The sequence below is a fragment of the Euprymna scolopes genome, chromosome 29, assembly GCF_053919585.1.
Source record: "Euprymna scolopes isolate OS-2025 chromosome 29, ASM5391958v1, whole genome shotgun sequence".
NCBI lineage: Eukaryota > Metazoa > Mollusca > Cephalopoda > Sepiida > Sepiolidae > Euprymna > Euprymna scolopes.
In genome coordinates, this window is record NC_136510.1 from 44,560,837 (window position 1) to 44,705,015 (window position 144,179).

Genomic DNA, 144,179 nt, shown 5'->3' on the forward strand with positions numbered 1-144,179 from the left:
TCTCAGGGGAATTACAGTGTGTACCCTTTTCACCTCACAAAGGTCGCACGTCAGCTCGACCCTTTCAACCCAGTCGACGATGGACGTGGACCCGTCAAACTCGGGTATGAGCTTTAAGTCAAATTTCGACTCGGTCATAGTCCTAGAGGCCAAATGGCCGAAATAGCTTGTAACGAAAAAGTGTAAAGAAAAATTCAAGATGGCGCCCGACTCTCTCTTTAACACGGTAAGATATCCTCAACACGGCACAAGAAGCAACAGCCACACGATTGCCCAGCCAACTCAATTGTCACTCCCCCACGTCTTTCCCCTCACCCGCTTTTATCGTTGTTCTAGGCCGGCTAAATTTGAAAATTCCAAGAATTCGTGTAACTTTGCGAGACATCATACTTTACAAAAGACGGCGGTCGCCATCTTGGTCTTTCTTTTCTATTTTTGGTCGGTAACGCTGAGCTGGTCTCGAGGTAAGTCTTTTTCCCCTCATCCGTCTCTCCCACGTACCCACACAACACGCAAACACGCGGGCGCTTATCTCCTGGATGCACGTTACAGAAAGAGTGCATGATTTTTTAAAAGCAGTAAGCCACGAAGAGAAATTAATAAAAATTGACGTTTCTGAAGTTATTGGTTATTCGTATTATTTGAGTTTATCAGAATACTGTTCTCAACGTTTCAGTTAATGTAACTACCGACCTTCTTCAGGTGTATCTTGTCGAACTTAGAAAATGTTTCTATGAACTCGGAAATTTGGACGTTTCTGTTTATGTAACCAAGTATTCTAACCACTGCACCACGGGTCGTTCTAGAAAATAAATTATAAAAGTGATATTCTCCTGAAGATTTACGTTTCAATCCTCAATGTGGGCGACTGAAAAATACAATTGTGAATTACTTAGGACCTCTATATAGTCACGGCTGACGGAACAGAACCTGCTTCCCTGATAAATAAAGTGTTTCATTTGAAATTCTGTCCAAATTCTTCAGTTCGACAAAGACATTCACAAGTTTGACAAGATACACCTGAAGAAGGTCGGAGATTACATTAACTGAAACGTTGTGAAAATCACACTCAAGATAAAACCAGTAGTCCAATGAATCGAAATAATATGATTAATAAAAATTGTTTGAACAGAGTTTGAATAAATAATTTAGAGTTTACCCTGAATGTAAAGCATGATAAATTTTATTCTATTAATATGTAACTAGCGGGACCTGTGGACATTCCACAGGGGCCTACTACATATGTAATATATCGATGTTGGCATTCTGTAGATGTTCGCCGTAAATGGAGACGCTCTGATATTATTGTAGATGTTTTGTTAAAACTGCAAAAATATTTATCTAAGTTAGCAGAGACGCCCGGCATAACTCAGTCGTAAAGTTCACTTAAATATGATATTTTAATTCTTGCAAATTTCGTATATATTATACAGTTACATTTTATTAATTTTTATTTATTATAAAGTTGCACTTTAAAAAATAAAAAATATATATCCATATAACTTGGGTGCATCAGCTTGAATCAAAACCGAAACCAAAACTGATGAAGAATTCTTGATAAAATTATTTATGACAACAATTCGAAGTATATAACAATTAAACGACCCGGATGTAAGCATGACACAAAAAATAACACATACGCTATCGTATTAATATATAGATTACTCCTTTATTCATTAAAAAAACAATCCACTATTTTATATAAACTTATAAAGGTTTCTTGATAAAATTTATTATAAAAAATAGATTACTGGAGTGCCATCAGCTATAAACAAACAAAAACCCACTCCATTATTCTATATATATTTGGGGGTAGATATCTCTGATAAAATATGTTATACAGCACAAATCATAGAAAATATAGTTAGACGGTGAATGATATTATGGGTGTGTTATGTCAGCCTTTTTTTTACATAGGCATCATCACTTACCAAGGCCAAGAGGCCACTCGAGGATAACAGTTAATGATTGTACAGTAGTCAATTGGACAATATAGTAATCGCTAGTAATGGAAATTTGGTACATTTGTAAACTTAAGTGGAATGGCTCATCAAGAACTTGTTTACATTGGACTTGAAGACAACCACATTGTAATCAGCTGAAAGCAGGCAAACAGAAGAGAGTTCCACAGGCGTGCAGTTCTAAGAAAAAGCTTTGTTCATGGAATCTACATTTAGGTTTAGGCACAGATACAAAGTGGAGGGAATTATTGATAGTGTTTTCAGCTAGACGAGTATTTGCTGTGAAAAATTGGCGATGGGGGACCATAAATTGCAGCTCAAATGAGCACTTGCCATGTAAATAATGATAAAGCAGAGAGAGACAACATCTCTTCTGTGAGAAAGAGCTTGCAGGGAAGAGAAAAGGGCATCGCCTACAAGGCTACAAAGTCTATTTTGAACCCTATCAAGGCAGGATAAGTCGTTTCTAGCAGCCCCTACCCAAATGTGACAACAGTATTCCATCCTTGGACGTACTTGACTTATATATAGAAGTAGAATTGCATCAGCAGTGAGATATCTATTGGATCGATAGAAGGATTCAACCATTTTTCTAGCAGCCTTGGCAAGGGATTTGATGTATGTGTTCCATTTCTAATCAGGAATAAAGGTCAAGCCCAAAAGCTTGTCAAAACATAAAGCCTCCCCAAGACGAGAGCCATTCATTTCAATTGATGCTGAATGGGGATTAGAGCGTTGATGATGTAAAGATAAAGCTTGGTTTTAGATGCATTAAAAGTAACCAGCCACCTCTATTCCCATTGTGCCACATGCTCAAGATCAAAGAAGAGAGAATCAGTAAGAACTTGGTCATTTATGGTCTTTGATGTGCTACCGTAGATGGTAGTGTCATTAGCATAAATGTCTATGAATGATGTAAGGATATGATTTGGAAGATCATTAATGTAAATCAGGAAGAGAGTGTGGCCCAGGATTGACCCCTGAGGGACTCCAGCATTAATACTGTGAGCTTCTGCTTTTTGCCCATCAACCACTACTCTTATGAGCCTATCAGAAAGAAATGATTTAATAATTGAGAAGACATTTCGAGCTAGAGATCTTGAGAAGTAAACCTTTATGCCATACCCTATCAAAGGCCTCTGATATGCCAAGAGCAATTGCCCTAGAAAGGTAGCCTCCATTGAGAGATTCGCTAATCCTATGAGATATAACTGTAATGCACATATGCTGTAGATCTAGCAGAACGGAAACTATATTGTGTGTTACTAAGAAGGTTATTTTTGCTGAGGTGGTTGACCACTTTTCTATTTAACACAGATTCCAGCAAATTACTCATGACGCACAGAAGACTTAGGCGCAGAGCCTGTTCTTGGTCTTCGGGCTAGGTGCGGAAAAGGAAGTAATCAGTTCTGGTCAATGTGGGGGGAAACCCTTCATATCAGACAATTGCTAATTTTCGACTCTGCCAGAGTACTCCCTTGGGGGAGCTGATTTTTCCTCCCCACATTAAAAAACGGCCTTGTGCCTAATTTGCTCAGTGGGGAAGCAAATAAATAAACAGAAGACTTATTGACCTGTACTGAGAGGGAGATGACCGATCACCTGAATTCTGAAATACAGGGCATACTGATGAGATTTTCCAGGGTGATGGGTAGCAATTCTCCTTAAGACAACGCTTAAACAGTTTTGTAAGCATGGGCACTAGTTCTGGTCGAAGCTTTTTGAGCACTATAATTGGAATCTCGTCAAGGCCAGTTACTTTACTGGAATTAAGATTTTTGATTAGCTTGGCAACATCATGCACAGATATTTGTATGTCACATAGCGTGTTTTCTGATGCAGAAGGAAATATTGGGGGGTTGGTGACCTTGGTCGCAAAGGGTAGAATTAGTGCACAGTTCTTAGCAAAGAGTTTGGCTTTGTCTGATGCTGACAAGATTACCTCAGGTCCATTGATGACAGTTGAGATAGAGTACACGCTTCTATTCAGGATTCTGCTATTTGCGAAAGCTGGTGGGAGCCAAGCCACTGTTCAGCTACTTTGGACTTGACAGTCTGAGCATACAAGTTTCTCACGTTCTTTATAACTTTTTCAGTGGTTACTGGCAGTCACGAAAGCGATTTTAATCTGAATACATCTATTACGTTGGAATCAATGGAAAAAGTGATTAATGTATATGTTATGTTATCGTTTTTTAGAGGGTACGTATTATTTACGTGACGGTCTGTACATATATTATTAAATGTTCCTTGTAGTTGAAGACATTTATACGGAGAGAGTTGATATTCACAAGACATATACTTTGAGGAGAGGATGAAGTGGTACACATTGATACATACTGGAATGATTAAACACATTACCTTTTTTTGTTGGAATGATGAACACAGAAATACAGCATTTATAAAAAAACTAATGATAGTTTATTCTTCGACCAGTCGGAAATGATTCTGTACTTCAGGGATTCAAAGTTGTTACATGGTTCCTTCTAAGCCTCCCGCTTCCAAGAGGATGCCCTGACTCTAACTGAGAATCAGTCTGATCCTCTCTGCTTCTCTGAGTCTCTGATCTCAATCTGATTCTCTTCTCCTCTAACTAATTTCGAACCCTTTCCTATATTGAGAAATCATTTCTGCCATGACGTCACAGTTATGTCTGGCAACGTGACCACAACTCACGTGTTTCAAACATGCGTGATTTGCATGTTTTGAAACCATTTCTGACGACCAGGAAATTTCCCATTCTCTTTGTTGTTTTACAAAGGAATTTAACCTACTTGTTAATTCTCTAACTGATATTTTTATTATGCATTTTTTCTAAGAATGTGAATAGATTTTCCAGACAAATTTTATTCATAAAATATTTTAAAAGAATTAACAATTTTACTGGACATTCCATTTAAAACCTATTGTTCTTTAAAACTTATCTACAGGGTTCGATTCTCGTTTTATCTGGTATCATTTTCATTATATTTTCAAGTGTATGAAACGGTCTATGCCTACAATTAACCATTCCGTCAGGTGTGATACTATAGAGGACACAGCCTTTTTCAACATAGGATTAGTTCTGATGACCTCAGAGAAAGATTAAATAGGGAGATGTGTGCAGAAGAGTAGATTTTGGTTGTATGGCCATGTTGAAAAAAAAAGATGAGGATGATTAAGTGAATAGATGTATAACAGTTGAGGCAAGTGATTCAGCTTAAAAGGGAAAGCCAAGGAAGAATTAGGAGAAAGTGATAAAAAAGAACCTGAGGGAAGGAGGGATGATAAAGACTTGACCAGATATAGGTTACTTGGAAAGTTAATCTTAAAGCAATGCAATACATGTCACCATGTTAAAAGGACAATAAACTGACGACGATGATGATGATGATGATGATGATGATGATGATGATGATGATGATTATGATTGCATTTCCTTGTTTAACTTGAAACTTTTATTAAAACCATAAATGCATTTCCATAAATGCCGTGTTCTAAAGCAACTCTATAATACGCCTGGATATCTTCGGCACTGATAGACCAAGGAAGACGACCTGTGTGTGTAAAAAGTCATATAACTGCATGCAACCTGATTGATGTCAACCATTTGGATCAGATGACACAAGGAACAAGTGTGAAGCATTGCCTGACGTTGCTCACACTGAAATCTGGGACACATATTGGTTCCATTGTTTGTTGAATCAAATCCAAAGTTCATTATCCAAAGTTGCCATCTATTTCAAAAAGTTTACTTATTCAATGAATCTGACCTGGATATCTTGAGCACTAAAGCACTTGCAGCATCCTAAATGGACAAACCTGATGATTATAGTGATGATGTAGAAGCAGTAACAACGAGTTGCTCAAGTATATCAAGGCTGTGATCAGCATAATCAGTATTAGAGCCTTACAGAGATTTTATTTATTCAATAAATTTGACCGTTCTGCAAGTTATAGTGATTAGTGCTTAAAGAAAGTATGTTTGTAGGAGGAGTAACCCAGACTTACCGGAAAGTGGGACAACATTTGTCATTACATCAGGCAGAATAAATCATTCAAAAGAATAAACAAATAAAACAGCAGGGAAATCAGTTTTCAATGGGAATAAATTAAGGAGAAAAATATCCGAGTTTCAAAAGTAATTTGTAAATTTTTTTGTTTTCATTTTTTTTTCTTTTCCAGTCGATCTTTTAAACATTTGAACAAAAAAATAGAAAAAGACATACAAAACGTATATTTTAAATATGAAATCTAAATTTCATAAAAGACTAAAAAGAAAAACAACAACTCTTTATTAAAAGTAGAACAGTTTATTTGAACATTTATGAACAAATACATAAAGATGAAACATATTTACATTTCAGAATTTATAAAATAACAAGAAAGTATTTACAAATTGATCAGTGGATGCAAAACATTTTTTTTCTGTAGATTCAACAAGATTTAAACAGAAAATAAACGAATTGGAATCTACAGAGAATAAATCATTTTACCAATAAAAAATATTTACAATCTACCCGTAATTGGGTACAAAAATGTTTGATAGGAAAATAAACATGAAATAAAATATTTAATATTGTTTAGCCAAATGAATGGGAAAAGCAGGATTGAATATTATACAAAAATGAAATATTTCAATCCATTCTTTCCTAAGACATGGGCAGAACAAATTTACATTAAAGTCAGTTTACAGACACAGAAATGAAGAATTTAAACTTAAAATAAACACTACCCCTAACTCACCCAATAATAAAATAAAATAAAATGAAAGGTATAAAATTAATCAAATAATCTGTTTAGAAAAAAAAAGCTACAGACGTACAAAAATCATTGTAGATTTTTAAGGAGTGTAAAGAACTCCATGTACACGGAAACGATAAAGACAAGTATATTCTAAACTGCCGTGGTTGCTGGAAATCCGAAGTTCCACATATTGTGTTGGGTTTGCATTATTCACCTGAAATTAAATAATGAAAACTAATTTAGCATTTCACATGAGAACAATATTGAAATAAAAAGAAACTCTTTAGTGAAAATTGGTTAAAAACAAAGAAAAAAACACAGAAACATTACCTGTGTTATAAACTGCTGAATAGGTCTCCCATCATCTTTGTATGTATAGCTGCCTAAATAGACACCTTCATGATCATCTGGATCGGATAAGCTCTATAAGGAGAGGTGAAAAAAGATGGACCCAGTTTGAAAATCAAAAGATATTCAGTTAATACTTGCTTGTAAGAAACTTATTCATACATTTTTATTTTTGTGTAAATATTGTAATATTTTTTCTAAAGATTAAGGATGTAATATTTTTTTTTTATTTTAATGACAAAATAATGTTATAAAGTAACTTTCATTTTATTTTTAAGCACTTAACATAAATTAGTTACAAAATGAATATTTAATAATTTATAAAATATTCATTTTGGTGTGAAATTTTACAATTAAGAATAGGAATTAGTTTCAGTCAATTTTAAATCCTAATAAAATAACTTAACGGTTACATTTTAGTTTATTTCAAATGTAAGTTTATCGCTTTTATAGACATTTTTAAAAAATCATGAAAATCGAAGCATCTGTTGAACAGACTTTAAAAACATCCTATAGGATTTTAATTTAAAACTGTATTTTCTTATATTGCCACATCTCTTTATGTATTAGTTTATTCAATTATTAATTTACTTGTCCGGCGTCCCGTGTCACACAAAAGATGATAATCGCCAAAATTAATTAAAGAGAAACAAATTACCTCCCTTTAAAGCCGCTTTTTATCAGTTAAAAATCATTAAAACAAATTCCTCTCCAAAAATTTTTAAACAACAAAAAAATGGAACTCGTTTTCCGGTTTTAAATTGATTATTTTATTTTAAAATTAAAAAAAAAAAAAAAAAAAAAAAATCATGTTGGAAGGAGAATGTAATTTTTTTATCATCGATTTTTTTAAAAATTTAGATTCTAAATTATTAAAAACTTAAAAACAATTAACTACAATATGTTTTAAATTCGTCCTATGTGTTATATTTTAGTTTTTTAATTTAATTTTGTTTGTGATGTGTTTTTAAAATTCTTAAGTTTTATTTATTTGGTTTAAGCATCATAATCAGTTATTTAAAAACAAATTCACACATTTCTAAGTTAAACATGAAGTAGAGAAGCGCATAACATTTTCATATTTTATTTTTTTGTCTGTGAGTAGAAAAGCAGATAATTTTAAGCAAACCAAGATATGTATTATTGATTCTCAAAATATTACATTTTTACCTATGTCGATAAATAAAAAATGAAACTCCATGTACATATACGGATATATTAAATATTAGAAAAACAATAAAACAGATGCACTTACATATACTGAGAAATCTTTTGGTGCACTCTTAATATGTCCAAAGGGAGATATGGATTTAGGAATATGTTCCATGCTGAAGGCAGTGATTTTAATTTCATGTGATAAGCGAATCATCAACGTTCCAGTACTGCCTTCGAAGGGCCAACATTCACCGACATGGACATCAGGCTAAATCAAGAAATAAAGAAAACATAAAATAAACACACATTTTTTTTTTTTTTTTTTTTACAAAGGCATCACCACATTATCAAGGCCCAGAGGCCACTCAAGGATAAGGGTTAAAGAGTGTACAAGCTATTTTTCTTCTTTTTTTTTTACATAGGCATAACCACTTATCAAGGCCCAGAGACCACTCGAGGATAAGGGTTAAGAGTGTACAGTGATTAATTGGACGATTATTGTGAATATTTTGATCAATGTAAACTCTAAACTTTGGGTGAATTTTTTCAAACAGGGAAATCTTTGTTCCCAATTTTCTAAAGATGTACTTAAAGGGTATTACATCTTTATAAAATACAATAAAGAAAAATTAAGTTTTCATAAAAATAGTTTTTTTACCTGAATTAAAGTCTTGAGGTCTAACATCGATAATTTGACGTCATAAATAAAATTTGATTAACAGCAAATCTATCCATAAGATCTGATTTCTGGGAAATCTGATTAAATAGACAACTACTTCGATTTTTAATGCGTTAAAGAAAAATTAAGTTTTCATAAAAGAAAGTTATTTTACCTGAATTACAGTTATGGGTGAATTGGTTTTATAATAGAGAGGAAGACCAAAGATACTGATGAGGGTAGGATACTTTGTGAAAGTCTCCGAACAACGATTAGTGATCACACTGCCACCTGAAATAATAAAGAAAAGGATTTTTTCCAAAAATACATTTAAAAAGCTTCTTTAAATATATGCAACCCATAATAAAATGTCAGCTTAAAGTGGATTATTATTTTAAATAAAAATTAACACTTGGAAAGATAAATTTGTGAGCATTGAAGAATGACAATGCTTTGATTTTAAATTTGTTTGTCAATAATTAGTTTACTAACTATAATTACTGTATTTATGGTATTTTCTTTAGCTATAGTCGAATTATTTTATCACCCAACTTAATGACCGGTTCATAATTATCTATGGAGATAGGAAGATGGAAAACAAAAACGCACCTCCAGATTCCAAAGCAAAATCTGCCATTCCAGTTTTATCAGCATTGAACTTCATCAGAGCTTCGTCTAGCAAAGATCGTAGAAACTGGAAAATTAAAAATGAACATTGTGGAAGTTGTACGCATAATGAAGTTACATGTTTTACCGAATCGAGAGGGAGGGGTTAGTATAGTGTATGTTCATTTGTTATATATACTAGTCTAGCAAAACTGTGACAAAAAGGAAGAAATGAAGAAATACAATATTTCTTTAAGAATATGGATCAATATTTATAATTGACTTTCCAAACTAAAAATTCATTTGTTTTGTAAAAGATTAATTTTATTTTATAATTGATGATTTTTATCAATTGAATGTAAATGGGATGAAATTTGTCCATTTTTATTTCTGTATTAATGGAAGAAAGAATTGGGATTTGTTTTACGACACATCAACTCTTTTAGGGTAATTTTGTGTGGCACAATGTATTTATAATCATTTGATAAATTCTAAAAAGTTATTTAATTGAATCTTTGGTTTTACATATAATTGCTGGGAATTATTTGTTCTTGTTCAGGTCATTTAGTATTTGTAAAATATTATTGTATAATAAAAATATATAAATGAAAGAGCATAAACATATGTACTAATTGTCCCTAGCCGGAGTTGCCTGGGAGTCATATTACTTACGTCTTTGGTTTCCTTTTCCTTTAACAACAGAGCTTCCTTTATCAAGGATCGTACAAACTGGAAAATAAAAATTTACCATTACAATATCAATCACACTTGGTATCTTTAATCCTGTAGGTTGAGTTTCCAGTGTTTTAGTGAAAACAAAACAAGATTAAACTAATGAATACTGTCCATTGAATATAAATATATGTACTCTTGTATAAATAAATGAGCACGCTCGTTATTTCTTCTACTACATAAAATTACATGCACACATATGTTATGCTGCCTTTATATTTTTGTAGATTCTAATATTTGTGTGGTTAATATCATTAATCAAATGGTTTACTAAGTCTATGGGGCTGTGAATAAATAAAGAATACAACAAAGTGAAAACTGACACTCTTACAATATTTGAACTTGTGGCTCACCTGTACAAATGCACAAGAACAATTTTCAGTAAGTTTTTCATACACATAAAAATAATTCTAGAAGCATATGTAGATAACAAAGAAGTTATATATATATATATATATATATATACATATAAATATATATGTAAGTGTGTGTGTGTGTGTGTGTGTTTTATCTTGCCGTTGACGTCATGCGTCGCACAAAGCCGAGCAAATGCTGAGTTATGTCTGGTTCATTAAATGCACAAGTACCAAGAAGTTATATATATATATATATATATATATATATATATATATATATATATATATATATATATATATATATATAAATATGTGTGTGTGTGTGTGTGTGTGTGTGTGCGTGTGGATAAATTATATGTATTAAAATTTATTAAATCCTTAAATCCTAAATTATCTTAGTAAGAATTTAAATTAAATAATTGGTTGCAAATCCAATTTTACAAGTTTCAAATTCACATGAATTGACATAAAAAAATGTCACACAAACACAGTATCTGCCCTATATTGCCCCCCCCACATCAGTCCCGATATACAACATTTTAAATCAATTCATAGCAACTGTTTTTTTGCATTCTTACCATTCTTACCTTTTCAACATAAAAATGAGAGAAAATTAAACTAAATCGAATACTGATGAAAGTTTACCTTTGCCAGATTAGCAGAAATTTCTATTTTGACATCAGAACGAATGTGAGTGAATCCAGCAAGAGAATCAGAATGAAGAGAATTTTGAAGAGATTTTTTGATTGTCATTTCATATTTGTTCTCACAACTTATTGAACTTTGGCTGCAAAAGAAAAATTATTAAAGTTGAACTTAATCGTTGTAAAAAAAAAGTGGAATTTTTATTCTTGGAAAATGATACAAATGATAACATAGTTTATTTTAAAGGAAATATAGTTGGGAAATCAAGAAACAATTTATTTTGGTTCATCAACTCATTTGTGATGTACTTGCATTAAAAAATTTAGTATTTATGTTAGAAGCTTTTCAGTTAAAAAAATGAAAGATGCTTTTCCAGAATCGCCATCATATGAAAATAAAACAAAAATAAATCTGTATGAATGTACCCGAGATAGAAAGGAAATATTGTTCACAAAAAAAATCATGTAAATTGATCACAAAGTTTTATTTTTCATTAAAAAAATTAAATTCAGTGGCTAAACTACGAGCATCAATCCGAGTTTGAAGGAATAAAGGAGAAAAGTCTAAATAATTCAAACTATTCTGGGAAGTAAATTTCAATTTATTTATGCACCAGTAAAATAAACACATCAGTATTAAACATACTTTATATGCAGAGAGAATGTAGAATGTACATCAGAAAATTCTTGAAAAAAAATGTGAAAAATCAAACTTACCTGTTTAATGATTTTCCTAAATTTGTATTCAAAGACTGAAAAAAAATTAAAATTATAAATCGGTGAATTTGAGTGTTTACTAAGATAATAGAAAAAATTTTTAAAAAAAAATGGAAAAAAAGGGGAAGAGCAAATCCAATGTCGAGGGTAGGGGTGCGAATAGAAACAGAATTGGATGTTCTTACCTCAGATTTTCCTGGGTATTGCGACATATTTGATAGGCCAGCTGCAAAAGAGAGAAACAAAAATAACAAGATGGATAAAAACATATACTTAATCCTCTTCTTCATAAAAATGAAATTATAGCAAAGGTAGCAGTTCACCCAAAACTGGAGGTAATTCACCAATAACTGGAGCTGATTCACCCATAACCAGAGTTAGATAACCTATAACTTGAGGTAATTAACCTATAACTGGAGGTAGTTCACATATAACCTCCTGTGCAACATTTTCATTTGCTACTAAGATCTAAAAGTGCATCTCACAATTGTATATAATGCCAAAAGTTAAAGGGTTTTATGATGAAAAATTCCTGCAACAAATGAAAAAGTACAAAGCTAAAAATATGCTAATCATCCAAATAGATAAATATTTCAACAGATTTGCTAAATTTTGATTCTTGTTTTTTAATTTACAATTACGTTATTCCGATTATTCTCACTATGTTCATCTTTGCTCCAAGCATAATTTTTATAATAACTCAATAGATGTCAAAACGTGTCATAAGAAAAAAAAAAGCAATACTTACAAATGATCCACAATCCACTGAGAAGCAGCAAAATAAAAATGGGTAGACGACGGGTAAGTCGACCAGAAGTAACACTGCCAACAAGATGAGAGACATGATTAGAAGTGAAAAGCAGACGTTTATATTATTTAACATTGATTTATATATACAGAGTGACTCCCAAAAAAACAAAAACTAAATGGAAGCCATCTAGAACATATGTTGTAGAACGGAGAAAAAAAAGCCAAAGACCCTAGTGTTTTGATGTGATGTTTTGAATATAATACACTAGTTATGACCAAAGTTTCATTTCATTCGGACAAAAGAGTAAGAAACGAGGCCTTATTAGAGTTGGGGTCCGTTTTTGGGGTGAGGACACCCTATATATATATATATATATATATATATATATATATATATATATATATATATATATATATACTATCTAGCATTACACCTAGCATTGCCCGGTTATAAAATATATTTTAATAAAATGATAGTTTTTAGACGCAAAATTGACAGAGTAGTTTGTTACAGATCATTCGACAGACAGACAAAATCACATTTATAATAAGTAGCAGGACCTGTGGAAATTCCACAGCAGACTTTTTCATATATAATATATTGATGTTGGCATTTTGTGGATGTTCAGCATAAATGAAGCCGCCCTGGTATTATTGTAGCTTTTGTGTTAAAACTGCAAAAGTATTTATCTAAGCTAGCAGTGTGTGTGTGTGTGTGTGTGTGTGTGTGTGTGTGTGTGTGTGTGTGTGTGTGTGTGTGTGTGTGAGACTAACTTGTGTTCTCTCAGCTATAATCGAAACTAAAACCAAAACTTACTAAGAATTCTTCATAAAATTATTTATTACAAGTGATGGAAAGTTATAACATTTAAACACTAATTATTCCGAAGAAAAAAGTTGTAAGCGTGACAAAGGAAATAACACACACGCAATCATATTAATATATAGATGAATCTTAACCAAAAGCCGCGAACGTTTTCGTTTTAACACACTGTACACTTGTTTTTAGCACACAAATACGATAATTTATCATGAAAATGGTAAAATTCAAACTGTGTATTACTTGTTTCGAACGAAAGAAAGTATTTATCCTTAGAGTTTAAAAAGGAAATAAAGAAACGGAAAAATGTTATGTCGATTTTTAAACATTTAATAAAACAAAACCTGTTTAGTGTTTATACTTACATTAAAGTTATGTTTGTGCAGAAACGTTTTGCACCTGCCATAAAGCCTTCTTTGGATATGGGGGTTGTCCTCACATTTCTGCAAGGTCTGTTTTCTGAAGTTGCAAATTTGTAGAAAAACAATTTTGTATGTTGTTTTAATAAGTCAAATTAGATATTAAATGATTTTTTGTGATTTTATAAAACAGTATTTTGTAAAATAACTGCATAAGAAAGAAAGATTAAATGTTGTTTAAAGATTTTTTGATACATCTAAGAATATTTCGTATTTTTAATTGCCAATATTTTTCATTCTATGACCCTAAAGTATTTTGTTAGTGTCTAAATAGAAATACAATATAAATTGCTGACTTTTTCAAACACTTACCAATTATGTTAAATCTATCTGCATTGTCCATGAGATAATCACCAATTAATTCCAAGTTAGCTGCAGCATACGCCATCCTCTGAGCCATAAAGCTTTCTTTGGAGCAGGGGATGCTCCTTACATTTCTAAAAGTTCTGTTTTCTGAAGAGATTCAAAAATATAAACATTTCAGTTCAAAATAAATTTATTCTTTGTTTATAGAGTCTGAAATCTACAGGACTGGAAGAAATGTCAATCTAATACAATCTAATATCGCTTTTGTTAGAAATAAATTTTTGAATAATGCTGTGTAATACTGCCAAAACATAGAAAACAAGCTGATTTTTTTTAGAAATTATTAATCTTATAATCAAATTAATTAAAGAATTAAAGTTTTCGAATGAGTAATATCACTTTTGGTTAAGCATTTAAAATTGTGTCCAGAGCAGAATGCGGGAAAAAAAATTGTATAGACATTAAAATTGTTTCATGTTGTTTTTATTAAATATTAATAAAAAGGAAATCATTTTGAGTTAAAATCTATTTAGCATTACGCATGTAACTTGAGAAAAACATGCTTGAAATGTGTCACCATTATGGCGAATCGAATTAAATTCACTAGCAATTTTGTTTTGATTTTGCTTTAACGCTTATCCTCTAATAAACTACCATTTTTTATGTTAAGTTTTATTTTTATTTAATCAACACAAATTACTGAAGATTTTTATTATTATTTCAATTATTATTATTATTATTATTATTATTATTAGTAGCAGTAGTAGTAGTAGTTATAGTAGTAATATTTGTAGTAGTGTTTATGTTTATTTAAGAAACACTTATTAAAAAAATCTATTGTTTTCATATAATGTTTTGTATTTGTTACTTGTTAACAGGAATCAACTCTTTGCAGCAAAGATTTACCTGAATAAACAATCCTTTGTCTTCGAGGTCTTAACCAATAGGAATGAGGCATTGTTTGGTCTTGATCCCTAAAAACTGAAAAATAAGGAGAAAGAAACTACATTATTAAAAGAAAAGCAAAATCTATATATATATATAAAGTTTATTTTTTTATCGATCTAACATTGATATTAAAAGCCTACTTTTTCTATTTAAAAAATTATTAAAACAAACTTCTTAATATACTCAGTCATCTATTTTTTAAGGTATGCAAACTTTATTTTCGACCTGAACACAAGAGAAACACATCAGCGTTTCTAGAAAAACAAGTAACAATCTTACAGTCAGACAACAGAAACCATTTCTTCAGAATGCTGTTATCATAGAATTCTGTTAAATAAAAAATAGGATCAAGGGCCACAAAAAATACAGTGTGCATCACTTAATGTTACTAAATGGTAGTGATGGGACATTCCAATATTTTTTTCTGATACCATCACCGATTCTGATACAATTACCGATTCCGATTCTGTATGAATCTCTAAATATTTAACTATAGAGTTGCTATTTATCCTGATTACCATAAAAACACATGTTAAATATGCAGATATCTTCTCGGACATAAAATTACACTTGTGGGAATGATCTATAAATTTTAGTTTAAACAAAATAAAAACAAAATTAAAAGAATCGTTTTTGGAGTTGGAAAATAGGTACAAAATGTTTCAAACGAGATATCAATTCCGATACCCCAAAAAGTTCCAATTTTCTGATTCCTGGTTTCGATTCATCGTTCCAACACTACTAAATGGTTATGTTGGGTTTTCCCTCTGCTAGCGTTTGTGCTAAATGCTATTGTGTAACTATTACTTATTATTGTAAATATGGATGCATCTCGTGAGTCAAAAATTTTTGGAAGAGGGGAGGGGAATATCTTTCTGACACATAATGAATAGGTTCATGGGCTACAAACTCCAAGAAAATTCAACTGGACAATTCTGCCTTTTTGGTGTCGGAGGTAAAAACATGCAATCATGCAGGTTAACAAATTGCTGCAATCAATGAGGCGGACTTCATGCATATAAGACAACTTTAGTGAGCTCTATGCACAAACAAACTATGTATAAAAATATCAACTCTCGATAGGATCTTGTGGTCAACATGTTTGTGTTTTTTTACTATTTTTTACTCTTTTTTACATTTTGGATTTTTATAATTTGAAAATATAAAATGTTTTTATTTTAATAAACAATCAATAGTAAAATCTAAAAATAAAAACAAATAATATCTGTAAGTTGCGTAAATACAAGAAATATGCATAAGAATTTTAGTGAATTATTTATTTCAATAAAGTTTTGAACTTTATTTTAATTCATTACATTTTTTATTATTAAATATTTAAAAGAAATTATTAAGCGATTTTTGTTACAAATTATGACTATTCATATTTACTATTTTATCAGATAATTGAATGCTTGTGCAAGATAATAAAATATGAAAATGCATTTTAAATAAAATCACTATTATGTAATTACGTGTCATGTTGAAATTAGAAAAAATTCACCTCCAAAAATGTTTGTTATTCCAGATCCACCATTTTCTAATTTGATCACTAACATATCTAAAAAAAAATCGTATCTCCAAATAATTATTCTCATTTGAATTAAAAGACACAGAGTTAATCCATTCAAAGGTCATAAGCTAAAATTATACTTAAATTACACTAAAAAATCACTAAACAAAGATAAATACAACACTAATGACACGGAAATTGATATATAATAATAAATATTAATAAAAACAATAACAAGATAGAGTAGTACTCACCACCTTGGTGAGTGCCAGTGTTAGAGATGTACGCAAGGAGATAGGGAGAAAAGCAAGGCTACCACGCACACACACACACACACACACACACACACACACACACACACACACACACACACACATACACACACACACAATATGGCAACTAAAAAGGGCCAAGATTATACACAAATAAAAACTAAGATAGATGCAATCCTCTACGCTAGGTATGCCCAAACATGGAGTACTGTTACTACATCTGGGCAGGAGCTTCTCAGCGTGCCCTATCCAGCCTGGAAGAGTTCAAAACTGTCTTTGATGCCATTATCTTTTCCTTGCAGCCTCTTTCACACAGAAGAGATGTTGCAAGCATGTCTCTGCCCTACTATTATTTTCATGCCAAGTGCTTGTCTGAACTTCAATCAATGGTCCCCTACAACCTTTATATACAATATCCCTAATATAGTGTTATAGCAGCAAAAACCCTCAAGAAGTATTTTCTTCTGCGAATTGATGCTAAGCGATTCAGCTACAACTGACCAATCTCTCTTCTTTCTGTCCCCTAGACGCAATAGCTTATCAATTCAAGAGGAAAAGTAGATAGAAATAGAGTGAGAGAGAAGTTCATAAGAACTCTCCCATTTTGTTTTTATGGCTGAGCAACGCCAGATAATAATGTTTGTGTCAAATAAATACACTTTAAATGCAGAAAAAAAATCCTCACCTGTAGATCCTTATTTATTGTCTCTGTATGATCACAGGATGTGACACAAGGTCGTCAAGAAGAAATTCAGCTTCAGGAAAAGGGTTACTTATCGATCTATATCTATCAATATGTCACTAAAACTTTGTTTGACGTTGCTGACTTGTTATCGTGCAAAATGAAGAATGAGTGGTAATTGTTAAAAGCTTTTCCTTTTTATAAAGAATGGTAGTTGCCAAAATTCTTTTATGACGTCACAGAAAGATACATTTTCTATTGAAATAGAGGGTAAGAAAAAATCTTTTATGACGTCACAAAAGGATAATGTTCTCCATTGAGATATGTCAAAAAATCTTTTATGACGTCACAAAACGATATTGTAATCTACTAAAACAGCTGATAGATACCCCATGACACAAAAGGTCAAAGGTCATTTGTTTGAATTATTATGTGTGTATAATAATGTCAGTCCCTTTAATAACTCGGTTCTTATTGTTGAGCACTCTAAAGTTGAAATGAAATTTGGTCACTTAAGCTCGCATGCACAGATGATGATGTTATAATCATTAGATCACTCTGAACGGTTATTACGACATTTAAAAATAAATGTTTTATTTCAATGATATTTCTTGCGGTTGAGGTTGGCTGTGGGGTTAGTTCCTTGCTAATAGAGTCAGACATGTCTTCGTGGCCGGGTTCCAATCTCCTGCCTAGCAGTATCTGTTCCACCCTGCACTGATGATTGCTAAAAGGAACACCCGTGGCTGTGGGTATTTTAAAATTATTGTATTAATTAAAATAAATAATAATAATATACTATAATGCTCCCTATCTTTGGTTGAGCATATTGGGAAGTGATATACAAATTAACATTAGCGTATGAAGCGATGCACTTTGTGTTCAGAAATTGAGCTTAGGTATTGGGACAATGTCAAAACATTTTTAATTAACTGCCCGCATAATAGCCACCGAATAGCGCAATTGTTAGAAGTTTCGACTATAATATGGGTGGTTGGGTTTCGAGTCTAGCTCGAGGTAGTTGCTTGTCTAGCTGCGAAACAGTGCTGTATGTGGATATATATATATATACATATACTCTCTCTCTCTCTCTCTAGTCTCTTTATTTGACATTATTGCTACATATTTTCCCCCACAAAAATCCGGACATCTCCCTCTCTCTCCCACTCTCTCTCACGCTCACTCTCTCTCTTTCTCTCTCTCTCTAATCTGTTTATTATACAAACATTATTGTTTACATATGTGCTACATATTTTTCTCCCAAAAAAACTTTTAAAATCAAGAAAAACAGTAATCGCATAAAAGTATAATCAAATTTCCTCCATAAAAATTTTGAAAACAAAAAAACAGTAAAAACATAAAAGTATAAAAAATTTCCTACACAAAAAAATAAAAATAAAAAAAACAGTAAAAACATAAAAGTATAATAAAATTCCCTCAACAAAAAAATGAATAACAACATAAGTAAACTAGAAAAAAATATTTTTCTTACAATTCACTTAAAGAAAAATGTTTGACAATTTTCTTGAAAAAAAAATAAAAAGTTATTATCGTAGGTTGTTTTCGTATTTTATCATATTTTATCACATTGCTTTTTATTTATTTCTCTAATAAATGTTGTTACGTTTCCTAGATTTTTTTTTAGATTTGAATGGCGGCGCTAGGAATATCTTTGGTAGCTCTTTTGGGTTATTTCCAGGTTTCTGTTGGCGGTTTTTCTTTTGGTTCTTGATTTTGTTATGTTGAATCCAAACTTTAGAGGTTTGGATTCTGGCAACTCATCAAATGTTGGTTGGTGCTCACAATAGTTGCTTGATGTTGTCTGGACAAATAAAACTACCGTGTTATATGCATTACTTGTTTTATTTTTTATTATTTTAATTCAATTAGGTTGAAGAGATGAAGTGGCCTACTCTTAGGGCTTGCACTTGATTTCCCTATGAATTAACTTTATATTTCAGAGCTCTTATTGTTTTACAATTTTTTATTATTTTGTTTTTACTGGAGGTGAGACATGCTACCGCATGCCAAGCATTTGCCTGCTATTTCAGACACTCTAACTGAGATATATTTTTAAGATTTCAACCATCCCTTTAAGTGCAATTGTTTCTATCTCTTTTGCACTTAGTTCACCGGGTATCTTCACAATATTTACACACTCCTTTATACTGCATTGTATAATAGCCATCTCTCCGCAGAATCTTATGAATACATTTGTGAATACTTGCCATGATATTGGTTGGCCGATTCTGTACATATTCTCAGCCAATTTTTTCTCTTATCTTAACATGTTCAATTGTTTTCCTCTATGTATGTATATATTTGTATTGTTCCTGCTCTTTTAGGTTTCTGATGTTAGTATCTTGATCAAGCTCTATGTTTTCTGTTTGGATCTGCTTCCCGGCCCTGAAGAAGCATTTGTCACATTTATTCAGGTCAAACATGTACGACCTGCAACGGTCCACTTAAGTCAGTATCTGAGCTGGCATACTGCTTGAGGTCATCTATAAAAAGCAAGTGATTGATTCTTTCGTTTGAGTCTTATTCGTGGACCTGGATCAAGTTGTAGTCACCCAATATTTTATTCAGTAGTTTACTTAGCGGATTTATCATCAGTGGAAGTCGTTTCACATTTCTAGCTGCCCTCCTAACCTAACGGATCTTTGGAGACCGAAACTTCTTTAAAATTTAAAAGTTTGTTGAGATTTACATTATGTATAAAATTCTTTGAGGAAAATAATGCAAATGGCTACCAATCTATGCTTTACTAAATATGTGCTGCCTACCTTTTAGTGATTCGTGAGAGGAAAAACCCCCTTAAAATTCAAAGACGTACATCCGATTTCAATGAAATTTAAACCATATATACAAGGGTCATTGTAAAAGTAAGGCCTCTTATGTTTTATCTTATAAATTAAAACGTTTGAAGAGCTATGAAAACCAGAATTGTACCATTAAAATGAGCTTTTTTTGTGCTTTTTTTCTACATTATCATCACCATTCCAATGCACTTTTGCTAGCCTTTTATAATGTCTTGATGGTAAAAGTTCCAAGCATGCTTTGTCACTAACATAACTGTCGCCACTCTGAAATCGACGAACCCATCTCCAACTGTTGACATCAACTGCATTGACTTCATAAAATTTCAACAGGCGCTGTTGAATGTTGATCAGTTCAATTTTTCTGCATGCATAAATTTAATGACACATCTTTGATTTTGACTCAGGTCTATGACAGGATTTTTTTTGCTTAGAGTCTCACATTATCAATATCTGCAACAGAGAGATGAAACTTTCAGGTCATGAATTGAAAAATAGGAGGAATTTTCTTTCTGCATATCACTCGTTTAAGATATTAAGTCAAAGAATTTTCCAACATTACATTTTTCCAACTATATTGAGAATCAAAATGGGAAGCAGTAAAACCAAAGGCAGTAAAATATTATGAAAATGGTGAAAAATGACATGGAAGTAATCCTCATTCAATCCCGAACAATGTCAGGTCCTCCGTCTAGTTAATTAAAAAATCGTGCTTCTTGATAAAGCAGTTTCGGAATTTTTAATGTTTGAAAAATAAAATCTTTAATTTAAAAAAAAAATATTTGTATTCTCTTTATTTCCTCAACCGTTACTTCATTTTACTTTTTTTTAAATTTTTATAAGGTCGGATTTTTTTAAAAGACAAGTATAATCACCCCAATATAACAAGAATTAGCAGTGAGTATAAGTAATCTATATATCTATGAAAGTGTAAATGTTTATTTGTCTGTCTGTCTGTTTGTCTGTCTGTCTGTGTACATTTCCCTACCAAATAACTGTCAATTTTCGGTCTACACACTCGAGATTTGACATAAGGGGTGTTGAGATTTAGGAAAATCTTTTTAATCAGTTTTCGGCCAGAAATTTGTCTATTAAAGGGTCAAAGTTGAACGATTTGACCTTTCAGAACTCTACCAAAATCCTCCGCCAATTTTGAGGCTTAGTACTTGAAATTTTAGATGTAGGTTACTTGGACTCTAACAAACACCTCCGCTAATTGTGGATCTAAACACTTGAAATTTTACATGTAGATTACTTGGATAAGTGTCAAACATTTTAATTGAATTTGAGCCCAAAACAATAAATGTGAAGGGGTCAAAATTGAGGTCAAATTTTAAAAAAAATTTGACGTCTGCGATCATTTTCTATATGGTAGTTAAGGAAGCCTATTATATAGAAAGGCATTACTGTACATATTCACAGTTTTTAATATATACATATGCACATAAAGTTATGAACAGTACATAGGGCCTGAGCAAAGCCGGGCAGAACTGCTAGTATATCTATAGAAGTGAAAATGTGTGTGTGTGTATGTGTGTCTGTCTATGTGTGTGTACATTTCCCTACCAAATGACACTGTCAATTTTCGGTCTAGAGACTCGAGATTTGACATATGGGGCATTGAGATTTGGGAAAATCTTCTTAATCTGTTTTCGGACACAAATTTGGCTGTCAAGAAGTCAAAGTTCAATGATTTGATCTTTGAAAACTCTAACAAACTCCTTCGTCAATTTTGGGTCTCACCACTTGAAATTTTAAATGTAGGTTACTTGGACATTTGCGGTCTATAGAAAAATATTCAGCAAATTTGGGGTCTAAACATTTGAAATTTTACAAAAGTGTATTCAGACCTGCGGCAAGCATTTTAATCAGTTCTTGGGCAAAAATTTGGCTGCCAAAAGATCAAAGTTAAAAAGTTGACCATAACAGACTCTACCAAACTCCTCGGTCAATTTTGGGTCTAAACATTTGAAATTTTACATGTAGGTAATGTATACCTATTAACCCTTATCCTCGAGAGGCCTCTGGGCTTTGATAAGTGGTGACACCCTTGTAAAAAAAAAAAAAAAAAAAAAGGTTACCTGGACACTTTTAATTACATTTAATCCCAAAACAATAAACGTTAAGGGGTCATAATTGGAGTCAAATTTATTTTAAAAAATTGACCTCTGCAGTCTACACCAAATTACTAAGCCAATTTTTAGTCTAAACATTTGAAATTTTGCATAAAGTGTATTCAGACATAGGGTAAGCTTTTTAATCGGTTATTGGCCGAAAATTTGGCTGCCAAAAGATCAAAGTTAAAAAGTTGACCATAACAGACTCTACCAAACTCCTCGGTCAATTTTGGGTCTAAACATTTGAAATTTTACATGTAGGTAATGTATACCTATTAACCCTTATCCTCGAGAGGCCTCTGGGCTTTGATAAGTGGTGACACCCTTGTAAAAAAAAAAAAAAAAAAAAAGGTTACCTGGACACTTTTAATTACATTTAATCCCAAAACAATAAACGTTAAGGGGTCATAATTGGAGTCAAATTTATTTTAAAAAATTGACCTCTGCAGTCTACACCAAATTACTAAGCCAATTTTTAGTCTAAACATTTGAAATTTTGCATAAAGTGTATTCAGACATAGGGTAAGCTTTTTAATCGGTTATTGGCCGAAAATTTGGCTGACGAGAGGTCAAAAGTCCAAAGATTTTATCTTTGCAGTCTCTAGCAAACTATTCAGGCAATTTTGTATCTAAACATTAAAAAATTTACATAAATGTTATTCAAACACACAGCAAGCTTTTTAATCAGTTTTTGGGCGAAAATTTGGCTGCCAAGAGGTCAAAGCTGACTCTTCCAAACTCCTCCCCCAATTCTGGGTCTAAACACTTAAGCTAAACTGCTTATGTTAGAATAAAAGTATCCAAACTAACATGAGAAAAAATTATGAGAATTAATAAAGAAGACAAAAATTTTATAATTAAAAAAGTAAATGTTCAAATTTCAATAAAAATGATTCTCTGAGAAGCAATACATGAAAAATGTTTTTTTTTTTTTTTAAATGCTTAACAAGATCAGATTAAAACTTAAACCCTTTATTTGCATGTGGAAAATGGAAAGAGTGCATGATTTTTTAAAAGCAGTAAGCCACGAAGAGAAATTAATAAAAATTGACGTTTCTGAAGTTATTGGTTATTCGTATTATTTGAATTTATCAGAATACTGTTCTCAACGTTTCAGTTAATGTAACTACCGACTCCTTCAGGTGTATCTTGTCGAACTTAGAAAATGTTTCTATGAACTCGGAAATTTGGACGTTTCTGTTGATGTAACCAAGTATTCTAACCACTGCACCACGGGTCGTTCTAGAAAATCAATTATAAAAGTGATATTCTCCTGAAGGTTTACGTTTCAATCCTCAAAGTGGGCGACTGAAAAATACAATTGTGAATTACTTAGGACCTCTATATAGTCACGGCTGACGGAACAAAACCTGCTTCCCTGATAAATAAAGTGTTTCATTTGAAATTCTGTCTAAATTCTTCAGTTCGACAAAGACATTCACAAGTTTGACAAGATACACCTGAAGAAGGTTGGAGGTTACATTAACTGAAACGTTGTGAAAATCACACTCAAGATAAAACCAGTAGTCCAATGAATCGAAATAATATGATTAATAAAAATTATTTGAACAGAGTTTGAATAAATAATTTAGAGTTTACCCTGAATGTAAAGCATGATACATTTTATTTTATTAATATGTAACTAGCGGGATCTGTGGACATTCCACAGGGGCCTACTACATATGTAATATATCGATGTTGGCATTCTATACATGTCCGCCGTAAATGGAGACGCTCTGATATTATTGTAGATGTTTTGTTAAAACTGCAAAAATATTTATCTAAGTTAGCAGAGACGCCCGGCATAACTTAGTCGTAAAGTTCACTTAAATATGATATTTTAATTCTTGCAAATTTCGTATATATTATAGAGTTACATTTTATTAATTTTTATTTATTATAAAGTTGCACTTTAAAAAATAAAAAATATATATCCATATAACTTGGGTGCATCAGCTTGAATCAAAACCGAAACCAAAACTGATGAAGAATTCTTGATAAAATTATTTATGACAACAATTCGAAGTATATAACAATTAAACGACCCGGATGTAAGCATGACACAGAAAATAACACATACGCTATCGTATTAAGATATAGATTACTCCTTTATTCATTAAAAAAACAATCCACTATTTTATATAAACTTATAAAGGTTTCTTGATAAAATTTATTATAAAAAATAGATTACTGGAGTGCCATCAGCTATAAACAAACAAAAACCCACTCCATTATTCTATATATATTTGGGGTAGATATCTCTGATAAAATATGTTATACAGCACAAATCATAGAAAATATAGTTAGACGGTGAATGATATTATGGGTGTGTTATGTCAGCCTTTTTTTTACATAGGCATCATCACTTACCAAGGCCAAGAGGCCACTCGAGGATAACAGTTAATGATTGTACAGTAGTCAATTGGACAATATAGTAATCGCTAGTAATGGAAATTCGGTACATTTGTAAACTTAAGTGGAATGGCTCATCAAGAACTTGTTTACATTGGACTTGAAGACAACCACATTGTAATCAGCTGAAAGCAGGCAAACAGAAGAGAGTTCCACAGGCGTGCAGTTCTAAGAAAAAGCTTTGTTCATGGAATCTACATTTAGGTTTAGGCACAGATACAAAGTGGAGGGAATTATTGATAGTGTTTTCAGCTAGACGAGTATTTGCTGTGAAAAATTGGCGATGGGGGACCATAAATTGCAGCTCAAATGAGCACTTGCCATGTAAATAATGATAAAGCAGAGAGAGACAACATCTCTTCTGTGAGAAAGAGCTTGCAGGGAAGAGAAAAGGGGATCGCCTACAAGGCTACAAAGTCAATTTTGAACCCTATCAAGGCAGGATAAGTCGTTTCTAGCAGCCCCTACCCAGATGTGACAACAATATTCCATTCTTGGACGTACTTGACTTATATATAGAAGTAGAATTGCATCAGCAGTGAGATATCTATTGAATCGATAGAAGGATTCAACCATTTTTCTAGCAGCCTTGGCAAGGGATTTGATGTATGTGTTCCATTTCTAATCAGGAATAAAGGTCAAGCCCAAAAGCTTGTCAAAACATGAAGCCTCCCCAAGACGAGAGCCATTCATTTCAATTGATGCTGAATGGGGATTAGAGCGTTGATGATGTAAAGATAAAGCTTGGTTTTAGATGCATTAAAAGTAACCAGCCACCTCTATTCCCATTGTGTCACATGCTCAAGATCAAAGAAGAGAGAATCAGTAAGAACTTGGTCATTTATGGTCTTTGATGTGCTACCATAGATGGTAGTGTCATCAGCATAAATGTCTATGAATGATGTAAGGATATGATTTGGAAGATCATTAATGTAAATCAGGAAGAGAGTGTGGCCCAGGATTGACCCCTGAGGGACTCCAGCATTAATACTGTGAGCTTCTGCTTTTTGCCCATCAACCACTACTCTTATGAGCCTATCAGAAAGAAATGATTTAATAATTGAGAAGACATTTCGAGCTAGAGATCTTGAGAAGTAAATCTTTATGCCATACCCTATAAAAGGCCTCTGATATGCCAAGAGCAATTGCCCTAGAAAGGTAGCCTCCATTGAGAGATTCGCTAATCCTATGAGATATAACTGTAATGCACATATGCTGTAGATCTAGCAGAACGGAAACTATATTGTGTGTTACTAAGAAGGTTATTTTTGCTGAGGTGGTTGACCACTTTTCTATTTAACACAGATTCCAGCAAATTACTCATGACGCACAGAAGACTTAGGCGCAGAGCCTGTTCTTGGTCTTCGGGCTAGGTGCGGAAAAGGAAGTAATCAGTTCTGGTCAATGTGGGGGGAAACCCTTCATATCAGACAATTGCTAATTTTCGACTCTGCCAGAGTACTCCCTTGGGGGAGCTGATATTTCCTCCCCACATTAAAAAACGGCCTTGTGCCTAATTTGCTCAGTGGGGAAGCAAATAAATAAACAGAAGACTTATTGACCTGTACTGAGAGGGAGATGACCGATCACCTGAATTCTGAAATACAGGGCATACTGATGAGATTTTCCAGGCTGATGGGTAGCAATTCTCCTTAAGACAACGCTTAAACAGTTTTGTAAGCATGGGCACTAGTTCTGGTCGAAGCTTTTTGAGCACTGTAATTGGAATCTCGTCAAGGCCAGTTACTTTACTGGAATCAAGATTTTTGATTAGCTTGGCAACATCATGCACAGATATTTGTCTGTCACATAGCATGTTTTCTGATGCAGAAGGAAATATTGGGGGTTGGTGACCTTGGTCGCAAAGGGTAGAATTAGTGCACAGTTCTTAGCAAAGAGTTTGGCTTTGTCTGATGCTGACGAGATTACCTCAGGTCCATTGATGACAGTTGAGATAGAGTACACGCTTCTATTCAGGATTCTGCTATTTGCGAAAGCTGGTAGGAGCCAAGCCACTGTTCAGCTACTTTGGATTTGACAGTCTGAGCATACAAGTTTCTCACGTTCTTTATAACTTTTTCAGTGGTTACTGGCAGTCACGAAAGCGATTTTAATCTGAGTACATCTATTACGTTGGAATCAATGGAAAAAGTGATTAATGTATATGTTATGTTATCGTCTTTTAGAGGGAACGTATTATTTACATGACGGCCTGTACATATATTATTAAATGTTCCTTGTAGTTGAAGACATTTATACGGAGAGAGTTGATATTCACAAGACATATACTTTGAGGAGAGGATGAAGTGGTATACATTGATACATACTGGAATGATTAAACACATTACCTTTTTTTGTTGGAATGATGAACACAGAAATACAGCATTTATAAAAAACATAATGATAGTTTATTCTTCGACCAGTCGGAAATGATTCTGTACTTCAGGGATTCAAAGTTCTTACATGGTTCCTTCTAAGCCTGATCCTCTGTGCTTCTCTGAGTCTCTGATCTCAATCTGATTCTCTTCTCCTCTAACTAATTTCGAACCCTTTCCTATATTGAGAAATCATTTCTGCCATGACGTCACAGTTATGTCTGGCAACGTGACCACAACTCACGTGTTTCAAACATGCGTGATTTGCATGTTTTGAAACCATTTCTGACGACCAGGAAATTTCCCATTCTCTTTGTTGTTTTACAAAGGAATTTAACCTACTTGTTAATTCTCTAACTGATATTTTTATTATGCATTTTTTCTAAGAATGTGAATAGATTTTCCAGACAAATTTTATTCATAAAATATTTTAAAAGAATTAACAATTTTACTGGACATTCCATTTAAAACCTATTGTTCTTTAAAACTTATCTACAGAGTTCGATTCTCGTTTTATCTGGTATCATTTTCATTATATTTTCAAGTGTATGAAACGGTCTATGCCTACAATTAGCCATTCCGTCAGGTGTGATACTATAGAGGACACAGCCTTTTTCAACATAGGATTAGTTCTGATGACCTCAGAGAAAGATTAAATAGGGAGATGTGTGCAGAAGAGTAGACTTTGGTTGTATGGCCATGTTGAAAAAAAAAGATGAGGATGATTAAGTGAATAGATGTATAACAGTTGAGGCAAGTGATTCAGCTTAAAAGGGAAAGCCAAGGAAGAATTAGGAGAAAGTGATAAAAAAGAACCTGAGGGAAGGAGGGATAATAAAGACTTGACCAGATATAGGTTACTTAAAAAGTTAATCTTAAAGCAATGCAATACATGTCACCATGTTAAAAGGACAATAAACTGATGATGATGATGATGATGATGATGATGATTGCATTTCCTTGTTTAACTTGAAACTTTTATTAAAACCATAAATGCATTTCCATAAATGCCGTGTTCTAAAGCAACTCTATAATACACCTGGATATCTTCGGCACTGGTAGACCAAGGAAGACGACCTGGCTTGTGTGTGTAAAAAGTCATATAACTGCATGCAACCTGATTGATGTCAACCATTTTGATCAGATGACACAAGGAACAAGTGTGAAGCATTGCCTGACGTTGCTCACACTGAAATCTGGGACACATATTGGTTCCATTGTTTGTTGAATCAAATCCAAAGTTCATTATCCAAAGTTGCCATCTATTTCAAAAAGTTTACTTATTCAATGAATCTGACCTGGATATCTTGAGCACTAAGGCACTTGCAGCATCCTAAATGGACAAACTTGATGATTATAGTAATGATGTAGAAGCAGTAACAACAAGTTGCTCAAGTATATCAAGGCTGTGATCAGCATAAACAGTATTAGAGCCTTACAGAGATTTTATTTATTCAATAAATTTGACCGTTCTGCAAGTTATAGTGATTAGTGCTTAAGGAAAGTATGTTTGTAGGAGGAGTAACCCAGACTTACCGGAAAGGGGGACAACATTTGCCATTACACCAGGCAGAATAAATCATTCAAAAGAATAAACAAATAAAACAGCAGGGAAATCAGCTTTCAATGGGAATAAATTAAGGAGAAAAATATCCGAGTTTCAAAAGTAATTTGTAAATTTTTTTGTTTTCATTTTTTTTCTTTTCCAGTCGATCTTTTAAACGTTTGAACAAAAAAATAGAAAAAGACATACAAAGCGTATATTTTAATATTTTAAATATGAAATCTAAATTTCATAAAAGACTAAAAAGAAAAACAACAACTTTTTATTAAAAGTAGAATAGTTTATTTGAACATTTATGAACAAATACATAAAGATGAAACATATTTACATTTCAGAATTCATAAAATAACAAGAAAGTATTTACAAATTGATCAGTGGATGCAAAACAGAAATATTTTTTTCTGTAGATTCAACAAAGTTGAAACAGAAAATAAACGAATTGGAATCTACAGAGAATAAACCATTTTACCAATAAAAAATATTTACAATCTACCCATAATTGGGTACAAAAATGTTATTTGACAGTAAAATAAACATGAAATAAAATATTTAATATTGTTTAGCCAAATGAATGGGAAAAGCAGAATTGAATATTATACAAAAATGAAATATTTCAATCCATTCTTTCCTAAGACATGGCCAGAACAAATTTACATTAAAGAAAGTTTACAGACACAGAAATGAAGAATTTAAACTTAAAATAAACACTACCCCTAATTCACCCAATAATAAAATAAAATAAAATGAAAGGTATAAAATTAATCAAATAATCTGTTTAGAAAAAAAACTAAAGACGTACAAAAATCATTGTAGATTTTTAAGGAGTGTAAAGAACTCCATGTACACGGAAACGATAAAGACAAGTATATTCTAAACTGCCGTGGTTGCTGGAAATCCGTACTTCCACATATTGTGTTGGGTTTGCATTATTCACCTGAAATTAAATAATGAAAACTAATTTAGCATTTCACATGGGAACAATATTGAAATAAAAAGAAACTCTTTAGTGAAAATTGGTTAAAAACAAAGAAAAAAACACAGAAACATTACCTGTGTTATAAACTGCTGAATAGGTCTCCCATCATCTTTGTAAGTATAGCTGCCTAAATAGACACCTTCACGATCATCTGGACCGGATAAGCTCTATAAGGAGAGGTGAAAAAAGATGGACCCAGTTTGAAAATCAAAAGATATTCAGTAAATACTTGCTTGTAAAAAACTTATTCATACATTTTTATTTTTGTGTAAATATTGTAATATTTTTTCTAAAGATTTAGGATGTAATATTTTTTTCTTATTTTAATGACAAAATAATGTTATAAAGTAACTTTCATTTTATTTTTAAGCACTTAACATAAATTAGTTACAAAATGAATATTTAATAATTTATAAAATATTCATTTTGGTGTGAAATTTTACAATTAAGAATAGGAATTAATTTCAGTCAACTTAAAATCCTAATAAAATAACTTAACGGTTACATTTTAGTTTATTTCAAATGTAAGTTTATCGCTTTTATAGACATTTTAAAAAAATCATGAAAATCGAAGCATCTGTTCAACAGACTTTAAAAACATTCTATAGGATTTTAATTTAAAACTGTATTTTCTTATATAGCCACATCTCTTTATGTATTAGTTTATTCAATTATTAATTTACTTGTCCGGCGTCCCGTGTCACACAAAAGATGATAATCGCCAAAATTAATTAAGGAGAAACAAATTACCTCCCTTTAAAGCCGCTTTTTATCAGTTAAAAATCATTAAAACAAATTCCTCTCCAAAAATTTTTAAACAACAAAAAAATGGAACTCGTTTTCCGGTTTTAAATTGATTATTTTATTTTAAAATTAAAAAAAAAAAAAAAAAATCATGTTGGAAGGAGAATGTAATTTTTTTTATCATCGATCTTTTTTTTAATTTAGATTCTAAATTATTAAAAACTTAAAAACAATTAACTACAATATGTTTTAAATTCGTCCTATGTGTTATATTTTAGTTTTTTAATTTAATTTTGTTTGTGATGTGTTTTTAAAATTCTTAAGTCTAAATTAAGAAATAAAGAAAACATAAAATAAACACACATACAAGCTATTTTTCTTCTTTTTTTTTTTACATAGGCATAACCACTTATCAAGGCCCAGAGACCACTCGAGGATAAGGGTTAAGAGTGTACAGTGATTAATTGGACGATTATTGTGAATATTTTGATCAATGTAAACTCTAAACTTTGGGTGAATTTTTTCAAACAGGGAAATCTTTGTTCCCAATTCTCTAAAGATGTACTTAAAGGTTATTACATGTTTATAAAATACAATAAAGAAAAATTAAGTTTTCATAAAAATAGTTTTTTTACCTGAATTACAGTCTTGAGGTCTAACATTGATAATTTGACGTCATAAATAAAATTTGATTAACAGCAAATCTATCCATAAGATCTGATTTCTGGGAAATCTGATTAAATAGACAACTACTTTGATTTTTAATGCGTTAAAGAAAAATTAAGTTTTCATAAAAGAAAGTTATTTTACCTGAATTACAGTTATGGGTGAATTGGTTTTATAATAGAGAGGAAGACCAAAGATACTGATGAGGGTAGGATACTTTGTGAAAGTCTCCGAACAACGATTAGTGATCACACTGCCACCTGAAATAATAAAGAAAAGGATTTTTTCCAAAAATACATTTAAAAAGCTTCTTTAAATATATGCAACCCATAATAAAATGTCAGCTTAAAGTGGATTATTATTTTAAATAAAAATTAACACTTGGAAAGATAAATTTGTGAGCATTGAAGAATGACAGTGCTTTGATTTTAAATTTGTTTGTCAATAATTAGTTTACTGACTATAATTACTGTATTTATGGTATTTTCTTTAGCTATAGTCGAATTATTTTATCACCCAACTTAATGACCGGTTCATAATTATCTATGGAGATAGGAAGATGGAAAACAAAAACGCACCTCCAGATTCCAAAGCAAAATCTGCCATTCCAGTTTTATCAGCATTGAACTTCATCAGAGCTTCGTCTAGCAAAGATCGTAGAAACTGGAAAATTAAAAATGAACATTGTGAAAGTTGTACGCATAATGAAGTTACATGTTTTACCGAATCGAGAGGGAGGGGTTAGTATAGTGTATGTTCATTTGTTATATATACTAGTCTAGCAAAACTGTGACAAAAAGGAAGAAATGAAGAAATACAATATTTCTTTAAGAATATGGATCAATATTTATAATTGACTTTCCAAACTAAAAATTAATTTGTTTTGTAAAAGATTAATTTTATTTTATAATTGATGATTTTTATCAATTGAATGTAAATGGGATGAAATTTGTCCATTTTTATTTCTGTATTAATGGAAGAAAGAATTGGGATTTGTTTTACGGCACATCAACTCTTTTAGGGTAATTTTGTGTGACACAATGTATTTATAATCATTTGATAAATTCTAAAAAGTTATTTAATTGAATCTTTGGTTTTAGATATAATTGCTGGGAATTATTTGTTCTTGTTCAGGTCATTTAGTATTTGTAAAATATTATTGTATAATAAAAATATATAAATGAAAGAGCATAAACATATGTACTAATTGTCCCTAGCCGGAGTTGCCTGGGAGTCATATTACTTACGTCTTTGGTTTCCTTTTCCTTTAACAACAGAGCTTCCTTTATCAAGGATCGTACAAACTGGAAAATAAAAATTTACCATTACAATATCAATCACATTTGGTATCTTTAATCCTGTAGGTTGAGTTTCCAGTGTTTTAGTGAAAACAAAACAAGATTAAACTAATGAATACTGTCCATTGAATATAAATATATGTGCTCTTGTATAAATAAATGAGCACTCTCGTTATTTCTTCTACTACATAAAATTACACGCACACATATGTTATGCTGCCTTTATATTTTTGTAGATTCTAATATTTGTGTGGTTAATATCATTAATCAAATGATTTACTAAGTCCATGGGGCTGTGAATAAATAAAGAATACAACAAAGTGAAAACTGACACTCTTACAATATTTGAACCTGTGGCTCACCTGTACAAATGCACAAGAACAATTTTCAGTAAGTTTTTCATACACATAAAAATAATTCTAGAAGCATATGTAGATAACAAAGAAGTTATATATATATAAATATATATGTAAGTGTGTGTGTGTGTGTGTGTGTGTGTGTGTGTTTGTGTTTTATCTTGCCGTTGACGTCATGCGTCGCACAAAGCCGAGCAAATGCTGAGTTATGTCTGGTTCATTAAATGCACAAGTACCAAGAAGTTATATATATATATATATATATATATATATATATATATATATATATATATAAATATGTGTGTGTGTGTGTGTGTGTGTGTGTGTGTGTGTGTGTGCGTGTGGATAAATTATATGTATTAATATTTATTAAATCCTTAAATCCTAAATTATCTTAGAAAGAATTTAAATGAAATAATTGGTTGCAAATCCAATTTTACAAGTTTCAAATTCACATGAATTGACATAAAAAAATGTCACACAAGCACAGTATCTGCCCTATATTGCCCCCCCCCACATCAATCCCGATATACAACATTTTAAATCAATTCATAGCAACTGTTTTTTTTTGCATTCGTACCATTCTTACCTTTTCAACATCAAAAATGAGAGAAAATTAAACTAAATCGAATACTGATGAAAGTTTACCTTTGCCAGATTAGCAGAAATTTCTATTTTGACATCAGAACGAATGTGAGTGAATCCAGCAAGAGAATCAGAATGAAGAGAATTTTGAAGAGATTTTTTGATTGTCATTTCATATTTGTTCTCACAACTTATTGAACTTTGGCTGCAAAAGAAAAATTATTAAAGTTGAACTTAATCGTTGTAAGAAAAAAGTGGAATTTTTATTCTTGGAAAATGATACAAATGATAACATAGTTTATTTTAAAGGAAATATAGTTGGGAAATCAAGAAACAATTTATTTTGATTCATCAACTCATTTGTGATGTACTTGCATTAAAAAATTTAGTATTTATGTTAGAAGCTTTTCAGTTAAAAAAAATGAAAGATGCTTTTCCAGAATCGCCATCATATGAAAATAAAACAAAAATAAATCTGTATGAATGTACCCGAGATAGAAAGGAAATATTGTTCACAAAAAAAATCATGTAAATTGATCACAAAGTTTTATTTTTCATTAAAAAAATTAAATTCAGTGGCTAAACTACGAGCATCGATCCGAGTTTGAAGGAATAAAGGAGATAAGTCTAAATAATTCAAACTATTCTGGGAAGTAAATTTCAATTCATTTATGCACCAGTAAAATAAACACATCAGTATTAAACATACTTTATATGCAGAGAGAATGTAGAAGGTACATCAGAAAATTCTTAAAAAAAAATGTGAAAAATCAAACTTACCTGTTTAATGATTTTCCTAAATTTGTATTCAAAGACTGAAAAAAAATTAAAATTATAAATCGGTGAATTTGTGTGTTTACTAAGAAAATATAAAGAAATAAAAACAAAATGGAGAAAAAGGGGAAGAGCAAATGCAGTGTCGGGGGTAGGGGGTGCGAATAGAAACAGAATTGGATGTTCTTACCTCAGATTTTCCTGGGTATTGCAACATATTTGATAGGCCAGCTGCAAAAGAGAGAAAAAAAAAATAACAAGATGGATAAAAACATATACTTAATCCTCTTCTTCATAAAAATGAAATTATAGCAAAGGTAGCAGTTCACCCAAAACTGGAGGTAATTCACCAATAACTGGAGGTAATTCACCCATAACCAGAGTTAGATAACCTATAACTTGAGGTAATTAACCTATAACTGGAGGTAGTTCACATATAACCTCCTGTGCAACATTTTCATTTGCTACTAAGATCTAAAAGTGCATCTCACAATTGTATATAATGCCAAAAATTAAAGGGTTTTATGATGAAAAATTCCTGCAACAAATGAAAAAGTACAAAGCTAAAAATATGCTAATCATCCAAATAGATAAATATTTCAACAGATTTGCTAAATTTTGATTCTTGTTTTTTAATTTACAATTACGTTATTCCGATTATTCTCACTATGTTCATCTTTGCTCCAAGCATAATTTTTATAATAACTCAATAGATGTCAAAACGTGTCATAAGAAAAACAAAGCAATACTTACAAATGATCCACAATCCAGTGAGCAGCAGCAAAATAAAAATGGGTAGACGACGGGTAAGTCGACCAGAAGTAACACTGTCAACAAGATGAGAGACATGATTAGAAGTGGAAAGCAGACGTTTATATTATTTAACATTGATTTATATATACAGAGTGACTCCCCAAAAAACAAAAACTAAATGGAAGCCATCTAGAACATATGTTGTAGAACGGAGAAAAAAAGGCCAAAGACCCTAGTGTTTTGATGTGATGTTTTGAATATAATACACTAGTTATGACCAAAGTTTCATTTCATTCGGACAAAAGAGTAAGAAACGAGGCCTTATTAGAGTTGGGGCCCGTTTTTGGGGTGAGGACACCCTGTATATATATATATATATATATATATATATATATATATATATATATATATATATATATACTATCTAGCATTACACCTAGCATTGCCCGGTTATAAAATATATTTTAATAAAATGATAGTTTTTAGACGCAAAATTGACAGAGTAGTTTGTTACAGATCATTCGACAGACAGACAAAATCACATTTATAATAAGTAGCAGGACCTGTGGAAATTCCACAGCAGACTTTTTCATATATAATATATTGATGTTGGCATTTTGTGGATGTTCAGCATAAATGAAGCCGCCCTGGTATTATTGTAGCTTTTGTGTTAAAACTGCAAAAGTATTTATCTAAGCTAGCAGTGTGTGTGTGTGTGTGTGTGTGTGTGTGTGTGTGTGTGTGTGTGTGTGTGTGTGTGAGACTAACTTGTGTTCTTTCAGCTATAATCGAAACTAAAACCAAAACTTACTAAGAATTCTTCATAAAATTATTTATTACAAGTGATGGAAAGTTATAACATTTAAACAACAATTATTCCGAAGAAAAAAGTTGTAAGCGTGACAAAGGAAATAACACACACGCAATCATATTAATATATAGATGAATCTTAACCAAAAGCCGCGAACGTTTTCGTTTTAACACACTGTACACTTGTTTTTAGCACACAAATACGATGATTTATCATGAAAATGGTAAAATTCAAACTGTGTATTACCTGTTTCGAACGAAAGAAAGTATTTATCCTTAGAGTTTAGAAAGGAAATAAAGAAACGGAAAAATGTTATGTCGATTTTTAAACATTTAATAAAACAAAACCTGTTTAGTGTTTATACTTACATTAAAGTTATGTTTGTGCAGAAACGTTTTGCACCTGCCATAAAGCCTTCTTTGGATATCGGGGTTGTCCTCACATTTCTGCAAGGTCTGTTTTCTGAAGTTGCAAATTTGTAGAAAAACAATTTTATATGTTGTTTTAATAAGTCAAATTAGATATTAAATGATTTTTTGTGATTTTATAAAACAGTATTTTGTAAAATAACTGCATAAGAAAGAAAAATTAAATGTTGTTTAAAGATTTTTTGATACATCTAAGAATATTTCGTATTTTTAATTGCCAATATTTTTCATTCTATGACCCTAAAGTATTTTGTTAGTGTCTAAATAGAAATACAATATAAATTGCTGACTTTTTCAAACACTTACCAATTATGTTAAATCTATCTGCATTGTCCATGAGATAATCACCAATTAATTCCAAGTTAGCTGCAGCATACGCCATCCTCTGAGCCATAAAGCTTTCTTTGGAGCAGGGGATGCTCCTTACATTTCTAAAAGTTCTGTTTTCTGAAGAGATTCAAAAATATAAACATTTCAGTTCAAAATAAATTTATTCTTTGTTTATAGAGTCTGAAATCTACAGGACTGGAAGAAATGTCAATCTAATACAATCTAATATCGCTTTTGTTAGAAATAAATTTTTGAATAATGCTGTGTAATACTGCCAAAACATAGAAAACAAGCTGATTTTTTTTTTAGAAATTATTAATCTTATAATCAAACTAATTAAAGAATTAAAGTTTTCGAATGAGTAATATCACTTTTGGTTAAGCATTTAAAATTGTGTCCAGAGCAGAATGCGGGAAAAAAAATTGTATAGACATTAAAATTGTTTCATGTTGTTTTTATTAAATATTAATAAAAAGGAAATCATTTTGAGTTAAAATCTATTTAGCATTACGCATGTAACTTGAGAAAAACATGCTTGAAATGTGTCACCATTATGGCGAATCGAATTAAATTCACTAGCAATTTTGTTTTGATTTTGCTTTAACGCTTATCCTCTAATAAACTACCATTTTTTATGTTAAGTTTTATTTTTATTTAATCAACACAAATTACTGAAGATTTTTATTATTATTTCAATTATCATTCCTAGTAGCAGTAGTAGTAGTAGTTATAGTAGTAATATTTGTAGTAGTGTTTATGTTTATTTAAGAAACACTTATTAAAAAAATCTATTGTTTTCATATAATGTTTTGTATTTGTTACTTGTTAACAGGAATCAACTCTTTGCAGCAAAGATTTACCTGAATAAACAATCCTTTGTCTTCGAGGTCTTAACCAATAGGAATGAGGCATTGTTTGGTCTTGATCCCTAAAAACTGAAAAATAAGGAGAAAGAAACTACATTATTAAAAGAAAAGCAAAATCTATATATATATATAAAGTTTATTTTTTTATCGATCTGACATTGATATTAAAAGCCTACTTTTTCTATTTAAAAAATTATTAAAACAAACTTCTTAATATACTCAGTCATCTATTTTTTAAGGTATGCAAACTTTATTTTCGACCTGAACACAAGAGAAACACATCAGCGTTTCTAGAAAAACAAGTAACAATCTTACAGTCAGACAACAGAAACCATTTCTTCAGAATGCTGTTATCATAGGATTCTGCTAAAGTGTCCTTCATATTTATTTTCATAAACAATCTTTAGAGCAGTGATTTTAATTGGAGGGGGGTAGTACAAGGCTTTTGGTTGTAGTGATGAGGGAAATTTACAAAAAAATAAAAAATAGGATCAAGGGCCACAAAAAATACAGTGTGCATCACTTAATGTTACTAAATGGTAGTGATGGGACATTCCAATATTTTTTTCTGATACCATCACCGATTCTGATACAATTACCGATTCCGATTCTGTATGAATCTCTAAATATTTAACTATAGAGTTGCTATTTATCCTGATTACCATAAAAACACATGTTAAATATGCAGATATCTTCTCGGACATAAAATTACACTTGTGGGAATGATCTATAAATTTTAGTTTAAACAAAATAAAAACAAAATTAAAAGAATCGTTTTTGGAGTTGGAAAATAGGTACAAAATGTTTCAAACGAGATATCAATTCCGATACCCCAAAAAGTTCCAATTTTCTGATTCCTGGTTTCGATTCATCGTTCCAACACTACTAAATGGTTATGTTGGATTTTCCCTCTGCTAGCGTTTGTGCTAAATGCTATTGTGTAACTATTACTTATTATTGTAAATATGGATGCATCTCGTGAGTCAAAAATTTTTGGAAGAGGGGAGGGGAATATCTTTCTGACACATAATGAATAGGTTCATGGGCTACAAACTCCAAGAAAATTCAACTGGACAATTCTGCCTTTTTGGTGTCGGAGGTAAAAACATGCAATCATGCAGGTTAACAAATTGCTGCAATCAATGAGGCGGACTTCATGCATATAAGACAACTTTAGTGAGCTCTATGCACAAACAAACTATGTATAAAAATATCAACTCTCGATAGGATCTTGTGGTCAACATGTTTGTGTTTTTTTACTATTTTTTACTCTTTTTTACATTTTGGATTTTTATAATTTGAAAATATAAAATGTTTTTATTTTAATAAACAATCAATAGTAAAATCTAAAAATAAAAACAAATAATATCTGTAAGTTGCGTAAATACAAGAAATATGCATAAGAATTTTAGTGAATTATTTATTTCAATAAAGTTTTGAACTTTATTTTAATTCATTACATTTTTTATTATTAAATATTTAAAAGAAATTATTAAGCGATTTTTGTTATAAATTATGATTATTCATATTTACTATTTTATCAGATAATTGAATGCTTGTGCAAGATAATAAAATATGAAAATGCATTTAAAATAAAATCACTATTATGTAATTACGTGTCATGTTGAAATTAGAAAAAATTCACCTCCAAAAATGTTTGTTATTCCAGATCCACCATTTTCTAATTTGATCACTAACATATCTAAAAAAAATCGTATCTCCAAATAATTATTCTCATTTGAATTAAAAGACACAGAGTTAATCCATTCAAAGGTCACAAGCTAAAATTATACTTAAATTACACTAAAAAATCACTAAACAAAGATAAATACAACACTAATGACACGGAAATTGATATATAATAATAAATATTAATAAAAACAATAACAAGATAGAATAGTACTCACCACCTTGGTGAGTGCCAGTGTTAGAGATGTACGCAAGGAGATAGGGAGAAAAGCAAGGCTACCACGCACAAACACACACACAGACACACACACAGACACACACACACACACACACACACACACACACACACACACAGACACACACACACACACACACACACACACAATATGGCAACTAAAAAGGGCCAAGATTATACACAAATAAAAACTAAGATAGATGCAATCCTCTACGCTAGGTATGCCCAAACATGGAGTACTGTTACTACATCATGGCAGGAGCTTCTCAGCATGCCCTATCCAGCCTGATAGAGTTCAAAACTGTCTTTGAAACCTAGTAGGTGATGCCATTTTCTTTTCCTTGCAGCCTCTTTCACACAGAAGAGATGTTGCAAGCATGTCTCTGCCCTACTATTATTTTCATGCCAAGTGCTCGTCTGAACTTCAATCAATGGTCCCCTACAACCTTTATATACAATATCCCTTATATAGTGTTATAGCAGCAAAAACCCTCAAGAAGTATTTTCTTCTGCGAATTGATGCTAAGCGATTCAGCTACAACTGATCAATCTCTCTTCTTTCTGTCCCCTAGACGCAATAGCTTATCAACTCAAGAGGAAAAGTAGATAGAAATAGAGTGAGAGAGAAGTTCATAAGAACTCTCCCATTTTGTTTTCATGGCTGGGCAGCGCCAGATAATTATTTTTGTGTCAAATAAAATACACTTTAAATGCAGAAAAAAAGATCCTTACCTGTAGATCCTTATTTACTGTCTCTGTATGATCACAGGATGTGACACAAGGTCGTCAAGAAGAAATTCAGCTTCAGGAAAAGGGTTACTTATCGATCTATATCTATCAATATGTCACTAAAACTTTGTTTGACGTTGCTGACTTGTTATCGTGCAAAATGAAGAATGAGTGGTAATTGTTAAAAGCTTTTCCTTTTTATAAAGAATGGTAGTTGCCCAAATTCTTTTATGACGTCACAGAAAGATACATTTTCTATTGAAATAGAGGGTAAGAAAAAATCTTTTATGACGTCACAAAAGGATAATGTTCTCCATTGAGATATGTCAAAAAATCTTTTATGACGTCACAAAACGATATTGTAATCTACTAAAACAGCTGATAGATACCCCATGACACAAAAGGTCAAAGGTCATTTGTTTGAATTATTATATATGTGTGTATAATAATGTCAGTCCCTTTAATAACTCGGTTCTTATTGTTGAGCACTCTAAAGTTGAAATAAAATTTGGTCACTTAAGCTTGCATGCACAGATCATGATGTTATAATCATTAGATCACTCTGAACGGTTATTACGACATTTAAAAATAAATGTTTTATTTCAATGATATTTCTTGCGGTTGAGGTTGGCTGTGGGGTTAGTTCCTTGCTAATAGAGTCAGACATGTATTGGGACAATGTCAAAACATTTTTAATTAACTGCCCGCATAGTAGCCACCGAATAGCGCAATTGTTAGAAGTTTCGACTGTCATATGGGCGGTTGGGTTTCAATTCTAGCTCGAGGTAGTTGCTTGTCTAGCTGCGAAACAGTGCTGTATGTGGATATATATATATATATATATATATATATATATATATATATATATAGTCTGTTTATTATACAAGCATTATTGCTACATATTTTCCCCCACAAAAATCCGGACATCTCCCTTTCTCTCTCACTCTCACTCTCTCTCTCTCTTTCTCTCTCTCTAGTCTGTTTATTATACAAACATTATTGTTTACATATGTGCTACATATTTTTCTCCCAAAACAACTTTTAAAATCAAGAAAAACAGTAATCGCATAAAAGTATAATCAAATTTCCTCCATAAAAATTTTGAAAACAAAAAAACAGTAAAAACATAAAAGTATAAAAAATTTCCTACACAAAAAAATAAAAATAAAAAAAACAGTAAAAACATAAAAGTATAATAAAATTCCCTCAACAAAAAAATGAATAACAACATAAGTAAACTAGAAAAAAATATTTTTCTTACAATTCACTTAAAGAAAAATGTTTGACAATTTTCTAGAAAAAAAAATAAAAAGTTATTATCGTAGGTTGTTTTCGTATTTTATCATATTTTATCACATTGCTTTTTATTTATTTCTCTAATAAATGTTGTTACGTTTCCTAGATTTTTTTTTAGATTTGAATGGCGGCGCTAGGAATATTTTTGGTAGCTCTTTTGGGTTATTTCCAGGTTTCTGTTGGCGGTTTTTCTTTTGGTTCTTGATTTTGTTATGTTGAATCCAAACTTTAGAGGTTTGGATTCTGGCAACTCATCAAATGTTGGTTGGTGCTCACAATAGTTGCTTGATGTTGTCTGGACAAATAAAACTACCGTGTTATATACATTACTTGTTTTATTTTTTATTATTTTAATTCAATTAGGTTGAAGAGATGAAGTGGCCTACCGCATGCCAAGCATTTGCCTGCTATTTCAGACACTCTAACTGAGATATATTTTTAAGATTTTAACCATCCCTTTAAGTGCAATTGTTTCTATCTCTTTTGCACTTAGTTCACCGGGTATCTTCACAATATTTACACACTCCTTTATACTGCATTGTATAATAGCCATCTCTCCGCAGAATCTTATGAATACATTTGTGAATACTTGCCATGATATTGGTTGGCCGATTCTGTACATATTCTCAGCCAATTTTTTCTCTTATCTTAACATGTTCAATTGTTTTCCTCTATGTATGTATATATTTGTATTGTTCCTGCTCTTTTTGGTTTCTGATGTTAGTATCTTGATCAAGCTCTATGTTTTCTGTTTGGATCTGCTTCGCGGCTCTGAAGAAGCATTTGTCACATTTATTCAGGTCAAACATGTACGACCTGCAACGGTCCACTTAAGTCAGTATCTGAGCTGGCATACTGCTTGAGGTCATCTATAAAAAGCAAGTGGTTGATTCTTTCGTTTGAGTCTTATTCGTGGAACTGACTCAAGTTGTAGTCACCCAATCTTTTATTCAGTAGTTTACTTAGCGGATTTATCATCAGTGGAAGTCGTTTCACATTTCTAGCTGCCCTCCTAACCTAACGGATCTTTGGAGACCGAAACTTCTTTAAAATTTAAAAGTTTGTTGAGATTTACATTATGTATAAAATTCTTTGGGGAAAATGATGCAAATGGCTACCAATCTATACTTTACTAAATATGTGCTGCCTACCTTTTAGTGATTCGTGAGAGGAAAAAACCCCTTAAAATTCAAAGACGTACATCCGATTTCAATGAAATTTAAACCATATATACAAGGGTCATTGTACAAGTAAGGCCTCTTATGTTTTATCTCATAAATTTAAACGTTTGAGGAGCTATGAAAACCAGAATTGTACCATTAAAATGAGCTTTTTTTGTGCTTTTTTTTCTACATTATCATCACCATTCCAATGCACTTTTGCTAGCCTTTTATAATGTCTCGATGGTAAAAGTTCCAAGCATGCTTTGTCACTAACATAACTGTCGCCACTCTGAAATCGACGAACCCATCTCCAACTGTTGACATCAACTGCATCGACTTCATAAAAGTTCAACAGGCGCTGTTGAATGTTGATCAGTTCAATTTTTCTACATGGATAAATTTAATGACACATCTTTGATTTTGACTCAGGTCTATGACAGGATTTTTTTTGCTTAGAGTCTCACATTATCAATATCTGCAACAGAGAGATGAAATTTTCAGGTCATGAATTGAAAAATAGGAGGAATTTTCTTTCTGCATATCACTCGTTTAAGATATTAATTCAAAGAATTTTCCAACATTACATTTTTCCAACTATATTGAGAATCAAAATGGGAAGCAGTAAAACCAAAGGCAGTAAAATATTATGAAAATGGTGAAAAATGACATGGAAGTAATCCTCATTCAATCCCGAACAATGTCAGTTAATTAAAAAATCGTGCTTCTTGATAAAGCAGTTTCGGAATTTTTAATGTTTGAAGAATAAAATCTTTAATTTAAAAAAAAATATTTTAATTCTCTTTATTTCCTCAACCGTTACTTCATTTTACTTTTTTTTTATTTTTATAAGGTCGGATTTTTTTTAAAGACAAGTATAATCACCCCAATATAACAAGAATTAGCAGTGAGTATAAGTAATCTATATATCTATGAAAGTGTAAATGTTTATTTGTCTGTCTGTCTGTCTGTCTGTCTGTCTGTTTGTCTGTCTGTCTGTGTACATTTCCCTACCAAATAACTCTCAATTTTCGGTCTACACACTCGAGATTTGACATAAGGGGTGTTGAGATTTAGGAAAATCTTTTTAATCAGTTTTCGGCCAGAAATTTGTCTATTAAAGGGTCAAAGTTGAACGATTTGACCTTTCAGAACTCTACCAAAATCCTCCGCCAATTTTGAGGCTTAGTACTTGAAATTTTAGATGTAGGTTACTTGGACTCTAACAAACACCTCCGCTAATTGTGGATCTAAACACTTGAAATTTTACATGTAGATTACTTGGATAAGTGTCAAACATTTTAATATAATTTGAGCCCAAAACAATAAATGTGAAGGGGTCAAAATTGAGGTCAAATTTAAAAAAGAATTTGACGTCTGCGATCATTTCTATATGGTAGTTAAGGAAGCATATTATATAGAAAGGCATTACTGTACATATTCACACTTTTTAATATATACATATGCACATAAAGTTATGAACAGTACGTAGGGCCTGAGCAAAGCCGGGCAGAACTGCTAGTATATCTATAGAAGTGAAAATGTGTGTGTGTGTCTGTCTATGTGTGTGTAAATTTCCCTACCAAATGACACTGTCAATTTTCGGTCTAGAGACTCGAGATTTGACATATGGGGCATTGAGATTTGGGAAAATACTCTTAATCAGTTTTCGGCCACAAATTTGGCTGTCAAGAAGTCAAAGTTCAATGATTTGATCTTTGGAAACTCTAACAAACACCTTCGTCAATTTTGGGTCTCACCACTTGAAATTTTAAATGTAGGTTACTTGGACATGGATCAAATTTTACAATTTGATTTGAGCCCAAAAAATAAAATTTTAAAGGTTACAAAATTTGGGTTAAAGTTTAAACAAATTTGACCTCTGCGGTCTCTACCAAATGACTCAGCCAATTTCTAGTCTAAACATTTGAAATTTTACACAGAGGGTATTTAGAGATAGAGCAAGATTTTAATCGGTTTGAGTCGAAAATTTGAGCTGACAAGGGGTCAAAGTTCAAAGGATTTGATCTTTGCAGTGTCTAGAAAACTATTCAGACAATTTTGAGTCTGAACATTTAAAATTTATACATAATGGGTATTCAGACCTGCGGCAAGTATTTTAATCTGTTTTGGGACGAAAATTTGGCTACCAAAAGGTCAAAGTTGAAAGAGTTGATCTTTGAAGATTCTACCAAATTTCTCTGCTAATTTTGAGTCTAAAGACATAAAATTTTAGATGTAAGTAACTTGTACATGGGTAAAACTTTGTATTTCGATTTGAGACCAACATAATTAATCTTAAGGAGTCAAAATTGGGATCACAATTAAAAAAAATTCACCTCTGCAGTCTCTACAAAATTACTAAGACAAAGTTTGGTCTAAACATTTGAAACCTACATAAAGTGTATTCACATGTAGGGCAAATTATGAACAGTACATAAGGCCTGAGCAAGATTTGACATAAGGAGTAGTGAGATTTGGGAAAATCTTCGTAATCGGTTTTTGGCCACAAATTTGGCTGTCAAGGATCACAGTTCAACGATTAGACCTTTGAAAACTCTACCAAACTCCTCCACTAATTTTGGGTCTTGGACATGGATCACACTTCTTTATTTGATTTGAGCCCAAGAAATAATTGTTAAAGAGTGAGAATTGGGGTCAAATTTTAAACAAATGTGATCTCTGCGATCACTACCAAATTACTCAGCCAATTTCTGGTCGTTTGAAATTTCACATAAAGGGTATTCAGAGATAGGGAAAACTTTTTATTGGTGTGGGTCAAAAATTTGAGCTGCCAAAGGGTCAAACTTTAAAAGATGTGACATTTGCGGGGTCTAACAAACTATTCAGACAATTTTTGGTCTAAACATTTAAAATTTATACATAACTGGTATTCAGACATGCGGCAATTTTGAGTCTAAAGACATAAAATTTTAGATATAGGTAACTTGGACATGGGTAAAACTTTGTATTTCGATTTGAGGCCAAAATAATAAGTCTAAAGGGGTCAAAATTGGGGTGCAATTATAAAACAATTAACCTCTGCAGTCTCTACGAAATTACTGGAGCAATTTTTGGTCTCAATATTTGAAATCTTACATAAAGTGTATTCACATGTAGGGAAAGTTATGAACAGTACATAGGGCCCGAGCAAGGCTGGGCTGAACAGTTAGTATGTCTATAAAATTGAAAATGTCTGTGTGTGTGCGTGTGTACATTTCCCTACCAAACAACTCCGTCAATTTTCGGTTTACAGACTCGAGATTTGAAATATGAGGTATTGAGATTTAGGAACAATTGGGGTCAAAGTTAAAAAAAACTTACCTCTTACCCAATTTTGGGTTTAAACATGTAAAATTTTACATAAAGTTTATTTAACACACAGTGCAAGTTTTTTAATCAGTGTCTTGCCAGAAATTTGGGTACCAAGGCGTCAAAGTTAAAAAAGGTTTACCATTTGTGGTCTATAGCAAAATATTCATCAAATTTGGGGTCTAAACATTTGAAATTTTACAAAAGTGTATTCAGACCTGCGGCAAGCATTTTAATCAGTTCTTGGGCAAAAATTTGGCTGCCAAAAGATCAAAGTTAAAAAGTTGACCATAACAGACTCTACCAAACTCCTCGGTCAATTTTGGGTCTAAACATTTGAAATTTTACATGTAGGTTACCTGGACACTTTTAATTACATTTGATCCCAAAACAATAAACGTTAAGGGGTCATAATTGGAGTCAAATTTATTTTAAAAAATTGACCTCTGCAGTCTTCACCAAATTACTAAGCCAATTTTTAGTCTAAACATTTGAAATTTTACATAAAGTGTATTCAGACATAGGGTAAGCTTTTTAATCGGTTATTGGCCGAAAATTTGGCTGATAAGAGGTCAAAAGTCCAAAGATTTTATCTTTGCAGTCTCTAGCAAACTATTCAGGCAATTTTGTATCTAAACATTAAAAAATTTACATAAATGTTATTCAAACACACAGCAAGCTTTTTAATCAGTTTTTGGGCGAAAATTTAGCTGCCAAGAGGTCAAAGCTGACTCTTCCAAACTCCTCCCTCAATTCTGGGTCTAAACACTTAAGCTAAACTGCTTATGTTAGAATAAAAGTATCCAAACTAACATGAGAAAAAATTATGAGAATTAATAAAGAAGACAAAAATTTTATAATTAAAAAAGTAAATGTTCAAATTTCAATAAAAATGATTCTCTGAGAAGCAATACATGAAAAATGTTTTTTTTTTTTAAAAATGCTTAACAAGATAAGATTAAAACTTAAACCCTTTATTTGCATGTGGAAAATGGAAAGAGTGCATGATTTTTTAAAAGCAGTAAGCCACGAAGAGAAATTAATAAAAATTGACGTTTCTGAAGTTATTGGTTATTCGTATTATTTGAATTTATCAGAATACTGTTCTCAACGTTTCAGTAAATGTAACTACCGACTTCTTCAGGTGTATCTTGTCGAACTTAGAAAATGTTTCTATGAACTCGGAAATTTGGACGTTTCTGTTTATGTAACCAAGTATTCTAACCACTGCACCACGGGTCGTTCTAGAAAATAAATTATAAAAGTGATATTCTCCTGAAGATTTACGTTTCAATCCTCAATGTGGGCGACTGAAAAATACAATTGTGAATTACTTAGGACCTCTATATAGTCACGGCTGACGGAACAAAACCTGCTTCCCTGATAAATAAAGTGTTTCATTTGAAATTCTGTCTAAATTCTTCAGTTCGACAAAGACATTCACAAGTTTGACAAGATACACCTGAAGAAGGTTGGAGGTTACATTAACTGAAACGTTGTGAAAATCACACTCAAGATAAAATCAGTAGTCCAATGAATCAAAATAATATGATTAATAAAAATTATTTGAACAGAGTTTGAATAAATAATTTAGAGTTTACCCTGAATGTAAAGCATGATACATTTTATTTTATTAATATGTAACTAGCGGGATCTGTGGACATTCCACAGGGGCCTACTACATATGTAATATATCGATGTTGGCATTCTATACATGTCCGCCGTAAATGGAGACTCTCTGATATTATTGTAGATGTTTTAAAACTGCAAAAATATTTATCTAAGTTAGCAGAGACGCCCGGCATAACTTAGTTGTAAAGTTCACTTAAATATGATATTTTAATTCTTGCAAATTTCGTATATATTATACAGTTACATTTTATTAATTTTTATTTATCATAAAGTTGCACTTTCAAAAATAAAAAATATATATCCATATAACTTGGGTGCATCAGCTTGAATCAAAACCGAAACCAAAACTTATGAAGAATTCTTGATAAAATTATTTATGACAACAATTCGAAGTATATAACAATTAAACGACCCGGATGTAAGCATGACACAGAAAATAACACATACGCTATCGTATTAATATATAGATTACTCCTTTATTCCTTTAAAAAACAATCCACTATTTTATATAAACTTATAAAGGTTTCTGGATAAAATTTATTATAAAAAATAGATTACTGGAGTGCCATCAGCTATAAACAAACAAAAACCCACTCCATTATTCTATATATATTTGGGGGTAGATATCTCTGATAAAATATGTTATACAGCACAAATCATAGAAAATATAGTTAGACGGTGAATGATATGATGGGTGTGTTATGTCAGCCTTTTTTTTACATAGGCATCATCACTTACCAAGGCCCAGAGGCCACTCGAGGATAACAGTTAATGATTGTACAGTAGTCAATTGGACAATATAGTAATCGCTAGTAATGGAAATTCGGTACATTTGTAAACTTAAGTGGAATGGCTCATCAAGAACTTGTTTACATTGGACTTGAAGACAACCACATTGTAATCAGCTGAAGGCAGGCAAACAGAAGAGAGTTCCACAGGCGTGCAGTTCTAAGAAAAAGCTTTGTTCATGGAATCTACATTTAGGTTTAGGCACAGATACAAAGTGGAGGGAATTATTGATAGTGTTTTCAGCTAGACGAGTGTTTCTTGTGAAAGTTTGGCGAGGGGGGACCATAGATTGAAGCTCAGTCGAACACTTTCCATGAAAATAATGATAAAGCAGAGAGAGACAACATCTCTTCTGTGAGAAAGAGCTTGCAGGGAAGAGAAAAGGGGATCGCCTACAAGGCTACAAAGTCAATTTTGAACCCTATCAAGGCAGGATAAGTCGTTTCTAACAACCCCTACCCAAATGCGACAACAGTATTCCATCCTTGGACGTACTTGACTTATATATAGAAGTAGAATTGCATCAGCAGTGAGATATCTATTGGATCGATAGAAGGATTCGACCATTTTTCTAGCAGCCTTGGCAAGGGATTTGATGTATGTGTTCCATTTCAGATCAGGAATAAAGGTCAAGCCCAAAAGCTTGTCAAAACATGAAGCCTTCCCAAGACGAGAGCCATTCATTTCAATTGATGCTGAATGCGTTGATGATGTAAAGATAAAGCTTGGTTGTAGATGCATTAAAAGTAACCAGCCACCTCTATTCCCATTGTTCCACATGCTCAAGATCAAAGAAGAGAGAATCAGTAAAAACTTGGTCATTTATGGTCTTTGATGTGCTAGTGTCATCAGCATAAATGTCTATGAATGATGTAAGGATATGATTTGAAAGATCATTAATGTAAATCAGGAAGAGAGTGTGGCCTAGGATGGACCCCTGACGGACTCCAGCATTAATACTGTGAGCTTCTGCTTTCTGTCCATCAACCACTACTCTTATGAACCTATCAAAAAGAAATGATTTAATAATTGAGAAGACATTTCGAGCTAGAGATCTTGAGAAGTAAATCTTTATGCCATACCCTATCAAAGGCCTCTGATATGCCAAGAGCAATTGCCCTAGAAAGGTAGCCTCCGTCGAAAGATTAGCTAATCCTCAGATATAACTGTAATGCACATATGTTGTAGATCTAGCAGAACGGAAACTATATTGTGTGTCACTAAGAAGGTTATTTTGCTGATGTGGTTGACCACTTTTCTATTTAACACAGATTCCAGTAAATTACTCATGACGCACAGAAGACTTAGGCGCAGAGCCTGTTCTTGGTCATCAGGCTAGGCGCGGAAAAGGAAGTAATCAGTTCTGGTCAATGTGGGGGGAAACCCTTCATATCAGACAATTGCTAATTTTCGACTCTGCCAGAGTACCCCCTTGGGGGAGCTGATATTTCCTCCCCACATTAAAAAACGGCCTTGTGCCTAATTTGCTCAGTGGGGAAGCAAATAAATAAACAGATAAACAGAAGACTTATTGACCTGTACTGAGAGGGACATGACCGATCACCTGAATTCTGAAATACAGGGCATACTGATGAGATTTTCCAGGCTGATGGGTAGCAATTCTCCTTAAGACAACGCTTAAACAGTTTTGTAAGCATGGGCACTAGTTCTGGTCGAAGCTTTTTGAGCACTATAATTGGAATCTCGTCAAGGCCAGTTACTTTACTGGAATCAAGGTTTTTGATTAGCTTGGCAACATCATGCACAGATATTTGTATGTCACATAGCGTGTTTTCTGATGCAGAAGGAAATATTGGGGGTTGGTGACCTTGGTCGCAAAGGGTAGAATTAGTGCACAGTTCTTAGCAAAGAGTTTGGCTTTGTCTGATGCTGACGAGATTACCTCAGGTCCATTGATGACAGTTGAGATAGAGTACACGCTTCTATTCAGGATTCTGCTATTTGCAAAAGCTGGTGGGAGCCAAGCCACTGTTCAGCTACTTTGGACTTGACAGTCTGAGCATACAAGTTTCTCACGTTCTCTATAACTTTTTCAGTGGTTACTGGCAGTCACGAAAGCGATTTTAATCTGAGTACATCTATTACGTTGGAAGCAATGGAAAAAGTGATTAATGTATATGTTATGTTATCGTCTTTTAGAGGGTACGTATTATTTACATGACGGCCTGTACATATATTATTAAATGTTCCTTGTAGTTGAAGACATTTATATGGAGAGAGTTGATACTCACAAGACATATACTTTGAGGAGAGGATGAAGTGGTATACATTGATACATACTGGAATGATTAAACACATTACCTTTTTTTGTTGGAATGATGAACACAGAAATACAGCATTTATAAAAAACATAATGATAGTTTATTCTTCGACCAGTCGGAAATGATTCTGTACTTCAGGGATTCAAAGTTGTTACATGGTTCCTTCTAAGCCTCCCGCTTCCAAGAGGATGCCCTGACTCTAACTGAGAATCAGTCTGATCCTCTCTGCTTCTCTGAGTCTCTGATCTCAATCTGATTCTCTTCTCCTCTAACTAACTTCGAACCCTTTCCTATATTGAGAAATCATTTCTGCCATGACGTCACAGTTATGTCTGGCAACGTCACCACAACTAACGTGTTTCAAACATGCGTGATTTGCATGTTTTGAAACCATTTCTGACGACCAGGAAATTTCCCATTCTCTTTGTTGTTTTACAAAGGAATTTAACCTACTTGTTAATTCTCTAACTGATATTTTTATTATGCATTTTTTCTAAGAATGTGAATAGATTTTCCAGACAAATTTTATTCATAAAATATTTTAAAAGAATTAACAATTTTACTGGACATTCCATTTAAAACCTATTGTTCTTTAAAACTTATCTACAGGGTTCGATTCTCGTTTTATCTGGTATCATTTTCATTATATTTTCAAGTGTATGAAACGGTCTATGCCTACAATTAGCCATTCCGTCAGGTGTGATACTATAGAGGACACAGCCTTTTTCAACATAGGATTAGTTCTGATGACCTCAGAGAAAGATTAAATAGGGAGATGTGTGCAGAAGAGTAGACTTTGGTTGTATGGCCATGTTGAAAAAAAAGATGAGGATGATTAAGGGAATAGATGTATAACAGTTGAGGCAAGTGATTCAGCTTAAAAGGGAAAGCCAAGGAAGAATTAGGAGAAAGTGATAAAAAAGAACCTGAGGGAAGGAGGGATAATAAAAACTTGACCAGATGTAGGTTACTTAAAAAGTTAATCTTAAAGCAATGCAATACATGTCACCATGTTAAAAGGACAATAAACTGATGATGATGATGATGATGATGATGATGATGATGATGATTGCATTTCCTTGTTTAACTTGAAACTTTTATTAAAACCATAAATGCATTTCCATAAATGCCGTGTTCTAAAGCAACTCTATAATACACCTGGATATCTTCGGCACTGATAGACCAAGGAAGACGACCTGTGTGTGTAAAAAGTCATATAACTGCATGCAACCTGATTGATGTCAACTATTTGGATCAGATGACACAAGGAACAAGTGTGAAACATTGCCTGACGTTGCTCACACTGAAATCTGGGACACATATTGGTTCTATTGTTTGTTGAATCCAATCCAAAGTTCATTATCCAAAGTTGCCATCTATTTCAAAAGTTTACTTATTCAATGAATCTGACCTGGATATCTTGAGCACTAAAGCACTTGCAGCATCCTAAATGGACAAACCTGATGATTATAGTGATGATGTAGAAGCAGTAACAACAAGTTGCTCAAGTATATCAAGGCTGTGATCAGCATAATCAGTATTAGAGCCTTACAGAGATTTTATTTATTCAATAAATTTGACCGTTCTGCAAGTTATAGTGATTAGTGCTTAAAGAAAGTATGTTTGTAGGAGGAGTAACCCAGACTTACCGGAAAGTGGGACAACATTTGCCATTACATCAGGCAGAATAAATCATTCAAAAGAATAAACAAATAAAACAGCAGGGAAATCAGTTTTCAATGGGAATAAATTAAGGAGAAAAATATCCGAGTTTCAAAAGTAATTTGTAAATTTTTTTGTTTTCATTTTTTTTTCTTTTCCAGTCGATGAACAAAAAAATAGAAAAAGACATACAAAACGTATATTTTAAATATGAAATCTAAATTTCATAAAAGACTAAAAAGAAAAACAACAACTCTTTATTAAAAGTAGAACAGTTTATTTGAACATTTATGAACAAATACATAAAGATGAAACATATTTACATTTCAGAATTTATAAAATAACAAGAAAGTATTTACAAATTGATCAGTGGATGCAAAACATTTTTTTTCTGTAGATTCAACAAGATTTAAACAGAAAATAAACGAATTGGAATCTACAGAGAATAAATCATTTTACCAATAAAAAATATTTACAATCTACCCGTAATTGGGTACAAAAATGTTTGATAGGAAAATAAACATGAAATAAAATATTTAATATTGTTTAGCCAAATGAATGGGAAAAGCAGGATTGAATATTATACAAAAATGAAATATTTCAATCCATTCTTTCCTAAGACATGGGCAGAACAAATTTACATTAAAGTCAGTTTACAGACACAGAAATGAAGAATTTAAACTTAAAATAAACATTACCCCTAACTCACCCAACAATAAAATAAAATAAAATGAAAGGTATAAAATTAATCAAATGATCTGTTTAGAAAAAAAAAAAAAAGCTACAGACGTACAAAAATCATTCTAGATTTTTAAGGAGTGTAAAGAACTCCATGTACACGGAAACGATAAAGACAAGTATATTCTAAACTGCCGTGGTTGCTGGAAATCCGAACTTCCACATATTGTGTTGGGTTTGCATTATTCACCTGAAATTAAATAATGAAAACTAATTTAGCATTTCACATGAGAACAATATTGAAATAAAAAGAAACTCTTTAGTGAAAATTGGTTAAAAACAAAGAAAACACAGAAACATTACCTGTGTTATAAACTGCTGAATAGGTCTCCCATCATCTTTGTATGTATAGCTGCCTAAATAGACACCTTCATGATCATCTGGATCGGATAAGCTCTATAAGGAGAGGTGAAAAAAGATGGACCCAGTTTGAAAATCAAAAGATATTCAGTTAATACTTGCTTGTAAGAAACTTATTCATACATTTTTATTTTTGTGTAAATATTGTAATATTTTTTCTAAAGATTTAGGATGTAATATTTTTTTCTTATTTTAATGACAAAATAATGTTATAAAGTAACTTTCATTTTATTTTTAAGCACTTAACATAAATTAGTTACAAAATGAATATTTAATAATTTATAAAATATTCATTTTGGTGTGAAATTTTACAATTAAGAATAGGAATTAGTTTCAGTCAATTTTAAATCCTAATAAAATAACTTAACGGTTACATTTTAGTTTATTTCAAATGTAAGTTTATCGCTTTTATAGACATTTTTAAAAAATCATGAAAATCGAAGCATCTGTTGAACAGACTTTAAAAACATACTATAGGATTTTAATTTAAAACTGTATTTTCTTATATAGCCACATCTCTTTATGTATTAGTTTATTCAATTATTAATTTACTTGTCCGGCGTCCCGTGTCACACAAAAGATGATAATCGCCAAAATTAATTAACGAGAAACAAATTACCTCCCTTTAAAGCCGCTTTTTATCAGTTAAAAATCATTAAAACAAATTCCTCTCCAAAAATTTTTAAACAACAAAAAAATGGAACTCGTTTTCCGGTTTTAAATTGATTATTTTATTTTAAAATTAAAAAAAAAAAAAAAAAATCATGTTGGAAGGAGAATGTAATTTTTTTATCATCGATTTTTTTTTTAAATTTAGATTCTAAATTATTAAAAACTTAAAAACAATTAACTACAATATGTTTTGAATTCGTCCTATGTGTTATATTTTAGTTTTTTAATTTAATTTTGTTTGTGATGTGTTTTTAAAATTTTAAAGTTTTATTTATTTGGTTTAAGCATCATAATCAGTTCTTTAAAAACAAATTCACACATTTCTAAGTTAAACATGAAGTAGAGAAGCGCATAATATTTTCATATTTTATTTTCTTGTCTGTGAGTAGAAAAGCAGATAATTTTAAGCAAACCAAGATATGTATTATTGATTCTCAAAATATTACATTTTTACCTATGTCGATAAATAAAAAATGAAACTCCATGTACATATACGGATATATTAAATATTAGAAAAACAATAAAACAGATGCACTTACATATACTGAGAAATCTTTTGGTGCACTCTTAATATGTCCAAAGGGAGATATGGATTTAGGAATATGTTCCATGCTGAAGGCAGTGATTTTAATTTCATGTGATAAGCGAATCACCAACGTTCCAGTACTGCCTTCGAAGGGCCAACATTCACCGACATGGACATCAGGCTAAATCAAGAAATAAAGAAAACATAAAATAAACACACATACAAGCTATTTTTCTTCTTTTTTTTTACATAGGCATAACCACTTATCAAGGCCCAGAGACCACTCGAGGATAAGGGGTAAGAGTGTACAGTGATTAATTGGACGATTATTGTGAATATTTTGATCAATGTAAACTCTAAACTTTGGGTGAATTTTTTCAAACAGGGAAATCTTTGTTCCCAATTTTCTAAAGATGTACTTAAAGGTTATTACATGTTTATAAAATACAATGAAGAAAAATTAAGTTTTCATAAAAATAGTTTTTTTACCTGAATTACAGTCTTGAGGTCTAACATTGATAATTTGACGTCATAAATAAAATTTGATTAACAGCAAATCTATCCATAAGATCTGATTTCTGGGAAATCTGATTAAATAGACAACTACTTTGATTTTTAATGCGTTAAAGAAAAATTAAGTTTTCATAAAAGAAAGTTATTTTACCTGAATTACAGTTATGGGTGAATTGGTTTTATAATAGAGAGGAAGACCAAAGATACTGATGAGGGTAGGATACTTTGTGAAAGTCTCCGAACAACGATTAGTGATCACACTGCCACCTGAAATAATAAAGAAAAGAATTTTTTCCAAAAATACATTTAAAAAGCTTCTTTAAATATATGCAACCCATAATAAAATGTCAGCTTAAAGTGGATTATTATTTTAAATAAAAATTAACACTTGGAAAGATAAATTTGTGAGCATTGAAGAATGACAGTGCTTAAATTTGTTTGTCAATAATTAGTTTACTGACTATAATTACTGTATTTATGGTATTTTCTTTAGCTATAATCGAATTATTTTATCACCCAACTTCATGACCGGTTCATAATTATCTATGGAGATAGGAAGATGGAAAACAAAAACGCACCTCCAGATTCCAAAGCAAAATCTGCCATTCCAGTTTTATCAGCATTGAACTTCATCAGAGCTTCGTCTAGCAAAGATCGTAGAAACTGGAAAATTAAAAATGAACATTGTGAAAGTTGTACGCATAATGAAGTTACATGTTTTACCGAATCGAGAGGGAGGGGTTAGTATAGTGTATGTTCATTTGTTATATATACTAGTCTAGCAAAACTGTGACAAAAAGGAAGAAATGAAGAAATACAATATTTCTTTAAGAATATGGATCAATATTTATAATTGACTTTCCAAACTAAAAATTCATTTGTTTTGTAAAGGATTAATTTTATTTTATAATTGATGATTTTTATCAATTGAATGTAAATGGGATGAAATTTGTCCATTTTTATTTCTGTATTAATGGAAGAAAGAATTGGGATTTGTTTTACGGCACATCAACTCTTTTAGGGTAATTTTGTGTGGCACAATGTATTTATAATCATTTGATAAATTCTAAAAAGTTATTTAATTGAATGTTTGGTTTTACATATAATTGCTGGGAATTATTTGTTCTTGTTCAGGTCATTTAGTATTTGTAAAATATTATTGTATAATAAAAATATATAAATGAAAGAGCATAAACACATGTACTAATTGTCCCTAGCCGGAGTTGCCTGGGAGTCATATTACTTACGTCTTTGGTTTCCTTTTCCTTTACCAACAGAGCTTCCTTTATCAAGGATCGTACAAACTGGAAAATAAAAATTTACCATTACAATATCAATCAAACTTGGTATCTTTAATCCTGTAGGTTGAGTTTCCAGTGTTTTAGTGAAAACAAAACAAGATTAAACTAATGAATACTGTCCATTGAATATAAATATATGTGCTCTTGTATAAATAAATGAGCACTCTCGTTATTTCTTCTACTACATAAAATTACACGCACACATATGTTATGCTGCCTTTATATTTTTGTAGATTCTAATATTTGTGTGGTTAATATCATTAATCAAATGATTTACTAAGTCCATGGGGCTGTGAATAAATAAAGAATACAACAAAGTGAAAACTGACACTCTTACAATATTTGAACCTGTGGCTCACCTGTACAAATGCACAAGAACAATTTTCAGTAAGTTTTTCATACACATAAAAATAATTCTAGAAACATATGTAGATAACAAAGAAGTTATATACATATAAATATATATGTAAGTGTGTGTGTGTGTGTGTGTTTGTGTTTTATCTTGCCGTTGACGTCATGCGTCGCACAAAGCCGAGCAAATGCTGAGTTATGTCTGGTTCATAAAATGCACAAGTACCAAGAAGTTATATATATATATATATATATATATATATATATATATATATATATATATATATATATATATATATATATATATATAATATATATAAATATGTGTGTGTGTGTGTGCGTGTGGATAAATTATATGTATTAAAATTTATTAAATCCTTAAATCCTAAATTATCTTAGAAAGAATTTAAATGAAATAATTGGTTGCAAATCCAATTTTACAAGTTTCAAATTCACATGAATTGACATAAAAAAATGTCACACACCAGTCCCGATATACAACATTTTAAATCAATTCATAGCAACTGTTTTTTTGCATTCGTACCATTCTTACCTTTTCAACATCAAAAATGAGAGAAAATTAAACTAAATCGAATACTGATGAAAGTTTACCTTTGCCAGATTAGCAGAAATTTCTATTTTGACATCAGAACGAATGTGAGTGAATCCAGCAAGAAAATCAGAATGAAGAGAATTTTGAAGAGATTTTTTGATTGTCATTTCATATTTGTTCTCACAACTTATTGAACTTTGGCTGCAAAAGAAAAATTATTCAAGTTGAACTTAATCGTTGTAAAAAAAAGGGGAATTTTTATTCCTGGAAAATGATACAAATGATAACATAGTTTATTTTAAAGGAAATATAGTTGGGAAATCAAGAAACAATTTATTTTGGTTCATCAACTCATTTGTGATGTACTTGCATTAAAAAATTTAGTATTTATGTTAGAAGCTTTTCAGTTAAAAAAATGAAAGATGCTTTTCCAGAATCGCCATCATATGAAAATAAAACAAAAATAAATCTGTATGAATGTACCCGAGATAGAAAGGAAATATTGTTCACAAAAAAAAATCATGTAAATTGATCACAAAGTTTTATTTTTCATTAAAAAAATTAAATTCAGTGGCTAAACTACGAGCATCGATCCGAGTTTGAAGGAATAAAGGAGATAAGTCTAAATAATTCAAACTATTCTGGGAAGTAAATTTCAATTTATTTATGCACCAGTAAAATAAACACATCAGTATTAAACATACTTTATATGCAGAGAGAATGTAGAATGTACATCAGAAAAATCTTGAAAAAAATGTGAAAAATCAAACTTACCTGTTTAATGATTTTCCTAAATTTGTATTCAAAGACTGAAAAAAAATTAAAATTATAAATCGGTGAATTTGAGTGTTTACTAAGATAATAGAAAGAAATTAAAAAAAAAAAATGGAAAAAAAGGGGAAGAGCAAATCCAATGTCGAGGGTAGGGGGTGCGAATAGAAACAGAATTGAATGTTCTTACCTCAGATTTTCCTGGGTATTGCAACATATTTGATAGGCCAGCTGCAAAAGAGAGAAACAAAAATAACAAGATGGATAAAAACATATACATAATCCTCTTCTTCATGAAAATGAAATTATAGCAAAGGTAGCAGTTCACCCAAAACTGGAGGTAATTCACCAATAACTGGAGGTGATTCATCCATAACCAGAGTTAGTTAACATATAACTTGAGGTAATTAACCTATAACTGGAGGTAGTTCACCTATAACCTCCTGTGCAACATTTTCATTTGCTACTAAGATCTAAAAGTGCATCTCACAATTGTATATAATGTCAAAAATTAAAGGGTTTTATGATGAAAAATTCCTGCAGCAAATGAAAAAGTACAAAGCTAAAAATATGCTAATCATCCAAATAGATAAATATTTCAACAGATTTGCTAAATTTTGATTCTTGTTTTTTTAATTTACAATTACGTTATTCCGATTATTCTCACTATGTTCATCTTTGCTCCAAGCATAATTTTTATAATAACTCGATAGATGTCAAAACGTGTCATGAGAAAAACAAAAAGCAATACTTACAAATGATCCACAATCCAGTGAGCAGCAGCAAAATAAAAATGGGTAGACGACGGGTAAGTCGACCAGAAGTAACACTGTCAACAAGATGAGAGACATGATTAGAAGTGGAAAGCAGACGTTTATATTATTTAACATTGATTTATATATACAGAGTGACTCCCAAAAAAACAAAAGCTAAATGGAAGCCATCTAGAACATATGCTGTAGAACGGAGAAAAAACGGCCAAAGACCCTAGTGTTTTGATGTGATGTTTTGAATATAATAAACTGGTTATGACCAAAGTTTCATTTCATTCGGACAAAAGAGTAAGAAACGGGGCCTAATTAGAGGTGAGGCCCGGTTTTTTTCGGGTAACCCCCCCTCTCTCTCTCTCTCTCTCTCTCTCTCTCTCTCTCTCTCTCTCTATATATATATATATATATATATATATATATATATATATATATATATATATATATTTTAATACAATGATAGTTTCTAGACCCAAAATTGATAGAGAAGTTTGTTACAGATCATTCCACAGACAGACAAAGTCACATTTATAATAAGTAGCAGGACCTGTGGAAATTCCACGGCAGACTTTTTCATATGTAATATATTGATTTTAGTATTTTTTGGATGTTCAGCATAAATAAAGCCGCCCTGGTATTATTGTAGCTTTTGTGTTAAAACTGCAAAAGTATTTATCCTAGCTAGCAGTGTGTGTGTGTGTGTGTGAGAGAGAGAGAGAGAGAGAGAGAGAGAGAGAGAGAGAGAGACTGACTAACTTGTGTTCTTTCAGCTATAATCGAAACCAAAACCAAAACTTATGAAAAATTCTTCATAAAATTATTTATTACAAGTGATGGAAAGTTATAACATTTAAACGACAGTTATTCCGAAGAAAAAAGTTGTAAGTGTGACAAAGGAAATAACACACACGCAATCGTATTAATATATAGATGAATCTTAACCAAAAGCAGTGAACGTTTTAGTTTTAACACACTGTACACTTGTTTTTAGCACACAAACACGATAATTTATCATGAAAAGGGTAAAATTCAAACTGTGTATTATCTGTTTCGAACCAAAAAAGTATTTATCCTTAGAGTTTAGAAAGCAAATAAGAAACGGAAAAAATGTTATGTCGATTTTAAAAATCGACATAACATTTAATAAAACAAAATCTGTTTAGTGTTTATACTTACATTAAAGTTATGTTTGTGCAGAAACGTTTTGCACCTGCCATAAAGCCTTCTTTGGATATGGGGATTGTCCTCACATTTCTGTTTTCTGAAGAAATTTAAAAATATAAACATTTCAACTAATGAGTTATTAGCAGGACATTGAAACAAAAGTTGTAAATTTCTAGAAAAATAATTTTATATGTTGTTTTAATAGGTCAAATTAGATATTAAATTATTTTTTGTGATTTTATAAAACAGTATTTTGTAAAATAACTGCATAAGAAAGAAAGATTAAATGTTGTTTAAAGATTTTTTGATACATCTAAGGATATTTCGTATTTTTAATTGCCAATATTTTTCATTCTATGACCCTAAAGTATTTTGTTAGTGTCTAAATAGAAATACAATATAAATTGCTGACTTTTTCAAATACTTACCAATTATGTTAAATCTATCTGCATTGTCCATGAGATAATCACCAGTTAATTCCAATTTAGCTGCAGCATACGCCATCCTTTGAGCCATAAAGCTTTCTTTGGAGCAGGGGATGCTCCTTACATTTCTAAAAGTTCTGTTTTCTGAAGAGATTTAAAAATATAAACATTTCAGTTCAAAATTAATTTATTCTTTGTTTATAGAGTCTAATGTCGGAAGAATGGGGTTGGCATATGGATGTATTTGTAGACACCTTTCATGACCACAATTTTAGCAATTTTGATAATTTCTCACCTGGAGTCAATTTTTTGCACAAAAAATGTAACTGCTTTATTTTAAAATTTGCTTTTGTAGCATGGCTTTTGTGTTTTCACTCACACAATTAGTCAATAAATCCACAGGATTGGAAGAAATGTCAATCTAATACAATTTAATATCGCTTTTGTCAGAAATAAATTCTTGAATAATGCTGTGGAATACTGCCAAAACATAGAAAACAAGCTGATTATTTTAGAAGTCATAAATCTTATAATCAAAATAATTAAAGAATTCAAGTTTTCGAATGAGTAATATCACTTTTGGGTAAGCATTTAAAATTGTGTCCAGAGCAGAATGCGGAAAAAAAATTTGTATAGACATTAAAATTGTTTCATTTTATTTTTATTGAATATTAATAAAAAGGAAATCATTTTGAGTTAAAATCTATTTAGCATTACGCATGTAACTTGAGAAAAACATGCTTGAAATGTGTCACCATTATGGTGAATCGAATTAAATTCACTCGCCATTTTGTTTTGATTTCCTTTTAACACTTATCCTCTAAATAAACTACCATTTTTTTTATGTTAACTTTTATTTTTATTTAATCAACACAAATGACTGAAGATTTTTATTATTATTTCAATTATTATTATTATTATTATTATTATTAGTAGTAGTAGTAGTAGTAGTAGTAGTAGTAGTAGTTGTAGTAGTGTTCATGCCATTGTTTATATTTAAGAAACACTTATTAACAAAATCTATTGTTTTCATATAATGTTTTGTATTTGTTACTTGCAAACAGGAATCAACTCTTTGCAGCAAAGATTTACCTGAATAAACAATCCTTTGTCTTCGAGGTCTTAACCAATAGGAATGAGGCATTGTTTGGTCTTGATCCCTAAAAACTGAAAAATAAGGAGAAAGAAGCTACATTATTAAAAGGAAAGCAAAATCTATATATATAAAGTTGATTTTTTTATCGATCTAACATTGATATTAAAAGCCTACTTTTTTTATTTAAAAAATTATTAAAACAAACTTCTTAATATACTCAGTCATCTATTTTTTAAGGTATGCAAACTTTATTTTCGACCTGAACACAAGAGAAACACATCAGCATTTCCAGAAAAACACTAACAATCAGACAACAGAAACCATTTCTTCAGAATGCTGTTATCATAGAATTCTGCTAAAGTGTCCTTCATATTTATCTTCATCAACAATCTTTAGAGCAGTGTTTTTAATTGGAGGGGGGGGGGGTAGTACAAGGTTTTTGGTTGTAGTAATGAGGGAAATTTACAAAAAAATAAAAAAATAGGATCAAGGGCCACAAAAAATACAGTGTGCATCACTTAATGTTACTAAAATGTAGTGATGGGATATTCGAATATTTTTTCTGATACCATCACCGATTCTGATACAATTACCGATTCCGATTCTGTTTGAATCTCTAAATATTTAACTATAGAGTTGCTATTTATCCTGATTACCATAAAAACACATGTTAAATATGCAGATATTTTCTCAGACATAAAATTACACTTGTGGGAATGATCTATAAATTTTAGTTTAAACAAAATTAAAAAAATTAAAAGAATCGTTTTTGGAATCGGAAAATAGGTACAAAATGTTTCAAACGAGATATCAATTCCGATACCCCAAAAAGTCCCAATTTTCTGATTCCTGGTTTCAATAAATCGTCCCAACACTACTAAATGGTTATGTTGGATTTTCCCTCTGCTAGCGTTTGTGCTAAATGCTATTGTGTACCTATTAGTTATTATTGTAAATATGGATGCATCTCTTGAGTCAGAAAGCTTTAGAAGAGGGGAGGGGAATATCTTTCTGACACATGATGAATGGGTTCATGGGCTACAAACTCCAAGAAAATTCAACTGGACAATTCTGCCCTTTTGGTGTCGGAAGTAAAAATGTGTAATCGTGCAGGTTAACAAATTGCTCTCAATAGCATCTTGTGGTCAACATTTTTGTGTTTTTTTTTACTATTTTTTACTCTTTTTTACACTTTAGATTTTTATGATTTGAAAATATACAATGTTTTTATTTCAATAAACAATCAATAGTAAAATCTAAAAATAAAAACAATATCTGTAAGTCGCGTAAATACGAGAAATACGCATAAGAATTTTAGTGAATTATTTATTTCAATAAAGTTTTGAACTTTATTTTAATTCATTATATTTTTTATAATTAAATATTTAAAAGAAATTATTAAGTGATTTTTTGTTACAAATCATGATTATTCATATTTACACATACAATGTTTTATCTGATAATTGAATGCTTGTGCAAGATAATTAAATATAAAAATGCATTTTAAATAAATCACTATTATTTAATTACGTGTCACGTTGAAATTAGTAAAAATACCCCCCAAAAAACTTTATTATTCCAGATCCACCATTTTCTAATTTGAAATAGTGATAGTTAACTGAAAACAAGGGAGATAAGTCAGTTTACCATACAGCTTTGGTTACAATAGAAAAAACTGATAAAACTGCATTACAACAATACCTTGAGATACAAATTTAATTCATTCCATGATCACTAACATATCTAAAAAAAAAAAATCGTATCTCCAAATCATTATTCTCATATGAATTAAAAGACACAGAGTTAATCCATTCAAAGGTCACAAGCTACAATTTTGCTTGAATTACACTAAAAAATCACTAAACAAACATAAATGGAACAGTAATGACACGGAAATTGATATATAATAATAAATATTAATAAAAACAATTACAAAATAGAGTAGTACTCACCACCTTGGTGAGTGCCAATGTTAGAGATGTACGCAAGGAGATAGGGAGAGAAGCAAGGCTACCACACACAAACACACTCACAGGCAAACACACACAATATGGCAAATAAAAAGGCCAAGATTATACACAAATAAAAACTAAGATAGATGCAATCCTCTACGCCAGGTACGCCCAAAAATGGAGTACTGTTACTACATCTGGGCAGGAGCTTCTCAGCGTGCCCTATCCAGCCTTGATAGAGTTCAAAACTGTCTTTGCAGCCTCTTTCACACAAAAGAGATGTTGCAAGCATGTCTCTGCCGTTTCGGAATTTTTAATGTTTTTATTATTTTCATGGCAAGTGCTCGTCTGAACTCCAATCAATGGTTCCCTTTTGCGAAACTTTCACAAAAAACACACAACTAGCTACAACCTTTATATACAATATCCCTTATATTATGTTATAGCAGCAAAAACCCTCAAGAAGTATTTTCTTCTGCGAATTGATGCTAAGCGATTCAGCTACAACTGATCAATCTCTCTTCTTTCTGTCCCCTAGACACAATAACTTATCAACTCAAGAGGAAAAGTAGATAGAAATAGAGAGACTTCTCCCATTTTGTTTTTATGGCTGGGCAACGCCAGATAATCATGTTTGTGTCAAATAAAATACACTTTAAATGCAGAAAAAAAGATCCTTACCTGTAGATCCTTATTTACTGTCTCTGTATGATGACAGGATGTGACACAAGGTCGTCAAGAAGATATTCAGCTTCAGAAAAAGGGTTACTTATCGATCTATATCTATCAATATGTCACTAAAACTTTGTTTGACGTTGCTGACTTGTTATCGTGCAAAATGAAGAATGAGTGGTAATTGTTAAAAGCTTTTCCTTTTTATAAAGAATGGTAGTTGCCAAAATTCTTTTATGACGTCATAGAAAGATTTTAAGAGATTTTAATATAAAGATGATTTCTATTGAAATAAAGGGTAAGGAAAAATCCTTTATGACGTCACAAAAGGATAACGTTCTCCATTTAGATAGACATGTAAGAAAATCTTTTATGACGTCACAAAACGATATTGTAATCTACTAAAACAGCTGATAGATACCCCATGACACAAAAGGTCAAAGGTCGTTTGTTTGAATTATTATGTGTGTATAATAATGTCAGCTCCTTTAAGTACTCGGTTCTTATTGTTGAGCACTCTAAAGTTGAAATGAAATTTGGTCACTTAAGCTCGCATGCACAGATGATGATGTTATAATCATTAGATCACTCTGAACGGTTATTTCGACATTTAAAAATAAATGTTTAAATTTCAATGATATTTCTCGCGGTTGCAGTTGGGGTTAGTTCCTTGCTAATAGAGTCAGACATGTCTTCGTGGCTGGGTTCAAATCTCTTGCCTAGCAGTAACTATGTCACCCTGCACTAATGATTGCCAAAAGGTTGAAACACCCGTGTCTGTGGGTATTTTAAAATTATTGTAGTAATAATAATAATAATAATAATAATAATATATACTATAATTTTCTCTGGTTGAGCATATTGGGAGGTGATATACAAATTAACATTAGCGTATGAAGTGATGCTCTTTGTGTTTACAAATTGAGCTTAGGTATTTGGACAATGTCAAAACATTTTTAATTAACTGCCTGCATAGCAGCAGTCAAATAGTGCAATTGTTAGAAGTTTCGACTCTCATATGGGCGGTTGGGTTTCGATTCTAGCTCGAGGTAGTTGCTTGTCTAGCTGCGAAATAATGCTGTACGTGGATGACTATATATATATATATATATATATATATATATATATATAAGACAAATTAATTGCTAAAAACAATTTTATATTAGAGTTTTAGTAAGCAAATAAAATAAAAATATAGAATTGCTATAGAATTGTTAGTTAACATAAAAATCAAAACTTTTAAAATTACAATGTACGAAAAAGTGCAGTTTTCAAAGTTGAATTTTTATGCTATTTTTGCTAGTTATTTCCTCTGAATAAAAACATTTTTGAAAATCCATAGAATAAGAAAAATATTTCATAATGTTCTTGCTTTTCAAACTTTTAATAAATTAATAAAAAATGTATTTAAAAAATTTTTCATTTAATTATTCTTATATTAATGCTCTTATTGTTAATAGCGTTAAACAATAAATTTGTCACCCTAAAGAAAATAACAATACAGATTTATTTTACAACTTTTTATTGAAACTTGTGTGCTGGCACCGAGTCCTGTTGCCACACCCAGAGTCTGCCAGTACACTTTGGTGTTGACTTTCACACTGATTTCGAAGATGTGTCGTGACATGATGCGGCCCTCACTTGAAACCACACCAAAGAGCATAAGCATGGGCAAAAACTTTATTGAGCTCTGCCGGAAACTCCATTGAGCTTTGCCGGAAACTTTGTTGAGCTTTAAAATTGAACCCTGCGGATTTGAATTTTAAGGGTGCTGGCAATAAAACTTTGATCGTTTAAGAACATGAGTTGTAGAGCGGTGCATCTCCGATCTTTCTCGTTTAACATTGTGTCACTCTCATATATGATACAAGGCTCCAATCGCTCTATAATAATATCATTCGTATAAATTAATCATATATTTATATATATGTAAAAGTAAACAGTAATTATTCTTTATGCCCATATACACTAGTGTTTCATGATTATGCAATCATCAGTGTAGGAGGGGAACAATTCCTGACGGTCATGCACTTCGAAACCAACCGCAAAACCACCTGTTGATTAATTTGCTAAGCCTTTAACCAATCAATTGCAATGGTAACGATGAAAATTAAGAACTTTATATGCCAAATTCGTGTGAATACATTATACAATCTAGAGTGTTCAAACGATTAGAAGTCGTGAACATTGCTTAAACACTAGTTGATTGCTTTTTAGTTTTATAGTGCAGACAGTTCCCATTCTTCGGTTTTATTAAATGGGCTTGATAATTATAATTTAACAATTCTTATTCTTTATACCTACAGAAACTAATGTTCCATGCTTATGCAATTATCAGTGTAAAAGAAGACACTTCCTTCCAGTCATGAGATTCGGTCATCTCTCTCTTTAGTCTGTTTATTATACAAACATTATTGCTACATATTTTCCCTCACAAAAATCCGGACATCTCTCTCTCTCTCTCTCTCTCTCTCTCTCTCTCTCTCTCTCTCTATCTATCTATATATATATATATATATATATATATATATATATATATATATATATATATATATATATAGTCTGTTTATTATACAAACAGTATTGTTTACATATGTGCTACATATTTTCCTCCTCAAAAAAATCTTTAAAAACAAAAAAAACAGTAACCACATAGAAGTATGAAAAATTTCCTCTGCAAAAAAATTTTAAAGGCAAGAAAAACAGTAACCACATAAAAGTATAATAAAATTTCCTCCTCCAAAATAATTTTTAAAACAAAAAAAAACAGTAAAAACAAAAAAGTATAAAAAAATTTCCTCCACAAAAAAATTTTAAAAACAAAAAAAACAAACAGTAACCACATAAAAGTATAATAAAATTTCCTCAACAAAAAAATGAATAACAACATAAGTAAACTAGAAAAAAATATTTTTCTTACAATTCACTTAAAGAAAAATGTTTGACAATTTTCTTGAAAAAAAATAAAAAGTAATTATGGTAGGTTGTTATCGTATTTTATCATATTGCTTTTTGTTTATTTCTCTAATAAATGTTGTTACGTTTCCTAGATTTTTTTTTAGATTTGATTGGCGGCGCTAGGCATATTTTTGGTAGTTCTTTTGTATTATTTCCAGGTTTGTGATGGCGGTTTTTCTTTTGGTTCTTGATTTTTTTTTATGTTTATATGTTTGGATTCTGGCAACTCATCAGATGTTGATTGGTGCACACAATAGTTGCTTGATGTTGTCTGGACAGCTAAAACTACAGTTTTCTATACATTACTTGTTTTATTTTTTATTATTTTAATTCAATTAGGTCGAAGAGATTAAGTGGCCCACTCTTAGGGCTTGCACTTGATTTCCCTATGAGTTAACTTTATATTGAAGAGCTCTCATTGTTTTACAATTTTTTATTATTTTGTTTTTACTGGAGGTGAGACATGCTACCGCATGCCAAGCATTTGCCTGCTATTTCAGACACTCCAACTGAGATATATTTTTAAGATTTTAACCATCCCTTTAAGTGTAATTATTTCTATCTCTTTTGCACTTGGTTCACCGGGTATCTTTACAATATTTACACACTCCATTATATTGCATTGTATAATAGCCATCTCTCCACAGAATCTTATGAATACATTTGTGAATACTTGCCATGCTATTGGTTGGCTGATTCTGTACATATTCTCAGCCATTTTTTCTCTTATCTTAACATGTTCAATTGTTTTCCTCTATGTATGTATATATTTGTATTGTTCCTGCTCTTTCAGGATTTTGATGTTAGTATCTTGATCAAGCTCTATGTTTTCTGTTTGGATCTGCTTCCCGGCTCTGAAGAAGCATTTGTCACATTTATTCAGGTCAAACCTGTACGACCTGCAACGGTTCACTTAAGTCAGTATCTGAGCTGGCATACTGCTTGAGGTCATCTATAAAAAGCAAGTGGTTGATTCTTTTGTTTGAATCTTATTCGTGGACCTGGCTCAAGTTGTAGTCACCCAATCTTTTACTCAGTAGTTTACTTAGAGGATTTATCATCAGTGGAAGTCGTTTCAAATTTCTAGCTGCCCTCCTAACCTAAGGGATCTATGGAGACCGAAACTTCTTTAAAATTTAAAAGTTTGTTGAAATTTACATTATGTATAAAATTCTTTGGGGAAAATAATGCAAATGGCCAGGAATCTATACTTTACTAAATATGTGCTGCCTACCTTTTAGTGATTCGTGAGGGGGAAAATCCCTTAAAATTCAAAGACGTACATCCGATTTCAATGAAATTTAAACCATATATACAAGGGTCATTGTAAAAGTAGGGCCTCTTATGTTTTATCTCATAAATTTAAACGTTTGAGGAGCTATGAAAACCAGAATTGTACCATTAAAATGAGCTTTTTTTGTGCTTTTTTTTCTACATTATCATCACCATTCTCAATGCCCTTTTGCTAGCCTTTTATAATGTCTCGATGGTAAAAGTTCCGAACATGCTTGGTCACTTACATAACTGTCGCCACTCTTAAATCGACGAACCCATCTCCAACTGTTAACATCAACTGCATCGATTTCATAAAAGTTCAACAGGCGCTGTTGAATGTTGATCAGTTCAATTTTTTTGCATGGATAAATTTAATGATACATCATTGATTTTGACCCACGTTTATGACAGGGATTGTTTTGCTTAGAGTCTCACATTGTCAATATCTGCAACAGAGAGATGAAACTTTCAGGTCATGAATTGAAAAATAGGAGGAATTTTCTTTCTGCATATCCCTCGTTTAAGATATTAATTCAAAGAATTTTCCAACATTACATTTTTCCGACTATATTGAGAATCAAAATGGGAAGCAGTAAAACCAAAGGCAGTAAAATATTATGAAAATGGTGAAAATTGACATGGAATTCAATCCCAAACAATGTTAGGTCCTCCTGCTAGTTAATTAAAAAAATCGTGCTTCTTGAAAAAGCAGTTTCGGAATTTTTAATGTTTGAAAAATAAAATCTTCAATTTAAAAAATAGTATTTTAATTCTCTTGATTTCCTCAACCGTTACTTGATTTTACTTTTTTTCTTATTTTTATACGGTCGAATTTTTTAAAGACAAGTATAATCACCCCAAATATAACAAGAATTACTAGTGAGTATAAGTAATCTATATATCTATGAAAGTGTAAATGTTTATTTGTCTGTCTGTCTGTCTGTCTGTCTGTCTGTCCGTGTACATTTCCATATCAAATAACTTTGTCAATTTTCGGTCTACAGACTCGAGATTTGACATAAGGGGTATTGAGATTTAGGAAAATCTTTTTAATCAGTTTTCGGCCAGAAATTTGTCTGTTAAAGGGTCAAAGCTCAACGATTTGACCTTTGAGAACTTTACCAAACTCCTCCGCCAATTTTGAGGCTTAATACTTGAAATTTTAGATGTAGGTTACTTGGACTCTACCAAACACCTCCGCTAATTGTGGATCTAAACACTTGAAATTTTACATGTAGATTACATGGACATGCGTCAAGCATTTTAATATAATTTGAGCCCAAAACAATAAATGCGAAGGGGTAAAATTTGGGGTCAAATTTAAAAAAAAATTTGACATCTGCGGTAATTACCAACTTTTCTCTATGGTAGTTAAGGAAGCCTATTATATAGAAAGGCATTACTGTACATATTCACACTTTTTAATATATACATATGCACATAAAGTTATGAACAGTACATAGGGCCTGAGCAAAGCCGGGCAGAAGTGAAAATGTGTGTGTGTGTGTGTGTGTGTGTGTGTGTGTGTGTGTGTGTGTGTGTATGTACATTTCAACGATTAGACCTTTGAAAACTCTACCAAACTCCTCCACTAATTTTGGGTCTTGAACATGGATCACACTTCTTTATTTGATTTGAGCCCAAGAAATAATTGTTAAAGAATGAGAATTGGGGTCAAATTTTAAACAAATGTGATCTCTGCGATCACTACCAAATTACTTAGCCAATTTCTGGTCATTTGAAATTTCACATAAAGGGTATTCAGAGATAGGGAAAACTTTTTATTGGTGTGGGTTGAAAATTTGAGTTGCCAAAGGGTCAAACTTTAAAAGATGTGACATTTGCGGTGTCTAACAAACTATTCAGACAATTTTTGGTTTAAACATTTAAAATTTATGCATAACTGGTATTCAGACATGCGGCAATTTTGAGTCTACAGGCATAAAATTTTAAATGTAGGTAACTTGGACATTGGTAAAAATGGTCAAAATTGGTGTGCAATTATAAAACAATTGGCCCTTGCAGTCTCTACAAAATTACTCAGGCAATTTTTGGTCTCAATATTTGAAATCTTACATAAAGTGTATTCACATGTAGGGAAAGTTATGAACAGTGCATAGGGCCCGAGCAAGGCTGGGCTGAACAGTTAGTATGTCTATAAAATTGAAAATGTGTGTGTGTGTGTGTGTACATTTCCCTACCAAACAACTCTGTCAATTTTCGGTTTACAGTATCGACATTTGACATATGGTGTATTGAGATTTAGGAAAAATTGGGGTCAAAGTTAAAAAAAACTTACCTCTTACCCAATTTTGGGTTTAAACATTTAAAATTTTACATAAAGTTTATTCAAACACAGTGCAAGTTTTTTAATCAGTTTCTTGCCAGAAATTTGGGTACCAAGGCGTCAAAGTTAAAAAAGGTTTACCATTTGCGGTCTATAGCAAAATATTCATCAAATTTGGGGTCTAAACATTTGAAATTTGAAAAAAGTGTATTCAGACTTGTGGCAAGCATTTTAATCAGTTTTGGAGCAAAAATGTGGCTGCCAAGAGATCAAAGTTGAAAAAGTTGACCTTAGCAGACTCTACCAAACTCCTCGGACAATTTTGGGTCTAAACACTTGAAATTTTACATGTAGGTTACCTGGACACGTTTAATTACATTTGAGCCCAAAACAATAAATGTTAAGGGGTCATAATTGGGGTCAAATTTTTTTACAAAATTGACCTCTGCAGTGTTCACCAAATTACTAAGCCAATTTTTAGTCTAAACATTTGAAATTTTACATAAAGTGTATTCAGACATAGGGTAAGCTTTTTAATCGGTTATTGGCCGAAAATTTGGCTGCCCACAGGTCAAAGCTGACTCTTCCGCAATTCTGGGTCTAAACACTTAAGCTAAACTGCTTATGTTAGAATAAAAGTATCCAAACTAACATGAGAAAAAATTATGAGAATTAATAAAGAAGACAAAAATTTTATAATTAAAAAAGTAAATGTTCAAATTTCAATAAAAATGATTCTCTGAGAAGCAATACATGAAAAATGTTTTTTTTTTTTAAATGCTTAACAAGATCAGATTAAAACTTAAACCCTTTATTTGCATGTGGAAAATGGCAAGAGTACATGTTTTTTTTAAAACAGTAAGCCACGAAGAGAAATTAATAAAAATTGACGGGTCGTTCTAGAAAATCAATTATAAAAGTGATATTCTCCTAAAGGGTCATGGTTCAATCCTCAGTGTGGGCCACTGAAAAATACAATTGTGAATTACTTAAGACCTCTATATAGTCACGGCTGACGGAACAAAACCTGCTTCCCTGATAAATAAAGTGTTTCATTTGAAATTTTGTCCAAATTCTTCAGTTCGACAAAGACATTCACAAGTTTGACAAGATACACCTGAAGAAGGTCGGAGGTTACATTAACTGAAACGTTGTGAAAATCACACTCAAGATAAAACCAGTAGTCCAATGAATCGAAATAATATGATTAATAAAAATTATTTGAACAGAGTTTGAATAAATAATTTAGAGTTTACCCTGAATGTAAAGCATGATAAATTTTATTCTATTAATATGCAACTAGCAGGACCTGTGGACATTCCACAGGGGCCTACTACATATGTAATATATCGATGTTGGCATTCTGTACATGTCCGCCGTAAATGGAGACGCTCTGATATTATTGTAGATGTTTCGTTAAAACTGCAAAAATATTTATCTAAGCTAGCAGAGACACCCGGCGTAACCCAGTCGTAAAGTTTGTCTTACATATGATATTTTAATTCTTGCAAATTTTTTTATATATTATAGAGTTACATTTTATTGATTTTTATTTATTATAAAGTTGTGCTTTGAAAAATAAAAAATATATATCCATATAACTTGGGTGCATCAGCTTGAATGGAAACCAAAACTTATGAAGAATTCTTGATAAAATTATTTATGACAACAAATCAAAGTACATAACAATTAAACGACCCGGATGTAAACGTGACACAGAAAATGACACATACGCTATCGTATTAATATATAGATTACTTCTTTATTCCTTAAAAAAAACACTCCACTATTTTATATAAACTTATAAAGGTTTCTTGATAAAATTTATTATAAAAAATTGATTACTGGAGTGCCATCAGCTATAAACAAAAAAAACCCCACTCCATTATTCTATATATATTTGGGGGTAGATATCTCTGATAAAATGTTATACAGCACAAATCATACCAAAAAATATTTTAACTCACACTTCAATGATTCCAATCTATTTATGAAAGAGAGGTGTAATTTAATTTTTTGTTGTACCTGTAAGCATTGGTATCACAAGAAGTGCAATGGAATTATTGGTAGGTTGAGAGAGAAAAAACAATTTGCTTGCAAGAAGTATACAACCATGAAGACGGATGAGAAGTCAGATGTGGAGAAAATATATTTAGATGGTGAATGATATGATGGGAGTGTTATGTCAGCCTTTTTTTTACATAAGCATCACCACTTATCAAGGCCCAGAGGCCACTCGAGGATACCAGTTAACGATTGTACAATAGTCAATTGGACAATATAGTAATTGTTAGTAATGGAAATTCGGAACATTTGTAAACTTAAGTTGAACGGCTCATCAAGAACTTGTTTACATTGGACTTGCAGACAACCACATTGTAATCAGCTGAAAGCAGGCAAACAGAAGAGAGTTCCACAGGCGTGCAGGTCTAAGAAAAAGCTTTCTTTATGGAATCTACATTTAGGTTTAGGCACAGATACAAAGTGGAGGGAATTATTGATAGTGTTTCAGCTAGACGAGTGTTTGTTGTGAAAGTTTGGCGATGGGGGACTATAAATTACAGCTCAAACGAGCACTTGCCATGAAAATAATGATAAAGCAGAGACAGACTTGCAACATCTCTTTTCTGAGAAAAAGCTTGCAGGAAAGGGATGCGCGATTTGCATGTTTTGAAACCATTTCTGACGACCAGGAAATTTCCCATTCTCTTTGTTGTTTTACTAAGGAATTTAACTTACTTGTTAATTCTCTAACCGATATTTTTATTATGCATTTTTTCTAAGAATGTGAATAGATTTTCCAGCCAAATTTTATTTATAAAATATTTTAAAAGAATTAACAATTTAACTGGACATTCCATTTAAAACCTATTGTTCTTTAAAACTTATCTACAGGGTTCGATTCTCGTTTAATCTGATATCATTTTCATTAAACTAATTCTCTTTTCTTTTACTCACATGAAAAGGGGACAGCCGTTTTCATGTAACACAATGGCAGCATCAAATTCTGCAGAGAACTACGGCTGTCTATTAGGTTTTTGCTGGAATATTTTCGAGGGTATGAAATGGTCTATTCCATCAGGTGTGATACTATAGAGGACACAGCCTTTTTAAACATAGGATTAGTTCTTATGACCTCAGAGAAAGATTAAATAGGGAGATGTGTGCAGAAGAGTAGACTTTGGTTGTATGGCCACGTTGAAAAAAAGATGAGGATGATTAAGGGAATAGATGTACAACAGTTGAGGGAGCTTATTCAGCTTAAAAGGGAAAGCCAAGGAAGAATTAGGAGAAAGTGATAAAAAAGAACCTGAAGGAAGGAGGGATAATAAAGACTTGACCAGATATAGGTTACTTAGAAAGTTAATCTTAAAGCAATGCAATACATGTCACCATGTTAAAAGGACAATAAACTGATGATGATGATGATGATGATGATGATGATGATGATGATTGCATTTCCTTGTTTAACTTGAAACTTTTATTAAAACCATAAATGCATTTCCATAAATGCCGTGTTCTAAAGCAACTCTATAATACGCCTGGATATCTTGGGCACTGATAGACCAAGGAAGACGACCTGTGTGTGTAAAATGTCATATAACTGCATGCAACCTGATTGATGTCAACTTGCAGCATCCTAAATGGCATAACCTGATGATTATAGTGATGATGTAGAAGCAGTAGCAACAAGTTGCTCAAGTATATCAAGGCTGTGATCAGCATAAACAGTATTTGAGCCGTACAGAGATTTTATTTATTCAATAAATTTGACCGTTCTGCAAGTTATAGTGATTAGTGCTTAAAGTAAGTATGTTTGTAGGAGGAGTAACCCAGATTTAACGGAAAGTAGGACAACATTTGCCATTACATCAGGCAGAATAAATCATTCAAAAGAATAAACAAATAAAGCAGAAGAGAAATCAGTTTTCAATGAAAATAAATTAAGAAGAAAAATATCCGTGTTTCAAAAGTAATTTGTAATTTGTGGGACAACATTTTATGACCTTCACCTTCACCGAGGTGCACGACTTATATGACCTTCACCTTCACCGAGGTGCGCAACTTGACACAAAAAAAAAACAACTTCCTAATCAACTGCTAACGCACGCATCACTGTAACGTCCAATGACAACAACAACAACCTTCTCACTCGACCTGCCTTTTATACCACTCTCTTAATCCCTCCTCTTGCGCATGCGCCCGGAGATCTCTGACAACCTCGAGACTTCCGCTTATAAAAACCCAAGTTTTGTTGTCGCGCATGCCTACACAAGGCACAAACATGTGGGCGTTTGTTTTGTTGGTAAGTACTACACTCCCCCCTGATCTGATGATCACATAGTGCACTCCGGGGGTGGCCTCTTAGTTCGCTGGCTTCTGCGAAGGGTGGTATTTACAATCTTGGATTCAGGTTCTGGTTCTGGTTCTGGTTCTGATCCTGCCTGATCAGACGAACTACAACTACCACTCTCTTGCTTGGTGACCTCACTTATCAGCAGCTCATCATCTGATGATTCATCGCTCTCTGTAGTTGTGGGATGTACTTCACTAGCTGGGCGAAGATCGCGCACATGGCATGGGGTTCCATCAACAAGGACCGAGTGCTGGCTGACCACTCCAGATATTCGTCCTCGCTTGAACTTGGTGGTGCACCGGTTTCCAGGGGGTCTTACCCAAATTGGATCCCCTACCTTGTATTTGTCATGACTCTCCTCGTCGATTGGCTGGACAGTGTCAATGCTCTTTATCCTAACACGGTATGCGTGTATGGCATTTGCCGGTGCTGTTGTTAGTGTCTTCCCATCCTTTGGTGTGATGTTATACCAATATGTGGCCTCCGTAATGGTGCATTACTGTCTGGCAGCAATTCTCTTGATGCTGCGATGGCTCCTCTCAGCAATGCCATTACCTGATGGCACATGAGCACATCGCAGTCGGACACCCCACTCATTCAACAACTGCCGAACTTGGTGGCTACAAAAAGCAGCATCGTTGTCCGTCAATATCTCTTCCGGCACACCTCGCTCAGAAAAGATAGATGACAGTTGGCGGACAACATTCGCTGAGTCCTGCCTGGTCATTTGCCGCCACACCGCAAAACAAGTGGGTCCACAGTCAATAAGGGTTAGAAAGGGCTTACCACTGTAATGGGTAATATCCATCGCTACTCGTTGCCACACATGCTTAACCTCCAATCGCCCTTCTGCCATTGCTCAGGTGCAGGATCGATAGACTGGCATGCCTCACAGTGCTTGATGATCTGCCTAACATCTGCCGTTGTCACTGCCGGGTCCACACGCCTCGCAAAATACAGAGTTCTTTTGTATACCTGGATGTCCACTCTGCACATGAATTCTTTGTATTTGGCATGAGCTAATCGCGCCAACTGCGCAAGATCGAGCAGCGAACTCCACGCCTGTCTTCACAGCTTCATACCATTTGTGAGGCACACGGGTTAGTTGGTCTGCATGATTACAGTGTGATGCCACGAGCATTACACTCACCGACAGGTCATACTCTGATACCAGACTCTTCAGGGTGTTTAGCCTCTGCCGAATTAACATCTCACTGGCTGCCTTAGTGTGGACTCTCGTTCGTCCCAAAAGAGTGATGGACACCCAGTGGTAGACGCAGAGAGGATCTGTGTACAAGTGCAACTTCTTTTACTGCCATTGCAGTGCCAGATTTAAACCCTTCACAACAGCATCCAGTTCTGCCAGGTTGATGTGTTGAGAATCATTCACGGGTCGCAGCCAGCACGCGTCTTCAATTACGTTTCCACTTGCTCCAATAACACTCCCAATGCCAAAGAACTAGCGTCAACCCACACATTCACAGTGTCCCCATCGACACACCATTCTCCATGGGCAGGGTCCTCCTTGTCAACTCTCTCTAGGGTTTTCGTCGTCATCAGAGTTAGAAGAGCATCATCAGATACATCATCCCAACCTGTAGTTACTAAACTTGCCCTGCATTGGATGACGCCCACAGCTGCTCGGAGCCAGCCACACACTGGTAAGTGACCAATAAGTTTCCCACACAAGGAAAAAATAGTCCGCCGTTTAATAACATCAGGGATGTTTGGAATTTCACTGCCACGCCTCCATCGTAAGGTACCGTCTTTCCTGCAGACGTCCAGTCCTAATACCTGTGCTCCATCTCTCAGATGTTTGGGATCCTTGCACTCCAACCCGAATTGAGCTAACTTTTCTCTGACGTGCGACGCCGATTATATATCTTCATTGACGTACACATCGTCAATATAGGCCGATGTTGCGTCATCAGTTTCTTTTCCTGGGACAACACTGCATTTACAATGGTCTTTATGATTTGCAGTGCCACATTCAGCCCAAAACCAAGTCGAGTAAGGCAGTATCTCTGACCCCGGAACCACACTGTCTGGAACGGCCACAATGTCTTATCCACTCGCACCTGCAAATAAGCCTTCTGCAAGTCTACTATAGACACATTGAAGCCCTTCTGGCGCCATTCAGCTTGCTGGCGCACATGTCAGCATCGGCAGCGTACGTCTCAATGTATCTATTGAGTTCACGATAGTCCAGCACCGGATGAACTTTTGATTTGTTATGCTCGACTACCGCCATTAAGGGAATCAGACCCTTGGGTGGTCCCAGCTTGTTGGGGTAGGGGATCAGCCATCCATCCTGGATCCATGCCTCAAAAGCCCTTCTCATATTCATTACGGGCCTTGTCGGGTATCGAGTACTCTGCAATGCTATTCTTGAGTTCAGTTGGTGCCGTTCCTTCTGTCCACTTCCACAATGCAGTCCATGCTTTTGGTGATGGTCGTAGTCCACCTTAAAATCAGGCCGATCAATGTGAACTGCAGCACACACTGGGGTTTCCAAAAACCGCACAGTCCCATCTCTTCCGATAACAACTCCCCCCAGTGCCTTAATAGCATCATATCCCAACAGTACATCAAATCCCAGCAAATCCCCTCGCATCACCAGCACATTAATGTCTGCGGCCACACCAGAGTCTGTGTGGACTTTGGCAGTTCCGGCTCCACAGCTAGCTTGCATATTGCCACCTTTGTGGTTACTTTGATGTTCTGTTTTGTCCAGTTTCGACACAACTTGGCACTCATGATATTGTGTGAGCACCCGGAGTCGAGAAGAGCTGAACAAGACACTTGGTCCACATACACATTTATTGTCGGTTGCGCCTCAATTAACTCTTGTCCGGGGCACAGGGCGGCGCTGACGTCCTGCCCCCTGATGCATTTCCCGCACAATTTTGGGATAAATGTCTATAACTACCACATTGGAAACAGAGCGGGCGCCCCCGCCCCTTGTTAGTACAGCTTCTTGCAAAATGGCCTCGCTGGCCGCAGCAGAAACATTTCCCATTGGTTGTGGCTCTCAAACTGGGACTCTTTTAAGCATTAGTCTTGGCTGCCTGCACCATCATTACAACCGGTTCCTTCAGGTCCTCCTCATCTCTGATAATGGCTCGAGCACATTCCAACAAATGTTCCATGGGCGTTACAGATACGCTGGTGGAAGCCCTCAGCAGTTGCTTAACATGGGTGGGAAGGCCGGCCACAAACGCATACGCCAGTGTCTGCTCTGACACTCCATTGCCAAATAGAACTGCAAGTTTCTTCAGCTCCGCGAAGAAGACGTCCACAGTTTCTCCTGGCATGAGGTTCCTAGAGGCAAATGTTTCGTAGGCCATGCAGGGCTCCATGGTAAATGCCTTGTATAAAGCATCTTTTATAGAGGTAACATCAGCCTTCTCCACTGCACTGTTGCTGATATACACTCAGGGCGCCTCCAGCCAATCTCAGGGGAATCACGGTATGCACCCCCTTTACTTCACAGAGGTTGCAGGTCAGCTCAACCCTTTCGACCCAATCGGCAACAGAAGTAGATCTGTCGAATTCGGGATCAGTTTTAAATCAAATTTTGCCCCAGCCATAGTTGTTCAGAAAAAGAGACAAAACGAAATAGCCGAAATAGCTTATGACCTTCACCTTCACCGAGGTGCGCGACTTGACACAAAAAAAAAACAACTTCCTAATCAACTGCTAACGCACGCATCACTGTAACGTCCAATGACAACAACAACAACCTTCTCACTCAACCTGCCTTTTATACCACTCTCTTAATCCCTCCTCTTGCGCATGCGCTCGGAGATTCCTGACCACCTCGAGACTTCCGCTTATAAAAACCCAAGTTTTGTTGTCGCGCATGCCTACACAAGGCACAAACACATGGGCGTTTGTTTTGTTGGTAATTACTACACATTTGCCGTTACACCAGGCGGAATAAATCATTCAAAAGAATAATCAAATAAAGCAGCAGAGAAATCAGTTTTCAATGGGAATAAATTAAGGAGAAAAATATCCGAGTTTCAAAAGTAATTTGTAAATTTTTTTGTTTTCATTTTTTTCTTTTCCAGTCGATCTTTTAAACGTTTGAACAAAAAAATAGAAAAAGACATACAAAACGTATATTTTCATATTTTAAATATGAAATCTAAATTTCATAAAAGACTAAAAAGAAAAACAACAACTTTTTATTAAAAGTAGAACAGTTTATTTGAACATTTATGAACAAATACATAAAGATAGAACATATTTACATTTCAGAATTTATAAAATAACAAGAAAGTATTTACAAATTGATCAGTGGATGCAAAACATTTTTTTTCTGTAGATTCAACAAGATTTAAACAGAAAATAAACGAATTGGAATCTACAGAGAATAAATCATTTTACCAATAAAAAATATTTACAATCTACCCGTAATTGGGTACAAAAATGTTTGATAGGAAAATAAACATGAAATAAAATATTTAATATTGTTTAGCCAAATGAATGGGAAAAGCAGGATTGAATATTATACAAAAATGAAATATTTCAATCCATTCTTTCCTAAGACATGGGCAGAACAAATTTACATTAAAGTCAGTTTACAGACACAGAAATGAAGAATTTAAACTTAAAATAAACACTACCCCTAACTCACCCAACAATAAAATAAAATAAAATGAAAGGTATAAAATTAATCAAATGATCTGTTTAGAAAAAAAAAGCTACAGACGTACAAAAATCATTGTAGATTTTTAAGGAGTGTAAAGAACTCCATGTACACGGAAACGATAAAGACAAGTATATTCTAAACTGCCGTGGTTGCTGGAAATCCGAAGTTCCACATATTGTGTTGGGTTTGCATTATTCACCTGAAATTAAATAATGAAAACTAATTTAGCATTTCACATGAGAACAATATTGAAATAAAAAGAAACTCTTTAGTGAAAATTGGTTAAAAACAAAGAAAAAAACACAGAAACATTACCTGTGTTATAAACTGCTGAATAGGTCTCCCATCATCTTTGTATGTATAGCTGCCTAAATAGACACCTTCATGATCATCTGGATCGGATAAGCTCTATAAGGAGAGGTGAAAAAAGATGGACCCAGTTTGAAAATCAAAAGATATTCAGTAAATACTTGCTTGTAAGAAACTTATTCATACATTTTTATTTTTGTGTAAATATTGTAATATTTTTTCTAAAGATTAAGGATGTAATATTTTTTTCTTATTTTAATGACAAAATAATGTTATAAAGTAATTTTCATTTTATTTTTTAGCACTTAACATAAATTAGTTACAAAATGAATATTTAATAATTTATAAAATATTCATTTTGGTGTGAAATTTTACAATTAAGAATAGGAATTAGTTTCAGTCAACTTAAAACCCTAATAAAATAACTTAACGGTTACATTTTAGTTTATTTCAAATGTAAGTTTATCGCTTTTATAGACATTTTTAAAAAATCATGAAAATCGAAGCATCTGTTGAACAGACTTTAAAAACATCCTATAGGATTTTAATTTAAAACTGTATTTTCTTATATAGCCACATCTCTTTATGTATTAGTTTATTCAATTATTAATTTACTTGTCCGGCGTCCCGTGTCACACAAAAGATGATAATCGCCAAAATTAATTAAAGAGAAACAAATTACCTCCCTTTAAAGCCGCTTTTTATCAGTTAAAAATCATTAAAACAAATTCCTCTCCAAAAATTTTTAAACAACAAAAAAATGGAACTCGTTTTCCGGTTTTAAATTGATTATTTTATTTTAAAATTCAAAAAAAAAAAAAAAAAAATCATGTTGGAAGGAGAATGTAATTTTTTTAGCATCGATTTTTTTTTTTAATTTAGATTCTAAATTATTAAAAACGGTAAAACAATTAACTACAATATGTTTTGAATTCGTCCTATGTGTTATATTTTAGTTTTTTAATTTAATTTTGTTTGTGATGTGTTTTTAAAATTTTTAAGTTTTATTTATTTGGTTTAAGCATCATAATCAGTTTCTTAAAAACAAATTCACACATTTCTAAGTTAAACATGAAGTAGAGAAGCGCATAACATTTTCATATTTTATTTTCTTGTCTGTGAGTAGAAAAGCAGATAATTTTAAGCAAACCAAGATATGTATTATTGATTCTCAAAATATTACATTTTTACCTATGTCGATAAATAAAAAATGAAACTCCATGTACATATATGGATATATTAAATATTAGAAAAACAATAAAACAGATGCACTTACATATACTGAGAAATCTTTTGGTGCACTCTTAATATGTCCAAAGGGAGATATGGATTTAGGAATATGTTCCATGCTGAAGGCAGTGATTTTAATTTCATGTGATAAGCGAATCACCAACGTTCCAGTACTGCCTTCGAAGGGCCAACATTCACCGACATGGACATCAGGCTAAATTAAGAAATAAAGAAAACATAAAATAAACACACATACAAGCTATTTTTCTTCTTTTTTTTTTACATAGGCATAACCACTTATCAAGGCCCAGAGACCACTCGAGGATAAGGGTTAAGAGTGTACAGTGATTAATTGGACGATTATTGTGAATATTTTGATCAATGTAAACTCTAAACTTTGGGTGAATTTTTTCAAACAGGGAAATCTTAATGTATTTATAATCATTTGATAAATTCTAAAAAGTTATTTAATTGAATGTTTGGTTTTACATATAATTGCTGGGAATTATTTGTTCTTGTTCAGGTCATTTAGTATTTGTAAAATATTATTGTATAATAAAAATATATAAATGAAAGAGCATAAACATATGTACTAATTGTCCCTAGCCGGAGTTGCCTGGGAGTCATATTACTTACGTCTTTGGTTTCCTTTTCCTTTAACAACAGAGCTTCCTTTATCAAGGATCGTACAAACTGGAAAATAAAAATTTACCATTACAATATCAATCACACTTGGTATCTTTAATCCTGTAGGTTGAGTTTCCAGTGTTTTAGTGAAAACAAAACAAGATTAAACTAATGAATACTGTCCATTGAATATAAATATATGTGCTCTTGTATAAATAAATGAGCACTCTCGTTATTTCTTCTACTACATAAAATTACACGCACACATATGTTATGCTGCCTTTATATTTTTGTAGATTCTAATATTTGTGTGGTTAATATCATTAATCAAATGATTTACTAAGTCCATAGGGCTGTGAATAAATAAAGAATACAACAAAGTGAAAACTGACACTCTTACAATATTTGAACCTGTGGCTCACCTGTACAAATGCACAAGAACAATTTTCAGTAAGTTTTTCATACACATAAAAATAATTCTAGAAACATATGTAGATAACAAAGAAGTTATATACAAATAAATATAAATGCACAAGTACCAAGAAGTTATATATATATATGTGTGTGTGTGTGTCTGTGTGTGTGTGTGTGTGTGTGTGTGTGTGTGTGTGTGGATAAATTATATGTATTAAAATTTATTAAATCCTTAAATCCTAAATTATCTTAGAAAGAATTTAAATGAAATAATTGGTTGCAAATCCAATTTTACAAGTTTCAAATTCACATGAATTGACATAAAAAAATGTCACACAAGCACAGTATCTGCCCTATATTGCCCCCCCCCCACATCAATCCCGATATACAACATTTTAAATCAATTCATAGCAACTGTTTTTTTTTTGCATTCGTACCATTCTTACCTTTTCAACATCAAAAATGAGAGAAAATTAAACTAAATCGAATACTGATGAAAGTTTACCTTTGCCAGATTAGCAGAAATTTCTATTTTGACATCAGAACGAATGTGAGTGAATCCAGCAAGAGAATCAGAACGAAGAGAATTTTGAAGAGATTTTTTGATTGTCATTTCATATTTGTTCTCACAACTTATTGAACTTTGGCTGCAAAAGAAAAATTATTAAAGTTGAACTTAATCGTTGTAAAAAAAAAGTGGAATTTTTATTCTTGGAAAATGATACAAATGATAACATAGTTTATTTTAAAGGAAATATAGTTGGGAAATCAAGAAACAATTTATTTTGGTTCATCAACTCATTTGTGATGTACTTGCATTAAAAAATTTAGTATTTATGTTAGAAGCTTTTCAGTTAAAAAAAATGAAAGATGCTTTTCCAGAATCGCCGTCATATGAAAATAAAACAAAAATAAATCTGTATGAATGTACCCGAGATAGAAAGGAAATATTGTTCACAAAAAAATCATGTAAATTGATCACAAAGTTTTATTTTTCATTAAAAAAATTAAATTCAGTGGCTAAACTACGAGCATCGATCCGAGTTTGAAGGAATAAAGGAGATAAGTCTAAATAATTCAAACTATTCTGGGAAGTAAATTTCAATTCATTTATGCACCAGTAAAATAAACACATCAGTATTAAACATACTTTATATGCAGAGAGAATGTAAAATGTACATCAGAAAATTCTTTAAAAAAAATGTGAAAAATCAAACTTACCTGTTTAATGATTTTCCTAAATTTGTATTCAAAGACTGAAAAAAAATTAAAATTATAAATCGGTGAATTTGTGTGTTTACTAAGAAAATAGAAAGAAATAAAAACAAAATGGAGAAAAAGGGGAAGAGCAAATGCAGTGTCGGGGGTAGGGGGTGCGAATAGAAACAGAATTGGATGTTCTTACCTCAGATTTTCCTGGGTATTGCGACATATTTGATAGGCCAGCTGCAAAAGAGAGAAACAAAAATAACAAGATGGATAAAAACATATACTTAATCCTCTTCTTCATAAAAATGAAATTATAGCAAAGGTAGCAGTTCACCCAAAGCTGGAGGTAATTCACCAATAACTGGAGGTAATTCACCCATAACCAGAGTTAGATAACCTATAACTTGAGGTAATTAACCTATAACTGGAGGTAGTTCACATATAACCTCCTGTGCAACATTTTCATTTGCTACTAAGATCTAAAAGTGCATCTCACAATTGTATATAATGCCAAAAATTAAAGGGTTTTATGATGAAAAATTCCTGCAACAAATGAAAAAGTACAAAGCTAAAAATATGCTAATCATCCAAATAGATAAATATTTCAACAGATTTGCTAAATTTTGATTCTTGTTTTTTAATTTACAATTACGTTATTCCGATTATTCTCACTATGTTCATCTTTGCTCCAAGCATAATTTTTATAATAACTCAATAGATGTCAAAACGTGTCATAAGAAAAAAAAAAAGCAATACTTACAAATGATCCACAATCCAGTGAGCAGCAGCAAAATAAAAATGGGTAGACGACGGGTAAGTCGACCAGAAGTAACACTGTCAACAAGATGAGAGACATGATTAGAAGTGGAAAGCAGACGTTTATATTATTTAACATTGATTTATATATACAGAGTGACTCCCCAAAAAACAAAAACTAAATGGAAGCCATCTAGAACATATGTTGTAGAACGGAGAAAAAAAGGCCAAAGACCCTAGTGTTTTGATGTGATGTTTTGAATATAATACACTAGTTATGACCAAAGTTTCATTTCATTCGGACAAAACAGTAAGAAACGAGGCCTTATTAGAGTTGGGGCCCGTTTTTGGGGTGAGGACACCCTGTATATATATATATATATATATATATATATATATATATATATATATATATATATATATACTATCTAGCATTACACCTAGCATTGCCCGGTTATAAAATATATTTTAATAAAATGATAGTTTTTAGACGCAAAATTGACAGAGTAGTTTGTTACAGATCATTCGACAGACAGACAAAATCACATTTATAATAAGTAGCAGGACCTGTGGAAATTCCACAACAGACTTTTTCATATATAATATATTGATGTTGGCATTTTGTGGATGTTCAGCATAAATGAAGCCGCCCTGGTATTATTGTAGCTTTTGTGTTAAAACTGCAAAAGTATTTATCTAAGCTAGCAGTGTGTGTGTGTGTGTGTGTGTGTGTGTGTGAGACTAACTTGTGTTCTTTCAGCTATAATCGAAACTAAAACCAAAACTTACTAAGAATTCTTCATAAAATTATTTATTACAAGTGATGGAAAGTTATAACATTTAAACAACAATTATTCCGAAGAAAAAAGTTGTAAGCGTGACAAAGGAAATAACACACACGCAATCATATTAATATATAGATGAATCTTAACCAAAAGCCGCGAACGTTTTCGTTTTAACACACTGTACACTTGTTTTTAGCACACAAATACGATAATTTATCATGAAAATGGTAAAATTCAAACTGTGTATTACCTGTTTCGAACGAAAGAAAGTATTTATCCTTAGAGTTTAGAAAGGAAATAAAGAAACGGAAAAATATTATGTCGATTTTTAAACATTTAATAAAACAAAACCTGTTTAGTGTTTATACTTACATTAAAGTTATGTTTGTGCAGAAACGTTTTGCACCTGCCATAAAGCCTTCTTTGGATATCGGGGTTGTCCTCACATTTCTGCAAGGTCTGTTTTCTGAAGTTGCAAATTTGTAGAAAAACAATTTTATATGTTGTTTTAATAAGTCAAATTAGATATTAAATGATTTTTTGTGATTTTATAAAACAGTATTTTGTAAAATAACTGCATAAGAAAGAAAAATTAAATGTTGTTTAAAGATTTTTTGATACATCTAAGAATATTTCGTATTTTTAATTGCCAATATTTTTCATTCTATGACCCTAAAGTATTTTGTTAGTGTCTAAATAGAAATACAATATAAATTGCTGACTTTTTCAAACACTTACCAATTATGTTAAATCTATCTGCATTGTCCATGAGATAATCACCAATTAATTCCAAGTTAGCTGCAGCATACGCCATCCTCTGAGCCATAAAGCTTTCTTTGGAGCAGGGGATGCTCCTTACATTTCTAAAAGTTCTGTTTTCTGAAGAGATTCAAAAATATAAACATTTCAGTTCAAAATAAATTTATTCTTTGTTTATAGAGTCTGAAATCTACAGGACTGGAAGAAATGTCAATCTAATACAATCTAATATCGCTTTTGTTAGAAATAAATTTTTGAATAATGCTGTGTAATACTGCCAAAACATAGAAAACAAGCTAATTTTTTTTAGAAATTATTAATCTTATAATCAAACTAATTAAAGAATTAAAGTTTTCGAATGAGTAATATCACTTTTGGTTAAGCATTTAAAATTGTGTCCAGAGCAGAATGCGGGAAAAAAAATTGTATAGACATTAAAATTGTTTCATGTTGTTTTTATTAAATATTAATAAAAAGGAAATCATTTTGAGTTAAAATCTATTTAGCATTACGCATGTAACTTGAGAAAAACATGCTTGAAATGTGTCACCATTATGGCGAATCGAATTAAATTCACTAGCAATTTTGTTTTGATTTTGCTTTAACGCTTATCCTCTAATAAACTACCATTTTTTATGTTAAGTTTTATTTTTATTTAATCAACACAAATTACTGAAGATTTTTATTATTATTTCAATTATCATTCCTAGTAGCAGTAGTAGTAGTAGTTATAGTAGTAATATTTGTAGTAGTGTTTATGTTTATTTAAGAAACACTTATTAACAAAATCTATTGTTTTCATATAATGTTTTGTATTTGTTACTTGTTAACAGGAATCAACTCTTTGCAGCAAAGATTTACCTGAATAAACAATCCTTTGTCTTCGAGGTCTTAACCAATAGGAATGAGGCATTGTTTGGTCTTGATCCCTAAAAACTGAAAAATAAGGAGAAAGAAACTACATTATTAAAAGAAAAGCAAAATCTATATATATATATAAAGTTGATTTTTTTATCGATCTAACATTGATATTAAAAGCCTACTTTTTCTATTTAAAAAATTATTAAAACAAACTTCTTAATATACTCAGTCATCTATTTTTTAAGGTATGCAAACTTTATTTTCGACCTGAACACACGAGAAACACATCAGCGTTTCTAGAAAAACAAGTAACAATCTTACAGTCAGACAACAGAAACCATTTCTTCAGAATGCTGTTATCATAGGATTCTGCTAAAGTGTCCTTCATATTTATCTTCATCAACAATCTTTAGAGCAGTGATTTTAATTGGATGGGGGTAGTACAAGGCTTTTGGTTGTAGTGATGAGGGAAATTTACAAAAAAATAAAAAATAGGATCAAGGGCCACAAAAAATACAGTGTGCATCACTTAATGTTACTAAATGGTAGTGATGGGACATTCCAATATTTTTTTCTGATACCATCACCGATTCTGATACAATTACCGATTCCGATTCTGTATGAATCTCTAAATATTTAACTATAGAGTTTCTATTTATCCTGATTACCATAAAAACACATGTTAAATATGCAGATATCTTCTCGGACATAAAATTACACTTGTGGGAATGATCTATAAATTTTAGTTTAAACAAAATAAAAACAAAATTAAAAGAATCGTTTTTGGAGTTGGAAAATAGGTACAAAATGTTTCAAACGAGATATCAATTCCGATACCCCAAAAAGTTCCAATTTTCTGATTCCTGGTTTCGATTCATCGTTCCAACACTACTAAATGGTTATGTTGGGTTTTCCCTCTGCTAGCGTTTGTGCTAAATGCTATTGTGTAACTATTACTTATTATTGTAAATATGGATGCATCTCGTGAGTCAAAAATTTTTGGAAGAGGGGAGGGGAATATCTTTCTGACACATAATGAATAGGTTCATGGGCTACAAACTCCAAGAAAATTCAACTGGACAATTCTGCCTTTTTGGTGTCGGAGGTAAAAACATGCAATCATGCACGTTAACAAATTGCTGCAATCAATGAGGCGGACTTCATGCATATAAGACAACTTTAGTGAACTCTATGCACAAACAAACTATGTATAAAAATATCAACTCTCGATAGGATCTTGTGGTCAACATGTTTGTGTTTTTTTACTATTTTTTACTCTTTTTTACATTTTGGATTTTTATAATTTGAAAATATAAAATGTTTTTATTTTAATAAACAATCAATAGTAAAATCTAAAAATAAAAACAAATAATATCTGTAAGTTGCGTAAATACAAGAAATATGCATAAGAATTTTAGTGAATTATTTATTTCAATAAAGTTTTGAACTTTATTTTAATTCATTACATTTTTTATTATTAAATATTTAAAAGAAATTATTAAGCAATTTTTGTTACAAATTATGATTATTCATATTTACTATTTTATCAGATAATTGAATGCTTGTGCAAGATAATAAAATATGAAAATGTATTTTAAATAAAATCACTATTATGTAATTATGTGTCATGTTGAAATTAGAAAAAATTCACCTCCAAAAATGTTTGTTATTCCAGATCCACCATTTTCTAATTTGATCACTAACATATCTAAAAAAAATCGTATCTCCAAATAATTATTCTCATTTGAATTAAAAGACACAGAGTTAATCCATTCAAAGGTCACAAGCTAAAATTATACTTAAATTACACTAAAAAATCACTAAACAAAGATAAATACAACACTAATGACACGGAAATTGATATATTATAATAAATATTAATAAAAACAATAACAAGATAGAGTAGTACTCACCACCTTGGTGAGTGCCAGTGTTAGAGATGTACGCAAGGAGATAGGGAGAAAAGCAAGGCTACCACGCACAAACACACACACAGACACACACACACACACACACACACAATATGGCAACTAAAAAGGGCCAAGATTATACACAAATAAAAACTAAGATAGATGCAATCCTCTGCGCTAGGTATGCCCAAACATGGAGTACTGTTACTACATCTGGGCAGGAGCTTCTCAGCATGCCCTATCCAGCCTGATAGAGTTCAAAACTGTCTTTGAAACCTAGTAGGTGATGCCATTTTCTTTTCCTTGCAGCCTCTTTCACACAGAAGAGATGTTGCAAGCATGTCTCTGCCCTACTATTATTTTCATGCCAAGTGCTCGTCTGAACTTCAATCAATGGTCCCCTACAACCTTTATATACAATATTCCTTATATAGTGTTATAGCAGCAAAAACCCTCAAGAAGTATTTTCTTCTGCGAATTGATGCTAAGCGATTCAGCTACAACTGACCAATCTCTCTTCTTTCTGTCCCCTAGACGCAATAACTTATCAATTCAAGAGGAAAAGTAGATAGAAATAAAGTGAGAGAGAAGTTCATAAGAACTCTCCCATTTTGATTTTATGGCTGGGCAACGCCAGATAATCATGTTTGTGTCAAATAAATACACTTTAAATGCAGAAAAAAAATCCTCACCTGTAGATCCTTATTTATTGTCTCTGTATGATCACAGGATGTGACACAAGGTCGTCAAGAAGAAATTCAGCTTCAGGAAAAGGGTTACTTATCGATCTATATCTATCAATATGTCACTAAAACTTTGTTTGACGTTGCTGACTTGTTATCGTGCAAAATGAAGAATGAGTGGTAATTGTTAAAAGCTTTTCCTTTTTATAAAGAATGGTAGTTGCCAAAATTCTTTTATGACGTCACAGAAAGATACATTTTCTATTGAAATAGAGGGTAAGAAAAAATCTTTTATGACGTCACAAAAGGATAATGTTCTCCATTGAGATATGTCAAAAAATCTTTTATGACGTCACAAAACGATATTGTAATCTACTAAAACAGCTGATAGATACCCCATGACACAAAAGGTCAAAGGTCATTTGTTTGAATTATTATGTGTGTATAATAATGTCAGTCCCTTTAATAACTCGGTTCTTATTGTTGAGCACTCTAAAGTTGAAATGAAATTTGGTCACTTAAGCTTGCATGCACAGATCATGATGTTATAATCATTAGATCACTCTGAACGGTTATTACGACATTTAAAAATAAATGTTTTATTTCAATGATATTTCTTGCGGTTGAGGTTGGCTGTGGGGTTAGTTCCTTGCTAATAGAGTCAGACATGTATTGGGACAATGTCAAAACATTTTTAATTAACTGCCCGCATAGTAGTCACCGAATAGCGCAATTGTTAGAAGTTTCGACTGTCATATGGGCGGTTGGGTTTCAATTCTAGCTCGAGGTAGTTGCTTGTCTAGCTGCGAAACAGTGCTGTATGTGGATATATATATATATATATATATATATATATATATATATATATATATATATATATATATATATATAGTCTGTTTATTATACAAGCATTATTGCTACATATTTTCCCCCACAAAAATCCGGACATCTCCCTTTCTCACTCTCACTCTCACTCTCTCTCTCTCTCTTTCTCTCTTTCTAGTCTGTTTATTATACAAACATTATTGTTTACATATGTGCTACATATTTTTCTCCCAAAAAAACTTTTAAAATCAAGAAAAACAGTAATCGCATAAAAGTATAATCAAATTTCCTCCATAAAAATTTTGAAAACAAAAAAACAGTAAAAACATAAAAGTATAAAAAATTTCCTACACAAAAAAATAAAAATAAAAAAAACAGTAAAAACATAAAAGTATAATAAAATTCCCTCAACAAAAAAATGAATAACAACATAAGTAAACTAGAAAAAAATATTTTTCTTACAATTCACTTAAAGAAAAATGTTTGACAATTTTCTTGAAAAAAAAAATAAAAAGTTATTATCGTAGGTTGTTTTCGTATTTTATCATATTTTATCACATTGCTTTTTATTTATTTCTCTAATAAATGTTGTTACGTTTCCTAGATTTTTTTTTAGATTTGAATGGCGGCGCTAGGAATATTTTTGGTAGCTCTTTTGGGTTATTTCCAGGTTTCTGTTGGCGGTTTTTCTTTTGGTTCTTGATTTTGTTATGTTGAATCCAAACTTTAGAGGTTTGGATTCTGGCAACTCATCAAATGTTGGTTGGTGCTCACAATAGTTGCTTGATGTTGTCTGGACAGATAAAACTACCGTGTTCTATACATTACTTGTTTTATTTTTTATTATTTTAATTCAATTAGGTTGAAGAGATGAAGTGGCCTCCTCCTTAGGGATTGCACTTGATTTCCCTATGAGTTAACTTTATATTTAAGAGCTCTCATTGTTTTACAATTTTTTATTATTTTGTTTTTACTGGAGGTGAGACATGCTACCGCATGCCAAGCATTTGCCTGCTATTTCAGACACTCTAACTGAGATATATTTTTAAGATTTTAACCATCCCTTTAAGTGCAATTGTTTCTATCTCTTTTGCACTTAGTTAACCGGGTATCTTCACAATATTTACACACTCCTTTATACTGCATTGTATAATAGCCATCTCTCCGCAGAATCTTATGAATACATTTGTGAATACTTGCCATGATATTGGTTGGCCGATTCTGTACATATTCTCAGCCAATTTTTTCTCTTATCTTAACATGTTCAATTGTTTTCCTCTATGTATGTATATATTTGTATTGTTCCTGCTCTTTTAGGTTTCTGATGTTAGTATCTTGATCAAGCTCTATGTTTTCTGTTTGGATCTGCTTCCCGGCTCTGAAGAAGCATTTGTCACATTTATTCAGGTCAAACATGTACGACCTGCAACGGTCCACTTAAGTCAGTATCTGAGCTGGCATACTGCTTGAGGTCATCTATAAAAAGCAAGTGGTTGATTCTTTTGTTTGAGTCTTATTCGTGGACCTGGCTCAAGTTGTAGGCACCCAATATTTTATTCAGTAGTTTACTTAGCGGATTTATCATCAGTGGAAGTCGTTTCAAATTTCTAGCTGCCCTCCTAACCTAACGGATCTATGGAGACCGAAACTTCTTTAAAATTTAAAAGTTTGTTGAGATTTACATTATGTATAAAATTCTTTGGGGAAAATAATGCAAATGGCTACCAATCTATACTTTACTAAATATGTGCTGCCTACCTTTTAGTGATTCGTGAGGGGGAAAACCCCCTTAAAATTCAAAGACGTACATCCGATTTCAATGAAATTTAAACCATATATACAAGGGTCATTGTACAAGTAAGGCCTCTTATGTTTTATCTCATAAATTAAAACGTTTGAGGAGCTATGAAAACCAGAATTGTACCATTAAAATGAGCTTTTTTTGTGCTTTTTTTTTCTACATTATCATCACCATTCTCAATGCACTTTTGCTAGCCTTTTATAATGTCTTGATGGTAAAAGTTCCAAGCATGCTTTGTCACTAACATAACTGTCGCCACTCTGAAATCGACGAACCCATCTCCAACTGTTGACATCAACTGCATTGACTTCATAAAAGTTCAACAGGCGCTGTTGAATGTTGATCAGTTCAATTTTTCTGCATGCATAAATTTAATGACACATCTTTGATTTTGACTCAGGTCTATGACAGGATTTTTTTTGCTTAGAGTCTCACATTATCAATATCTGCAACAGAGAGATGAAACTTTCAGGTCATGAATTGAAAAATAGGAGGAATTTTCTTTCTGCATATCACTCGTTTAAGATATTAATTCAAAGAATTTTCCAACATTACATTTTTCTGACTATATTGAGAATCAAAATGGGAAGCAGTAAAACCAAAGGCAGTAAAATATTATGAAAATGGTGAAAAATGACATGGAAGTAATCCTCATTCAATCCCGAACAATGTCAGGTCCTCCGTCTAGTTAATTAAAAAATCGTGCTTCTTGATAAAGCAGTTTCGGAATTTTTAATGTTTGAAAAATAAAATCTTTAATTTAAAAAAAATATTTGTATTCTCTTTATTTCCTCAACCGTTACTTCATTTTACTTTTTTTTTTATTTTTATAAGGTCGGATTTTTTTTAAAGACAAGTATAATCACCCCAATATAACAAGAATTACCAGTGAGTATAAGTAATCTATATATCTATGAAAGTGTAAATGTTTATTTGTCTGTCTGTCTGTTTGTCTGTCTGTCTGTGTACATTTCCCTACCAAATAACTGTCAATTTTCGGTCTACACACTCGAGATTTGACATAAGGGGTGTTGAGATTTAGGAAAATCTTTTTAATCAGTTTTCGACCAGAAATTTGTCTATTAAAGGGTCAAAGTTGAACGATTTGACCTTTCAGAACTCTACCAAAATCCTCCGCCAATTTTGAGGCTTAGTACTTGAAATTTTAGATGTAGGTTACTTGGACTCTAACAAACACCTCCGCTAATTGTGGATCTAAACACTTGAAATTTTACATGTAGATTACTTGGACAAGTGTCAAACATTTTAATTGAATTTGAGCTCAAAACAATAAATGTGAAGGGGTCAAAATTGAGGTCAAATTTAAAAAAAAATTTGACGTCTGCGATCATTTTCTATATGGTAGTTAAGGAAGCCTATTATATAGAAAGGCATTACTGTACATATTCACACTTTTTAATATATACATATGCACATAAAGTTATGAACAGTACATAGGGCCTGAGCAAAGCCGGGCAGAACTGCTAGTATATCTATAGAAGTGAAAATGTGTGTGTGTGTATGTGTGTCTGTCTATGTGTGTGTACATTTCCCTACCAAATGACACTGTCAATTTTCGGTCTAGAGACTCGAGATTTGACATATGGGGCATTGAGATTTGGGAAAATCTTCTTAATCTGTTTTCGGCCACAAATTTGGCTGTCAAGAAGTCAAAGTTCAATGATTTGATCTTTGAAAACTCTAACAAACTCCTTCGTCAATTTTGGGTCTCACCACTTGAAATTTTAAATGTAGGTTACTTGGACATTTGCGGTCTATAGAAAAATATTCAGCAAATTTGGGGTCTAAACATTTGAAATTTTACAAAAGTGTATTCAGACCTGCGGCAAGCATTTTAATCAGTTCTTGGGCAAAAATTTGGCTGCCAAAAGATCAAAGTTAAAAAGTTGACCATAACAGACTCTACAAAACTCCTCGGTCAATTTTGGGTCTAAACATTTGAAATTTTACATGTAGGTAATGTATACCTATTAACCCTTATCCTCGAGTGGCCTCTGGGCTTTGATAAGTGGTGACACCCTTGTAAAAAAAAAAAAAAAAGGTTACCTGGACACTTTTAATTACATTTAATCCCAAAACAATAAACGTTAAGGGGTCATAATTGTAGTCAAATTTATTTAAAAAAATTGACCTCTGCAGTCTACACCAAATTACTAAGCCAATTTTTAGTCTAAACATTTGAAATTTTACATAAAGTGTATTCAGACATAGGGTAAGCTTTTTAATCGGTTATTGGCCGAAAATTTGGCTGATAAGAGGTCAAAAGTCCAAAGATTTTATCTTTGCAGTCTCTAGCAAACTATTCAGGCAATTTTGTATCTAAACATTAAAAAATTTACATAAATGTTATTCAAACACACAGCAAGCTTTTTAATCAGTTTTTGGGCGAAAATTTGGCTGTCAAGAGGTCAAAGCTGACTCTTCCAAACTCCTCCCCCAATTCTGGGTCTAAACACTTAAGCTAAACTGCTTATGTTAGAATAAAAGTATCCAAACTAACATGAGAAAAAATTATGAGAATTAATAAAGAAAACAAAAATTTTATAATTAAAAAAGTAAATGTTCAAATTTCAATAAAAATGATTCTCTGAGAAGCAATACATGAAAAATGTTTTTTTTTTTTTTTTTAAATGCTTAACAAGATCAGATTAAAACTTAAACCCTTTATTTGCATGTGGAAAATGGAAAGAGTGCATGATTTTTTAAAAGCAGTAAGCCACGAAGAGAAATTAATAAAAATTGACGTTTCTGAAGTTATTGGTTATTCGTATTATTTGAATTTATCAGAATACTGTTCTCAACGTTTCAGTTAATGTAACTACCGACTTCTTCAGGTGTATCTTGTCGAACTTAGAAAATGTTTCTATGAACTCGGAAATTTGGACATTTCTGTTGATGTAACCAAGTATTTTAACCACTGCACCACGGGTCGTTCTAGAAAATAAATTATAAAAGTGATATTCTCCTGAAGATTTACGTTTCAATCCTCAATGTGGGCGACTGAAAAATACAATTGTGAATTACTTAGGACCTCTATATAGTCACGGCTGACGGAACAAAACCTGCTTCCCTGATAAATAAAGTGTTCCATTTGAAATTCTGTCTAAATTCTTCAGTTCGACAAAGACATTCACAAGTTTGACAAGATACACCTGAAGAAGGTTGGAGGTTACATTAACTGAAACGTTGTGAAAATCACACTCAAGATAAAACCAGTAGTCCAATGAATCAAAATAATATGATTAATACAAATTATTTGAACAGAGTTTGAATAAATAATTTAGAGTTTACCCTGAATGTAAAGTATGATACATTTTATTCTATTAATATGCAACTAGCAGGACCAGTGGACATTCCACAGGGGCCTACTACATATGTAATATATCGATGTTGGCATTCTGTAGATGTTCGCCGTAAATGGAGACGCTCTGATATTATTGTAGATGTTTTGTTAAAACTGCAAAAATATTTATCTAAGTTAGCAGAGACGCCCGGCATAACTTAGTCGTAAAGTTCACTTAAATATGATATTTTAATTCTTGCAAATTTCGTATATATTATACAGTTACATTTTATTAATTTTTATTTATTATAAAGTTGCACTTTCAAAAATAAAAAATATATATCCATATAACTTGGGTGCATCAGCGTGAATCAAAACCGAAATTATTTATGACAACAATTCGAAGTATATAACAATTAAACGACCCGGATGTAAGCATGACACAGAAAATAACACATACGCTATCGTATTAATATATAGATTACCCCTTTATTCATTAAAAAAACAATCCACTATTTTATATAAACTTATAAAGGTTTCTTGATAAAATTTATTATAAAAAATAGATTACTGGAGTGCCATCAGCTATAAACAAACAAAAACCCACTCCATTATTCTATATATATTTGGGGGTAGATATCTCTGATAAAATATGTTATACAGCACAAATCATAGAAAATATAGTTAGACGGTGAATGATATTATGGGTGTGTTATGTCAGCCTTTTTTTTACATAGGCATCATCACTTACCAAGGCCCAGAGGCCACTCGAGGATAACAGTTAATGATTGTACAGTAGTCAATTGGACAATATAGTAATCGCTAGTAATGGAAATTTGGTACATTTGTAAACTTAAGTGGAATGGCTCATCAAGAACTTGTTTACATTGGACTTGAAGACAACCACATTGTAATCAGCTGAAAGCAGGCAAACAAGAGAGTTCCACAGGCGTGCAGTTCTAAGAAAAAGCTTTGTTCATGGAATCTACATTTAGGTTTAGGCACAGATACAAAGTGGAGGGAATTATTGATAGTGTTTTCAGCTAGACGAGTATTTGCTGTGAAAAATTGGCGATGGGGGACCATAAATTGCAGCTCAAATGAGCACTTGCCATGTAAATAATGATAAAGCAGAGAGAGACAACATCTCTTCTGTGAGAAAGAGCTTGCAGGGAAGAGAAAAGGGTATCGCCTACAAGGCTACAAAGTCTATTTTGAACCCTATCAAGGCAGGATAAGTCGTTTCTAGCAGCCCCTACCCAGATGTGACAACAGTATTCCATCCAGTAACCAGCCACCTCTATTCCCATTGTGTCACATGCTCAAGATCAAAGAAGAGAGAATCAGTAAGAACTTGGTCATTTATGGTCTTTGATGTGCTACCATAGATGGTAGTGTCATCAGCATAAATGTCTATGAATGATGTAAGGATATGATTTGGAAGATCATTAATGTAAATCAGGAAGAGAGTGTGGCCCAGGATTGACCCCTGAGGGACTCCAGCATTAATACTGTGAGCTTCTGCTTTTTGCCCATCAACCACTACTCTTATGAGCCTATCAGAAAGAAATGATTTAATAATTGAGAAGACATTTCGAGCTAGAGATCTTGAGAAGTAAATCTTTATGCCATACCCTATCAAAGGCCTCTGATATGCCAAGAGCAATTGCCCTAGAAAGGTAGCCTCCATTGAGAGATTCGCTAATCCTATGAGATATAACTGTAATGCACATATGCTGTAGATCTAGCAGAACGGAAACTATATTGTGTGTTACTAAGAAGGTTATTTTTGCTGAGGTGGTTGACCACTTTTCTATTTAACACAGATTCCAGCAAATTACTCATGACGCACAGAAGACTTAGGCGCAGAGCCTGTTCTTGGTCTTCGGGCTAGGTGCGGAAAAGGAAGTAATCAGTTCTGGTTAATGTGGGGGGAAACCCTTCATATCAAACAATTGCTAATTTTCGACTCTGCCAGAGTACTCCCTTGGGGGAGCTGATTTTTCCTCCCCACATTAAAAAACGGCCTTGTGCCTAATTTGCTCAGTGGGGAAGCAAATAAATAAACAGAAGACTTATTGACCTGTACTGAGAGGGAGATGACCGATCACCTGAATTCTGAAATACAGGGCATACTGATGAGATTTTCCAGGGTGATGGGTAGCAATTCTCCTTAAGACAACGCTTAAACAGTTTTGTAAGCATGGGCGCTAGTTCTGGTCGAAGCTTTTTGAGCACTATAATTGGAATCTCGTCAAGGCCAGTTACTTTACTGGAATCAAGATTTTTGATTAGCTTGGCAACATCATGCACAGATATTTGTCTGTCACATAGCATGTTTTCTGATGCAGAAGGAAATATTGGGGGTTGGTGACCTTGGTCGCAAAGGGTAGAATTAGTGCACAGTTCTTAGCAAAGAGTTTGGCTTTGTCTGATGCTGACAAGATTACCTCAGGTCCATTGATGACAGTTGAGATAGAGTACACGCTTCTATTCAGGATTCTACTATTTGCGAAAGCTGGTGGGAGCCAAGCCACTGTTCAGCTACTTTGGACTTGACAGTCTGAGCATACAAGTTTCTCACGTTCTTTATAACTTTTTCAGTGGTTACTGGCAGTCACGAAAGCGATTTTAATCTGAGTACATCTATTACGTTGGAATCAATGGGAAAAGTGATTAATGTATATGTTATGTTATCGTTTTTTAGAGGGTACGTATTATTTACGTGACGGCCTGTACATATATTATTAAATGTTCCTTGTAGTTGAAGACATTTATACGGAGAGAGTTGATATTCACAAGACATATACTTTGAGGAGAGGATGAAGTGGTATACATTGATACATACTGGAATGATTAAACACATTACCTTTTTTTGTTGGAATGATGAACACAGAAATACAGCATTTATAAAAAAACTAATGATAGTTTATTCTTCGACCAGTCGGAAATGATTCTGTACTTCAGGGATTCAAAGTTGTTACATGGTTCCTTCTAAGCCTCCCGCTTCCAAGAGGATGCCCTGACTCTAACTGAGAATCAGTCTGATCCTCTGTGCTTCTCTGAGTCTCTGATCTCAATCTGATTCTCTTCTCCTCTAACTAATTTCGAACCCTTTCCTATATTGAGAAATCATTTCTGCCATGACGTCACAGTTATGTCTGGCAACGTGACCACAACTCACGTGTTTCAAACATGCGTGATTTGCATGTTTTGAAACCATTTCTGACGACCAGGAAATTTCCCATTCTCTTTGTTGTTTTACAAAGGAATTTAACCTACTTGTTAATTCTCTAACTGATATTTTTATTATGCATTTTTTCTAAGAATGTGAATAGATTTTCCAGACAAATTTTATTCATAAAATATTTTAAAAGAATTAACAATTTTACTGGACATTCCATTTAAAACCTATTGTTCTTTAAAACTTATCTACAGGGTTCGATTCTCGTTTTATCTGGTATCATTTTCATTATATTTTCAAGTGTATGAAACGGTCTATGCCTACAATTAACCATTCCGTTAGGTGTGATACTATAGAGGACACAGCCTTTTTCAACATAGGATTAGTTCTGATGACCTCAGAGAAAGATTAAATAGGGAGATGTGTGCAGAAGAGTAGACTTTGGTTGTATGGCCATGTTGAAAAAAAAGATGAGGATGATTAAGTGAATAGATGTATAACAGTTGAGGCAAGTGATTCAGCTTAAAAGGGAAAGCCAAGGAAGAATTAGGAGAAAATGATAAAAAAGAACCTGAGGGAAGGAGGGATAATAAAGACTTGACCAGATATAGGTTACTTAAAAAGTTAATCTTAAAGCAATGCAATACATGTCACCATGTTAAAAGGACAATAAACTGATGATGATGATGATGATGATGATGATGATGATTGCATTTAACTTGAAACTTTTATTAAAGCCATATATGCATTTCCATAAATGCCGTGTTCTAAAGCAACTCTATAATACGCCTGGATATCTTGGGCACTGGTAGACCAAGGAAGACGACCTGTGTGTGTAAAATGTCACATAACTGCATGCAACCTGATTGATGTCAACCATTTGGATCGGATGACACAAGGAACAAGTGTGAAGCATTGCCTGACGTTGCTCACACTGAAATCTGGGACACATATTGGTTCCATTGTTTGTTGAATCAAATCCAAAGTTCATTATCTAAAGTTGCCATCTATTTCAAAAAGTTTACTTATTCAATGAATCTGACCTGGATATCTTGAGCACTAAGGCACTTGCAGCATCCTAAATGGACAAACCTGATCATTATAGTGATGATGTAGAAGCAGTAACAACAAGTTGCTCAAGTATATCAAGGCTGTGATCAGCATAAACAGTATTAGAGCCTTACAGAGATTTTATTTATTCAATAAATTTGACCGTTCTGCAAGTTATAGTGATTAGTGCTTAAGGAAAGTATGTTTGTAGGAGGAGTAACCCAGACTTACCGGAAAGTGGGACAACATTTGCCATTACACCAGGCAGAATAAATCATTCAAAAGAATAAACAAATAAAACAGCAGGGAAATCAGTTTTCAATGGGAATAAATTAAGGAGAAAAATATCCGAGTTTCAAAAGTAATTTGTAAATTTTTTTGTTTTCATTTTTTTCTTTTCCAGTCGATCTTTTAAACGTTGAACAAAAAAATAGAAAAAGACATACAAAACGTATATTTTCATATTTTAAATATGAAATCTAAATTTCATAAAAGACTAAAAAGAAAAACAACAACTTTTTATTAAAAGTAGAACAGTTTATTTGAACATTAATGAAAAAATACATAAAGATGAAAAATATTTACATTTCAGAATTTATAAAATAACAAGAATGTATTTACAAATTGATCAGTGGATGCAAAACAGAAATATTTTTTTCTGTAGATTCAACAAAGTTGAAACAGAAAATAAACGAATTGGAATCTACAGAGAATAAACCATTTTACCAATAAAAAATATTTACAATCTACACATAATTGGGTACAAAAATGTTATTTGACAGTAAAATAAACATGAAATAAAATATTTAATATTGTTTAGCCAAATGAATGGGAAAAGCAGAATTGAATATTATACAAAAATGAAATATTTCAATCCATTCTTTCCTAAGACATGACCAGAACAAATTTACATTAAAGAAAGTTTACAGACACAGAAAGGAAGAATTTAAACGTAAAATAAACACTACTCCTAATTCACCCAATAATAAAATAAAATAAAATGAAAGGTATAAAATTAATCAAATGATCTGTTTAGAAAAAAAACTAAAGACGTACAAAAATCATTGTAGATTTTTAAGGAGTGTAAAGAACTCCATGTACACGGAAACGATAAAGGCAAGTATATTCTAAACTGCCGTGGTTGCTGGAAATCCGAACTTCCACATATTGTGTTGGGTTTGCATTATTCACCTGAAATTAAATAATGAAAACTAATTTAGCATTTCACATGGGAACAATATTGAAATAAAAAGAAACTCTTTAGTGAAAATTGGTTAAAAACAAAGAAAAAAACACAGAAACATTACCTGTGTTATAAACTGCTGAATAGGTCTCCCATCATCTTTGTAAGTATAGCTGCCTAAATAGACACCTTCACGATCATCTGGACCGGATAAGCTCTTTAAGGAGAGGTGAAAAAAGATGGACCCAGTTTGAAAATCAAAAGATATTCAGTAAATATTTGCTTGTAAGAAACTTATTCATACATTTTTATTTTTGTATAAATATTGTAATATTTTTTCTAAAGATTTAGGATGTAATATTTTTTTCTTATTTTAATGACAAAATAATGTTATAAAATAACTTTCATTTTATTTTTAAGCACTTAACATAAATTAGTTACAAAATGAATATTTAATAATTTATAAAATATTCATTTTGGTGTGAAATTTTACAATTAAGAATAGGAATTAGTTTCAGTCAACTTAAAATCCTAATAAAATAACTTAACGGTTACATTTTAGTTTATTTCAAATGTAAGTTTATCGCTTTTATAGACATTTTTAAAAAATCATGAAAATCAAAGCATCTGTTGAACAGACTTTAAAAACATCCTATAGGATTTTAATTTAAAACTGTATTTTCTTATATAGCCACATCTCTTTATGTATTAGTTTATTCAATTATTAATTTACTTGTCCGGCGTCCCGTGTCACACAAAAGATGATAATCGCCAAAATTAATTAAAGAGAAACAAATTACCTCCCTTTAAAGCCGCTTTTTATCAGTTAAAAATCATTAAAACAAATTCCTCTCCAAAAATTTTTAAACAACAAAAAAATGGAACTCGTTTTCCGGTTTTAAATTGATTATTTTATTTTAAAATTAAAAAAAAAAAAAAAAAAAATCATGTTGGAAGGAGAATGTAATTTTTTTTATCATCGATCTTTTTTTTTAATTTAGATTCTAAATTATTAAAAACTTAAAAACAATTAACTACAATATGTTTTAAATTCGTCCTATGTGTTATATTTTAGTTTTTTAATTTAATTTTGTTTGTGATGTGTTTTAAAAATTTTAAAGTTTTATTTATTTGGTTTAAGCATCATAATCAGTTCTTTAAAAACAAATTCACACATTTCTAAGTTAAACATGAAGTAGAGAAGCGCATAACATTTTCATATTTTATTTTCTTGTCTGTGAGTAGAAAAGCAGATAATTTTAAGCAAACCAAGATATGTATTATTGATTCTCAAAATATTACATTTTTACCTATGTCGATAAATAAAAAATGAAACTCCATGTACATATACGGATATATTAAATATTAGAAAAACAATAAAACAGATGCACTTACATATACTGAGAAATCTTTTGGTGCACTCTTAATATGTCCAAAGGGAGATATGGATTTAGGAATATGTTCCATGCTGAAGGCAGTGATTTTAATTTCATGTGATAAGCGAATCACCAACGTTCCAGTACTGCCTTCGAAGGGCCAACATTCACCGACATGGACATCAGGCTAAATCAAGAAATAAAGAAAACATAAAATAAACACACATTTTTTTTTTTTTTTTTTTTTACAAAGGCATCACCACATTATCAAGGCCCAGAGGCCACTCAAGGATAAGGGTTAAAGAGTGTACAAGCTATTTTTCTTCTTTTTTTTTTACATAGGCATAACCACTTATCAAGGCCCAGAGACCACTCGAGGATAAGGGTTAAGAGTGTACAGTGATTAATTGGACGATTATTGTGAATATTTTGATCAATGTAAACTCTAAACTTTGGGTGAATTTTTTCAAACAGGGAAATCTTTGTTCCCAATTTTCTAAAGATGTACTTAAAGGTTATTACATCTTTATAAAATACAATAAAGAAAAATTAAGTTTTCATAAAAATAGTTTTTTTACCTGAATTACAGTCTTGAGGTCTAACATTGATAATTTGACGTCATAAATAAAATTTGATTAACAGCAAATCTATCCATAAGATCTGATTTCTGGGAAATCTGATTAAATAGACAACTACTTTGATTTTTAATGCGTTAAAGAAAAATTAAGTTTTCATAAAAGAAAGTTATTTTACCTGAATTACAGTTATGGGTGAATTGGTTTTATAATAGAGAGGAAGACCAAAGATACTGATGAGGGTAGGATACTTTGTGAAAGTCTCCGAACAACGATTAGTGATCACACTGCCACCTGAAATAATAAAGAAAAGGATTTTTTCCAAAAATACATTTAAAAAGCTTCTTTAAATATATGCAACCCATAATAAAATGTCAGCTTAAAGTGGATTATTATTTTAAATAAAAATTAACACTTGGAAAGATAAATTTGTGAGCATTGAAGAATGACAGTGCTTTGATTTTAAATTTGTTTGTCAATAATTAGTTTACTGACTATAATTACTGTATTTATGGTATTTTCTTTAGCTATAGTCGAATTATTTTATCACCCAACTTAATGACCGGTTCATAATTATCTATGGAGATAGGAAGATGGAAAACAAAAACGTACCTCCAGATTCCAAAGCAAAATCTGCCATTCCAGTTTTATCAGCATTGAACTTCATCAGAGCTTCGTCTAGCAAAGATCGTAGAAACTGGAAAATTAAAAATGAACATTGTGAAAGTTGTACGCATAATGAAGTTACATGTTTTACCGAATCGAGAGGGAGGGGTTAGTATAGTGTATGTTCATTTGTTATATATACTAGTCTAGCAAAACTGTGACAAAAAGGAAGAAATGAAGAAATACAATATTTCTTTAAGAATATGGATCAATATTTATAATTGACTTTCCAAACTAAAAATTAATTTGTTTTGTAAAAGATTAATTTTATTTTATAATTGATGATTTTTATCAATTGAATGTAAATGGGATGAAATTTGTCCATTTTTATTTCTGTATTAATGGAAGAAAAAATTGGGATTTGTTTTACGGCACATCAACTCTTTTAGAGTAATTTTGTGTGGCACAATGTATTTATAATCATTTGATAAATTCTAAAAAGTTATTTAATTGAATCTTTGGTTTTACATATAATTGCTGGGAATTATTTGTTCTTGTTCAGGTCATTTAGTATTTGTAAAATATTATTGTATAATAAAAATATATAAATGAAAGAGCATAAACATATGTACTAATTGTCCCTAGCCGGAGTTGCCTGTGAGTCATATTACTTACGTCTTTGGTTTCCTTTTCCTTTAACAACAGAGCTTCCTTTATCAAGGATCGTACAAACTGGAAAATAAGAATTTACCATTACAATATCAATCAAACTTGGTATCTTTAATCCTGTAGGTTGAGTTTCCAGTGTTTTAGTGAAAACAAAACAAGATTAAACTAATGAATACTGTCCATTGAATATAAATATATGTGCTCTTGTATAAATAAATGAGCACTCTCGTTATTTCTTCTACTACATAAAATTACACGCACACATATGTTATGCTGCCTTTATATTTTTGTAGATTCTAATATTTGTGCGGTTTATATCATTAATCAAATGATTTACTAAGTCTATGGGGCTGTGAATAAATAAAGAATACAACAAAGTGAAAACTGACACTCTTACAATATTTGAACTTGTGGCTCACCTGTACAAATGCACAAGAACAATTTTCAGTAAGTTTTTCATACACATAAAAATAATTCTAGAAGCATATGTAGATAACAAAGAAGTTATATATATATATATATATATATACATATAAATATATATGTAAGTGTGTGTGTGTGTGTGTGTGTGTGTGTTTTATCTTGCCGTTGACGTCATGCGTCGCACAAAGCCGAGCAAATGCTGAGTTATGTCTGGTTCATTAAATGCACAAGTACCAAGAAGTTATATATATATATATATACACACACACATATATATATATATATATATATATATATATGTGTGTGCGTGTGGATAAATTATATGTATTAAAATTTATTAAATCCTTAAATCCTAAATTATCTTAGAAAGAATTTAAATGAAATAATTGGTTGCAAATCCAATTTTACAAGTTTCAAATTCACATGAATTGACATAAAAAAATGTCACACAAACACAGTATCTGCCCTATATTGCCCCCCCCCACATCAGTCCCGATATACAACATTTTAAATCAATTCATAGCAACTGTTTTTTTGCATTCTTACCATTCTTACCTTTTCAACATAAAAATGAGAGAAAATTAAACTAAATCGAATACTGATGAAAGTTTACCTTTGCCAGATTAGCAGAAATTTCTATTTTGACATCAGAACGAATGTGAGTGAATCCAGCAAGAAAATCAGAATGAAGAGAATTTTGAAGAGATTTTTTGATTGTCATTTCATATTTGTTCTCACAACTTATTGAACTTTGGCTGCAAAAGAAAAATTATTAAAGTTGAACTTAATCGTTGTAAAAAAAAAAGTGGAATTTTTATTCTTGGAAAATGATACAAATGATAACATAGTTTATTTTAAAGGAAATATAGTTGGGAAATCAAGAAACAATTTATTTTGGTTCATCAACTCATTTGTGATGTACTTGCATTAAAAAATTTAGTATTTATGTTAGAAGCTTTTCAGTTAAAAAAATGAAAGATGCTTTTCCAGAATCGCCATCATATGAAAATAAAACAAAAATAAATCTGTATGAATGTACCCGAGATAGAAAGGAAATATTGTTCACAAAAAAAATCATGTAAATTGATCACAAAGTTTTATTTTTCATTAAAAAAAATAAATTCAGTGGCTAAACTACGAGCATCGATCCGAGTTTGAAGGAATAAAGGAGATAAGTCTAAATAATTCAAACTATTCTGGGAAGTAAATTTCAATTCATTTATGCACCAGTAAAATAAACACATCAGTATTAAACATACTTTATATGCAGAGAGAATGTAGAAGGTACATCAGAAAATTCTTGAAAAAAAATGTGAAAAATCAAACTTACCTGTTTAATGATTTTCCTAAATTTGTATTCAAAGACTGAAAAAAAATTAAAATTATAAATCGGTGAATTTGTGTGTTTACTAAGAAAATAGAAAGAAATAAAAACAAAATGGAGAAAAAGGGGAAGAGCAAATGCAGTGTCGGGGGTAGGGGGTGCGAATAGAAACAGAATTGGAAGTTCTTACCTCAGATTTTCCTGGGTATTGCGACATATTTGATAGGCCAGCTGCAAAAGAGAGAAACAAAAATAACAAGATGGATAAAAACATATACTTAATCCTCTTCTTCATAAAAATGAAATTATAGCAAAGGTAGCAGTTCACCCAAAACTGGAGGTAATTCACCCATAACCAGAGTTAGATAACCTATAACTTGAGGTAATTAACCTATAACTGGAGGTAGTTCACATATAACCTCCTGTGCAACATTTTCATTTGCTACTAAGATCTAAAAGTGCATCTCACAATTGTATATAATGCCAAAAATTAAAGGGTTTTATGATGAAAAATTCCTGCAGCAAATGAAAAAGTACAAAGCTAAAAATATGCTAATCATCCAAATAGATAAATATTTCAACAGATTTGCTAAATTTTGATTCTTGTTTTTTAATTTACAATTACGTTATTCCGATTATTCTCACTATGTTCATCTTTGCTCCAAGCATAATTTTTATAATAACTCAATAGATGTCAAAACGTGTCATAAGAAAAAAAAAAGCAATACTTACAAATGATCCACAATCCAGTGAGCAGCAGCAAAATAAAAATGGGTAGACGACGGGTAAGTCGACCAGAAGTAACACTGTCAACAAGATGAGAGACATGATTAAAAGTGGAAAGCAGACGTTTATATTATTTAACATTGATTTATATATACAGAGTGACTCCCAAAAAAACAAACGCTAAATGGAAGCCATCTAGAACATATGTTGTAGAACGGAGAAAAAAAGGCCAAAGACCCTAGTGTTTTGATGTGATGTTTTGAATATAATACACTAGTTATGACCAAAGTTTCATTTCATTCGGACAAAACAGTAAGAAACGAGGCCTTATTAGAGTTGGGGCCCGTTTTTGGGGTGAGGACACCCTATATATATATATATATATATATATATATATATATATATATATATATATATATATATATATATACTATCTAGCATTACACCTAGCATTGCCCGGTTATAAAATATATTTTAATAAAATGATATTCTTTAGACGCAAAATTGACAGAGTAGTTTGTTACAGATCATTCGACAGACAGACAAAATCACATTTATAATAAGTAGCAGGACCTCTGGAAATTCCACAGCAGACTTTTTCATATATAATATATTGATGTTGGCATTTTGTGGATGTTCAGCATAAATGAAGCCGCCCTGGTATTATTGTAGCTTTTGTGTTAAAACTGCAAAAGTATTTATCTAAGCTAGCAGTGTGTGTGTGTGTGTGTGTGTGTGTGTGTGTGAGACTAACTTGTGTTCTTTCAGCTATAATCGAAACTAAAACCAAAACTTACTAAGAATTCTTCATAAAATTATTTATTACAAGTGATGGAAAGTTATAACATTTAAACAACAATTATTCCGAAGAAAAAAGTTGTAAGCGTGACAAAGGAAATAACACACACGCAATCATATTAATATATAGATGAATCTTAACCAAAAGCCGCGAACGTTTTCGTTTTAACACACTGTACACTTGTTTTTAGCACACAAATACGATAATTTATCATGAAAATGGTAAAATTCAAACTGTGTATTACCTGTTTCGAACGAAAGAAAGTATTTATCCTTAGAGTTTAGAAAGGAAATAAAGAAACGGAAAAATGTTATGTCGATTTTTAAACATTTAATAAAACAAAACCTGTTTAGTGTTTATACTTACATTAAAGTTATGTTTGTGCAGAAACGTTTTGCACCTGCCATAAAGCCTTCTTTGGATATGGGGGTTGTCCTCACATTTCTGCAAGGTCTGTTTTCTGAAGTTGCAAATTTGTAGAAAAACAATTTTATATGTTGTTTTAATAAGTCAAATTAGATATTAAATTATTTTTTGTGATTTTATAAAACAGTATTTTGTAAAATAACTGCATAAGAAAGAAAGATTAAATGTTGTTTAAAGATTTTTTGATACATCTAAGAATATTTCGTATTTTTAATTGCCAATATTTTTCATTCTATGACCCTAAAGTATTTTGTTAGTGTCTAAATAGAAATACAATATAAATTGCTGACTTTTTCAAACACTTACCAATTATGTTAAATCTATCTGCATTGTCCATGAGATAATCACCAATTAATTCCAAGTTAGCTGCAGCATACGCCATCCTCTGAGCCATAAAGCTTTCTTTGGAGCAGGGGATGCTCCTTACATTTCTAAAAGTTCTGTTTTCTGAAGAGATTCAAAAATATAAACATTTCAGTTCAAAATAAATTTATTCTTTGTTTATAGAGTCTGAAATCTACAGGACTGGAAGAAATGTCAATCTAATACAATCTAATATCGCTTTTGTTAGAAATAAATTTTTGAATAATGCTGTGTAATACTGCCAAAACATAGAAAACAAGCTAATTTTTTTTAGAAATTATTAATCTTATAATCAAACTAATTAAAGAATTAAAGTTTTCGAATGAGTAATATCACTTTTGGTTAAGCATTTAAAATTGTGTCCAGAGCAGAATGCGGGAAAAAAAATTGTATAGACATTAAAATTGTTTCATGTTGTTTTTATTAAATATTAATAAAAAGGAAATCATTTTGAGTTAAAATCTATTTAGCATTACGCATGTAACTTGAGAAAAACATGCTTGAAATGTGTCACCATTATGGCGAATCGAATTAAATTCACTAGCAATTTTGTTTTGATTTTGCTTTAACGCTTATCCTCTAATAAACTACCATTTTTTATGTTAAGTTTTATTTTTATTTAATCAACACAAATTACTGAAGATTTTTATTATTATTTCAATTATCATTCCTAGTAGCAGTAGTAGTAGTAGTTATAGTAGTAATATTTGTAGTAGTGTTTATGTTTATTTAAGAAACACTTATTAAAAAAATCTATTGTTTTCATATAATGTTTTGTATTTGTTACTTGTTAACAGGAATCAACTCTTTGCAGCAAAGATTTACCTGAATAAACAATCCTTTGTCTTCGAGGTCTTAACCAATAGGAATGAGGCATTGTTTGGTCTTGATCCCTAAAAACTGAAAAATAAGGAGAAAGAAACTACATTATTAAAAGAAAAGCAAAATCTATATATATATATAAAGTTGATTTTTTTATCGATCTGACATTGATATTAAAAGCCTACTTTTTCTATTTAAAAAATTATTAAAACAAACTTCTTAATATACTCAGTCATCTATTTTTTAAGGTATGCAAACTTTATTTTCGACCTGAACACAAGAGAAACACATCAGCGTTTCTAGAAAAACAAGTAACAATCTTACAGTCAGACAACAGAAACCATTTCTTCAGAATGCTGTTATCATAGGATTCTGCTAAAGTGCCCTTCATATTTATTTTCATAAACAATCTTTAGAGCAGTGATTTTAATTGGAGGGGGGTAGTACAAGGCTTTTGGTTGTAGTGATGAGGGAAATTTACAAAAAAATAAAAAATAGGATCAAGGGCCACAAAAAATACAGTGTGCATCACTTAATGTTACTAAATGGTAGTGATGGGACATTCCAATATTTTTTTCTGATACCATCACCGATTCTGATACAATTACCGATTCCGATTCTGTATTAATCTCTAAATATTTAACTATAGAGTTGCTATTTATCCTGATTACCATAAAAACACATGTTAAATATGCAGATATCTTCTCGGACATAAAATTACACTTGTGGGAATGATCTATAAATTTTAGTTTAAACAAAATAAAAACAAAATTAAAAGAATCGTTTTTGGAGTTGGAAAATAGGTACAAAATGTTTCAAACGAGATATCAATTCCGATACCCCAAAAAGTTCCAATTTTCTGATTCCTGGTTTCGATTCATCGTTCCAACACTACTAAATGGTTATGTTGGGTTTTCCCTCTGCTAGCGTTTGTGCTAAATGCTATTGTGTAACTATTACTTATTATTGTAAATATGGATGCATCTCGTGAGTCAAAAATTTTTGGAAGAGGGGAGGGGAATATCTTTCTGACACATAATGAATAGGTTCATGGGCTACAAACTCCAAGAAAATTCAACTGGACAATTCTGCCTTTTTGGTGTCGGAGGTAAAAACATGCAATCATGCAGGTTAACAAATTGCTGCAATCAATGAGGCGGACTTCATGCATATAAGACAACTTTAGTGAGCTCTATGCACAAACAAACTATGTATAAAAATATCAACTCTCGATAGGATCTTGTGGTCAACATGTTTGTGTTTTTTTACTATTTTTTACTCTTTTTTACATTTTGAATTTTTATAATTTGAAAATATAAAATGTTTTTATTTTAATAAACAATCAATAGTAAAATCTAAAAATAAAAACAAATAATATCTGTAAGTTGCGTAAATACAAGAAATATGCATAAGAATTTTAGTGAATTATTTATTTCAATAAAGTTTTGAACTTTATTTTAATTCATTACATTTTTTATTATTAAATATTTAAAAGAAATTATTAAGCGATTTTTGTTATAAATTATGATTATTCATATTTACTATTTTATCAGATAATTGAATGCTTGTGCAAGATAATAAAATATGAAAATGCATTTTAAATAAAATCACTATTATGTAATTACGTGTCATGTTGAAATTAGAAAAAATTCACCTCCAAAAATGTTTGTTATTCCAGATCCACCATTTTCTAATTTGATCACTAACATATCTAAAAAAAAAAAATCGTATCTCCAAATCATTATTCTCATTTGAATTAAAAGACACAGAGTTAATCCATTCAAAGGTCACAAGCTAAAATTATACTTAAATTACACTAAAAAATCACTAAACAAAGATAAATACAACACTAATGACACGGAAATTGATATATTATAATAAATATTAATAAAAACAATAACAAGATAGAGTAGTACTCACCACCTTGGTGAGTGCCAGTGTTAGAGATGTACGCAAGGAGATAGGGAGAAAAGCAAGGCTACCACGCACAAACACACACACAGACACACACACACACACACACACACACACACACACACACAATATGGCAACTAAAAAGGGCCAAGATTATACACAAATAAAAACTAAGATAGATGCAATCCTCTACGCTAGGTATGCCCAAACATGGAGTACTGTTACTACATCATGGCAGGAGCTTCTCAGCATGCCCTATCCAGCCTGATAGAGTTCAAAACTGTCTTTGAAACCTAGTAGGTGATGCCATTTTCTTTTCCTTGCAGCCTCTTTCACACAGAAGAGATGTTGCAAGCATGTCTCTGCCCTACTATTATTTTCATGGCAAGTGCTCGTCAGAACTCCAATCAATGGTCCCCTACAACCTTTATATACAATATCCCTTATATAGTGTTATAGCAGCAAAAACCCTCAAGAAGTATTTTCTTCTGCGAATTGATGCTAAGCGATTCAGCTACAACTGATCAATCTCTCTTCTTTCTGTCCCCTAGACGCAATAGCTTATCAACTCAAGAGGAAAAGTAGATAGAAATAGAGTGAGAGAGAAGTTCATAAGAACTCTCCCATTTTGTTTTCATGGCTGGGCAGCGCCAGATAATTATTTTTGTGTCAAATAAAATACACTTTAAATGCAGAAAAAAAGATCCTTACCTGTAGATCCTTATTTACTGTCTCTGTATGATCACAGGATGTGACACAAGGTCGTCAAGAAGATATTCAGCTTCAGAAAAAGGGTTACTTATCGATCTATATCTATCAATATGTCACTAAAACTTTGTTTGACGTTGCTGACCTGTTATCGTGCAAAATGAAGAATGAGTGGTAATTGTTAAAAGCTTTTCCTTTTTATAAAGAATGGTAGTTGCCAAAATTCTTTTATGACGTCATAGAAAGATTTTAAGAGATTTTAATATAAAGATGATTTCTATTGAAATAAAGGGTAAGGAAAAATCCTTTATGACGTCACAAAAGGATAACGTTCTCCATTTAGATAGACATGTAAGAAAATCTTTTATGACGTCACAAAACGATATTGTAATCTACTAAAACAGCTGATAGATACCCCATGACACAAAAGGTCAAAGGTCGTTTGAATTATTATATATGTGTGTATAATAATGTCAGCTCCTTTAAGTACTCGGTTCTTATTGTTGAGCACTCTAAAGTTGAAATGAAATTTGGTCACTTAAGCTCGCATGCACAGATGATGATGTTATAACCATTAGATCACTCTGAACGGTTATTTCAACATTTAAAAATAAATGTTTTCATTTCAATGATATTTCTTATGGTTGCAGTTGGGGTTAGTTCCTTGCTAATAGAGTCAGACATGTCTTCGTGGCTGGGTTCAAATCTCTTGCCTAGCAGTAACTATGTCACCCTGCACTAATGATTGCCAAAAGGTTGAAACACCCGTGTCTGTGGGTATTTTAAAATTATTGTAGTAATAATAATAATAATAATAATAATAATATATACTATAATTTTCTCTGGTTGAGCATATTGGGAGGTGATATACAAATTAACATTAGCGTATGAAGTGATGCTCTTTGTGTTTACAAATTGAGCTTAGGTATTTGGACAATGTCAAAACATTTTTAATTAACTGCCTGCATAGCAGCAGTCAAATAGTGCAATTGTTAGAAGTTTCGACTCTCATATGGGCGGTTGGGTTTCGATTCTAGCTCGAGGTAGTTGCTTGTCTAGCTGCGAAATAATGCTGTACGTGGATGACTAATATATATATATATATATATATATATAAAGACAAATTAATTGCTAAAAACAATTTTATATTAGAGTTTTAGTAAGCAAATAAAATAAAAATATAGAATTGCTATAGAATTGTTAGTTAACATAAAAATCAAAACTTTTAAAATTACAATGTACGAAAAAGTGCAGTTTTCAAAGTTGAATTTTTATGCTATTTTTGCTAGTTATTTCCTCTGAATAAAAACATTTTTGAAAATCCATAGAATAAGAAAAATATTTCATAATGTTCTTGCTTTTCAAACTTTTAATAAATTAATAAAAAATGTATTTAAAAAATTTTTCATTTAATTATTCTTATATTAATGCTCTTATTGTTAATAGCGTTAAACAATAAATTTGTCGCCCTAAAGAAAATAACAATACAGATTTATTTTACAACTTTTTATTGAAACTTGTGTGCTGGCACCGAGTCCTGTTGCCACACCCAGAGTCTGCCAGTACACTTTGGTGTTGACTTTCACACCGATTTCGAATATGTGTCGTGACATGATGCGGCCCTCACTTGAAACCACACCAAAGAGCATAACCATGGGCAAAAACTTCATTGAGCTTTGCCGGAAACTTTGTTGAGCTTTAAAATTGAACCCTGCGGATTTGAATTTTAAGGGTGCTGGCAATAAAACTTTGATCGTTTAAGAACATGAGTTGTAGAGCGGTGCATCTCCGATCTTTCTCGTTTAACATTGTGTCACTCTCATATATGATACAAGGCTCCAATCGCTCTATAATAATATCATTCGTATAAATTAATCATATATTTATATATATGTAAAAGTAAACAGTAATTATTCTTTATGCCCATATACACTAGTGTTTCATGATTATGCAATCATCAGTGTAGGAGGGGAACAATTCCTGACGGTCATGCACTTCGAAACCAACCGCAAAACCACCTGTTGATTAATTTGCTAAGCCTTTAACCAATCAATTGCAATGGTAACGATGAAAATTAAGAACTTTATATGCCAAATTCGTGTGAATACATTATACAATCTAGAGTGTTCAAACGATTAGAAGTCGTGAACATTGCTTCAACACTAGTTGATTGCTTTTTAGTTTTATAGTGCAGACAGTTCCCATTCTTCGGTTTTATTAAATGGGCTTGATAATTATAATTTAACAATTCTTATTCTTTATACCTACAGAAACTAATGTTCCATGCTTATGCAATTATCAGTGTAAAAGAAGACACTTCCTTCCAGTCATGAGATTCGGTCATCTCTCTCTTTAGTCTGTTTATTATACAAACATTATTGCTACATATTTTCCCTCACAAAAATCCGGACATCTCTCTCTCTCTCTCTCTCTCTCTCTCTCTCTCTATCTATCTATCTATCTATATATATATATATATATATATATATATATATATATATATATATATATATATATATATATATAGTCTGTTTATTATACAAACAGTATTGTTTACATATGTGCTACATATTTTCCTCCTCAAAAAAATCTTTAAAAACAAAAAAAACAGTAACCACATAGAAGTATGAAAAATTTCCTCTGCAAAAAAATTTTAAAGGCAAGAAAAACAGTAACCACATAAAAGTATAATAAAATTTCCTCCTCCAAAATAATTTTTAAAACAAAAAAAACAGTAAAAACAAAAAAGTATAAAAAAATTTCCTCCACAAAAAAATGTTAAAAACAAAAAAAACAAACAGTAACCACATAAAAGTATAATAAAATTTCCTCAACAAAAAAATGAATAACAACATAAGTAAACTAGAAAAAAATATTTTTCTTACAATTCACTTAAAGAAAAATGTTTGACAATTTTCTTGAAAAAAAAATAAAAAGTAATTATGGTAGGTTGTTATCGTATTTTATTATATTGCTTTTTGTTTATTTCTCTAATAAATGTTGTTACGTTTCCTAGATTTTTTTTTAGATTTGATTGGCGGCGCTAGGCATATTTTTGGTAGCTCTTTTGTATTATTTCCAGGTTTGTGATGGCGGTTTTTCTTTTGGTTCTTGATTTTTTTTATGTTTATATGTTTGGATTCTGGCAACTCATCAGATGTTGATTGGTGCACACAATAGTTGATGTTGTCTGGACAGCTAAAACTACAGCTTTCTATACATTACTTGTTTTATTTTTTATTATTTTAATTCAATTAGGTCGAAGAGATTAAGTGGCCTACTCTTAGGGCTTGCACTTGATTTCCCTATGAGTTAACTTTATATTGAAGAGCTCTCATTGTTTTACAATTTTTTATTATTTTGTTTTTACTGGAGGTGAGACATGCTACCGCATGCCAAGCATTCGCCTGCTATTTCAGACACTCCAACTGAGATATATTTTAAAGATTTTAACCATCCCTTTAAGTGTAATTGTTTCTATCTCTTTTGCACTTGGTTCACCGGGTATCTTTACAATATTTACACACTCCATTATATTGCATTGTATAATAGCCATCTCTCCACAGAATCTTATGAATACATTTGTGAATACTTGCCATGCTATTGGTTGGCTGATTCTGTACATATTCTCAGCCATTTTTTCTCTTATCTTAACATGTTCAATTGTTTTCCTCTATGTATGTATATATTTGTATTGGTCCTGCTCTTTCAGGATTTTGATGTTAGTATCTTGATCAAGCTCTATGTTTTCTGTTTGGATCTGCTTCCCGGCTCTGAAGAAGCATTTGTCACATTTATTCAGGTCAAACCTGTACGACCTGCAACGGTTCACTTAAGTCAGTATCTGAGCTGGCATACTGCTTGAGGTCATCTATAAAAAGCAAGTGGTTGATTCTTTTGTTTGAATCTTATTCGTGGACCTGGCTCAAGTTGTAGTCACCCAATCTTTTACTCAGTAGTTTACTTAGAGGATTTATCATCAGTGGAAGTCGTTTCAAATTTCTAGCTGCCCTCCTAACCTAAGGGATCTATGGAGACCGAAACTTCTTTAAAATTTAAAAGTTTGTTGAAATTTACATTATGTATAAAATTCTTTGGGGAAAATAATGCAAATGGCCAGGAATCTATACTTTACTAAATATGTGCTGCCTACCTTTTAGTGATTCGTGAGGGGGAAAAACCCTTAAAATTCAAAGACGTACATCCGATTTCAATGAAATTTAAACCATATATACAAGGGTCATTGTAAAAGTAGGGCCTCTTATGTTTTATCTCATAAATTTAAACGTTTGAGGAGCTATGAAAACCAGAATTGTACCATTAAAATGAGCTTTTTTTGTGCTTTTTTTTCTACATTATCATCACCATTCTCAATGCCCTTTTGCTAGCCTTTTATAATGTCTCAATGGTAAAAGTTCCGAACATGCTTGGTCACTTACATAACTGTCGCCACTCTTAAATCGACGAACCCATCTCCAACTGTTAACATCAACTGCATCGATTTCATAAAAGTTCAACAGGCGCTGTTGAATGTTGATCAGTTCAATTTTTTTGCATGGATAAATTTAATGATACATCATTGATTTTGACCCACGTTTATGACAGGGATTGTTTTGCTTAGAGTCTCACATTGTCAATATCTGCAACAGAGAGATGAAACTTTCAGGTCATGAATTGAAAAATAGGAGGAATTTTCTTTCTGCATATCCCTCGTTTAAGATATTAATTCAAAGAATTTTCCAACATTACATTTTTCCGACTATATTGAGAATCAAAATGGGAAGCAGTAAAACCAAAGGCAGTAAAATATTATGAAAATGGTGAAAATTGACATGGAATTCAATCCCAAACAATGTTAGGTCCTCCTGCTAGTTAATTAAAAAAATCGTGCTGCTTGAAAAAGCAGTTTCGGAATTTTTAATGTTTGAAAAATAAAATCTTCAATTTAAAAAAAAGTATTTTAATTCTCTTGATTTCCTCAACCGTTACTTCATTTTACTTTTTTTCTTATTTTTATACGGTCGAATTTTTTAAAGACAAGTATAATCACCCCAAATATAACAAGAATTACTAGTGAGTATAAGTAATCTATATATCTATGAAAGTGTAAATGTTTATTTGTCTGTCTGTCTGTCTGTCTGTCTGTCCGTGTACATTTCCATATCAAATAACTTTGTCAATTTTCGGTCTACAGACTCGAGATTTGACATAAGGGGTATTGAGATTTAGGAAAATCTTTTTAATCAGTTTTCGGCCAGAAAGTTGTCTGTTAAAGGGTCAAAGCTCAACGATTTGACCTTTGAGAACTTTACCAAACTCCTCCGCCAATTTTGAGGCTTAATACTTGAAATTTTAGATGTAGGTTACTTGGACTCTACCAAACACCGCCGCTAATTTTGGATCTAAACACTTGAAATTTTACATGTAGATTACATGGACATGCGTCAAGCATTTTAATATAATTTGAGCCCAAAACAATAAATGCGAAGGGGTAAAATTTGGGGTCAAATTTAAAAAAAAATTTGACATCTGCGGTAATTACCAACTTTTCTCTATGGTAGTTAAGGAAGCCTATTATATAGAAAGGCATTACTGTACATATTCACACTTTTTAATATATACATATGCACATAAAGTTATGAACAGTACATAGGGCCTGAGCAAAGCCGGGCAGAAGTGAAAATGTGTGTGTGTGTGTGTGTGTGTGTGTATGTACATTTCAACGATTAGACCTTTGAAAACTCTACCAAACTCCTCCACTAATTTTGGGTCTTGAACATGGATCACACTTCTTTATTTGATTTGAGCCCAAGAAATAATTGTTAAAGAATGAGAATTGGGGTCAAATTTTAAACAAATGTGATCTCTGCGATCACTACCAAATTACTTAGCCAATTTCTGGTCATTTGAAATTTCACATAAAGGGTATTCAGAGATAGGGAAAACTTTTTATTGGTGTGGGTTGAAAATTTGAGTTGCCAAAGGGTCAAACTTTAAAAGATGTGACATTTGCGGTGTCTAACAAACTATTCAGACAATTTTTGGTTTAAACATTTAAAATTTATGCATAACTGGTATTCAGACATGCGGCAATTTTGAGTCTACAGGCATAAAATTTTAAATGTAGGTAACTTGGACATTGGTAAAAATGGTCAAAATTGGTGTGCAATTATAAAACAATTGGCCCTTGCAGTCTCTACAAAATTACTCAGGCAATTTTTGGTCTCAATATTTGAAATCTTACATAAAGTGTATTCACATGTAGGGAAAGTTATGAACAGTGCATAGGGCCCGAGCAAGGCTGGGCTGAACAGTTAGTATGTCTATAAAATTGAAAATGTGTGTGTGTGTGTGTGTACATTTCCCTACCAAACAACTCTGTCAATTTTCGGTTTACAGTATCGACATTTGACATATGGTGTATTGAGATTTAGGAAAAATTGGGTCAAAGTTAAAAAAAACTTACCTCTTACCCAATTTTGGGTTTAAACATTTAAAATTTTACATAAAGTTTATTCAAACACAGTGCAAGTTTTTTAATCAGTTTCTTGCCAGAAATTTGGGTACCAAGGCGTCAAAGTTAAAAAAGGTTTACCATTTGCGGTCTATAGCAAAATATTCATCAAATTTGGGGTCTAAACATTTGAAATTTGAAAAAAGTGTATTCAGACTTGTGGCAAGCATTTTAATCAGTTTTGGAGCAAAAATGTGGCTGCCAAGAGATCAAAGTTGAAAAAGTTGACCTTAGCAGACTCTACCAAACTCCTCGGACAATTTTGGGTCTAAACACTTGAAATTTTACATGTAGGTTACCTGGACACGTTTAATTACATTTGAGCCCAAAACAATAAATGTTAAGGGGTCATAATTGGAGTCAAATTTTTTTACAAAATTGACCTCTGCAGTGTTCACCAAATTACTAAGCCAATTTTTAGTCTAAAAATTTGAAATTTTACATAAAGTGTATTCAGACATAGGGTAAGCTTTTTAATCGGTTATTGGCCGAAAATTTGGCTGCCAACAGGTCAAAGCTGACTCTTCCGCAATTCTGGGTCTAAACACTTAAGCTAAACTGCTTATGTTAGAATAAAAGTATCCAAACTAACATGAGAAAAAATTATGAGAATTAATAAAGAAGACAAAAATTTTATAATTAAAAAAGTAAATGTTCAAATTTCAATAAAAATGATTCTCTGAGAAGCAATACATGAAAAATGTTTTTTTTTTTTTAAATGCTTAACAAGATCAGATTAAAACTTAATCCCTTTATTTGCATGTGGAAAATGGCAAGAGTACATGTTTTTTTTAAAACAGTAAGCCACGAAGAGAAATTAATAAAAATTGACGGGTCGTTCTAGAAAATCAATTATAAAAGTGATATTCTCCTAAAGGGTCATGGTTCAATCCTCAGTGTGGGCCACTGAAAAATACAATTGTGAATTACTTAAGACCTCTATATAGTCACGGCTGACGGAACAGAACCTGCTTCCCTGATAAATAAAGTGTTTCATTTGAAATTTTGTCCAAATTCTTCAGTTCGACAAAGACATTCACAAGTTTGACAAGATACACCTGAAGAAGGTCGGAGGTTACATTAACTGAAACGTTGTGAAAATCACACTCAAGATAAAACCAGTAGTCCAATGAATCGAAATAATATGATTAATAAAAATTGTTTGAACAGAGTTTGAATAAATAATTTAGAGTTTACCCTGAATGTAAAGCATGATAAATTTTATTCTATTAATATGCAACTAGCAGGACGAGTGGACATTCCACAGGGGCCTACTACATATGTAATATATCGATGTTGGCATTCTGTAGATGTTCGCCGTAAATGGAGACGCTCTGATATTATTGTAGATGTTTCGTTAAAACTGCAAAAATATTTATCTAAGCTAGCAGAGACGCCCGGCGTAACCCAGTCGTAAAGTTTGTCTTACATATGATATTTTAATTCTTGCAAATTTTTTTATATATTATAGAGTTACATTTTATTGATTTTTATTTATTATAAAGTTGTGCTTTGAAAAATAAAAAATATATATCCATATAACTTGGGTGCATCAGCTTGAATGGAAACCAAAACTTATGAAGAATTCTTGATAAAATTATTTATGACAACAAATCAAAGTACATAACAATTAAACGACCCGGATGTAAACGTGACACAGAAAATGACACATACGCTATCGTATTAATATATAGATTACTTCTTTATTCCTTAAAAAAAACACTCCACTATTTTATATAAACTTATAAAGGTTTCTTGATAAAATTTATTATAAAAAATTGATTACTGGAGTGCCATCAGCTATAAACAAAAAAAAACCCACTCCATTATTCTATATATATTTGGGGGTAGATATCTCTGATAAAATGTTATACAGCACAAATCATACCAAAAAATATTTTAACTCACACTTCAATGATTCCAATCTATTTATGAAAGAGAGGTGTAATTTAATTTTTTGTTGTACCTGTAAGCATTGGTATCACAAGAAGTGCAATGGAATTATTGGTAGGTTGAGAGAGAAAAAACAATTTGCTTGCAAGAAGTATACAACCATGAAGACGGATGAGAAGTCAGATGTGGAGAAAATATATTTAGATGGTGAATGATATGATGGGAGTGTTATGTCAGCCTTTTTTTTACATAAGCATCACCACTTATCAAGGCCCAGAGGCCACTCGAGGATACCAGTTAACGATTGTACAATAGTCAATTGGACAATATAGTAATTGTTAGTAATGGAAATTCGGAACATTTGTAAACTTAAGTTGAACGGCTCATCAAGAACTTGTTTACATTGGACTTGAAGACAACCACATTGTAATCAGCTGAAAGCAGGCAAACAGAAGACAGTTCCACAGGCGTGCAGGTCTAAGAAAAAGCTTTCTTTATGGAATCTACATTTAGGTTTAGGCACAGATACAAAGTGGAGGGAATTATTGATAGTGTTTCAGCTAGACGAGTGTTTGTTGTGAAAGTTTGGCGATGGGGGACTATAAATTACAGCTCAAACGAGCACTTGCCATGAAAATAATGATAAAGCAGAGACAGACTTGCAACATCTCTTTTCTGAGAAAAAGCTTGCAGGAAAGGGATGCGCGATTTGCATGTTTTGAAACCATTTCTGACGACCAGGAAATTTCCCATTCTCTTTGTTGTTTTACTAAGGAATTTAACTTACTTGTTAATTCTCTAACCGATATTTTTATTATGCATTTTTTCTAAGAATGTGCATAGATTTTCCAGCCAAATTTTATTTATAAAATATTTTAAAAGAATTAACAATTTAACTGGACATTCCATTTAAAACCTATTGTTCTTTAAAACTTATCTACAGGGTTCGATTCTCGTTTAATCTGATATCATTTTCATTAAACTAATTCTCTTTTCTTTTACTCACATGAAAAGGGGGCAGCCGTTTTCATGTAACACAATGGCAGCATCAAATTCTGCAGAGAACTACGGCTGTCTGTTAGGTTTTTGCTGGAATATTTTCGAGGGTATGAAATGGTCTATTCCATCAGGTGTGATACTATAGAGGACACAGCCTTTTTAAACATAGGATTAGTTCTTATGACCTCAGAGAAAGATTAAATAGGGAGACGTGTGCAGAAGAGTAGACTTTGGTTGTATGGCCACGTTGAAAAAAAGATGTGGATGATTAAGGGAATAGATGTACAACAGTTGAGGGAGCTGATTCAGCTTAAAAGGGAAAGCCAAGGAAGAATTAGGAGAAAGTGATAAAAAAGAACCTGAAGGAAGGAGGGATAATAAAGACTTGACCAGATATAGGTTACTTAGAAAGTTAATCTTAAAGCAATGCAATACATGTCACCATGTTAAAAGGACAATAAACTGATGATGATGATGATGATGATGATGATGATGATGATTGCATTTCCTTGTTTAACTTGAAACTTTTATTAAAACCATAAATGCATTTCCATAAATGCTGTGTTCTAAAGCAACTCTATAATACGCCTGGATATCTTGGGCACTGGTAGACCAAGGAAGACGACCTGTGTGTGTAAAATGTCACATAACTGCATGCAACCTGATTGATGTCAACTTGCAGCATCCTAAATGGCATAACCTGATGATTATAGTGATGATGTAGAAGCAGTAGCAACAAGTTGCTCAAGTATATCAAGGCTGTGATCAGCATAAACAGTATTTGAGCCGTACAGAGATTTTATTTATTCAATAAATTTGACCGTTCTGCAAGTTATAGTGATTAGTGCTTAAAGTAAGTATGTTTGTAGGAGGAGTAACCCAGATTTAACGGAAAGTAGGACAACATTTGCCATTACATCAGGCAGAATAAATCATTCAAAAGAATAAACAAATAAAGCAGAAGAGAAATCAGTTTTCAATGAAAATAAATTAAGAAGAAAAATATCCGTGTTTCAAAAGTAATTTGTAATTTGTGGGACAACATTTTATGACCTTCACCTTCACCGAGGTGCACGACTTATATGACCTTCACCTTCACCGAGGTGCGCAACTTGACACAAAAAAAAAACAACTTCCTAATCAACTGCTAACGCACGCATCACTGTAACGTCCAATGACAACAACAACAACCTTCTCACTCGACCTGCCTTTTATACCACTCTCTTAATCCCTCCTCTTGCGCATGCGCCCGGAGATCTCTGACAACCTCGAGACTTCCGCTTATAAAAACCCAAGTTTTGTTGTCGCGCATGCCTACACAAGGCACAAACATGTGGGCGTTTGTTTTGTTGGTAAGTACTACACTCCCCCCTGATCTGATGATCACATAGTGCACTCCGGGGGTGGCCTCTTAGTTCGCTGGCTTCTGCGAAGGGTGGTATTTACAATCTTGGATTCAGGTTCTGGTTCTGGTTCTGGTTCTGATCCTGCCTGATCAGACGAACTACAACTACCACTCTCTTGCTTGGTGACCTCACTTATCAGCAGCTCATCATCTGATGATTCATCGCTCTCTGTAGTTGTGGGATGTACTTCACTAGCTGGGCGAAGATCGCGCACATGGCATGGGGTTCCATCAACAAGGACCAAGTGCTGGCTGACCACTCCAGATATTCGTCCTCGCTTGAACTTGGTGGTGCACCGGTTTCCAGGGGGTCTTACCCAAATTAAATCCCCTACCTTGTATTTGTCATGACTCTCCTCGTCGATTGGCTGGACAGTGTCAATGCTCTTTATCCTAACACGGTATGCGTGTATGGCATTTGCCGGTGCTGTTGTTAGTGTCTTCCCATCCTTTGGTGTGATGTTATACCAATATGTGGCCTCCGTAATGGTGCATTACTGTCTGGCAGCAATTCTCTTGATGCTGCGATGGCTCCTCTCAGCAATGCCATTACCTGATGGCACATGAGCACATCGCAGTCGGACACCCCACTCATTCAACAACTGCCGAACTTGGTGGCTACAAAAAGCAGCATCGTTGTCCGTCAATATCTCTTCCGGCACACCTCGCTCAGAAAAGATAGATGACAGTTGGCGGACAACATTCGCTGAGTCCTGCCTGGTCATTTGCCGCCACACCGCAAAACAAGTGGGTCCACAGTCAATAAGGGTTAGAAAGGGCTTACCACTGTAATGGGTAATATCCATCGCTACTCGTTGCCACACATGCTTAACCTCCAATCGCCCTTCTGCCATTGCTCAGGTGCAGGATCGATAGACTGGCATGCCTCACAGTGCTTGATGATCTGCCTAACATCTGCCGTTGTCACTGCCGGGTCCACACGCCTCGCAAAATACAGAGTTCTTTTGTATACCTGGATGTCCACTCTGCACATGAATTCTTTGTATTTGGCATGAGCTAATCGCGCCAACTGCGCAAGATCGAGCAGCGAACTCCACGCCTGTCTTCACAGCTTCATACCATTTGTGAGGCACACGGGTTAGTTGGTCTGCATGATTACAGTGTGATGCCACGAGCATTACACTCACCGACAGGTCATACTCTGATACCAGACTCTTCAGGGTGTTTAGCCTCTGCCGAATTAACATCTCACTGGCTGCCTTAGTGTGGACTCTCGTTCGTCCCAAAAGAGTGATGGACACCCAGTGGTAGACGCAGAGAGGATCTGTGTACAAGTGCAACTTCTTTTACTGCCAGATTTAAACCCTTCACAACAGCATCCAGTTCTGCCAGGTTGATATGTTGAGAATCATTCACGGGTCGCAGCCAGCACGCGTCTTCAATTACGTTTCCACTTGCTCCAATAACACTCCCAATGCCAAAGAACTAGCGTCAACCCACACATTCACAGTGTCCCCATCGACACACCATTCTCCATGGGCAGGGTCCTCCTTGTCAACTCTCTCTAGGGTTTTCGTCGTCATCAGAGTTAGAAGAGCATCATCAGATACATCATCCCAACCTGTAGTTACTAAACTTGCCCTGCATTGGATGACGCCCACAGCTGCTCGGAGCCAGCCACACACTGGTAAGTGACCAATAAGTTTCCCACACAAGGAAAAAATAGTCCGCCGTGTAATAACATCAGGGATGTTTGGAATTTCACTGCCACGCCTCCATCGTAAGGTACCGTCTTTCCTGCAGACGTCCAGTCCTAATACCTGTGCTCCATCCCTCAGATGTTTGGGATCCTTGCACTCCAACCCGAATTGAGCTAACTTTTCTCTGACGTGCGACGCCGATTATATATCTTCATTGACGTACACATCGTCAATATAGGCCGATGTTGCGTCATCAGTTTCTTTTCCTGGGACAACACTGCATTTACAATGGTCTTTATGATTTGCAGTGCCACATTCAGCCCAAAACCAAGTCGAGTAAGGCAGTATCTCTGACCCCGGAACCACACTGTCTGGAACGGCCACAATGTCTTATCCACTCGCACCTGCAAATAAGCCTTCTGCAAGTCTACTATAGACACATTGAAGCCCTTCTGGCGCCATTCAGCTTGCTGGCGCACATGTCAGCATCGGCAGCGTACGTCTCAATGTATCTATTGAGTTCACGATAGTCCAGCACCGGATGAACTTTTGATTTGTTATGCTCGACTACCGCCATTAAGGGAATCAAACCCTTGGGTGGTCCCAGCTTGTTGGGGTAGGGGATCAGCCATCCATCCTGGATCCATGCCTCAAAAGCCCTTCTCATATTCATTACGGGCCTTGTCGGGTATCGAGTACTCTGCAATGCTATTCTTGAGTTCGGTTGGTGCCGTTCCTTCTGTCCACTTCCACAATGCAGTCCATGCTTTTGGTGATGGTCGTAGTCCACCTTAAAATCAGGCCGATCAATGTGAACTGCAGCACACACTGGGGTTTCCAAAAACCGCACAGTCCCATCTCTTCCGATAACAACTCCCCCCAGTGCCTTAATAGCATCATATCCCAACAGTACATCAAATCCCAGCAAATCCCCTCGCACCACCAGCACATTAATGTCTGCGGCCACACCAGAGTCTGTGTGGACTTTGGCAGTTCCGGCTCCACAGCTAGCTTGCATATTGCCACCTTTGTGGTTACTTTGATGTTCTGTTTTGTCCAGTTTCGACACAACTTGGCACTCATGATATTGTGTGAGCACCCGGAGTCGAGAAGAGCTGAACAAGACACTTGGTCCACATACACATTTATTGTCGGTTGCGCCTCAATTAACTCTTGTCCGGGGCACAGGGCGGCGCTGACGTCCTGCCCCCTGATGCATTTCCCGCACAATTTTGGGATAAATGTCTATAACTACCACATTGGAAACAGAGCGGGCGCCCCCGCCCCTTGTTAGTACAGCTTCTTGCAAAATGGCCTCGCTGGCCGCAGCAGAAACATTTCCCATTGGTTGTGGCTCTCAAACTGGGACTCTTTTCAGCATTAATCTTGGCTGCCTGCACCATCATTACAACCGGTTCCTTCAGGTCCTCCTCATCTCTGATAATGGCTCGAGCACATTCCAACAAATGTTCCATGGGTGTTACAGATACGCTGGTGGAAGCCCTCAACAGTTGCTTAACATGGGTGGGAAGGCCAGCCACAAACGCATACGCCAGTGTCTGCTCTGACACTCCATTGCCAAATAGAACTGCAAGTTTCTTCAGCTCCGCGAAGAAGACGTCCACAGTTTCTCCTGGCATGAGGTTCCTAGAGGCAAATGTTTCGTAGGCCATGCAGGGCTCCATGGTAAATGCCTTGTATAAAGCATCTTTTATAGAGGTAACATCAGCCTTCTCCATTGCACTAAGTTGCTGATACACACTCAGGGTGCCTCCAGCCAATCTCAGGGGAATCACGGTATGCACCCCCTTTACTTCACAGAGGTTGCAGGTCAGCTCAACCCTTTCGACCCAATCGACAACAGAAGTAGATCTGTCGAATTCGGGATCAGTTTTAAATCAAATTTTGCCCCAGCCATAGTAGTTCAGAAAAAGAGACAAAACGAAATAGCCGAAATAGCTTATGACCTTCACCTTCACCGAGGTGCATGACTTATATGACCTTCACCTTCACCAAGGTGCGCGACTTGACACAAAAAAAAACAACTTCCTAATCAACTGCTAACGCACGCATCACTGTAACGTCCAATGACAACAACAACAACAACCTTCTCACTCGACCTGCCTTTTATACCACTCTCTTAATCCCTCCTCTTGCGCATGCGCTCGGAGATTCCTGACCACCTCGAGATTTCCGCTTATAAAAACCCAAGTTTTGTTGTCGCGCATGCCTACACAAGGCACAAACACATGGGCGTTTGTTTTGTTGGTAAGTACTACACATTTGCCGTTACACCAGGCGGAATAAATCATTCAAAAGAATAATCAAATAAAGCAGCAGAGAAATCAGCTTTCAATGAGAATAAATTAAGGAGAAAAATATCCGAGTTTCAAAAGTAATTTGTAAATTTTTTTGTTTTCATTTTTTTTTCTTTTCCAGTCGATCTTTTAAACGTTTGAACAAAAAAATAGAAAAAGACATACAAAACGTATATTTTCATATTTTAAATATGAAATCTAAATTTCATAAAAGACTAAAAAGAAAAACAACAACTTTTTATTAAAAGTAGAACAGTTTATTTGAACATTTATGAACAAATACATACAGATGAAAAATATTTACATTTCAGAATTTATAAAATAACAAGAAAGTATTTACAAATTGATCAGTGGATGCAAAACATTTTTTTCTGTAGATTCAACAAGATTTAAACAGAAAATAAACGAATTGGAATCTACAGAGAATAAATCATTTTACCAATAAAAAATATTTACAATCTACCCGTAATTGGGTACAAAAATGTTTGATAGGAAAATAAACATGAAATAAAATATTTAATATTGTTTAGCCAAATGAATGGGAAAAGCAGGATTGAATATTATACAAAAATGAAATATTTCAATCCATTCTTTCCTAAGACATGGGCAGAACAAATTTACATTAAAGTCAGTTTATAGGCACAGAAATGAAGAATTTAAACTTAAAATAAACACTACCCCTAACTCACCCAACAATAAAATAAAATAAAATGAAAGGTATAAAATTAATCAAATGATCTGTTTAGAAAAAAAAAAAGCTACAGACGTACAAAAATCATTGTAGATTTTTAAGGAGTGTAAAGAACTCCATGTACACGGAAACGATAAAGACAAGTATATTCTAAACTGCCGTGGTTGCTGGAAATCCGAAGTTCCACATATTGTGTTGGGTTTGCATTATTCATCTGAAATTAAATAATGAAAACTAATTTAGCATTTCACATGAGAACAATATTGAAATAAAAAGAAACTCTTTAGTGAAAATTGGTTAAAAACAAAGAAAACACAGAAACATTACCTGTGTTATAAACTGCTGAATAGGTCTCCCATCATCTTTGTATGTATAGCTGCCTAAATAGACACCTTCATGATCATCTGGATCGGATAAGCTCTATAAGGAGAGGTGAAAAAAGATGGACCCAGTTTGAAAATCAAAAGATATTCAGTTAATACTTGCTTGTAAGAAACTTATTCATACATTTTTATTTTTGTGTAAATATTGTAATATTTTTTCTAAAGATTAAGGATGTAATATTTTTTTTTTTGTTTTAATGACAAAATAATGTTATAAAGTAACTTTCATTTTATTTTTAAGCACTTAACATAAATTAGTTACAAAATGAATATTTAATAATTTATAAAATATTCATTTTGGTGTGAAATTTTACAATTAAGAATAGGAATTAGTTTCAGTCAATTTTAAATCCTAATAAAATAACTTAACGGTTACATTTTAGTTTATTTCAAATGTAAGTTTATCGCTTTTATAGACATTTTTAAAAAATCATGAAAATCGAAGCATCTGTTGAACAGACTTTAAAAACATCCTATAGGATTTTAATTTAAAACTGTATTTTCTTATATAGCCACATCTCTTTATGTATTAGTTTATTCAATTATTAATTTCCTTGTCCGGCGTCCCGTGTCACACAAAAGATGATAATCGCCAAAATTAATTAAGGAGAAACAAATTACCTCCCTTTAAAGCCGCTTTTTATCAGTTAAAAATCATTAAAACAAATTCCTCTCCAAAAATTTTTAAACAACAAAAAAATGGAACTCGTTTTCCGGTTTTAAATTGATTATTTTATTTTAAAATTTAAAAAAAAAAAAAAAAAATCATGTTGGAAGGAGAATGTAATTTTTTTATCATCGATTTTTTTTAAAATTTAGATTCTAAATTATTAAAAACTTAAAAACAATTAACTACAATATGTTTTAAATTCGTCCTATGTGTTATATTTTAGTTTTTTAATTTAATTTTGTTTGTGATGTGTTTTTAAAATTCTTAAGTTTTATTTATTTGGTTTAAGCATCATAATCAGTTCTTTAAAAACAAATTCACACATTTCTAAGTTAAACATGAAGTAGAGAAGCGCATAACATTTTCATATTTTATTTTCTTGTCTGTGAGTAGAAAAGCAGATAATTTTAAGCAAACCAAGATATATATTATTGATTCTCAAAATATTACATTTTTACCTATGTCGATAAATAAAAAATGAAACTCCATGTACATATACGGATATATTAAATATTAGAAAAACAATAAAACAGATGCACTTACATATACTGAGAAATCTTTTGGTGCACTCTTAATATGTCCAAAGGGAGATATGGATTTAGGAATATGTTCCATGCTGAAGGCAGTGATTTTAATTTCATGTGATAAGCGAATCACCAACGTTCCAGTACTGCCTTCGAAGGGCCAACATTCACCGACATGGACATCAGGCTAAATCAAGAAATAAAGAAAACATAAAATAAACACACATACAAGCTATTTTTCTTCTTTTTTTTACATAGGCATAACCACTTATCAAGGCCCAGAAACCACTCGAGAATAAGGGTTAAGAGTGTACAGTGATTAATTAGACGATTATTGTGAATATTTTGATCAATGTAAACTCTAAACTTTGGGTGAATCTTTTTAAACAGGGAAATCTTTGTTCCCAATTTTCTAAAGATGTACTTAAAGGTTATTACATCTTTATAAAATACAATAAAGAAAAATTAAGTTTTCATAAAAATAGTTTTTTTACCTGAATTACAGTCTTGAGGTCTAACATCGATAATTTGACGTCATAAATAAATTTTGATTAACAGCAAATCTATCCATAAGATCTGATTTCTGGGAAATCTGATTAAATAGACAACTACTTTGATTTTTAATGCGTTAAAGAAAAATTAAGTTTTCATAAAAGAAAGTTATTTTACCTGAATTACAGTTATGGGTGAATTGGTTTTATAATAGAGAGGAAGACCAAAGATACTGATGAGGGTAGGATACTTTGTGAAAGTCTCCGAACAACGATTAGTGATCACACTGCCACCTGAAATAATAAAGAAAAGGATTTTTTCCAAAAATACATTTAAAAAGCTTCTTTAAATATATGCAACCCATAATAAAATGTCAGCTTAAAGTGGATTATTATTTTAAATAAAAATTAACACTTGGAAAGATAAATTTGTGAGCATTGAAGAATGACAGTGCTTTGATTTTAAATTTGTTTGTCAATAATTAGTTTACTGACTATAATTACTGTATTTATGGTATTTTCTTTAGCTATAGTCGAATTATTTTATCACCCAACTTAATGACCGGTTCATAATTATCTATGGAGATAGGAAGATGGAAAACAAAAACGCACCTCCAGATTCCAAAGCAAAATCTGCCATTCCAGTTTTATCAGCATTGAACTTCATCAGAGCTTCGTCTAGCAAAGATCGTAGAAACTGGAAAATTAAAAATGAACATTGTGAAAGTTGTACGCATAATGAAGTTACATGTTTTACCGAATCGAGAGGGAGGGGTTAGTATAGTGTATGTTCATTTGTTATATATACTAGTCTAGCAAAACTGTGACAAAAAGGAAGAAATGAAGAAATACAATATTTCTTTAAGAATATGGATCAATATTTATAATTGACTTTCCAAACTAAAAATTAATTTGTTTTGTAAAAGATTAATTTTATTTTATAATTGATGATTTTTATCAATTGAATGTAAATGGGATGAAATTTGTCCATTTTTATTTCTGTATTAATGGAAGAAAGAATTGGGATTTGTTTTACGGCACATCAACTCTTTTAGGGTAATTTTGTGTGGCACAATGTATTTATAATCATTTGATAAATTCTAAAAAGTTATTTAATTGAATGTTTGGTTTTACATATAATTGCTGGGAATTATTTGTTCTTGTTCAGGTCATTTAGTATTTGTAAAATATTATTGTATAATAAAAATATATAAAAGAGCATATACATATGTACTAATTGTCACTAGCCGGAGTTGCCTGGGAGTCATATTACTTACGTCTTTGGTTTCCTTTTCCTTTAACAACAGAGCTTCCTTTATCAAGGATCGTACAAACTGGAAAATAAAAATTTACCATTACAATATCAATCACACTTGGTATCTTTAATCCTGTAGGTTGAGTTTCCAGTGTTTTAGTGAAAACAAAACAAGATTAAACTAATGAATACTGTCCATTGAATATAAATATATGTGCTCTTGTATAAATAAATGAGCACTCTCGTTATTTCTTCTACTACATAAAATTACACGCACACATATGTTATGCTGCCTTTATATTTTTGTAGATTCTAATATTTGTGTGGTTAATATCATTAATCAAATGATTTACTAAGTCCATGGGGCTGTGAATAAATAAAGAATACAACAAAGTGAAAACTGACACTCTTACAAGATTTGAACCTGTGGCTCACCTGTACAAATGCACAAGAACAATTTTCAGTAAGTTTTTCATACACATAAAAATAATTCTAGAAACATATGTAGATAACAAAGAAGTTATATACATATAAATATATATGTAAGTGTGTGTGTGTGTGTGTGTGTGTGTGTGTGTGTGTTTTATCTTGCCGTTGACGTCATGCGTCGCACAAAGCCGAGCAAATGCTGAGTTATGTCTGGTTCATTAAATGCACAAGTACCAAGAAGTTATATATATATTCACAATAATTGACATAAAAAAAATGTCACACATGCACAGTATCTGCCCCATATTGCCCCCTCCCCAATCAATCCCGATATACAACATTTTAAATCAATTCATAGCAACTGTTTTTTTGCATTCGTACCATTCTTACCTTTTCAACATCAAAAATGAGAGAAAATTAAACTAAATCGAATACTGATGAAAGTTTACCTTTGCCAGATTAGCAGAAATTTCTATTTTGACATCAGAACGAATGTGAGTGAATCCAGCAAGAAAATCAGAATGAAGAGAATTTTGAAGAGATTTTTTGATTGTCATTTCATATTTGTTCTCACAACTTATTGAACTTTGGCTGCAAAAGAAAAATTATTAAAGTTGAACTTAATCGTTGTAAGAAAAGTGGAATTTTTATTCTTGGAAAATGATACAAATGATAACAGTTTATTTTAAAGGAAATATAGTTGGGAAATCATGAAACAATTTATTTTTGTTCATCAACTCATTTGTGATGTACTTGCATTAAAAAATTTAGTATTTATGTTAGAAGCTTTTCAGTTAAAAAAAATGAAAGATGCTTTTCCAGAATCGCCATCATATGAAAATAAAACAAAAATAAATCTGTATGAATGTACCCGAGATAGAAAGGAAATATTGTTCACAAAAAAAATCATGTAAATTGATCACAAAGTTTTATTTTTCATTAAAAAAATTAAATTCAGTGGCTAAACTACGAGCATCGATCCGAGTTTGAAGGAATAAAGGAGATAAGTCTAAATAATTCAAACTATTCTGGGAAGTAAATTTCAATTCATTTATGCACCAGTAAAATAAACACATCAGTATTAACATACTTTATATGCAGAGAGAATGTAGAAGGTACATCAGAAAATTCTTAAAAAAAAATGTGAAAAATCAAACTTACCTGTTTAATGATTTTCCTAAATTTGTATTCAAAGACTGAAAAAAAATTAAAATTATAAATTGGTGAATTTGTGTGTTTACTAAGAAAATAGAAAGAAATAAAAACAAAATGGAGAAAAAGGGGAAGAGCAAATGCAGTGTCGGGGGTAGGGGGTGCGAATAGAAACAGAATTGGATGTTCTTACCTCAGATTTTCCTGGGTATTGCGACATATTTGATAGGCCAGCTGCAAAAGAGAGAAACAAAAATAACAAGATGGATAAAAACATATACTTAATCCTCTTCTTCATAAAAATGAAATTATAGCAAAGGTAGCAGTTCACCCAAAACTGGAGGTAATTCACCAATAACTGGAGGTAATTCACCCATAACCAGAGTTAGATAACCTATAACTTGAGGTAATTAACCTATAACTGGAGGTAGTTCACATATAACCTCCTGTGCAACATTTTCATTTGCTACTAAGATCTAAAAGTGCATCTCACAATTGTATATAATGCCAAAAATTAAAGGGTTTTATGATGAAAAATTCCTGCAACAAATGAAAATGTACAAAGCTAAAAATATGCTAATCATCCAAATAGATAAATATTTCAACAGATTTGCTAAATTTTGATTCTTGTTTTTTAATTTACAATTACGTTATTCCGATTATTCTCACTATGTTCATCTTTGCTCCAAGCATAATTTTTATAATAACTCAATAGATGTCAAAACGTGTCATAAGAAAAACAAATCAATACTTACAAATGATCCACAATCCAGTGAGCAGCAGCAAAATAAAAATGGGTAGACGACGGGTAAGTCGACCAGAAGTAACACTGTCAACAAGATGAGAGACATGATTAGAAGTGGAAAGCAGACGTTTATATTATTTAACATTGATTTATATATACAGAGTGACTCCCCAAAAAACAAAAACTAAATGGAAGCCATCTAGAACATATGTTGTAGAACGGAGAAAAAAAGGCCAAAGACCCTAGTGTTTTGATGTGATGTTTTGAATATAATACACTAGTTATGACCAAAGTTTCATTTCATTCGGACAAAACAGTAAGAAACGACGCCTTATTAGAGTTGGGGCCCGTTTTTGGGGTGAGGACACCCTGTATATATATATATATATATATATATATATATATATATATATATATATATATATATATATATATATATATATACTATCTAGCATTACACCTAGCATTGCCCGGTTATAAAATATATTTTAATAAAATGATAGTTTTTAGACGCAAAATTGACAGAGTAGTTTGTTACAGATCATTCGACAGACAGACAAAATCACATTTATAATAAGTAGCAGGACCTGTGGAAATTCCACAACAGACTTTTTCATATATAATATATTGATGTTGGCATTTTGTGGATGTTCAGCATAAATGAAGCCGCCCTGGTATTATTGTAGCTTTTGTGTTAAAACTGCAAAAGTATTTATCTAAGCTAGCAGTGTGTGTGTGTGTGTGTGTGTGAGACTAACTTGTGTTCTTTCAGCTATAATCGAAACTAAAACCAAAACTTACTAAGAATTCTTCATAAAATTATTTATTACAAGTGATGGAAAGTTATAACATTTAAACAACAATTATTCCGAAGAAAAAAGTTGTAAGCGTGACAAAGGAAATAACACACACGCAATCATATTAATATATAGATGAATCTTAACCAAAAGCCACGAACGTTTTCGTTTTAACACACTGTACACTTGTTTTTAGCACACAAATACGATAATTTATCATGAAAATGGTAAAATTCAAACTGTGTATTACCTGTTTCGAACGAAAGAAAGTATTTATCCTTAGAGTTTAGAAAGGAAATAAAGAAACGGAAAAATGTTATGTCGATTTTTAAACATTTAATAAAACAAAACCTGTTTAGTGTTTATACTTACATTAAAGTTATGTTTGTGCAGAAACGTTTTGCACCTGCCATAAAGCCTTCTTTGGATATCGGGGTTGTCCTCACATTTCTGCAAGGTCTGTTTTCTGAAGTTGCAAATTTGTAGAAAAACAATTTTATATGTTGTTTTAATAAGTCAAATTAGATATTAAATTATTTTTTGTGATTTTATAAAACAGTATTTTGTAAAATAACTGCATAAGAAAGAAAGATTAAATGTTGTTTAAAGATTTTTTGATACATCTAAGAATATTTCGTATTTTTAATTGCCAATATTTTTCATTCTATGACCCTAAAGTATTTTGTTAGTGTCTAAATAGAAATACAATATAAATTGCTGACTTTTTCAAACACTTACCAATTATGTTAAATCTATCTGCATTGTCCATGAGATAATCACCAATTAATTCCAAGTTAGCTGCAGCATACGCCATCCTCTGAGCCATAAAGCTTTCTTTGGAGCAGGGGATGCTCCTTACATTTCTAAAAGTTCTGTTTTCTGAAGAGATTCAAAAATATAAACATTTCAGTTCAAAATAAATTTATTCTTTGTTTATAGAGTCTGAAATCTACAGGACTGGAAGAAATGTCAATCTAATACAATCTAATATCGCTTTTGTTAGAAATAAATTTTTGAATAATGCTGTGTAATACTGCCAAAACATAGAAAACAAGCTAATTTTTTTTAGAAATTATTAATCTTATAATCAAACTAATTAAAGAATTAAAGTTTTCGAATGAGTAATATCACTTTTGGTTAAGCATTTAAAATTGTGTCCAGAGCAGAATGCGGGAAAAAAAATTGTATAGACATTAAAATTGTTTCATGTTGTTTTTATTAAATATTAATAAAAAGGAAATCATTTTGAGTTAAAATCTATTTAGCATTACGCATGTAACTTGAGAAAAACATGCTTGAAATGTGTCACCATTATGGCGAATCGAATTAAATTCACTAGCAATTTTGTTTTGATTTTGCTTTAACGCTTATCCTCTAATAAACTACCATTTTTTATGTTAAGTTTTATTTTTATTTAATCAACACAAATTACTGAAGATTTTTATTATTATTTCAATTATCATTCCTAGTAGCAGTAGTAGTAGTAGTTATAGTAGTAATATTTGTAGTAGTGTTTATGTTTATTTAAGAAACACTTATTAAAAAAATCTATTGTTTTCATATAATGTTTTGTATTTGTTACTTGTTAACAGGAATCAACTCTTTGCAGCAAAGATTTACCTGAATAAACAATCCTTTGTCTTCGAGGTCTTAACCAATAGGAATGAGGCATTGTTTGGTCTTGATCCCTAAAAACTGAAAAATAAGGAGAAAGAAACTACATTATTAAAAGAAAAGCAAAATCTATATATATATATAAAGTTGATTTTTTTATCGATCTGACATTGATATTAAAAGCCTACTTTTTCTATTTAAAAAATTATTAAAACAAACTTCTTAATATACTCAGTCATCTATTTTTTAAGGTATGCAAACTTTATTTTCGACCTGAACACAAGAGAAACACATCAGCGTTTCTAGAAAAACAAGTAACAATCTTACAGTCAGACAACAGAAACCATTTCTTCAGAATGCTGTTATCATAGGATTCTGCTAAAGTGCCCTTCATATTTATTTTCATAAACAATCTTTAGAGCAGTGATTTTAATTGGAGGGGGGTAGTACAAGGTTGTAGTGATGAGGGAAATTTACAAAAAAATAAAAAATAGGATCAAGGGCCACAAAAAATACAGTGTGCATCACTTAATGTTACTAAATGGTAGTGATGGGACATTCCAATATTTTTTTCTGATACCATCACCGATTCTGATACAATTACCGATTCCGATTCTGTATTAATCTCTAAATATTTAACTATAGAGTTGCTATTTATCCTGATTACCATAAAAACACATGTTAAATATGCAGATATCTTCTCGGACATAAAATTACACTTGTGGGAATGATCTATAAATTTTAGTTTAAACAAAATAAAAACAAAATTAAAAGAATCGTTTTTGGAGTTGGAAAATAGGTACAAAATGTTTCAAACGAGATATCAATTCCGATACCCCAAAAAGTTCCAATTTTCTGATTCCTGGTTTCGATTCATCGTTCCAACACTACTAAATGGTTATGTTGGGTTTTCCCTCTGCTAGCGTTTGTGCTAAATGCTATTGTGTAACTATTACTTATTATTGTAAATATGGATGCATCTCGTGAGTCAAAAATTTTTGGAAGAGGGGAGGGGAATATCTTTCTGACACATAATAAATAGGTTCATGGGCTACAAACTCCAAGAAAATTCAACTGGACAATTCTGCCTTTTTGGTGTCGGAGGTAAAAACATGCAATCATGCAGGTTAACAAATTGCTGCAATCAATGAGGCGGACTTCATGCATATAAGACAACTTTAGTGAGCTCTATGCACAAACAAACTATGTATAAAAATATCAACTCTCGATAGGATCTTGTGGTCAACATGTTTGTGTTTTTTTACTATTTTTTACTCTTTTTTACATTTTGAATTTTTATAATTTGAAAATATAAAATGTTTTTATTTTAATAAACAATCAATAGTAAAATCTAAAAATAAAAACAAATAATATCTGTAAGTTGCGTAAATACAAGAAATATGCATAAGAATTTTAGTGAATTATTTATTTCAATAAAGTTTTGAACTTTATTTTAATTCATTACATTTTTTATTATTAAATATTTAAAAGAAATTATTAAGCGATTTTTGTTATAAATTATGATTATTCATATTTACTATTTTATCAGATAATTGAATGCTTGTGCAAGATAATAAAATATGAAAATGCATTTTAAATAAAATCACTATTATGTAATTACGTGTCATGTTGAAATTAGAAAAAATTCACCTCCAAAAATGTTTGTTATTCCAGATCCACCATTTTCTAATTTGATCACTAACATATCTAAAAAAAAAAATCGTATCTCCAAATCATTATTCTCATTTGAATTAAAAGACACAGAGTTAATCCATTCAAAGGTCACAAGCTAAAATTATACTTAAATTACACTAAAAAATCACTAAACAAAGATAAATACAACACTAATGACACGGAAATTGATATATTATAATAAATATTAATAAAAACAATAACAAGATAGAGTAGTACTCACCACCTTGGTGAGTGCCAGTGTTAGAGATGTACGCAAGGAGATAGGGAGAAAAGCAAGGCTACCACGCACAAACACACACACAGACACACACACACACACACACACACAACTAAAAAGGGCCAAGATTATACACAAATAAAAACTAAGATAGATGCAATCCTCTACGCTAGGTATGCCCAAACATGGAGTACTGTTACTACATCATGGCAGGAGCTTCTCAGCATGCCCTATCCAGCCTGATAGAGTTCAAAACTGTCTTTGAAACCTAGTAGGTGATGCCATTTTCTTTTCCTTGCAGCCTCTTTCACACAGAAGAGATGTTGCAAGCATGTCTCTGCCCTACTATTATTTTCATGGCAAGTGCTCGTCAGAACTCCAATCAATGGTCCCCTACAACCTTTATATACAATATCCCTTATATAGTGTTATAGCAGCAAAAACCCTCAAGAAGTATTTTCTTCTGCGAATTGATGCTAAGCGATTCAGCTACAACTGATCAATCTCTCTTCTTTCTGTCCCCTAGACGCAATAGCTTATCAACTCAAGAGGAAAAGTAGATAGAAATAGAGTGAGAGAGAAGTTCATAAGAACTCTCCCATTTTGTTTTCATGGCTGGGCAGCGCCAGATAATTATTTTTGTGTCAAATAAAATACACTTTAAATGCAGAAAAAAAGATCCTTACCTGTAGATCCTTATTTACTGTCTCTGTATGATCACAGGATGTGACACAAGGTCGTCAAGAAGATATTCAGCTTCAGAAAAAGGGTTACTTATCGATCTATATCTATCAATACGTCACTAAAACTTTGTTTGACGTTGCTGACTTGTTATCGTGCAAAATGAAGAATGAGTGGTAATTGTTAAAAGCTTTTCCTTTTTATAAAGAATGGTAGTTGCCAAAATTCTTTTATGACGTCATAGAAAGATTTTAAGAGATTTTAATATAAAGATGATGAAATAAAGGGTAAGGAAAAATCCTTTATGACGTCACAAAAGGATAACGTTCTCCATTTAGATAGACATGTAAGAAAATCTTTTATGACGTCACAAAACGATATTGTAATCTACTAAAACAGCTGATAGATACCCCATGACACAAAAGGTCAAAGGTCGTTTGAATTATTATATATGTGTGTATAATAATGTCAGCTCCTTTAAGTACTCGGTTCTTATTGTTGAGCACTCTAAAGTTGAAATGAAATTTGGTCACTTAAGCTTGCATGCACAGATGATGATGTTATAACCATTAGATCACTCTGAACGGTTATTTCAACATTTAAAAATAAATGTTTTCATTTCAATGATATTTCTTATGGTTGCAGTTGGGGTTAGTTCCTTGCTAATAGAGTCAGACATGTCTTCGTGGCTGGGTTCAAATCTCTTGCCTAGCAGTAACTATGTCACCCTGCACTAATGATTGCCAAAAGGTTGAAACACCCGTGTCTGTGGGTATTTTAAAATTATTGTAGTAATAATAATAATAATAATAATAATATATACTATAATTTTCTCTGGTTGAGCATATTGGGAGGTGATATACAAATTAACATTAGCGTATGAAGTGATGCTCTTTGTGTTTACAAATTGAGCTTAGGTATTTGGACAATGTCAAAACATTTTTAATTAACTGCCTGCATAGCAGCAGTCAAATAGTGCAATTGTTAGAAGTTTCGACTCTCATATGGGCGGTTGGGTTTCGATTCTAGCTCGAGGTAGTTGCTTGTCTAGCTGCGAAATAATGCTGTACGTGGATGACTAATATATATATATATATATATATATATATAAAGACAAATTAATTGCTAAAAACAATTTTATATTAGAGTTTTAGTAAGCAAATAAAATAAAAATATAGAATTGCTATAGAATTGTTAGTTAACATAAAAATCAAAACTTTTAAAATTACAATGTACGAAAAAGTGCAGTTTTCAAAGTTGAATTTTTATGCTATTTTTGCTAGTTATTTCCTCTGAATAAAAACATTTTTGAAAATCCATAGAATAAGAAAAATATTTCATAATGTTCTTGCTTTTCAAACTTTTAATAAATTAATAAAAAATGTATTTAAAAAATTTTTCATTTAATTATTCTTATATTAATGCTCTTATTGTTAATAGCGTTAAACAATAAATTTGTCGCCCTAAAGAAAATAACAATACAGATTTATTTTACAACTTTTTATTGAAACTTGTGTGCTGGCACCGAGTCCTGTTGCCACACCCAGAGTCTGCCAGTACACTTTGGTGTTGACTTTCACACCGATTTCGAAGATGTGTCGTGACATGATGCGGCCTTCACTTGAAACCACACCAAAGAGCATAACCATGGGCAAAAACTTCATTGAGCTTTGCCGGAAACTCCATTGAGCTTTAAAATTGAACCCTGCGGATTTGAATTTTAAGGGTGCTGGCAATAAAACTTTGATCGTTTAAGAACATGAGTTGTAGAGCGGTGCATCTCCGATCTTTCTCGTTTAACATTGTGTCACTCTCATATATGATACAAGGCTCCAATCGCTCTATAATAATATCATTCGTATAAATTAATCATATATTTATATATATGTAAAAGTAAACAGTAATTATTCTTTATGCCCATATACACTAGTGTTTCATGATTATGCAATCATCAGTGTAGGAGGGGAACAATTCCTGACGGTCATGCACTTCGAAACCAACCGCAAAACCACCTGTTGATTAATTTGCTAAGCCTTTAACCAATCAATTGCAATGGTAACGATGAAAATTAAGAACTTTATATGCCAAATTCGTGTGAATACATTATACAATCTAGAGTGTTCAAACGATTAGAAGTCGTGAACATTGCTTAAACACTAGTTGATTGCTTTTTAGTTTTATAGTGCAGACAGTTCCCATTCTTCGGTTTTATTAAATGGGCTTGATAATTATAATTTAACAATTCTTATTCTTTATACCTACAGAAACTAATGTTCCATGCTTATGCAATTATCAGTGTAAAAGAAGACACTTCCTTCCAGTCATGAGATTCGGTCATCTCTCTCTTTAGTCTGTTTATTATACAAACATTATTGCTACATATTTTCCCTCACAAAAATCCGGACATCTCTCTCTCTCTCTCTCTCTCTCTCTCTCTTTCTCTCTCTCTCTCTCTCTCTCTCTCTCTCTCTCTCTCTATATATATATATATATATATATATATATATATATATATATATATATATATATATATATAGTCTGTTTATTATACAAACAGTATTGTTTACATATGTGCTACATATTTTCCTCCTCAAAAAAATCTTTAAAAACAAAAAAAACAGTAACCACATAGAAGTATGAAAAATTTCCTCTGCAAAAAAATTTTAAAGGCAAGAAAAACAGTAACCACATAAAAGTATAATAAAATTTCCTCCTCCAAAATAATTTTTAAAACAAAAAAAACAGTAAAAACAAAAAAGTATAAAAAAATTTCCTCCACAAAAAAATTTTAAAAACAAAAAAAACAAACAGTAACCACATAAAAGTATAATAAAATTTCCTCAACAAAAAAATGAATAACAACATAAGTAAACTAGAAAAAAATATTTTTCTTACAATTCACTTAAAGAAAAATGTTTGACAATTTTCTTGAAAAAAAAATAAAAAGTAATTATGGTAGGTTGTTATCGTATTTTATTATATTGCTTTTTGTTTATTTCTCTAATAAATGTTGTTACGTTTCCTAGATTTTTTTTTAGATTTGATTGGCGGCGCTAGGCATATTTTTGGTAGTTCTTTTGTATTATTTCCAGGTTTGTGATGGCGGTTTTTCTTTTGGTTCTTGATTTTTTTTATGTTTTTATGTTTGGATTCTGGCAACTCATCAGATGTTGATTGGTGCACACAATAGTTGCTTGATGTTGTCTGGACAGCTAAAACTACAGTTTTCTATACATTACTTGTTTTATTTTTTATTATTTTAATTCAATTAGGTCGAAGAGATTAAGTGGCCTACTCTTAGGGCTTGCACTTGATTTCCCTATGAGTTAACTTTATATTGAAGAGCTCTCATTGTTTTACAATTTTTTATTATTTTGTTTTTACTGGAGGTGAGACATGCTACCGCATGCCAAGCATTCGCCTGCTATTTCAGACACTCCAACTGAGATATATTTTAAAGATTTTAACCATCCCTTTAAGTGTAATTGTTTCTATCTCTTTTGCACTTGGTTCACCGGGTATCTTTACAATATTTACACACTCCATTATATTGCATTGTATAATAGCCATCTCTCCACAGAATCTTATGAATACATTTGTGAATACTTGCCATGCTATTGGTTGGCTGATTCTGTACATATTCTCAGCCATTTTTTCTCTTATCTTAACATGTTCAATTGTTTTCCTCTATGTATGTATATATTTGTATTGTTCCTGCTCTTTCAGGATTTTGATGTTAGTATCTTGATCAAGCTCTATGTTTTCTGTTTGGATCTGCTTCCCGGCTCTGAAGAAGCATTTGTCACATTTATTCAGGTCAAACCTGTACGACCTGCAACGGTTCACTTAAGTCAGTATCTGAGCTGGCATACTGCTTGAGGTCATCTATAAAAAGCAAGTGGTTGATTCTTTTGTTTGAATCTTATTCGTGGACCTGGCTCAAGTTGTAGTCACCCAATCTTTTACTCAGTAGTTTACTTAGAGGATTTATCATCAGTGGAAGTCGTTTCAAATTTCTAGCTGCCCTCCTAACCTAACGGATCTATGGAGACCGAAACTTCTTTAAAACTTAAAAGTTTGTTGAAATTTACATTATGTATAAAATTCTTTGGGGAAAATAATGCAAATGGCCAGGAATCTATACTTTACTAAATATGTGCTGCCTACCTTTTAGTGATTCGTGAGGGAAAAAACCCTTAAAATTCAAAGACGTACATCCGATTTCAATGAAATTTAAACCATATATACAAGGGTCATTGTAAAAGTAGGGCCTCTTATGTTTTATCTCATAAATTAAAACGTTTGAAGAGCTATGAAAACCAGAATTGTACCATTAAAATGAGCTTTTTTTGTGCTTTTTTTTCTACATTATCATCACCATTCTCAATGCCCTTTTGCTAGCCTTTTATAATGTCTTGATGGTAAAAGTTCCGAACATGCTTGGTCACTTACATAACTGTCGCCACTCTTAAATCGACGAACCCATCTCCAACTGTTAACATCAACTGCATCGATTTCATAAAAGTTCAACAGGCGCTGTTGAATGTTGATCAGTTCAATTTTTTTGCATGGATAAATTTAATGATACATCATTGATTTTGACCCACGTTTATGACAGGGATTGTTTTGCTTAGAGTCTCACATTGTCAATATCTGCAACAGAGAGATGAAACTTTCAGGTCATGAATTGAAAAATAGGAGGAATTTTCTTTCTGCATATCCCTCGTTTAAGATATTAATTCAAAGAATTTTCCAACATTACATTTTTCCGACTATATTGAGAATCAAAATGGGAAGCAGTAAAACCAAAGGCAGTAAAATATTATGAAAATGGTGAAAATTGACATGGAATTCAATCCCAAACAATGTTAGGTCCTCCTGCTAGTTAATTAAAAAAATCGTGCTGCTTGAAAAAGCAGTTTCGGAATTTTTAATGTTTGAAAAATAAAATCTTCAATTTAAAAAAAAGTATTTTAATTCTCTTGATTTCCTCAACCGTTACTTCATTTTACTTTTTTTCTTATTTTTATACGGTCGAATTTTTTAAAGACAAGTATAATCACCCCAAATATAACAAGAATTACTAGTGAGTATAAGTAATCTATATATCTATGAAAGTGTAAATGTTTATTTGTCTGTCTGTCTGTCTGTCTGTCTGTCCGTGTACATTTCCATATCAAATAACTTTGTCAATTTTCGGTCTACAGACTCGAGATTTGACATAAGGGGTATTGAGATTTAGGAAAATCTTTTTAATCAGTTTTCGGCCAGAAATTTGTCTGTTAAAGGGTCAAAGCTCAACGATTTTACCTTTGAGAACTTTACCAAACTCCTCCGCCAATTTTGAGGCTTAATACTTGAAATTTTAGATGTAGGTTACTTGGACTCTACCAAACACCTCCGCTAATTGTGGATCTAAACACTTGAAATTTTACATGTAGATTACATGGACATGCGTCAAGCATTTTAATATAATTTGAGCCCAAAACAATAAATGCGAAGGGGTAAAATTTGGAGTCAAATTTTAAAAAAAATTTGACATCTGCGGTAATTACCAACTTTTCTCTATGGTAGTTAAGGAAGCCTATTATATAGAAAGGCATTACTGTACATATTCACACTTTTTAATATATACATATGCACATAAAGTTATGAACAGTACATAGGGCCTGAGCAAAGCCGGGCAGAAGTGAAAATGTGTGTGTGTGTGTGTGTGTGTGTGTACATTTCAACGATTAGACCTTTGAAAACTCTACCAAACTCCTCCACTAATTTTGGGTCTTGAACATGGATCACACTTCTTTATTTGATTTGAGCCCAAGAAATAATTGTTAAAGAATGAGAATTGGGGTCAAATTTTAAACAAATGTGATCTCTGCGATCACTACCAAATTACTTAGCCAATTTCTGGTCATTTGAAATTTCACATAAAGGGTATTCAGAGATAGGGAAAACTTTTTATTGGTGTGGGTTGAAAATTTGAGTTGCCAAAGGGTCAAACTTTAAAAGATGTGACATTTGCGGTGTCTAACAAACTATTCAGACAATTTTTGGTTTAAACATTTAAAATTTATGCATAACTGGTATTCAGACATGCGGCAATTTTGAGTCTACAGGCATAAAATTTTAAATGTAGGTAACTTGGACATTGGTAAAAATGGTCAAAATTGGTGTGCAATTATAAAACAATTGGCCCTTGCAGTCTCTACAAAATTACTCAGGCAATTTTTGGTCTCAATATTTGAAATCTTACATAAAGTGTATTCACATGTAGGGAAAGTTATGAACAGTGCATAGGGCCCGAGCAAGGCTGGGCTGAACAGTTAGTATGTCTATAAAATTGAAAATGTGTGTGTGTGTGTGTGTGTACATTTCCCTACCAAACAACTCTGTCAATTTTCGGTTTACAGTATCGACATTTGACATATGGTGTATTGAGATTTAGGAAAAATTGGGGTCAAAGTTAAAAAAAACTTACCTCTTACCCAATTTTGGGTTTAAACATTTAAAATTTTACATAAAGTTTATTCAAAGACAGTGCAAGTTTTTTAATCAGTTTCTTGCCAGAAATTTGGGTACCAAGGCGTCAAAGTTAAAAAAGGTTTACCATTTGCGGTCTATAGCAAAATATTCATCAAATTTGGGGTCTAAACATTTGAAATTTGAAAAAAGTGTATTCAGACTTGTGGCAAGCATTTTAATCAGTTTCGGAGCAAAAATGTGGCTGCCAAGAGATCAAAGTTGAAAAAGTTGACCTTAG

At 32.2% G+C, this 144,179-nt stretch overlaps 7 protein-coding genes across 8 annotated transcripts; all 7 read right to left on the minus strand.

Moving 5' to 3' along the window:
* Positions 1-6,273: 6,273 nt before the first annotated feature.
* On the minus strand, positions 6,274-12,122 carry LOC145252400 (SUN domain-containing protein 1-like). Its single transcript, XM_080111790.1, has 9 exons — positions 12,088-12,122; positions 11,903-11,937; positions 11,187-11,328; positions 10,126-10,182; positions 9,457-9,541; positions 9,023-9,138; positions 8,290-8,457; positions 7,017-7,109; positions 6,274-6,900 (listed from the first exon to the last, which is right to left on the minus strand). The coding sequence occupies exons 1-9, from the start codon at positions 12,112-12,114 to the stop codon at positions 6,784-6,786; spliced, it is 840 nt and encodes a 279-aa protein (XP_079967916.1). The 5' UTR covers positions 12,115-12,122; the 3' UTR covers positions 6,274-6,783.
* Positions 12,123-31,261: 19,139 nt separating this feature from the next.
* On the minus strand, positions 31,262-40,283 carry LOC145252401 (uncharacterized). Its single transcript, XM_080111791.1, has 11 exons — positions 40,140-40,283; positions 37,478-37,552; positions 36,594-36,734; positions 36,228-36,321; positions 35,049-35,122; positions 34,486-34,526; positions 34,302-34,336; positions 33,585-33,726; positions 32,530-32,586; positions 31,861-31,945; positions 31,262-31,542 (listed from the first exon to the last, which is right to left on the minus strand). The coding sequence occupies exons 2-11, from the start codon at positions 37,527-37,529 to the stop codon at positions 31,418-31,420; spliced, it is 846 nt and encodes a 281-aa protein (XP_079967917.1). The 5' UTR covers positions 37,530-37,552; positions 40,140-40,283; the 3' UTR covers positions 31,262-31,417.
* Positions 40,284-52,565: 12,282 nt separating this feature from the next.
* LOC145252310 (SUN domain-containing protein 1-like) lies at positions 52,566-56,665 on the minus strand. The gene is made up of 7 exons (XM_080111723.1): positions 56,657-56,665; positions 56,326-56,382; positions 55,657-55,741; positions 55,230-55,345; positions 54,579-54,746; positions 53,311-53,403; positions 52,566-53,197 (listed from the first exon to the last, which is right to left on the minus strand). The coding sequence occupies exons 1-7, from the start codon at positions 56,663-56,665 to the stop codon at positions 53,081-53,083; spliced, it is 645 nt and encodes a 214-aa protein (XP_079967849.1). The 3' UTR covers positions 52,566-53,080.
* Positions 56,666-57,229: 564 nt separating this feature from the next.
* Positions 57,230-64,287, minus strand: LOC145252402 (uncharacterized). The gene is made up of 8 exons (XM_080111792.1): positions 64,140-64,287; positions 61,503-61,577; positions 60,414-60,554; positions 59,998-60,082; positions 58,810-58,883; positions 58,245-58,285; positions 58,058-58,092; positions 57,230-57,484 (listed from the first exon to the last, which is right to left on the minus strand). Exons 2-8 carry the CDS (start codon positions 61,552-61,554, stop codon positions 57,316-57,318), a joined length of 597 nt encoding a protein of 198 aa, XP_079967918.1. The 5' UTR covers positions 61,555-61,577; positions 64,140-64,287; the 3' UTR covers positions 57,230-57,315.
* Positions 64,288-79,304: 15,017 nt separating this feature from the next.
* LOC145252403 (klaroid protein-like) lies at positions 79,305-111,433 on the minus strand. Of its 2 annotated transcripts, none has more exons than XM_080111794.1 (14): positions 111,289-111,433; positions 108,667-108,741; positions 107,785-107,925; positions 107,419-107,512; positions 106,260-106,333; positions 105,718-105,758; positions 105,534-105,568; positions 104,817-104,958; positions 103,787-103,843; positions 103,118-103,202; positions 102,684-102,799; positions 101,950-102,117; positions 100,679-100,771; positions 79,305-79,863 (listed from the first exon to the last, which is right to left on the minus strand). In XM_080111794.1, the coding sequence occupies exons 2-14, from the start codon at positions 108,716-108,718 to the stop codon at positions 79,747-79,749; spliced, it is 1,215 nt and encodes a 404-aa protein (XP_079967920.1). In that variant the 5' UTR covers positions 108,719-108,741; positions 111,289-111,433; the 3' UTR covers positions 79,305-79,746. The 2 variants fall into 2 exon arrangements, with proteins under 2 accessions (XP_079967920.1, XP_079967919.1); XM_080111793.1 differs by lacking the exon at positions 79,305-79,863 and adding an exon at positions 100,280-100,562.
* LOC145252848 (uncharacterized) lies at positions 81,078-89,366 on the minus strand. The gene is made up of 11 exons (XM_080112861.1): positions 89,217-89,366; positions 86,615-86,689; positions 85,733-85,873; positions 85,367-85,460; positions 84,214-84,287; positions 83,650-83,690; positions 83,466-83,500; positions 82,750-82,891; positions 81,840-81,896; positions 81,250-81,417; positions 81,078-81,089 (listed from the first exon to the last, which is right to left on the minus strand). The coding sequence occupies exons 2-11, from the start codon at positions 86,664-86,666 to the stop codon at positions 81,078-81,080; spliced, it is 816 nt and encodes a 271-aa protein (XP_079968987.1). The 5' UTR covers positions 86,667-86,689; positions 89,217-89,366.
* A 15,012-nt stretch (positions 111,434-126,445) lies between the features above and the next one.
* LOC145252404 (klaroid protein-like) lies at positions 126,446-137,569 on the minus strand. Its single transcript, XM_080111795.1, has 14 exons — positions 137,425-137,569; positions 134,833-134,907; positions 133,951-134,091; positions 133,585-133,678; positions 132,426-132,499; positions 131,864-131,904; positions 131,680-131,714; positions 130,968-131,109; positions 130,112-130,168; positions 129,447-129,531; positions 129,013-129,128; positions 128,363-128,530; positions 127,094-127,186; positions 126,446-126,980 (listed from the first exon to the last, which is right to left on the minus strand). Exons 2-14 carry the CDS (start codon positions 134,882-134,884, stop codon positions 126,864-126,866), a joined length of 1,215 nt encoding a protein of 404 aa, XP_079967921.1. The 5' UTR covers positions 134,885-134,907; positions 137,425-137,569; the 3' UTR covers positions 126,446-126,863.
* Between the last annotated feature and the right edge of the window lie 6,610 nt (positions 137,570-144,179).

Excerpts from the sequence above, each read along its gene's own strand:
- LOC145252403 (XM_080111794.1), bottom strand. The coding sequence starts at position 108,718 with ATGCCTCATTCCTATTGGTTAAGACCTCGAAGACAAAGGATTGTTTAT. Across the intron at positions 103,203-103,786 it reads AGGAAAAGGAAACCAAAGAC|TTTCTACGATCTTTGCTAGA; the intron begins GTAAGTAATATG and ends TTAATTTTCCAG. Across the intron at positions 102,118-102,683 it reads CACCCATAACTGTAATTCAG|CCTGATGTCCATGTCGGTGA; the intron begins GTAAAATAACTT and ends TTCTTGATTTAG.
- LOC145252848 (XM_080112861.1), bottom strand. The coding sequence starts at position 86,666 with ATGCCTCATTCCTATTGGTTAAGACCTCGAAGACAAAGGATTGTTTAT. Across the intron at positions 85,461-85,732 it reads AGATAGATTTAACATAATTG|AAAACAGACCTTGCAGAAAT; the intron begins GTAAGTGTTTGA and ends TTGCAACTTCAG. Across the intron at positions 81,897-82,749 it reads TTTCTGCTAATCTGGCAAAG|TTTGTACGATCCTTGATAAA; the intron begins GTAAACTTTCAT and ends TTTATTTTCCAG.
- LOC145252402 (XM_080111792.1), bottom strand. The coding sequence starts at position 61,554 with ATGCCTCATTCCTATTGGTTAAGACCTCGAAGACAAAGGATTGTTTAT. Across the intron at positions 58,286-58,809 it reads CACTGGATTGTGGATCATTT|CTGGCCTATCAAATATGTTG; the intron begins GTAAGTATTGCT and ends TCTCTTTTGCAG. Across the intron at positions 58,093-58,244 it reads AATACCCAGGAAAATCTGAG|TCTTTGAATACAAATTTAGG; the intron begins GTAAGAACATTC and ends ATTTTTTTTCAG.
- LOC145252401 (XM_080111791.1), bottom strand. The coding sequence starts at position 37,529 with ATGCCTCATTCCTATTGGTTAAGACCTCGAAGACAAAGGATTGTTTAT. Across the intron at positions 36,735-37,477 it reads ACAAAGGATTGTTTATTCAG|AAAACAGAACTTTTAGAAAT; the intron begins GTAAATCTTTGC and ends GAATCTCTTCAG. Across the intron at positions 31,946-32,529 it reads AGGAAAAGGAAACCAAAGAC|TTTCTACGATCTTTGCTAGA; the intron begins GTAAGTAATATG and ends TTAATTTTCCAG.
- LOC145252404 (XM_080111795.1), bottom strand. The coding sequence starts at position 134,884 with ATGCCTCATTCCTATTGGTTAAGACCTCGAAGACAAAGGATTGTTTAT. Across the intron at positions 134,092-134,832 it reads ACAAAGGATTGTTTATTCAG|AAAACAGAACTTTTAGAAAT; the intron begins GTAAATCTTTGC and ends GAATCTCTTCAG. Across the intron at positions 128,531-129,012 it reads CACCCATAACTGTAATTCAG|CCTGATGTCCATGTCGGTGA; the intron begins GTAAAATAACTT and ends TTCTTGATTTAG.
- LOC145252400 (XM_080111790.1), bottom strand. The coding sequence starts at position 12,114 with ATGTCGCAATACCCAGGAAAATCTGAG. Across the intron at positions 10,183-11,186 it reads TTTCTGCTAATCTGGCAAAG|TTTGTACGATCCTTGATAAA; the intron begins GTAAACTTTCAT and ends TTTATTTTCCAG. Across the intron at positions 9,542-10,125 it reads AGGAAAAGGAAACCAAAGAC|TTTCTACGATCTTTGCTAGA; the intron begins GTAAGTAATATG and ends TTAATTTTCCAG.
- LOC145252310 (XM_080111723.1), bottom strand. Across the intron at positions 55,346-55,656 it reads TTTTGCTTTGGAATCTGGAG|GTGGCAGTGTGATCACTAAT; the intron begins GTGCGTTTTTGT and ends TTATTATTTCAG. Across the intron at positions 53,198-53,310 it reads TTCAGCAGTTTATAACACAG|GTGAATAATGCAAACCCAAC; the intron begins GTAATGTTTCTG and ends ATTTAATTTCAG.